The sequence below is a fragment of the Coregonus lavaretus genome (assembly GCF_964263955.1).
Source record: "Coregonus lavaretus genome assembly, chromosome: 36".
In the NCBI taxonomy this organism is placed as follows: Eukaryota; Metazoa; Chordata; class Actinopteri; order Salmoniformes; family Salmonidae; genus Coregonus; species Coregonus lavaretus.
The window spans coordinates 11,223,668-11,327,712 of NC_140023.1; the positions used below are offsets into that span (position 1 = coordinate 11,223,668).

The 104,045-nt window shown below is 43.0% G+C and overlaps 3 protein-coding genes and 5 pseudogenes across 9 annotated transcripts; 2 read left to right on the top strand and 6 right to left on the bottom strand.

Moving 5' to 3' along the window:
* Positions 1-5,327: 5,327 nt before the first annotated feature.
* Positions 5,328-12,564, top strand: LOC311110525 (cholesterol 25-hydroxylase-like protein; annotated as a pseudogene). Its single transcript has 2 exons — positions 5,328-5,970; positions 12,502-12,564. The product of its transcript is annotated as a cholesterol 25-hydroxylase-like protein (transcript).
* A 1,494-nt stretch (positions 12,565-14,058) lies between these two features.
* Positions 14,059-15,455, bottom strand: LOC311110526 (interferon-induced protein with tetratricopeptide repeats 1-like; annotated as a pseudogene). Its single transcript has 2 exons — positions 15,451-15,455; positions 14,059-15,300 (listed from the first exon to the last, which is right to left on the bottom strand). The product of its transcript is annotated as an interferon-induced protein with tetratricopeptide repeats 1-like (transcript).
* A 4,834-nt stretch (positions 15,456-20,289) lies between these two features.
* On the bottom strand, positions 20,290-24,890 carry LOC311110764 (interferon-induced protein with tetratricopeptide repeats 1-like). 2 transcript variants are annotated; one of them, XM_084153326.1, is made up of 3 exons: positions 24,709-24,890; positions 22,414-22,449; positions 20,290-22,232 (listed from the first exon to the last, which is right to left on the bottom strand). In XM_084153326.1, exons 1-3 carry the CDS (start codon positions 24,711-24,713, stop codon positions 20,921-20,923), a joined length of 1,353 nt encoding a protein of 450 aa, XP_084009452.1. In that variant the 5' UTR covers positions 24,714-24,890; the 3' UTR covers positions 20,290-20,920. The 2 variants fall into 2 exon arrangements, with proteins under 2 accessions (XP_084009452.1, XP_084009453.1); XM_084153327.1 differs by lacking the exon at positions 22,414-22,449 and having other exon boundaries at positions 20,329-22,232.
* A 4,401-nt stretch (positions 24,891-29,291) lies between these two features.
* Positions 29,292-30,510, bottom strand: LOC311110527 (inositol 1,4,5-trisphosphate receptor-interacting protein-like; annotated as a pseudogene). Its single transcript has one exon. The product of its transcript is annotated as an inositol 1,4,5-trisphosphate receptor-interacting protein-like (transcript).
* A 16,721-nt stretch (positions 30,511-47,231) lies between these two features.
* LOC311110528 (interferon-induced protein with tetratricopeptide repeats 1-like) lies at positions 47,232-48,550 on the bottom strand (annotated as a pseudogene). The gene has a single exon. The product of its transcript is annotated as an interferon-induced protein with tetratricopeptide repeats 1-like (transcript).
* Positions 48,551-50,814: 2,264 nt separating this feature from the next.
* On the bottom strand, positions 50,815-52,281 carry LOC311110765 (interferon-induced protein with tetratricopeptide repeats 1-like; the record flags this gene model as incomplete). Its single annotated transcript, XM_084153328.1, has 2 exons — positions 50,815-52,126; positions 52,256-52,281. 2 exons carry the CDS (start codon positions 52,279-52,281, stop codon positions 50,815-50,817), a joined length of 1,338 nt encoding a protein of 445 aa, XP_084009454.1.
* A 3,523-nt stretch (positions 52,282-55,804) lies between these two features.
* Positions 55,805-56,737, top strand: LOC311110774 (cholesterol 25-hydroxylase-like protein; the record flags this gene model as incomplete). The annotated part of the gene is made up of 1 exon (XM_084153339.1): positions 55,805-56,737. The coding sequence occupies one exon, from the start codon at positions 55,805-55,807 to the stop codon at positions 56,735-56,737; it is 933 nt and encodes a 310-aa protein (XP_084009465.1).
* Positions 56,738-62,763: 6,026 nt separating this feature from the next.
* Positions 62,764-98,118, bottom strand: LOC311110529 (tumor necrosis factor receptor superfamily member 6-like; annotated as a pseudogene). Its single transcript has 11 exons — positions 98,014-98,118; positions 89,247-89,337; positions 87,773-87,820; positions 82,294-82,428; positions 82,064-82,181; positions 81,561-81,637; positions 81,340-81,438; positions 81,066-81,130; positions 79,252-79,299; positions 78,914-79,215; positions 62,764-62,809 (listed from the first exon to the last, which is right to left on the bottom strand). The product of its transcript is annotated as a tumor necrosis factor receptor superfamily member 6-like (transcript).
* Positions 98,119-104,045: the final 5,927 nt, after the last annotated feature.

The following is a 104,045-nucleotide window of genomic DNA, read 5'->3' on the forward strand; positions in this document are numbered from 1 at the left end:
AAAGTTTGAGGTTAACACAAGTTTAGGAGATCTTCAATGTTTTGTTCTGTGAGATAATATAAGTCAGTTAACGTGACCTTTATGAATGATGAAGCCTTTATGTGCTTTTTTTAATTACATAAATGCTTCAAAATTCACAAAAAGTGACATTAGCTGATGAAGATTATCTCATAGAACAAAACATATAAAATCTCCTAAACCTGTGTTTACCACTGACCTTATTTTTGGCGTTTATCCAAAAACACCATTCATTTCCACTTATGGCTTTGTCCAACGAACCATGGCGGAGTTAGTGTGCCTACAAAAAGACGCCATTACTATTTCTCTATGGAGTTTCTGGTCAATATAATGGATAATCTGTGGCTCTGCCGATTCCTTTAACCAGATGTTACGGTTTTCAGGAGAAATGTAAAGAGAGCCTGTGGCGCAAATCCGCTTTTGGACGTTAACAACGTGACACTCCATCTTAACTACACCACAGTTACTGGATTGGTTGAACAGTGCAGAAGAGAACCTCGCCCAACATGTCATGTCAAGTCCAGGATGTAGGGGATCTAGTTTCAGGCTTCTGTTAGGCCTGCTGTATTAGGTTTGGGGAGAGATAACCAAATAGCGAAACAGGATATACAATCGAAGAGTACGGGACAGAATGTAAATAAACGAGCCCAGGGTTCACATTATTCCTCACACTGGATTCACCTCCTATGAATAGCTACACCACCAGAGATAGGAGAAGAGCGATGGAATGAGAATGTTATGTTTAAGGCCAGGAGTTTTACCTGACCACTTGACCTGACCAGGAAAAACTCTGAAGCTGTATGCCAGCCTTCGGCATGTCAGTCAATCAATTACTAAAATAGAGACACAAGTGAATTTATGGATGCTGAACTGGTGGTGATGCATGAGACGATGGGGAGTTATGGATTGGCTTCATTAAACACTAGGTGGCGCCTTATACACAAATAAAATCCTGTTTTTCGTCAAACCCTTGCAAGGGAAGAAGTGTTGTCTGACGAAAACTGAACGGGGGAGCCTACTGTACAAAATCAAGGAGCTCAGTAGGTGTGTAGTGTAATGTGTATTTCAATAATGTCATGTACTTTAGAACTTTATAAGAATTTGTGAAATACTGCACAGTAATGGCAATATGTTGGCCAATCTTTCTCAGCAGCAATGATACTGTGATTTCTGGAGCAACTTCTGAGAAGGTGATGTATTGTGATGTCAACTGACACTAGTTACCCTTCATTCCCCATTGCTTTCCAACGACATATTCTTTGCTGTATTTGTGGTGTTCTCTGTCTCTGGCTGTGTACCCTGACCTTGTACCGTATGCATGACCTTCAGAGCCTTAATCAATCAAACTCAGACCATAGCTGATGATAGTCAATGTATTTGGTCGTACAATTTGAACTAGATATCCACAGCTATGCATTAAGAAATTCTAGTAACCTACTGGGATAGTGGTGTGTACTATAAAATAACTTGGTATTGTTTGCTGTTACTGTTTTTCTTTAATTAATGATATTTTAACAGAATAGAAGAGAAAACCTTTATTTTCACAAGAACTTACAAGATATTTGACAGTACAATATTACACATTACATACATTTTCCAGAAACAGAATATATTGTGCCCAGTGTGAAGAAAATCAAATCAGTAAGATCCTATCACTCTGGATAGTCAGTCTGTGAGTCCATACAGGGCCTCTCTACTCTATAATGCAAGAATCAAAAATAACATATTAGTTTGTCAACAGTACATTAGTCCACAGTTAACCTTTACAGTCTCAATTGAAAAATTGGATTCCAGACAGATGTTTGTAATGTTAGGCCTGCAGATATATAAGACTTTACTGTCACGTCCTCTGCAAGTTTAAGTGCTTCCTCAACATGTACAGATTACCTACCCAGGAATATTGAAACCCCTCGCTGCTGTTGATATCTATCATGGTTTCTCTGAGGCTTTGAAGTTCAGATCTGCTGTAGTCCAACTTCCAGGTGAAGTGGCATTCCAAACCCTGCAGACTAATTTTCAAGGAGGTCTGAGCCATTCTGTTCAACGAAAATAGTTTAGAACTATCAATGCCTAGGGGAGATATTTCAGACCTGGATTGTGTGTGTGTGTGTGTGTGTGTGTGTGTGTGTGTGTGTGTGTGTGTGTGAGAGAGAGAGAGAGAGAGAGAGAGAGAGAGAGAGAGAGAGAGAGAGAGAGAGAGAGAGAGAGAGAGAGAGAGAGAGAGAGAGAGAGAGAGAGAGAGAGAGAGAGTTTACGTCTTAGTTGGACAAGAGAAAGCCATCTTGTGGTCTCTGAGTTTCAAGAGCAAATGAATGTCTGATTAGATACCTCACTGGCTTTTATCCTGATTTTATACTGGATGGACCACATTCTTATCTTACAATCAGCTGGTCATGCTGTTTACTGCCTCACTTTACAACCAAGTATCATAGTTTCATTTCTAGCCATAGTTTTGTTTCTAGCAAATAGAGACTAAAGCGAATAGTCATTGCAGACACCATTCCTATAACATCTACATTTAAAGATCAATCAACTGTAATCAACCAACCAACCAACCAATCCATCATCCAAATTACTTAATAAATATTTAGATAACATTTCTGAGAAATTAATGCAAACATAATTCAGCCTTTTTACTCCATGCAAAAGTAAGAAACACTTTAGTGGATTGCTAACTGGCCCATTTTAATTGACAGTCACAGAAATGTTGAGTTAACACGTTGACCAAAAGTAGGTTTTGTGTATCACATCTTAACATCTTACAGGTAAAGTTTATTAAGGTCAGAGAGCAGGCTCTTTCAGGTCCAAGGTCTAGATGTGTTGTACATCAGAGGTAAAGGTTTAATATTTTATGGCATTGAGTGTTTCTTATTTTATGACATCACGTGTGGTTTAGCTCCCCTTGGTGATAGTGCACCCAGGCCAGGTTCCTATAGAGGACCACCAGACTTAGCTTTTTTAGATACATTTTATTATAATGTTTGAACCATTTTATGATACAAGTTCTTCTTCTTGAGAAATCAAAACCAATGTCTCATCATCTCACTTTCAGAGAGAAAAAGATGGTGAGAGATGTGACGTTAATGTTAAATCGCTGTGTGCCCCTTTAAGAGCGCACAAGAGTTATTGGCTCAAATAATTATTATATAATTATATTCAAATAATCAAAGCTTGATGATGAGTTGGTTATTTGAATCAGCTGTGTAGTGCTAGGGCAAAAACCAAAATGTGCACCCAGGGGGGTGGCTCCAGGACCGAGTTAGGGAAACCCTGGACTAGGCCAGGGGAGAGAGAAGCCAATATACCTCAGTCGAGATAACCGGATAGAGAAACAGGATAAGAGTACGGGACAGAATGTAAATAAACAAGGCCAGGGTTCACATATTCCTCACACTGGATTGCCCTCTTATTAATATGAACAGATAACACCACAGGAGACAGAATGAGAAGACAGATGGAAGGAGAATGTTATGTTTAAGGCCAGGAGTTTTACCTGACCACTTGACCTGACCAGGCCAAACTCTGAGCCTGTATTCCAGCCTTCTGCATGTCAGTCAGTCAATGACTACAAATAGAGACACATGGGTGAATTTATGGACGCTGAACTGGTGATGCAGGGATGGGCAACTACAGTCCTCGGTGGCCTGATTGGTGACACACTTTTGCTCCAGCACCTGTTACCATACCTAACTCCAATAATCAACTAATCGTGTTCTTCAGTTTAGAATGCAATTTGTTTAATCAGGTGTGTTAGCAATAGGGCAGCACAAGGTAAAGGTGGAGGGATGCATTGTCTTTATTAAAACACTAGGTGGCACCTTACACAAAAATCTAATCCTGTTTTTTGTCGAACCATTGCAAGGAAAAGAGTGTTGTATTTGACTAAGACAGAAGGGGTAGCCTACTGTATAGTGATGGGCATTCCGAGTCTTTTCGGTGAGCCGGATCATTTTGCTCTGTTCAACTAAAAGAGCTGTTCATTTGGCTCTCAAATGGCTCTTCATTAAGTAGTGCTTAAACATTTACATAAATCCATGAAAAAATAGCTCTTCTCTAATTAAAGCATAACATGCTACCTACCGTTATGTCACATTGTGACATGCAAGTTAAAATAAATGTTTATCTGACCAAATTAATAGATGGCCTGCAAAAAATATGAAGGAAAATAATTTGCGCTTTGGACAGTGTGTGGACCAGAATGATGCGCTCTCCTCAGTTTCTGCAGTGAGGAATTACCATCTCCAGATAATGTTTTTATAACTTATCTACAGATAATTGTTGTCGGCAGCTCAAAAAGCAGTGGTAACAGTAGGCTATACAAATCAGGGAGACAAAGAAACGGCTCTTTCACAAATGCGATTCGACGTTCACCAAAAATATCTGTTCAAAAAGAGCCGTTTGTTCGAGAATGACCCACCGTCACTACTACTGTACTCTACAATATCAAGAAGCTCAATAGGTGTGTAGTGTAGTGGGTATGTCAATAATGTCACGTATAATAGAACTTTAAGAATTTGTGAAATACTGTATCTTGATACTGTGATTTCTGGAGCAACTTTTGAGAAGGTGATGTATTCAAAATCAAATCAAATCTAATTTTATTTTCCACATGCGACGAATACAACAGTTGTAGAACTAACAGTGAAATGCTTACTTACAAGCCCTTAACCAACAATGCAGTTTTAAGAAAAATAAGTGACACTAGTCACCCTTCATTCCCCATTGCTTTCTACCAAAACTCTGTCTCTGACCGTGTGCCCTGAACCTGACCTTGTACCTACATAAATCAAACTCAGGCATACTCATATTGGTTTACCCAGCAACAAATACTAAATACTAGGGTCTCTACAGTGTCTGTTTTTGAAGAAAAAAAACCACAAAACTAAAATAAACATGCAAACAGCTGGACACTATAGTCCATGATCATGACATGATCAAACAGTATCTATCTTTCTGCCTACGGTTCAAGCGGGTGGGAACGTGTTGTCATAGTAGACCATTTGAAAACAGTTACTCTCAACTATGTTAAACTAATGAATAATGACTTACTTCATTGTCTGAAGCAATTTGTCACCCTAAATATTATTTCATTTCCCTTTGACAGATTACATTTTCATTTGAGGACAGTTGTTCATAGACGCAGGGGGTTAAATAGTTTGGAAAGTGAAGCATGCCGTTCCCTCCTTACGGAGTTCCCCAGCAGGAAAAGCCTAATAAGGACATGCGGTATGTCACATAGAGTAATAATACAGCCTCTTTAAGAGGCATCCTCTACTGCCTGCAGACTGAAGACCATTGGATCAGTAAAGATGGAGCCCTCACTGGAGTCCTCCTCTCCTGCTACAGAGTTTATGGAACAGGATAAGAGCACAAGAAGACTTTCTCCGCTCTCCTTTGTTCCCCGTCCTGTTCTCCCTGACACTCTATCTGAGCTGCTGCCTGCCTTACCTGTGCCTGGACACCCTGTCCTCCAGATTAGACCTGGTGCACCACTACAAGATCCAGCCACAGAGCAGCGTGACCTGGGTAATGGCATGGAGCTGCCTGGCTACCTCCCTGCACACCCAAACTGTGTTCATCTTCCCCCTCAGCATTCTGCACTGGTACTGGAGACCAGTGGTCCTCCCTGCCCAAGCCCATGGGGCTCTTCATGTGGCCTGGTACGTGCTAGTCGGTCTCCTCCTCTTTGACCTGCAGTACTTTGTGTGGCATGTGTTGCACCACAAGGTGCCCTGGCTCTACCGGACTTTCCATAAGGTGCACCACCGCTACACAGCCACCTTCACCATGACCACGGAGCACTCTGGGGTCTGGGAGACCCTGATTCTGGGCTTGTTTAAGGCGGTGAACCTTGACCTGTTGGGCTGCCACCCACTCACCAAGATGCTCTTCTTCACCTTGAACACTCCGACTAAAAACGAGTCTAGGGGTTTCCGAGTTTCCACCACAACTGTACTTCTCTTGTTTCCCTTCTTCGCCATTGTAACCCACTCATTCTCACTCTCTGCGCTTTTATCATCACCCGACTCACTAGCAGTTTCAAACAAAACCTCAGTTTCCGCCATCTCGTCAAATCCTTCGCATTACCTGACTGTCTTCACCCATAATAGGTACTAGTTTTCCCCCATAGAGATAGATAGAGGGCTCTTGTGCCCAAAATCATATTTTAGAATGGGCAGCTCCATTAAGGACTTTCACCATCTTGCAGTAGTCAACTGGGTTAAAAAAGAAAGTAGTCAACTGGGTGGGACTTCCTATGGATTAAGGAAGGATCACATGATTCCATCCGGGTCATCAGGAGGGATCAGCCAATAAATTATACTGGCAGTAAATCGCAAACCTTGGCTTTATACCTTGGCTTTCAAACTGATATCCACAACTCCATTTAAGAAATTATAGTTACCTAAATGGGATAGTGATGTGCATTATAAAAATACTTGGTATTGTTTGCTGTTACTGTATTACTTTAATTAATGATCTGTAAACATTATAGAACAGAATACCTTTATTTTCACTTACACATTTTTCCAGAAACAGAATCCATTGTGCCCACTGTGCAGAAAAACAAAACACAAGATCCTATCGCTCTGGATAGTCAGTCTGTGAGGTTATTACATTTACATTTAAGTCATTTAGCAGACGCTCTTATCCAGAGCGACTTACAGTTAGTGAGTGCATACATTTTCATACTGGGATTCATAAAGGGGTTCTCTGCTTTATAATGCAATAATTGTCTACATTGTCCGCAGTATGCCTTTACAGACACAATATGAAAATATGGATTCCAGACAGATGTTTGTCATGTTAGGCCTACATGTTTATAGGAATTAGAATACTTTACCATTATCCTTGAATTTACTTTCAAATGTTAGTATGGTTGATCAAGCATCTCTCAACTATCCCAGTAGCTAAAATTGAGCCCAGACACTTTTTAATAAGAAAGTATCTTTTTTACTCAATCATCATTTTTCCTAGATTGTCCAAGATACTAGATTTGTCCAAGTGGTATAGTGGTAAAGTGAATATATCCATTTTACATGACTTGGTAAACAGATATTCATCTGTTGGTCACAGATACCTTTTAAAGGTAGGGGGCTTGGATCAGAAAACCAGTCAGTATATGGTGTGACCACCAGTTGCCTCATGCAGCGCGACAAATCTCCTTCACATAGAGTTGATCAAGATATTGTCTGGATAGTTGCTGGATATTGGTGAGAACTGGAACACACTGTCATACACATCAATCCAGAGCATCCCGAACATGCTCAATGGTTGACATGTCTGGTGACTATGCAGGCCATGGATGAACTGGGACATTTTCAGCTTCTAGGAATTGTATACAGATCCTTGCAAGATGGGGCCGTGTATTATCATGCTGACACATGAGGTGATGGCGGTGGACGAATGGCACAACAATGGGCCTCAGGATCTCTTCACGGTATCTCTGTGCATTGAAATTGCCATCGATAAAATGCAATTGTGTTTGTTGTCCGTAGCTTATGCCTGCCCATACCATAACCCCACCGCCACCATGGGACAGTCTGTTCACAACGTTGACATCAGCAAACACGATGCCATACACGCTGTCTACCTTCTGCCCGGTACAGTTGAAACCGGGATTCATCTGTGAAGAGCAACCTTCTCCAGTGTGCCAATAGCCATCGAAGGTGAGCATTTGCCCACTGAAGTTGGTTACGACAACGAAATGCAGTCAGGTTAAGACCCTGGTGAGGAAGACGAGCATGCAGATGAGCTTCCCTGAGACAGTTTCTGACAGTTCTTCGGTTGTGCACACCCACAGCTTCATCAGCTGTCTGGGTGGCTGGTGTCAGACGATTCCGCAGGGGAAGAAGACGGATGTGGAGGTCCTGGGCTGGCATGGTTACATGTGGTCTGCAGTTGTGAGGCCGGTTGGATGTACTGCCAAATTCTCTAAAACGATGTTGGAGGTGGCCTACAGTGCCACCTTCGGAAAGTATTCGGAAAGTATTCAGACCCCTAGACTTTTTCCACAGTTCGTTACATTACAGTCTTATTCTAAATGATTAAATAAATAAAAATCCTCTTCAATCTACACACAATACCCCATAATGACAAAGCAAAAACAGGTTTTTAGACATAAAAACAGAAATACCTTATTTACATAAGTATTCAGACCCTTTGCTATATGACTCGAAATTGAGCTCAGGTGCATCTTGTTTCCATTGATCATCCTTGAGTGTTTCTACAACTTGATTTGAGTCCACCTGTGGTAAATTCATTTGATTGGACATGATTTGGAAATGCACACACCTGTCTATATATGGTCCCACAATTGAAAGTGCATGTCAGAGCAAAAACCAAGCCATGAGGTCGAAGGAATTGTCCGTAGAGCTCCGAGACAGGATTGTGTCGAGGCACAGATCTGGGGAAGGGTATAAAAACATTTCTGCAGCATTGAAGGTCACCAACAACACGGTGGCCTCCATCAGCCTTAAATGGAAGAAGTTTGGAACAACCAAGACTCTTCCTAGAGCTGGCCGCCCGGCCAAACTGAGCAATCAGGGGAGAAGGGCCTTGGTCAGGGAGGTAACCAAGAACCCAATGGTCACTCTGACAGAGCTCCAGAGTTCCTCTGTGGAGATGGGAGAACCTTCCAGAAGGACAACCATCTCTGCAGCGCTCCACCAATCAGGCCTCTATGGTAGAGTGCCCCGATGGAAGCCACTCCTCAGTAAAAGCCACATGACAGCCCGCTTGGAGTTTGCCAAAAGGCCCCTAAAGACTCTCAGACCATGAGAAACAAGATTCTCTGGTCTGATGAAAGCAAGATTGAAGTCTTTGGCCTGAATGCCAACCGTCACGCCTGGAGGAAACCTGGCACCATCCCTACAATGAGTCATGGTGGTGCCAGCATTATACTGTGGGGATGTTTTTCAGCGGCAGGGACTGGGAGACTAGTCAGGCTCAAGGGAAAGATGAACAGAGCAAAGTACAGAGAGATCCTTGATGAAAACCTACTCCAGAGTGCTCAGACTTGGGCGAAAGTTCACCTTCCAACAGGACAATGACCCTTATCACACAGCCAAGGCAACGCAGGAGTGGCATTGGGACACGTCTCTGAATGTCCTTGAGTGGTCCAGCCAGAGCCCGGACTTGAACCCAATCTAACATCTCTGGAGAGACCTGAAAACAGCTGTGCAGCGACGCTCCCCATCCAACCTGACAGAGCTTGAGAGGATCTGCAGAGAAGAATGGGAGAAACTCCCCAAATACAGGTGTACCAAGCTTGTAGCGTCATACCCACAAAGACTCAAAGCTGTAATCGCTGCCAAAGGTGCTTCAACAAAGTACTGAGTAAAGGGTCTGAATACTGATGTAAATGTGATATTTCAGTTTATAATTTTTTATAAATTAGCAAAAAAATCTAAAAACCTGTTTTTGCTTTGTCATCATGGGGTATTGTGTGTAGATTGATGAGGGGGAAAAAACTATTTAATCCATTTTAGAATAAGGCTGTAACGTTACAAAATGTGGAAAAAGTCAAGGGGTCTGAATACTTTCCGAATGCACTGTATGGTAGAGAAATTAACATTAAATTCTCTGGCATCATCTCTGGTGGACATTGCTGCAGTCAGCATGCCAATTGCACGCTCCCTCAAAACTTGAGACATCTGTGGCATTGTGTTGTGTAACAAAACTGCTCGTTTTAGAGTGGCCTTTCTTTTTTGTCCCCAGCACAAGGTGTAATGATCATGCTGTATAATCAGTTTCTTGATATGCAACACCTATCAGGTGGATGGATTATCTTGGCAAAGTAGAAATGCTCACTAACAGGGATGTAAACAACTTTGTGCACCAAATTTTAGATAAATACACTTTCGGTGCATATTCGAAATTTCTGGGCTATTTTATTTCAGCTCATAAAACATGGGACCAACACCTTATCTGTTGTAAAAAAAAAAGTTTAAGTAGGTCATGTGACATCCCGACAACTTTGAGAGAAAAAAAAAAGTTATATCTGAGTTGTGCCACTGCCCTCTCATTGGCTAGAATGGTCCCAGCTGATCTTGTCATTTCCAGATTATTTTCCATTTTTTAATACATTTATTTTCATTGTTAGAGTGGACAATACAGCTCGCCATTTTGTAGTTACAGACATAAAGGGTAACCCAGACACAGGTAACAGGGGTTATAAAGCTGAAGCATCCGTTTAGAATGTCTTCTCACCACCAAATATGTCAGTGAGAGGAAGTCCATTCGCGGGTAGTGGGAGAAGATGGAAGTCCTTGTCCCAAAATATCCCAGAATGCACCGCGCGGCCCTTTGACGATGCGTGGGCAACATACACAATTGCCATTATTAAGAGTTTAATGGAGTTTCCCATCTCCTCTAAAGTATCTCTGGTGAAACTGGGCCTGCATTATGCTAATGTTCTCATCGATGAAACGTTTGATCTCAATACAATTTTAAGTTCCCAAAACTAAAATATTTTATGAACACAGTGCACTAACTTTTATAGAGTTCACACTTTGCTAAAGTAAAAAAAAATGTGTTGTTTAGAAAGAGTGCAAGGTTGAATTGAGTTTGTGCACAAGCGCACATCAAAGGAGGCGTTCCCTAACGGAATATGCAAATACTTGCTACAACGTCTCAATAGGTTCTCGCTAGCTCGTGCTTGACTTTACCCACCTCCTTCCTTGTTCTGCCCACTATGCTTAATTTGCTCCCACTGTAAACGACACAGAAGACCTGTCTAGTTATAAATATCTTTGTTGTAGTCCTTAAACCCGGAAATAAGTTACCTCTGGTTCGTTCAGCCAGAGAGGAAGCAGAAGAGGAAGAGAGAGACCCAACTCGGCGGAAAATCTATCTCCCTCCAGCAGGTGACTTTTTTTTTTTGTTTCGCCCACCAAGCAAAAGTTTTTGTATGGATATCAATTGTATGGAGCGTCGAATTTGGTCAATAAAAAAATGTATGGCTTATTTGCTACGTGAGGTTTATTTGATCAAATAGGAGTTTCGTAATTCTTAAGTTGTTACAAGTGTACGTGACATCCCAGCAACTTTGAGAAAAAACACCTCATATCGGAGTTGTCTCAAGATGCCTATGCATATTCATGGTCTGAGGCTAGTAGAATAGCATCTCAATTTCAATTCAATTCAAGGGGCTTTATTGGCATGGGAAACATATGTTTACATTGCCAAAGCAAGTGAAATGGATAAACAAAAGTGAAATAAAACATATTACACTCACACAAGTTCCAAAAGAAAAGACATTTCAAATGTCATTATGTATCTATACAGTGTTGTAGTGATGTGCAAATAGTTACAGTACAAAAGGGAAAATAAGTAAATATGGGTTGTATTTACAATGGTGTTTGTTCTTCACTGGTTGCCCTTTTCTTGTGGCAACAGGTCACAAATCTTGCTGCTGTGATTGCACACTGTGGTATTTCACAGAATTGATATGGGAGTTTATCAAAATTGTATTTGTTTTCAAATTCTTTGTGGGTCTATGTAATCTGAGGGAAATATGTGTTTCTAATATGGTCATACATTTGGCAGGAGGTTAGGAAGTGTTTACACATCATTTTGTGGGCAGTGTGCACATAGCCTGTCTTCTTTTGAGAGCCAGGTCTGCCTACGGCGACCTTTCTCAATAGCAAGGCAATGCTCACTGAGTCTGTACATAGTCAAAGCTTTCCTTAACTTTGGGTCAGTCACAGTGGTCAGGTATTCTGCCACTGTGTACATCTCTCTCCATTGAATACAGACGGTTGACGTCAACAACCCTCATCAAATATTCAAAAAAGGATTACAATAATGAGATGTATCCACCAATCCAAAGAAAGGATAGGCAGGTGCTAGACAGCTCGCCGTGCCGCTTTGTGGACAACGACTCCCATTGTTAGGGCGGAGAAACATGTATCTTGTCAGTATATCCACAATCTTTGGTTTAGCCATTCCTATGGGGAAAATTAATGGGGAAAGAATAGGGTTCTGGGTTAAATGCCGAAAATAAAGTCTGAGGTTAACACAAGTTTACGAGATCTTCTATGTTTTGTTCTGTGAGATAATATAAGTCAGTTAACATGACCTTTATGAATGATGAAGCCTTTATGTGCTTTTTGTAACTACATAAATGCTTCAAAATTCACAAAAAGTGACATTAGCTGATGAAGATTATCTCATAGAACAAAACATATAAAATCTCCTAAACCTGTGTTTACGTCTGACCTTATTTTTGGCGTTTATCCAAAAACACCATTCATTTCCACTTATGGCTTTGTCCAACGAACCATGGCGGAGTTAGTGTGCCTACAAAAAGACGCCATTACTATTTCTCTATGGAGTTTCTGGTCAATATAATGGATAATCTGTGGCTCTGCCAAGACCTCTAACCAGATGTTCCGGTTTTCAGGAGAAATGTAAAGAGAGCCTGTGGCGCAAATCCGCATTTGGACGTTAACAACATGACACTCCATCTTAACTACACCACAGATACTGGATTGGTTGAACAGTGCAGAAGAGAACCTCGCCCAACATGTCAAGTCCAGGATGTAGAGGGTCTAGTTTCAGGCTTCTGTTAGGCCTGCTGTATTAGGTTAGGGGAGAGAGAACCAAATAGAGAAACAGGATATACAATCGAAGAGTACGGGACAGAATGTAAATAAACGAGCCCAGGGTTCACATTATTCCTCACACTGGATTCACCTCCTATGAATAGCTACACCACCAGAGATAGGAGAATAGCGATGGAATGAGAATGTTATGTTTAAGGCCAGGAGTTTTACCTGACCACTTGACCTGACCAGGAAAAACTCTGAAGCTGTATGCCAGCCTTCGGCATGTCAGTCAATCAATTACTAAAATAGAGACACAAGTGAATTTATGGATGCTGAACTGGTGGTGATGCATGAGACGGTGGGGAGTTATGGATTGGCTTCATTAAACACTAGGTGGCGCCTTATACACAAATATAATCCTGTTTTTCGTCAAACCCTTGCAAGGGAAGAAGTGTTGTCTGACGAAAACTGAACGGGGAAGCCTACTGTAGAAAATCAAGGAGCTCAGTAGGTGTGTAGTGTAATGTGTATTTCAATAATGTCATGTACTTTAAGAATTTGTGAAATACTGCACAGTACTGGCAATATGTTGGCCAATCTTTCTCAGCAGCAATGATACTGTGATTTATGGAGCAACTTCTGAGTAGGTGATATATTGTGATGTCAACTGACACTAGTCACCCTTCATTCCCCATTGATTTCCACTGACATATTCTTTGCTGTATTGTGGTGTTCTCTGTCTCTGGCTGTGTACCCTGACCTTGTACCGTATGCATGACCTTCAGAGCCTTAATCAATCAAACTCAGACCATAGCTGATGATAGTCAATGTATTTGGTCGTACAATTTGAACTAGATATCCACAGCTATGCATTAAGAAATTCTAGTAACCTACTGGGATAGTGGTGTGTACTATAAAATAACTTGGTATTGTTTGCTGTTACTGTATTTCTTTATTTAATGATCTTTTAACTTAATAGAATAGAAGAGAAAACCTTTATTTTCACAAGAACTTACAAGATATTTGACAGTACAATATTACACATTACATACATTTTCCAGAAACAGAATATATTGTGCCCAGTGTGAAGAAAATAAAATCAGTAAGATCCTATCACTCTGGATAGTCAGTCTGTGAGGCTATACAGGGCCTCTCTACTCTATAATACAAGAATGAAAAATAACATATTAGTTTGTCTACAGTACATTAGTCCACAGTAAACTTTTACAGACAGAGGTTTGTCATGTTAGATCTACATATATATAAGACTTTACTATCAGCCTTGAATTTACTTCCAAGTGTTAGTATTGATGATCATGCATCTCTCAGCAATCCCAGTAACAAAATTGAGCCAGACATTTTGAATACTAAGGTATTAAGTTTCTACTCAATCTAAATGTGTCCTAAATTGCTCTAGATTTTTCCTAGTGGTATAGTGAATCTATTTTCCACATGAATCAGTCATAAACAGGTGATGCAAATTCTGGTTAATTCAAGCCTTTATTGGAAAAAAGGTCTGGAACTGGCCGACAGCATCCTCTCCATCAAGGCCATCCAGGAAGTCCACAATTTCCTCAGCTCTGTTTCCTCTGTTGTGGACAGTGGACAACAAAACACGAATACTGCTGTCACGTTGGTCAGTGGGTAGCATAATTTCTGCTGCCTTCTTGTGGAAATCAATTGAACTGGAAGCATCTTGTTTGGCATAAAACAGATGTTGGGCATACCAGTTGTAGAATTTTTGTAAATCCTGTGGTTCCATTCCTTCTCTATCAAGAAGCAGGTCCTCAAATATCTTATCTGCTCTATCATCTCTGCTTGAGTATTTGTACATGGCAGACAGTTCCAGTTTTGCTGCAATGGATTTTGGGTAGAGTGCAACCACCTCTTCATGAAGGTTGACTGCATTTTCAATTAGACTATGCTTCATTGGGTTCCTTTTCTCTTCCGGAGATAATATATTATATTTGTAACACTTCCCAAGATGCCTCTTCAGTTGGCGTGAATCAGGGTGTCTCTCCATGGTCCTTCTTGCCAGGTCAATGCTTGAATCATGAGAGACGTGATCTCTGAAAATGATAGTAATAGTCCAAATCCACAAAAGCTGTCCAAAGGCTTCTCTGTCACTTCCTCTGCAAGTTTACGTGCTTCCTCAACCTGGCCACTCTCTGCCAGCCTCTGCAGCTACATCACTGTGATGTACAAATCTTCTGGATCCAATTATCTAGCAATCCGTAGCTGCTTCAACATCTCAGATCGCAGCTTCGTGGTAATGTTTTTCCTATCAACAGATCTATTAAATGCAATGGCGTAAGCACCTTGTTCTCAGGGGCCCCTTTCAAGGCCATCCGGAAGCAATATAGCGCTTCCTCGTCCTTGCTTACATCAAACTTATTCAAAGTCCAGGTCTTTCACTCCACACTATACCTGGGCAAGGTGAGGGGTTGTCCCGCAGTAGTTTCCCCACCTTCCCCACATAGGTCTGGCTCTCTGTCAGCTCCCCTTGGTGATAGTGCACCCAGGCCAGGTTCCCATAGTGGACCACCAGCCTTAGCTCCACGTCGTATGGACTGCTTTGGCGAATGGCCTCTTCAGCCTTCTTCAGGCATGGAAGAATGTCCTCTGTAGATCCCAGAGCGTGGTGTAGGTAAGCCAGGAAGTTTTATAGGAACATTGAAGCCCCTCGTTGCGGATGATATCTATCATGGTTTCTCTGAGGCTTTCCACTTTAGATCTGCTGGAGAGAGAGAGAGAGAGAGAGAGAGAGAGAGAGAGAGAGAGAGAGAGAGAGAGAGAGAGAGAGAGAGAGAGAGAGAGAGAGAGAGAGAGAGAGAGAGAGAGAGAGAGAGAGAGAGAGAGAGAGAGAGAGAGAGAGATCACTAACCTCATAGTTGGGCAAGAGAAAACCATATTGTGGTCTCTGAGGTTCAAGACAGAGCAAATGACTGTCTGATTAGATACCTCACTGACTATCCTGATTTTATACTGGATGGACCACATTGTTATCTTCCAATGGGTTGGTTATACGGTTATTCCCTCACTTTACAAACAAGTATCATAGTGTCATTTTCATTTCTAGCCATAAAGACTAATGCAAATGAGTGTGTGCCCCTTTAAGTGCGCACAAGATTCATGTAGAACCAGGAAAGGGCCTTATCCAAATTGTTGCCACAAAGTTGGAAGCACATAATTGTCTAGAATGTCATTGTATGCTGTAGCGTTAACATTTCCGTTTACTGGAACTAAGGAACCATGAACCTAGCCGGAACCATGAAAAACAGCCCCAGACCATTATCCTTTTCCACCAAACTTTACAGTTGGCAATATGCATTCGGGCAGGTTGAGTTCTCCTGGCATCTGCCAAACCCAGATTCGTTCGTCGGACTGCCAGATGGTGAATCGTGATTCATCACTCCAGAGAACGCATTTCCACTGCTCCAGAGTCCAATGACGGCGATCTTTACACCACTCCAGCCGACACTTGGCACTGCGCATGGTGATCTTAGGCTTGTGTGCGGCTGCTCGGCCATGGAAACCCATTTCATGTTGTAAAACGAGAGTGACGAGTGTGTTTATATAATGGTAATATTATCAAAGATCCGCTGTTAACAACCATCAAAATGTAACAACCAAAGTGCACTGCTAGTGACACAACTCATTAGTCTCATTTCCAAAACTCAAATAAATGTATTCTCTTATTCCCAGCTGTCTGAATCGTACCACTGAGCTCAAGAAGTGGACAGAGTGCATGTCTGAGGATCCAACAGTGAAAGCCACCATGTACCCCAATGAGACCTACAAGGCCTTTAACAAGGGCTACTTCGAATGGAAATCCAGTTTCTACTGTTGCCTGTAGATAAATTGCACGGTGGCAATTCATCCCAGTTTTCCCATTTAAAATGAATTTGATATTCCTGCTATGGTTATTAGGGCATCAGCTGTACATGTCAACCTAGTTGTGCAGCTGTGTATCTCATAGGAAACTTTTCTCAAAGTTCATTTCTGTGCTCCTTTCCTTTGATTACATTTCATTGCATATGGAACATGGTTTGATTACCAGATGTTCAATGAACCCATAACAATGATTATTTAGAATGATTGTAGTGTAGTTTCAAAAGTGGTAGATCAGAAATAATGATGGAACTAAATTTATGTTAATCATGTCTGTTGAAGTTAATTTCTATCATGCTTTGTCCACACCTGGCAGTTGTTGTTTTTTTACATTTGCAAAAGCATATGAATATTTTCATGTAATAAAAACTGCACAACAAGAGTTCTGGTATTTTTTTAATGTTGTTCTGAAATCTATAAGTTAAATAGTGTGATAGTCATTATCTTCTTTTCACCACCAGTCCTGACATAAACCCATACTGTACTTGGACAGGTCTGTGAATAGAGGGTGGAGTACTGCCATGTAATAATATCTGTGGAATTGGTTATGCCACTGTCTTGCATGTCACATTGTCAAATCCTATCTTGTATGTCCATGCGTAGCCAAATCAATAATGTCAGGACTCACAACATAAACAGTCCATCAAACTGGAAGCTGCCTTCAAAATGTATGAATAAAAACACTGCAAATAAAAACATACATTGTTAAAAGTACATTTTGTGGTAAAATAGACAAGTTATGATGGGTATGAGAGATACTGGTAATACTACAAAACCTACACAATTTTTTAAAAATAAATTAAAATTAAAATTATACTTGTGTATACACATGACATTTTAACGAGTGCATTCGACTCTTCTATCTTAAAAAATATATATTTTCCATTTAATTATACATGAACCTAAGACTGAACTTAAACAGTGGGGAATTGTTTCCTTCAGTTTTACTGAACAAAAATATAAAAGCAACAATTTCAACGATTTAACTTAGTTAACGTTCATATGAGGAAATCAGTCAATTGAAGTAAATTCATTAGGCCCTAATCTATGGATTTCACATGACTGGGCAGGGGCGCACCCATGGGTGGGCCTGGGAGGGCATAGGTCCACCCACTTGGGAGCCAGGACCACCCACTGGGGAGCCAGGCACAGCCAATTAGAATGAGTTTTCCCCCACAAAAGTGCTTTATTACAGACAGAAATACTCCTCAGTTTCATCAGCTGTTTTTAGAGTGGCCTTTTATTGTTCCCAGCACAAGGTGCACCTGTGTCATGATCATGCTGTTTAATCAGCTTCTTGATATGCCACACCTGTCAGGTGGATGGATTATATTGGCAAAGGAGAAATGCTCACTAACATGGATGTGAAATACGTTTTTGGTCCATATGGATCTTTTATTTCTAGGATCTTTTATTTCAGCTCATGAAACATGGGACCAACACTTTACATGTTGTTTTTATATTTATTATTTTAGGTTAAGTAGGACATGTGACATCCCGGCAACTTTGAGGAAAAAAAACAGTTCATATCTGAGTTGTACCGCTGCCCTCTCATTGGCTACAATGCATCAATAGTATCTGGCTAGCTCGTGCTTGGCTTTGCCCACCTTCTTGCTTGTTCTGCCCACTATGCTTCATTTGCTCCCACTGTAAACGACAACAGAATAACTATCTTGTGTTAGTTATAAATATATTTCTTGAAGTCCTTAAACCCGGCAATTAGTTACATCTGGTTCGTTCAGCCAGAGAGGAATAGGAAGAGAGAGGCCCAACTCTGCGGAAAGTCTGTCTCCCTCCAGCAGGTTACAGTTTTGTTGTTGTTTCGCCCACCAAGCAAGTAGTTTTTATATGGAGGTAAATTGCATGGAGTTTCGAATTTGGTCAATAAAATAAATGTATGGCTTATTTGCTACATGAGGTTTATTTGATTTAATAGAAGTTTCGTAATGCTTAAGAGAGTAATGATATAAGTAGGACATGTGACATCCCAGCAACTTTGAGAAAAAACACTTTATATCGGAATTGTCTCGAGATGGCTATGCATATTCATGGGATTGCATCTCTCCTCATTGAATACAGGCAGTTGATGTCAACAACCCTCATTGAATATTCAAAAAAGGATTACAATAATGAGATGTATCCACCATTCCAAAGTAAGGATAGGCGGGAGCTAGACAGCCCGCTGTGCCACCTTGTGGACAACAACTCCCATTGTTAGGGCGGAGAAACATGCATCTTGTCAGTATATCCATAATCTTTGGTTCAGCCTATCCTATGGGGAATATTAATGGGGAAAGAATAGGGTTTTGGGTTAAATGCCGAAAATAAGGTCTGAGGTTAACACAAGTTTAGGAGATCTTATACGTTTTATTCTATGAGATAATATAAGTCTGTTAACATGACCTTTATGAATGATGAAGACTTTATGTGCTATTTTAAATTACATAAATGCTTAAAAATTCACAAAAAGTGACGTTAGCTGATGAAGATTAGCTCTTAGAACCACAGACCTTATTTTCTGCGTTTATCGAAAAACCTACATAAACACCATTCATTTCCACATAGGCTTTGTCCAACGAATCATGGCGGAGTTAGTGTTACTGCAAAAAGACACCATTACTATTTCTCTCTGGAGTATCTGGTCAATATAATGGATAATCTGTGGCTCTGCCGAGTCCTATACCTCAGTGGCCGAGTCCCCTAACCAGATGTTCCGGTTTTCAGGAAAAATGGAAAGAGAGCCTGTGAAGCGAATCCGCTTTTGGACGTTAACAACGCGACATTCCATCTTAACTCCTCCACATGTACCGGATTGGTTGAACAGTGCAGAAGAGAACCTCCTCCCCCAACAGTTTTTTTTCTTGTCAAGAACAGGAAGTAGGGGATCTATTTTCAGGCTTTTCTTTTAGGCCTGCTGCATTAGGTAGGGGAGAGAGAACCAAATAGAGAAACAGGATATACGATCGAAGAGTACGGGACAGAATGTAAATAAACGAGCCCAGGGTTCACATTATTCCTCACACTGGATTCACCTCCTATGAATAGCTACACCACCAGAGATAGGAGAAGAGCGATGGCATGAGAATGTTATGATTAAGGCCAGGAGTTTTACCTGACCACTTGACCTGACCAAGAAAAACTCTGAGCCTGTATGCCAGCCTTCTGCATATCAGTCAATCAATGACTACAAATGGAGAGACACATATGGGTGAATTTATAGACGCTGAAATGGTGGTGATGCATGAGACGATGGGAAGTGATGCATTGTCTTCATTAAATCACTAGGTGGCGCACAAATCAAATCCTGTTTTTCGTCAAACCCTTGCAAGGGAATTAGTGTTGTCTGACTAAAACTGAAGGGGTAGCCTACTGTACAAAATCAAGTAGCTCAATAAGTGTGTAGTGTAATGTATATTTCAATAATGTCACGTACTTTAGAACTTTAATAATTTGTGAAATACTGCACAGTACTGGCAATATGTTGGCCAATCTTTCTCAGCAGCAATGATACTATGATTTCTGGATCAACTTCTGAGAAGGAGATGTATTGTGATGTCAATGTCACCCTTCATTCCCCATTGCTTTCCACTGAAACATTCTGTGCTGTATTGTGGTGTTCTCTGTCTCTGACCGTGTACCCTGACCATGACCTTCAGAGCCTTAATGAATTTTTTTTTTTTTTTTTTTTGAATCAAACTCAGACCATAGCTGATGATAGTCAATGTATTTAGTCGTACAATTTCAACTAGATATCCACAGCTATGCATTAAGAAATTCTAGTAACCTACTGTGATAGTAGTGTATATTATAAAATAACTTGGTATTGCTTGCTGTTACTGTATTTCTTTAATTAATGGTCTCTTAACAGAATAGAATAGAACGGAATACCTTTATTTTCACAAGAACTTACAAGATATTTGACAGTATAATATTACACATTAAATACATTTTCCAGAAACATAATCTATTGTGCCCAGTGTGAAGAAAACAAAATCAGTAAGATCCTATCACTCTGGATAGTCAGTCTGTGAGGCTATACAGGGCCTCTCTACTCTATAATGCAAGACTGAAAAATAGCATATTAGTTTGTCTACAGTACATTAGTCCACAGTTAACCTTTACAGACTCAATTGAAAATTTGGATTCCAGACAGATGTTTGTCATGTTAGGCCTGCAGATATATAGGACTTTACTATCAGCCTTGAATTTACTTTCAAGTGTTAGTATTGATGATCATGCGTCTCTCAGCAATCCCAGTAGCAAAATTGAGCGCAGACATTTTGAATACTAAGGTATTCATTTTCTCATTAATCTAAATTTGTCCTAGATTGACCTAGATTTGTACTAGTGGTATAGTGAATATATTTTCCACATTAATCAATCATAAACAGGCGATGTAAATTTGAACGATTCCGCAGGCAGTTCTGGCTATTTCAGGCCTTTATTGGAAAAAAGGTATAGAACTAGCCGACAGCACCTTCTCTATCAAGGCCATCCAGGAAGTCCACAATTTCCTCAGCTCTGTTTCCTCTATTATGGACAGTGGACAACAAAACACGAATACTGCTGTCACGGTGGTCAGTGGGTAGCATAATTTCTGCTGCCTTCTTGTGGAAATCAATTGACCTGGAAGCATCTTTTTTTGCATAAAACAGATGTTGGGCATACCTGTTGTAGAATTTTTGTAAATCCTGTGGTTCCATTCCTTCTCTATCAAGAAGCAGGTCCTCGAATATCTTATCTGCTCTATCAATGCTGCCAGATTCTTTGTACATGGCAGACAGGTCCAGTTTTGCTGCAAGGGAACTTGGGTAGAGTGCAACCACCTCTTCATGAAGGTTGACTGCATTTTCAATTAGACTATGCCTCTTTGGGTTCCTTTTCTCTTCTGGAGAGAAAATCTTCCATTTGTAACACTGCGCAAGACGCTTCTTCAGTTGGCGTGAATCAGGGTGTCTCTCCAGGGTCCTTCTTGCCAGGTCAATGCTTGAATCATGAGAGACGTGATCTCTGAAAAATGATAGTAAGATTCCAAATCCACCAAAGCTGTCCAAAGGCTTCTCTGTCACTTCCTCTGCAAGTTTAAGTGCTTCCTCAACCTGGCCACTCTCTGCAAGCCTCTGCAGGTACATCATTGTGATGGTCAAATGTTCTGGATCCAATTCTCTAGCAATCCGTAGCTGCTCCAACATCTCAGATCGCAGCTTTGTGGTAATGTTTTTCCTATCAACAGATCTATTAAATGCAATGGCGTAACCACAGCGCAGTACCTTGTTCTCAGGGTCCCCTTTTAAGGCCATCCGGAAGCAATATACTGCTGCCTTCCTCTTGCTTACATCGAACTTATTCAAAGTCCAGGCCCTTTCACCCCACACTACACCTGGGCAGGGCGAGGGGTTGTCCCGCAGTAGTTTCCCCACCTTCTCCACATAGGTCTGGCTCTCTGTCAGCTCCCCTTGGTGATAGTGCACCCAGGCCAGGTTCCCATAGTGGACCACCAGACTTAGCTCCACGTCGTCTGGACTGCTTTGGCGAATGGCCTCTTCAGCCTTCTTCAGGCATTGAAGAGCGTCCTCTGTGGAGCCCAGAGCATGGTGTAGGTAAGCCAGGAGGTTGTACAGATGACCCGCCCAGGAACATTGATCCCCTTCGCTGTTGTTGATATCTATCATGGTTTCTCTGAGGCTTTGAAGTTTAGATCTGCTGTAGTCTAACTTCCAGGTGAAGTGGCATTCCAAACCCTGCAGCCTAATTTTCAAGGAGGTCTGAGACATTCTGGTTAAAAAAAGACAACAGTTCAACGAAAATAGTTTAGAACTAACAATGATATTTCAGACCTGGATTGTGTGTGTGTGTGTGTGTGTGTGTGTGTGTGTGTGTGTGTGTGTGTGTGTGTTTGTGTGTGTGTGTGTGTGTGTGTGTGTGTGTGAGAGAGAGAGAGAGAGAGAGTGCTTACGTCTTAGTTGGACAAGAGAAAGCCATCTTGTGGTCTCTGAGTTTCAAGAGCAAATGAATGTCTGATTAGATACCTCACTGGCTTCTATCCTGATTTTATACTGGATGGACCACATTCTTATCTTACAATAAGCTGGTCATGCTGTTTACTGCCTCACTTTACAACCAAGTATCAAAGTTTCATTTCTAGCCAAAGTTTTGTTTCTAGCAAATAGAGACTAAAGTGAATGGTCATTGCAGACACCATTCCAATAACATCTACATTTAAAGATCAATCAACTGTAATCAACCAACCAACCAACCAACCAATCCATCATCCCAATTACGTAATAAATACAGTTGAAGTCGGAAGTTTACATTCACTTAGGTTGGAGTCATTCAAACTAATTTTTCAACCACTCCACAAATTTCTGGTTAACAAACTATAGTTTTGGCAAGTCGGTTAGGACATCTACAGTGGGGAAAAAAAGTATTTAGTCAACCACCAATTGTGCAAGTTCTCCCACTTAAAAAGATGAGAGAGGCCTGTAATTTTCATCATAGGTACACGTCAACTATGACAGACAAAATTAGGGGAAAAAATCCAGAAAATCACATTGTAGGATTTTTTATGAATTTATTAGCAAATTATGGTGGAAAATAAGTATTTGGTCACCTACAAACAAGCAAGATTTCTGGCTCTCACAGACCTGTAACTTCTTCTTTAAGAGGCTCCTCTGTCCTCCACTCGTTACCTGTATTAATGGCACCTGTTTGAGCTTGTTATCAGTATAAAAGACACCTGTCCACAACCTCAAACAGTCACACTCCAAACTCCACTATGGCCAAGACCAAAGAGCTGTCAAAGGACACCAGAAACAAAATTGTAGACATGCACCAGGCTGGAAAGACTGAATCTGCAATAGGTAAGCAGCTTGGTTTGAAGAAATCAACTGTGGGAGCAATTATTAGGAAATGGAAGACATACAAGACCACTGATAATCTCCCTCGATCTGGGGCTCCACGCAAGATCTCACCCCGTGGGGTCAAAATTATCACAAGAACGGTGAGCAAAAATCCCAGAACCACACGGGGGAACCTAGTGAATGACCTGCAGAGAGCTGGGACCAAAGTAACAAAGCCTACCATCAGTAACACACTACGCCGCCAGGGACTTAAATCCTGCAGTGCCAGACGTGTCCCCTTGCTTAAGCCAGTACATGTCCAGGCCCGTCTGAAGTTTGCTAGAGTGCATTTGGATGATCCAGAAGAGGATTGGGAGAATGTCATATGGTCAGATGAAACCAAAATATAACTTTTTGGTAAAAACTCAACTCGTCGTGTTTGGAGGACAAAGAATGCTGAGTTGCATCCAAAGAACACCATACCTACTGTGAAGCATGGGGGTGGAAACATCATGTTTTGGGGCTGTTTTTCTGCAAAGGGACCAGGACGACTGATCCGTGTAAAGGAAAGAATGAATGGGGCCATGTATCGTGAGATTTTGAGTGAAAACCTCCTTCCATCAGCAAGGGCATTGAAGATGAAACGTGGCTGGGTCTTTCAGCATGACAATGATCCCAAACACACCGCCCGGGCAACGAAGGAGTGGCTTCGTAAGAAGCATTTCAAGGTCCTGGAGTGGCCTAGCCAGTCTCCAGATCTTAACCCCATAGAAAATCTTTGGAGGGAGTTGAAAGTCTGTGTTGCCCAGCGACAGCCCCAAAACATCACTGCTCTAGAGGAGATCTGCATGGAGGAATGGGCCAAAATACCAGCAACAGTGTGTGAAAACCTTGTGAAGACTTACAGAAAACGTTTGACCTGTGTCATTGCCAACAAAGGGTATATAACAAAGTATTGAGAAACTTTTGTTATTGACCAAATACTTATTTTCCACCATAATTTGCAAATAAATTCATTAAAAATCCTACAATGTGATTTTCTTGATTTTTTTTCCTCATTTTGTCTGTCATAGTTGACGTGTACCTATGATGAAAATTACAGGCCTCTCTCATCTTTTTAAGTGGGAGAACTTGCACAATTGGTGGCTGACTAAATACTTTTTTTCCCCACTGTACATTGTGCATGACACAAGTATTTTTTCAAACAATTGTTTACAGACACATTATTTCACTTCTAATTCACTGGCATTCCAAACCATGCAGCCTAATTTTCAAGGAGGTCTGAACCATTCTGGTTAACAGTTTAATTGTATTTGTTTAACTAACAATGCCTAAGGGAGATATTGAAGACCTGGACGATGAACCAAGGACTCGTTTCAGTCATCAGAGAGAGAGAGAAAGAGTTCACTTACCTCATAGTTTGGCAAGAGAGCAAATGAGTGTCTGATTGGATACCTCACTGACTTTCCTGATTTTATACTGTATGGAACACATTATTATCTTCCAATGGGCGGGTTATGCTGATATTATCTCACTTTACAAACAAGTATCAGTTTCATTTCTAGCCATAGTTTCGTTTCTACAAATACAGACTAAAGCAAATGAGTGTGTGCCCTTTTAAAAGCACGCAAGATTCATGTTGAAACAGGAAAGGGCCTTACCCTGTCACGCCCTGGCTCTGGGACTCTGTTATGTTGAGCCAGGGTGTGTTGTTTATTTGTGTTTTGTGTGCTAGGGTGATAGTCTAGTTTTGTATTTCTATGTTGGCCAGGGTGGCTCCCAATCAGAGACGGCTGTAGCTCGTTATCTCTGATTGGGAGCCATACTTAGGTAGCCGTTTGGCATTCATTTGGTGTGGTTTCTTGTTCCGTGTTGGTTTGTGTATGTAACCAAGGACGTCACGTTATCGTTTGTTGTTTTGTTCGTGTGATCATTACTTAAATAAATATGTTCGCATTCCACGCTGCGCCTTGGTCCTCCTCCTTCGACGATCGTGACAGAAGAAACCACCAAAACTGGACCAAGCAGCGTGTCCAGGAGCCATCGCCAGGGGAATCTCTAGCGGATCTCCTGTGCCACCTCGACTGGGTCAAGCCGTGTGAGGAGGAGAGAGGCTGGAGTTGGAAGCAGAAGAGCGAGAGTTGGACGAGAACTATGGAGGCCTGGTCCACGGGGAGGAGAGACTCCCAGAACATTTTTAGGGGGGGGCTCACGCCGTGGATGACGGGGCAGCAGGAGGCCGCGATAGAACGGTTAGAAGAGGAGGCCGCCAGGTTACGGGGGCCACTGGTCCCAAAAGGGGAGGAAAGTGTAGAGGCACGGCGAGAGGTACTGGGGTGTGTTACCAGTCCGGTCCGGCCCGTTCCTGATCCCCGCGTAGGGCCAGTGGTGTGTGTCCCCAGTACGGTCCGGCCTGTTCCTGTCCCTCGCACCGAGCCTGTGGTGCGCGTCGCCAGCCCGGTTCGGCCCGTCCCTGCTCCCCGCACCAAGCCAATGGTGCGCGTCGTCAGCCCAGTCCGGACTGTTCCTGCTCCCCGCACCAAGCCAGTGGTGCGCTTCGTCAGCCCGGTTCGGCCCGTCCCTGCTTCCCGCACCAAGCCAATGGTGCGCGTCGTCAGCCCGGTCCGGCCTGTTCCTGCTCCCCGCACCAAGCCAATGGTGCGCGTCGTCAGCCCGGTCCGGCCTGTTCCTGCTCCCCGCACCAAACCAGTGGTGCGCTTCGTCAGCCCGGTTCGGCCCGTCCCTGCTCCCCGCACCAAGCCAATAGTGCGCGTCGTCAGCCCGGTCCGGCCCGTCCCTGCTCCCCGCACCAAGCCTGTGGTGCGCGTCGTCAGTCCAGCACAGCCCGTGCCTGTTCCACCGGTGCCTGGTCCGGCACCGGTCAGCTGCTCCACTCCGGAGCTAGAGCAATCTGCTCCACCAGTGTTCAGTCCAGCTCCGGCCAGCAGGGCCAGACCGGACCAGGTGCGCTTTGGGGGGTTGGTTGGAGGGTGGGGGTCAAGCCCGGAGCCGGAACCGCCTCCGAGGAGGAATGCCCACCCGGCCCTCCCCTGTTCGGTTTATGTTTGGCGCGGTCGCAGTCCGCGCCTTTGGGGGGGGGGGGGGTACTGTCACGCCCTGGCTCTGGGACTCTGTTATGTTGAGCCAGGGTGTGTTGTTTCTTTGTGTTTTGTGTGCTAGGGTGATAGTCTAGTTTTGTATTTCTATGTTGGCCAGGGTGGCTCCCAATCAGAGACGGCTGTAGCTCGTTATCTCTGATTGGGAGCCGTTTGGCATTCATTTGGTGTGGTTTCTTGTTCCGTGTTGGTTTGTGTATGTAACCAAGGACGTCACGTTATCGTTTGTTGTTTTGTTCGTGTGATCATTATTTAAATAAATATGTTCGCATTCCACGCTGCGCCTTGGTCCTCCTCCTTCGACGATCGTGACATACCCAAACTGTTGCCACAAAGTTGGAATCGCATAATTTTCTAGAATGTAATTGTATGCTGTAGCGTTAATATTTCCCTTCACTGGAACTAAGGGGCCTAGCCGAAACCATGAAAAACAGCCCCGGACCAATTATCCTCTTCCACCAAACTTTACAGTTGGCACTATGCATTCGGGCAGGTAGCGTTCTCCTGTTATGTGCCAAACCCAGATTTGTCCATCGGACTGCCAGATGGTGAAGCGTGATTCATCACACGTTTCCACTGCTCCAGAGTTCAATGGCGGCGATCTTTACTCCACTCCAGCCAACGCTTGGCACAGCACATGGTCATCTTAGGCTTGTGTGCGGCTGCACGGCCATGGAAACCCATTTCATGAAGCTCCTGAGGAACAGTTATTGTAATGACATTGCTTCCAGAGGCAGTTTGGAACTCTGTAGTGAGTGTTGTAACCGACAACAGATTGTTTTTTATAAGCTTCAGCACTTGGTGGCCCCGTTCTGTGAGCTTGTGTGGCCTACCACTTCGCGGCTGAGCCATTGCTCCTAGATGTTTCCAATTCACAATAACAGCACTTACAAATGACCGGGGCAAGTGACTTGATCTTGATGCCTGTGTGCCAAAACGATTTAGAGTTGTAAAACGAGAGTGACCAGTGTGTTTATATAATGGTAATATTGTCAAAATTCCGCTTTTAACAACCATCAGAATTTAACAACCAAAATGCACTGCGAGTGACAAGGACTCATTAGTCTCATTTCCAAAACTCAAATAAATGTATTCTCTTATTCCCAGCTGTCTGAATGGTACCACTGATCTCAGGAAGTGGACAGAGTGCATGTTTGAGGATTCAACAGTGAAAGCCACCATGTACCCCAACGAGGCATACAAGGCCTTTAACAAGGGCTACGTCTAAGGAAAACTAGATTTTTTATATGGCCTGTAGATACATGGCAAGGTGGCAATTCACCCTTGACCATCCAGTTTTCCCATTTAAAATGTATTTGATATTCCTGCTATGGTAATTAGGGCATCAGCTGTACATGTCAACCTAGTTGTGCAGCTGTGTATCTCATAGGAAACTTTTCTCAAAGTTCATTTCTGTGCTCCTTTCCTTTGTTTACATTTCATTGCATATGGAACATGGTTTGATTACCATATTTTCAATGAACCCATAACAATGATTACTGTAGTTTGATAATTGGCAGATCAGAAATATTAATGGATCTATGTGAATCATGTCTGTTGAAGTTAATTTCTATCATGCTTTGTCCACACCTGGCAGTTGTTTTTTTTACATTTACAAAAGCATATAAATATTTTCATGTAATAAAGACTGCACAACAAGAGATCCAGTATTTTTATATTGTTGTGCTGAAATCTGGAAGTGAAATATTGTGCTAGTCATCTGCATTATCTTATTTTCACCACCAGTCCTGACATAAACCTATACTGTATTTGGACAGGTCTGTGAATAGAGGGTGGAGCACTGCCATGGAATAATACCTCTTTGTAGAATTGGTTATGCCATTGTCTTGCCTGTCACAATGTCAAATCCTATCTTGTATGTCAATGAGTAGTTAAATCAATGTCACAACTCACAATACAACTAATAAAACAAGTCCATCAACCTGGAAGCTGCCTTCAACATTTGCATAAATACACTGCAAATGCAAATAAAAACATATCATTGTTAAAAGTACATTTTGTGGTAAAATAGGCAAGTTACAATGGGTATGAGAGATACTGGTAATACTTCAAAACTTATAAAACTTATTTTGTATAAATGTAAAAATATATATATACTTGTACACAAATAAAATTTTTACGAGTGCATTGCACTATCTCAAACCATACGTTTCTAATTGCCATTTAATTATACATGAACCTAAGACTGAATTGTTTCCTTCAATTAGTTAGCGCAACCTTACAACAGCTGCTGTGTACATGTTCTGTGTCATTTCTAAGGTTGACATGCTGAAAGGAATTTCAAAAATGATCTTATGTTCCTCAAGTACCCATTTAAAGGAATTTCAACGGAATACCTTTGCTGACATTCTTATCTTTTGGTGAATGACAGCCAAGACATGTTATAGGGACAGTCTTCAATTGGTCTTTTCAAACTATGTTGCACGGCTTACAAAATGAATATCCCATTATGTTAAATAGCAATTGTTGACAAGTATTTTAAAACTGATAATCCTGCATCATAAAAACACCCATACTACAAAAGTATGATGTGGTCTTCTCTAGAATACAAAAATAATACTTATTCTTCACAAAATATACAGCTCTAATCTTGTGAGGAGAAAACAGTTTTGTAAACCTTCATTCAGTAAAATATAATTGCACTTGTGAAACAGCCATATTGAAATAGCAGTTACAGTACTGGTAATAAGAACATGTTTTGGTAACTTCCTTGAGTGTTTTTGGAAGCTGCTATCAAATAAAACCAATCACAAAATCCATCTCAAAATAACAAAGGAGCGTTCACCTCTTCTTTTCAGTGCCTAGAGAAATGTCTTAAAGCTGTAACATAAATTTGTGAATTATTATTATTATTACTATTATTGAGGATACCTCCACTCATTGCAGTGCATAAAAACAGAGTCCATTACTAAGACTGCCCTTGAGTTGAGTCCGTGGTGAGTGTCGCCATTTTGTAACAGAGGCGTGTACACCTGAATCAGAACAGGAGCATTCCTGAGCATCTCCTGGAAATGCTGAAGCGTGTCAGCGTAAAGCTCTCTCTGTAACACCAGCTAGACGACCCCTTACTCAACAACAGGTGCAGCAGGGTCGTCTTCAGTTTGTAGTTGGTCAGAGCACACCTGCCAGTTAGACCCATTTATTTCTTGTGTAGGAAAGTGATGATCTGAAGGTGAGGTGGCAGGAATTTTCAGGCAGGCTTTTAGCCACATGTTTGAGCAGGTTCCTCTCATAGACAGCGAAGGAGAGGGGCCAGTAAGTGTCTGAGGAGGTGCTGCTGACAAAGGGGAAGTGTGACACAAAGTAGGCATCTGTGTCCTCTAGCTGCACGACAGGGATGATGTTCATCACAACGACCTTTCCTGAGCGGAATCGGACCTTCAGGGCTCCAGCAGCATCCAGGTTGCATAAAGTGAGCTCAAACTCATACTTCTAAAAAGTCTGTCCCCAGGCTTTGGTCATGGAGATCTGGAACCACTTCATGACATGGTCCTTGGCCAGATGAGGTGTGTTCTTGGAGCACAGAAGGTCATTTTTGCTGTGCAGCAAGCACAGCATGTCCTCACCCAGGTTGGCAGAGCCACAGAGACAGCCGTCCTCATTCTCCCCGACCTTCGTCACCTTGATCCTACCCCAGCCCTGTATGTCCAGGGGCACGTCACTGGAGGGGCTGCACCACAGCTGGAACTGGAAGGAGTATGACTCTGGTGGGGCAAAAGGGACAATGAGATCACACATAAAGGGCTTGCTCACCCTCCACGACTCAAACATGCTCCCAACGCCCACAAAGTCCCCCACCTCCATGTCAGTCTCCCTGTCACACACACTCATCAGGGACTCCAGCAGGTCCTCAGCAAAGCCCTTCACAAATTCTCGTACCATCCAGGGCCTCATCCTGCTCTGGGAGGGTGGTGTTCTCCTGCGGGAACAGCAGCGGATGGTTCAAGATGGCTGCTGCCACCACCACAAACACCCGTGTTATGGCCCCCTGCATCCTGGCTCCCTGGGCCTCAGGGAGGAGACCAAACCAGTGTCACTGCTCATTCCAGCATCTCATCGACTCTGATCAGGCTGCAGCCCAACACCTGAAAAATAAATAGGATTTGACTAAATTATGAAATGTCCTTGCAACTTTTATATTGGATTTCATAATCAGCTTGAGAGCTATTTTACTTATTCAAACATGTTGCTATTGTGTATTGCTATTGTGTACTGTGCATTGCGAGGTGATTCAGTAGAATCATGACACACAACCACGTGTTAACTCTGAAGAGCCTCAGCCTTCACAATGAAGCAGCTTGCCCCTCTAAATATAGAGAGAGAGCGGAGTGACGCGCTGTAGCCAAATAATGGACTGTGTGCCATGGAAGGAAGTAAGCAATGTGAGAACCAAACAGAACTGATTGCATTGTATCTGTCAAAAAATGCTTTCAGTAAACTATTAGAGGAAAAGCTTTACATTAACTCATTTGGCAAATGTCCAATTTTATTGTATTTATGTGTCAATGATAGTCAAAGAATCACTATTGCAGTGCGGTATTAAGTCAGATGATGGGTCCAGAAAGGAGTAAATAGTTGCTCAGTTCATGTAACATTTTGGTTGTGTTTTGATAGGAAGGAACCATAATTTAGCCTACATAGGAAAGGAAATTACATAAGGGCCCTTTCAAAATCTTTTTGAAGCTTTTAACAGAACTTCAACAGTATCTCAAATTACTAACCCTTGGGTTGAGCGTATACCCAAAAAATACCCAAACAAATAAAGGAAATAGTAGGCATTATGAATGTGTCATGAAATGGACAAGCTTTTTGGGAGACTGAAAATAAACATTCCAGAGGATAACAAATGTGTTATGATAGATTTTGATCAAGAAATCAGACTCTGTTTCCGACCATATCGGAGGGTGTAACACCCATAACGGAGGATGTAACACCCATATCGGAGGGTGTAACACCCGTATCGGAGGGTGTAACACCCGTATCGGAGGGTGTAACACCCATAACGATCAATTTCCTCTCCAAAGTAACAAAGGAATTGACAATCTTTTCAAAATTATTGTTTTTGTGTTCAGCCAAGCCTTTCCTTCGAAATGGCCATCCATGCATTAACATACTGTAGGACTTACAAACTCACAAACATTGCTAATTATGTTCAGTCTCCCCAAAAAGCTTGTCCATTTCATGACACATCTATAATGCCCATTATTTGCTTTATTTCTACAACATGCCAATAATTATAAGTCTGCTTTTTGGGGTATTCGCTCCCCCCAAGGGGTTCTATAGACACACACATCAAAAGTTTCATTTGTTTTGTTGGTCCATACTGTGAGAAATGTAGCTGGAATTTCCCATGGGCCATTGAGATGCTGAACAACTATTTGGCATTTCCCCTGTAAACTGCAATAGTAGCCTAGAATATAATACAAAATATACGCTATAAAGTTGTCATGGCTTTTAGGTGTATTTAGTCTGTTCCTTGAGATTTCAATCAGGACAAAGACTACGATGAGGTATGGAAGTTGTAGAGCCAGGAAAAATGTCATTCAGAGTAACATTTTACCCTAGCAACATTTCAAATATTTGACTTAGTTCACTTGGCTATTTGTATTTTCCATAATCTACAGTTCAACAAACATTATAGGCCTACAACAACAAGAAATGTCAAGTGGTGTTCTCTATGCAAAGCACTGACATTAGCCTTTAGAATCAAGACAAAATACTGATAAAAGCTACAGCCTAAATTATTTTTCAACGCCAAAAGGCCACTCTTATGACTACCCTACATCCCTAAATAATAACAAAAAAGGATTTATCAACTTTATACAGTTAGGGTTCCCACATGGCCATATTTCCATGTCACAGTGCTAGTTTATGGAAAACAGATGGAAGACAGAGCGGACTGGCAGAATCTAAGCTATAGAGGTGAGAGAGACATAACAGGAGAGATGGCTACCAAGATGGAAGACAGGAAGAAAAGGAGGAAAGTTGAACATATGAGAAAATATGGAGTGGGGGATTGCACAAGCCTTCTGGAAGATCTGATGAAGGAGAAGATGGTGGACAAGAAAAAAAGGAGAAGTGGAACATGTTTTGAGGGAATATGGAATGGTGGAATTCACAGAACTTTTGGAAAAACTACAGAAGGAAATTGAACGTGATGAGAGTGAGGACGAATTAACTGCGGTGGCAGGTGCAGTGATGACCGCTGATAAGTTGCATCAATTCAAATCTGGTACTGGGAACAAAAGAGGTCAATACACGTCTTCTAAAATAGACTAGTATTTTAATTAATGCAAAACACTTCAATGGTAAATATGATGTTCGTATATACGGGTCCACTGAAATACCACACAGGGCAGTCAGAGAACTGGTCCATTGTTACGAGTTCTTCTTTAAATACTCTGACAGAGATAGTTCCCGCTCCCTGCTGGCCTATCAGAGTAGAGACTGAGCGTGGTTTAGACTTACTCAGCCTATCGTTGGCGCACAGGCTGGTCCCAGTCCCTTGGCGCTTCACTGTTGCCAGGTGTTTAGTTGTTTTGCAACTTGTCCAGAGAGTCAGCAACCTCAGACATCTTTGTAGCAGAACACATGTCCTTGAGCATTCTAACAAAGAGGCAGTGTTTGTGTCTGTGTGAGACACAAGCCTTATCTCCCCCTACTCCCTAACAGCTCCTCACATGAATCACAGCTTGTTATGTTAAACAGTCTATATCAGTACAGCACAAACCTATTATGTTTAATCATTAATACATTCTTTCTAAGCTAGGCATCACATCTAGTTATAAGAAAATAGATCCCCACAATCCCCCTTTTCACACCCACTGGGTGTGAACCCAAAATAAGAAAACCCAAAATAAGAAATTTCAGGGAAATTTAGCATTCCCCCTTTTGACACCCTCTCTAGGGTGTCACTCATTAAAATACAATACAAACAAAAATAATCACACTTTTATTAATAGGCAATAATGATAATAAAAAAGGCCTTCAGTCCTTCCATTTACACCCAACTTGTACTAGGTTGGCTACCAGCCACCCAGGAACTTTAAACCTTCACATAAGGAAAGACAAACATTCACAATGGTTAACTTGATTAATAAATCATAAAACACAGGATTAATAGAACACAAAACACAAGATTAATAAAACACAAACAGGGAAGTACATTTTGGCCCCCTTTAGACACCCTCTAGGGTGTCACTCCACCACTTCACCAATAGCAAACCAAGGGTCATCCTTTGTCAACCCTATCTCAGTGTCTGCATCTCCTTCTTGAGCCCCTAGGAGGGGCATCATACCAGCCATATGCATGACATCTGTAACAGACTTTCTCAAACAAGGAATTACACAGGCAGTACAGCACATTAATATTAGAAACACAACTACTAGGGTCAGAAATCCAGTAACCACCAATGATGCGAATTTACCAAACCACTCCACCAACCAGGAGAACAGTCTGTTTCCCTCCATTCCAGCCATGCTCTTCATTTCAGCTGATAGTTTATCTAAACCAACTAGGGCTTTAGAGATACTCCCGTCAGGACTGGTATTGTTAGGGATAAACGTACAACAATGGCTTACCATTCTATAGACACCACCCCTTTCTGCCTGATCTTGAGCCAACCTCTTTTTACTAAGTCATAAGAGTGAGATGGCGGATAATTGTTCAAAAAATCCCTTCTGTTGCATCCCTAGTCCAGCCAATAAATCGTTGTTGGTCGTAATAGATATAATTACTCCAATTCACAATTTTGTTTATTTTCACCCACCAAAAGAACGTGGTAGTAAACCCTTCCCCTAATTGTTTCATAGCTCGGTATCCATCCGATACCCCCCTTGGTATCCCAATCGCATCCATCTAAATAGGGCTATTCTCCTGCTTGTTAAAACTCCTCCTACATCTGTTTAATCATTGGTTCCTGGTGACTAATTCTAACTAGCTGAATCAGTAGACCCAGGGCGCATGTATCTAGCCACCACTTTTGAATTCTCTGCCTTATACTGCCTTTACTGGCACACGCCCACCACACATCGGTTACAGTGGCTGTAAAGTTTAGAATTCTCTCCTGTGCTTCCGAACTTAAGTCTGTCACATTACTACTATCTCCAATTGATAATTGGTGATGTCTTTGTTTCTCTTTACCCCCCATCTGGATGTTCAGTCCCCCTCAGTCTCATATCCCCATCCCCAAGTGTATTTAAACACTTGAGTCTAGGAACAATTCGCCGTGGGGTCCGAACACGAAAATAATAGGATTTTATCATCCCAATTTGCTTATTGACATGTACCCCACCCGTTGGCTACGTCCCTAACCCTTATTTTGAATCTGACAGTCTGCCCTTCTCTGACTCCCATTTTGTAGGCCACTCGTCCTTGACGGTCAGTATGTCGGGTCGCTCACTCTTCTCTTTTACTTCTTAACAATGGTAAGGGCATAGCATAATTGGTGGTGGATCTTGACATATCAAGACCATTACCGAGACTATGATGCAACCCAAGTTATCCATATTCCCAAAAACCGCCAACCCTCTCCTGTCCTTAGTCTTTCTGCTTGGTACTACCCCATACTCACACCCTGAGAACACACTACAGTGATGATAGGTCGTGGTAGGAGATCTTCGTTAACAGAGGTGTTCCCCAGACCCTATTGGTTCAGTTCTTCTCTTTAACTCTGTGTGTGTTCAACGGTGTTGGTATGTGGGCCTACCTTTTTGCAGTGGGTAATGTTGACCCAAGTGGCTCTCTCAGCTATTGTTATAGCGAAGGCAGTTACCAATAGTACTTGGTATGGTCCCTCCCAGTGTGACTGTTTTCAATCCTTTTTCCTCAACGATTGGTTCCACACCCAGTCTCCAGGTTATATAGAGTGGGTCACCTTCTCCTTTAGTTCACCTGTGGGGCACAAAACCTCTGACATACGGGTGTGGTTAATAAACTATCTTCACACATGTTCAGCTCTCAATTTCTATTTCTGACTGCATATATCCCAACCTTTTTTTTTAAAAGTATTTTGTCCTCTCCTTCGTATATATTTATTATTTAATCCTACCACCCCCCTTTTGACACATGATTTGCCCATGTGTCAATATTACCACCTACCTAAACAATCACTTAAGTAATATTGGTAATTTATCATCCAATTGCCATCCCTTATTTACTTTTGAGACTGTCCCTTGCTTCTTTATTGCTCCTATCTTCCTGATCTCATTACTAAATAAATGATCTAGGTAATAGCTGTTTCGCATTAGATTGTGCCTTCCTCTGATTACTGCAGCTCATTGCATTAATTTAGTTTCAAATACCAACTTGTTGTTTATTAAAGCATACTAAAAATGAAATTTAAATGACAACATTTGATAATACCTCAATTTACTTCTATCCCGTAAAAGTAATCCAAGATTAGTACAATTGACTAGCAACAGGTATCCCTCATTCAGGGAAAGCTCTCTCTCTCTTCTGTTATTTTATGGTTCAAATCATATATATTATTACCAAATTATAATCTTCTTCACACTTTTCACAGTATTATAAATTACCCTCAACTTAGTAAAATAAACTATCTTAAAGTCCTCCTCTCATGCCTTTAGAATTTACTAGTGTGGATGATTAATTAACATCAGAAGGTTAAAACAGAGTTCAGAGGCAATTGAAATTATTCAACGAACTGTTCCATCCCATAGTATACCAAACATTACCATTAATCTAAATATTTCATAAATGTTACTTATCCCAAGTGTTCATTAAGTCCTCATGACATTCATTTCTCATAAGAAATCATATATACCCCAAACTCAGCCAAAACCGAAAAACTCCATAAAATTCACTGTGCGTGCTCCCCCAAGACCTATCACCCTTGACCTGCTGAAAACCCCCCAAAATTGAAACAACAAGGCTTTATAAACATCATACTAGGTGTGTTGTTTTTTGTTTGAAAAACCCAATTTGAAAAACAACAACCACAAATAGCCAGGCCCCACTTAAATACTGCCTAACTTCACTACTGCTCCCCCTAGCCCTGGGCAACATTCCAATGAGATAAGCTAATTCTCTTTCTCCTGTTTATAATTTTTTTTAACCTTCAATTACCATCAGTAATCTAAAGATGGTAGTACACACAAAACATGATACAGATATCCCCAGTCCTACCCATCAATAATTGTTTGTATCAATCTAATTCCTCATAACTAATCCATAAAACCTCTCAAAATTCCTCGAGTATACAATTATTATTTAATTGATTACCCTAAATCTGCTACATGTGATCTCATCTCAAATGATTCATTATCAATTATTTGATCAACCCCCTAGGAAAATCTGTCTCCCCTTCTATTGTTCCTGTCCCCCCTGTAAATGTCATATTTCATTTTTTAGCCAATACAATCACGGTTACATCAAATGTTCCTTCCTTTGGCCATTTAGTTTGCAACTGGTGATCCTGCCATCTCTACTTCTGGTGTGGTCTAATGTCTACATTAGGGTGTAAGGTAAATTATTCCTGTTGTCTTTTTCAGCTAAACGTTTTATATCCCTCAGTTAATGGTATTTTCTCACTAATATATCTTCATACTCTTCTACTTTCCCTAAATGAGATTTAATCCCTTGCCTTTCCTCTACTATCCTTCTATCATTACTGGATCAATGATAATAACTGTAATAACTATTAATAATAATTGTAATAACTATTTCATATTAAATTGTGCCTTTTTGTGATAATGTTATAATTGTAGCCCATTGCATTACTTTAGTTTAAAATATAAGTTTGTTTATTTAACAAATCTAGAACCCACTATAGGTTGGTGCTATTCCCTCAGCATAATAGCTAAAGCTACTTGCATCCCCTGGTCCCCGTAACGAAAATAAATTATCGTTCTAGAATTCACCAACTATTTGCATACACCACTGGTGTTAAGCAACCTATCGAATAAAGTAATAACAATTAGAATTTATCAAAGCACTGCCTTTCAGTCAAGTATTCAGACCTCTACTTGAAATCCCACAGCTCGATCTAACTCGCTTGACTGTCTCTATTTTTTTTATTTTCCGCTAACCAGAGCCATAAATTATTCTCCTTTGTCCTCAACTCAATTTTCACAGCTCTATCGCCATTTCAGTTCGCTATTACATTTCTTTAACTGTTCTCTCTAATTAGGCCCTTATTAATAAAACAAATACTTGCTATCGTTGATAAGCATACATTTAATGATATTCCTATCATTTGAACTATCTCTCACCCCTCCCATTGCTCCTTCCTACACAACGGGGAAGGCGCGGGGACCTTGTAACATATTTTCATAGACCTTTCTAGAATACTTCTACTTAAGCTATCTAATTCAACCTTTCACATTTCTCAATCCACGTAGTAATCTAGGTCTATAGCCCCAATGCGAAAGCTTTACCCACTGTCCCTACCTGTGTTCGAACCAGGGACCCTCTACATACATTGCCAGTCACCCCACACAATCCGCGATCCTTTCAAAGCACGCCAAACAACCACTTCCATGTCGCACAATCAGCCATGTCATCACTCCCGACTAGCAAGCCCTTTCATCTCAAACACTAAATCCCCTAGTAGCAAAAATAAAACAAATTCTCAAACAGCGTTCTGCATTTACCTCTATCATCGGGTTTAAAAACTAACGTAACAACATTAACCATCCTCTATTGCTGTAGTAACGTCTTGTTTGGTTCAGTTTATTTATTACGGAGTGTCCATAATACTCTATTCTCAGTAGTTTAACTCTCACCTCATTCAGTAACACAAAAACTCTCTCCCCGCACCTATTTCGGTTGAATAAGTGAGCCTTTCTATTTAACCCAAAACACGCTACAAATCGTCCATTCAACATCACCAAACCAAATACTCAGTAGTATCCGGTCACCACCCATACCAGCCGTCAAATTCCACTCATACACACAGACCCCACCCCATGCCACCGAAATGCCCAACAAAACATAATAGTTCAATGGAGCCCCCTATTGGCTCTCCACTATTTATACATTACTTCCATAACCACACCAGTCATGGTCCGATCACCCATTAAACCTTATCACATGATCAAACAACGGTACAACCTTAAACTCATATTCTCTACTTTCTCACCCATTACGTACGTCTACGTTTGGTTGAGCAAGTTCATACGTATATATCGTTAGAAATGTATAGGTATCTCTCAAATAATCGCTTCGTGGTGTTTTTAGCCAATTCTTAATCGACACCAATTACTTCTTCAAACATTTTACCATTGGAACCAAAAAATAGACTGTCATTTCCCGGACATTGCCCTTTCCCTTAGCTCTGCGGTCGCGATGGTTATGACCTGTTTTGTTACAGTATTTACACGGGTCCTTACACTCTCTAGCAAAATTCTCTAGTCTTTCCTGACTCTCCAAAAGCCATACTCTCGCTGTCTCTAGCCCCTCCCCTCGCGGTTCTCCCTCCTGTGTCCCGTCGGAACAGGTTTTGTCTATTTCTTGTTTTAATTTGTAATATTCGTCTGTTATTTAATTATTTAAATTACGTCTATCTATTTATTTAAATCAAATTATTCACACCTAATTAGTTAAAGTCGGTGCATATTTATATTTCAACGATAAACCAAATTATTTCAGTCTAATTATTTAAACAGTATTTTGCAGGGTCAAACATCAAACGTTAAATTAAATAATAAACCAAATTGCTTCAACTTAATTATTTAAAACCAATATTATGTTATTTCAAACACCAACGTTACAGTTTAATTATATCAGTTCAATACATTTCAATATAATTATATTGACTATTCATTATTTTTACCTCTATTTTCAATCTCAACCTCGCTTACTATTCTCCTCCCTATCTAAAAAATACTCAGCTGAACCAAGCCGTACCCTCGCAGTTACGGACCTTGCCAGTCGCTAGTAATATAAAACATTTCCCGAACCTAGCCGTACCCTCGAATTTACGGACCTTGCCGGTGTAATTCTTCGAACCTAGCCGTACCCTCGTAGTTACGAACCTTGCCAATAGATTTCAGTATTTTCTCTGAACCTAGCCGTACCCCCGCAGTTACAGACCTTGCCGGTAGAACAATACTCTATGGTACCATGGTTTAACATCACATTCACCAAAGGTTTGCATGTCACAATATGGTGCTTATCTACTCATAATAATTCCATAATTTAGTTCACTTACATCAGACAGGTGTTTCACAAAATTAATTTGGATAAAGCCAATGTGCAGAACTTTGGTTATATAACAATAGGTGTCTTCTTACATGTTTTTAGTAGTCCGGACTCTTTGTGAAACACACCGTTCAATGACAGAGATGTCCAATGGGCCGGACAATACCCAGCGAAGTCCCTCTACCAGATCACAGTCGGAGGTCACCAATTGATAAGTTGCGTCAATTCAAATCTGGTATAGGAACAAAAAGAGGTCAATACACGTCTTCTAAAATAGACTAGTATTTTAATTAATGCAAAACACTTCAATGGTAAATATGATGTTCGTATATACGGGTCCACTGAAATACCACGCAGGGCAGACAGAGAACTGGTCCATTGTTATAAGTTCTTCCCTAAATACTCTGACAGAGATAGTTCCCGCTCCCTGCTGGCCTATCAGAGTAGAGACTGAGCGTGGTTTAGATTTACTCAGCCTATCGTTGGTGCACAGGCTGGTCCCAGCCCCTTGGCGCTTCACTGTTGCCAGGTGTTTAGTTGTTTTGCAACTTGTCCAGAGAGTCAGCACTTTTGCAGTACAAATGTCCTTGAGCGTTCTAACAAAGAGGCAGTGTTTGTGTCTGTGTGAGACACAAGCCTTATCTCAGCCTACCCCCTAATAGTTCCCCACATTAATCACAGCTTGTTATGTTAAACAGTCTATATCAGTACAGCACAAACCTATTATGTTTAATCATTAATGCTTTCTTATTAAGCTAACAGCACATCTAAAATGTAAGAGAATAATATACCACAGTGTGTTTTTTGCATTTGTGAAATTATTTTGATATGATAGTAGAGGGATTTATGTTTCTAGAACCATACAGCAATTGAGAATCGATTCACGTTTAGATGGACTATAATGTATGGTTCTTGGACGAAGGAGTAACGTTAGCTCCTTTAGTCCAATATTGGTCTACCTACAACCCATGATTTACAGGGGTCCAAATAAAATACACTGACTCAATGGAAAACAATTCAACAAAAACACTTTTACAAAATTGCAGTACTGTCTGCATAAAATAGAAACTGCCTCCAACCACACACCATCAGCAAAGCGATTACTGGCAATTATGTTTTGTTATTGTTTCTAGGGTACTTCAAAATAGCCCATAGGCCAATGAAGGATGGAAATATAGAATGGCACTGCAAAATGGACCACTGACGACTAGCACCTCCGGACCTGAAGATGAGTCAGAAAGTTACAACTTGAAAGAATGTGAGATGTTTCCATAAACGTGGACAGAATAGATCGAGCCTATCAAAACTGCAAATTACCCATTTTCTATGCTGACAATCCATGGTTTAATTGTGGATTAACGCAATAACTCAACAAAACGTTTTTTCCTGTAATAAAGTTTAGGCCAATGAATAAACGGGAACACTCGAACGAGAGCCAAAATAAACATAAAAAGCTGAATGATAAATTGCATTTTGATTTACTATTTAAAATCACAAACCTTTAAGTGATGTCAGATCTCACTGAACACATAATTCATTATTCTGCGATTGCAATTCTTCAAGACAAACAGGAGTTTATTTAGAAACGAAGAAAAGCAAACTCTGAAATGTGCGAATGAGGAAGGAGTGGTTCCCTTGGCATTTCCTGCATTTCCTCCTGAAGGAGTGGTTAGCCTTGACATTTCCTGCTTAATCATTTGGGTATAACGGCGGTTGGCATCCAATGTTAATGGTGCATTATCACCACCAACTGGATGGTGTATTGAACAAGAAAATACAACAATCCATTGCGGAAAAGGTGGAAGAACGACATAAAAAAGAAAATGTACACGTAGACAAACGAAACGCATCTCACTTCTTCAACCACAGTCCATTCCAAACACCATCCCTACTCAGGCTCAGGGGCCTGTGAGGGCAGAACATTCAACAACAAGATTTCTTGCATGGCATCGGCTGTGAAATCACGAAGATCTAAAAAACTTTAATCTGCATTCACAATGATTCCAATTTTCTCAGACTTCTTCTCCGCTTGTGCTGTACAGTTTATGACCATTGCAACAAATAATACAAAGTCCACCTTTTTAACATGTAACATTTCATTATCCCTCGGTTGATGAGAAACTCGTGGTGGCTCTACTACCATTGTTTCTTCACCACCATTCGCTCCTCCCACTCTTCTCACCCCTTACTCTTTCCACCTCGGTCTCCTTCACCCTGACAGGGCACTCCAGGAATTCGGACGCATGTTCGCCACCACAATTGCAGCATTTCACTTCAGGGTTTGTGCACAAAAGCTCTTACAGGGTATCTCATGAATCCTAACTTCATATGAGAAGGGAGAGACTTTTCATCAAAGAACAGTAGTATGGATTAAGTGAATTTATTTTCTCCATCCACCATACGGGTTAGTCGACGTGCAACAACCACTCCATCTACAGTATGTCTTCAGTTATATCATCTGCCTTTACTTTTTGCGCCGCCCCAGAAATAACTCCAACTAAAAACGAGTCTTGGGGTTTCCTAGTTTCCACCACAACGGTACTTATCTTGTTTCCCTTCTTCGTCACTGTAACCCACTCATTCTCACTCTCTGCACTTTTATCTTCATCCGACTCACTAGCAGTTTCAAACAAAACCTCAGTTTCCGCCATCTCGTCAAATCCTTTGCAATACCTGCCTAGCTTCACCCATAATGGGTACAAGTTTTACCCCATTGAGATAGATAGAGGGTTCTTGTGCCCAAAATCATATTTTAGAATGGGCAGCTCCATTAAGGACTTTCACCATCTTGCAGTAGTCAACTGGGTTAAAAAAAAGAAAGTAGTCAACTGGGTGGGACTTCCTATGGATTAAGGAAGGATCACATGATTCCATCCGGGTCATCAGGAGGGATCAGCCAATGAATTATACTGGCAGTAAATCGCAATCCTTGGCTTTATACCTTTTCAAACAACCCACTCTAGGTGGCAGTATGCACCCTTTCAGTCTGCTTGCCAACTCCTAGAAGAAGAACATTGACTACTTCAAAATGGAGGTGGCCTCAATAGCGCTTCCCATGCTCTCACAGATGTCATAATGAGACAGATACAATGATACGATTTCTATCTATGTTTTCCCCTCTATAAAAGCCCTTTAGCTAATAGTCAATGTATTTAGCCTTAACATTTCTACTTGATATCCACAACTCCATTTAAGAATATATGCCTGGAGCTTTTACAGACACAATATGAAAATATGGATTCCAGACAGATGTTTGTCATGTTAGTCCTACATGTTTATAGGAATTAGAATACTTTACCATTATCCTTGAATTTACTTTCAAATGTTAGTATGGATGATCAAGCACCTCTCAACCATCCCAGTTGCTAAAATTGAGCCCAGACACTTTTTAATACGAAAGTATTTTGTTTTTACTCAATCATAATTTTTCCTAGATTGTCCAAGATACTAGATTTGTCCAAGTGGTGTATTGGTAAAGTGAATGTATCCATTTTACATGACTGGGAAAACAGATATTAATCTGTTGGTCACAGATACCTTTTAAAGGTAGGGGGCTTGGATCAGAAAACCAGTCAGTATATGGTGTGACCACCAGTTGCCTCATGCAGCGCAACAAATCTCCTTCACATAGAGTTGATCAAGATATTGTCTGGATAGTTGCTGGATATTGGTGAGAACTGGAACACACTGTCAAGCACATCAATCCAGAGCATCCCGAACATGCTCAATGGTTGACATGTCTGGTGACTATGCAGGCCATGGATGAACTGGGACATTTTCAGCTTCTAGGAATTGTATACAGATCCTTGCAAGATGGGGCCGTGTATTATCATGCTGACACATGAGCTAATGACGGCGGACGAAGGGCACAACAATGGGCCTCAGGATCTCTTCACGGTATCTCTGTGCATTCAAATTGCCATCGATAAAATGCAATTGTGTTTGTTGTCCGTAGCTTATGCCTGCCCATACCATAACCCCACCGCCACCATGGGACAGTCTGTTCACAACGTTGACATCAGCAAACACGATGCCATACACGCTGTCTACCTTCTGCCCGGTACAGTTGAAACCGGGATTCATCTGTGAAGAGCAACCTTCTCCAGTGTGCCAATAGCCATCGAAGGTGAGCATTTGCCCACTGAAGTTGGTTACGACAACGAAATGCAGTCAGGTCAAGACCCTGGTGAGGAAGACGAGCACGCAGATGAGCTTCCCTGAGACAGTTGGAGGAAACCTGGCACCATCCCTACAATGAGTCATGGTGGTGCCAGCATTATTCTGTGGGGATGTTTTTCAGCGGCAGGGACTGGGAGACTAGTCAGGCTCAAGGGAAAGATGAACGGAGCAAAGTACAGAGAGATCCTTGATGAAAATGTCGTATATGATGAATGGTGGCAATTATTGCTGTCAACAAAAAGTCCGCTATGCTGCATCGTGTTAGAGGCTTTTATTAAAATCACGAGTTTACAGCATAGGTACAGACTCGCGATGTCCGGAGAACGGCTCCCCAGATTGATATGGCCGTTCTAACTCTCCCGCGCCTAACCCCCTTATTTATAAACAATGAAACTCCCTCCTCTGGCCAATCACCAGTCTCCCCTTTATATAGCCTTCCAAGAGTTGAATAGCTCCCTCTACTGTCCAATCCCCATATCTTACAAACCCCTTCCTGTCTGTCATATGTCATCATACTAAACATTGCCTTCTGATACTAACATAACCAACATTCCATTTCTTCATGAAAAACATTTAACAAAGGCATAATCTTCAGATACGATAAAAACCTGCTCCAGAGTGCTCAGACTGGGGCGAAAGTTCACCTTCCAACAGGACAATGATCCTTATCACACAGCCAAGGCAACGCAGGAGTGGCATTGGGACACGTCTCTGAATGTCCTTGAGTGGTCCAGCCAGAGCCCGGACTTGAACCCAATCTAACATCTCTGGAGAGACCTGAAAACAGCTGTGCATTGACGCTCCCCATCCAACCTGACAAATCTTGCTGCTGTGATTGCACACTGTGGTATTTCACAGAATTGATATAGGAGTTTTATCAAAATTTGATTTGTTTTCAAATTTTTGTGGGTCTATGTAATCTGAGGGAAATATGTGTTTCTAATATGGTCATACATTTGGCAGGAGGTTAGGAAGTGTTCACACATCATTTTGTGGGCAGTGTGCACATAGCCTGTCTTCTTTTGAGAGCCAGGTCTGCCTGTGGCGACCTTTCTCAATAGCAAGGCAATGCTCACTGAGTCTGTACATAGTCAAAGCTTTCCTTAATTTTGGGTCAGTCACAGTGGTCAGGTATTCTGCCACTGTGTACATCTCTCTCCATTGAATACAGACGGTTGACGTCAACAACCCTCATCAAATATTTAAAAAAGGATTACAATAATGAGATGTATCCACCAATCCAAAGAAAGGATAGGCAGGTGCTAGACAGCTCGCCGTGCCGCTTTGTGGACAACGACTCCCATTGTTAGGGCGGAGAAACATGTATCTTGTCAGTATATCCACAATCTTTGGTTTAGCCATTCCTATGGGGAAAATTAATGGGGAAAGAATAGGGTTCTGGGTTAAATGCCGAAAATAAAGTCTGAGGTTAACACAAGTTTAGGAGATCTTCTATGTTTTGTTCTGTGAGATAATATAAGTCAGTTAACATGACCTTTATGAATGATGAAGCCTTTATGTACTTTTTTAAATTACATTAAATGTTTCAAAATTCACAAAAAGTGACATTAGCTGATGAAGATTATCTCATAGAACAAAACCTATAAAATCTCCTAAACCTGTGTTTACCTCTGACCTTATTTTTGCCGTTTATCCAAAAACACCATTCATTTCCACTTATGGCTTTGTCCAACGAACCATGGCGGAGTTAGTGTGCCTACAAAAAGACGCCATTACTATTTCTCTATGGAGTTTCTGGTCAATATAATGGATAATCTGTGGCTCTGCCGATTCCTTTAACCAGATGTTCAGTTTTTCAGGAGAAATGTAAAGAGAGCCTGTGGCGCAAATCCGCTTTTGGACGTTAACAACGTGACACTCCATCTTAACTACACCACAGATACTGGATTGGTTGAACAGTGCAGAAGAGAACCTCGCCCAACATGTCAAGTCCAGGATGTAGGGGATCTAGTTTCAGGCTTCTGTTAGGCCTGCTGTATTAGGTTAGGGGAGAGATAACCAATTAGAGAAACAGGATATACAATCGAAGAGTACGGGACAGAATGTAAATAAACGAGCCCAGGGTTCACATTATTCCTCACACTGGATTCACCTCCTATGAATAGCTACACCACCAGAGATAGGAGAATAGCGATGGCATGAGAATGTTATGTTTAAGGCCAGGAGTTTTCCCTGACCACTTGACCTGACCAGTAAAAACTCTGAAGCTGTATGCCAGCCTTCGGCATGTCAGTCAATCAATTACTAAAATAGAGACACAAGTGAATTTATGGATGCTGAACTGGTGGTGATGCATGAGACGGTGGGGAGTTATGGATTGGCTTCATTAAACACTAGGTGGCGCCTTATACACAAATAAAATCCTGTTTTTCGTCAAACCCTTGCAAGGGAAGAAGTGTTGTCTGACGAAAACTGAACGGGGAAGCCTACTGTACAAAATCAAGGAGCTCAGTAGGAGTGTAGTGTAATGTGTATTTCAATAATGTCATGTACTTTAAGAATTTGTGAAATACTGCACAGTACTGGCAATATGTTGGCCAATCTTTCTCAGCAGCAATGATACTGTGATTTATGGAGCAACTTCTGAGTAGGTGATATATTGTGATGTCAACTGACACTAGTCACCCTTCATTCCCCATTGCTTTCCACTGACATTTTCTTTGCTGTATTGTGGTGTTCTCTGTCTCTGGCTGTGTACCCTGACCTTGTACCGTATGCATGACCTTCAGAGCCTTAATCAATCAAACTCTGACCATAGCTGATGATAGTCAATGTATTTGGTCGTACAATTTGAACTAGATATCCACAGCTATGCATTAAGAAATTCTAGTAACCTACTGGGATAGTCGTGTGTACTATAAAATAACTTGGTATTGTTTGCTGTTACTGTATTTCTTTAATTAATGATCTTTTAACTGAATAGAATAGAAGAGAAAACCTTTATTTTCACAAGAACTCACAAGATATTTGAAAGTACAATATTACACATTACATACATTCTCCAGAAACAGAATATATTGTGCCCAGTGTCAAGAAAATAAAATCAGTAAGATCCTATCGCTCTGGATAGTCAGTCTGTGAGGCTATACAGGGCCTCTCTACTCTATAATACAAGAATGAAAAATAACATATTAGTTTGTCTACAGTATATTAGTCCACAGTAAACTTTTACAGACAGAAGTTTGTCATGTTAGGCCTGCATATATATAAGACTTTACTATCAGCCTTGAATTTACTTTCAAGTGTTAGTATTGATGATCATGCGTCTCTCAGCAATCCCAGTAACAAAATTGAGCCAGACATTTTGAATACTGAGGTATTCAGTTTCTACTCAATCTAAATGTGTCCTAAATTGCTCTAGATTTGTCCTAGTGGTATAGTGAATCTATTTTCCACATGAATCAGTCATAAACAGGTGATGCAAATTCTGGTTAATTCAAGCCTTTATTGGAAAAAAGGTCTGGAACTGGCCGACAGCATCCTCTCCATAAAGGCCATCCAGAAAGTCCACAATTTCCTCAGCTCTGTTTCCTCTGTTATGGACAGTGGACAACAAAACACGAATACTGCTGTCGTGTTGGTCAGTGGGTAGCATAATTTCTGCTGCCTTCTTGTGGAAATCAATTGACCTGGAAGCATCTTGTTTGGCATAAAACAGATGTTGGGCATACCAGTTGTAGAATTTTTGTAAATCCTGTGGTTCCATTCCTTCTCTATCAAGAAGCAGGTCCTCAAATATCTTATCTGCTCTATCATCTCTGCTAGAGTACTTGTACATGGCAGACAGTTCCAGTTTTGCTGCAAGGGATTTTGGGTATAGTGCAACCACCTCTTCATGAAGGTTGACTGCATTTTCAATCAGACCATGCTTCATTGGGTTCCTTTTCTCTTCCAGAGATAATATATTCTATTTGTAACACTTCCCAAGACGCCTCTTCAGTTGACGTGAATCAGGGTGTCTTTCCATGGTCCTTCTTGCCAGGTCAATGCTTGAATAATGAGAGACGTGATCTCTGAAAATGATAGTAACAGTCCAAATCCACAAAAGCTGTCCAAAGGCTTCTCTGTCACTTCCTCTGCAAGTTTACGTGCTTCCTCAACCTGGCCACTCTCTGCCAGCCTCTGCAGCTACATCACTGTGATGTACAAATCTTCTGGATCCAATTCTCTAGCAATCCGTAGCTGCTTCAACATCTCAGATCGCAGCTTCGTGGTAATGTTTTTCTTATCAACAGATTTATTAAATGCCAAGGCGTAACCGCAGCGCAGCACCTTGTTCTCAGGGTCCCCTTTCAAGGCCATCCGGAAGCAATATAGCGCTTCCTCGTCCTTGCTTACATCAAACTTATTCAAAGTCCAGGTCTTTCACTCCACACTATACCTGGGTAAGGTGAGGGGTTGTCCCGCAGTAGTCTGCCCACCTTCTCCACATAGGTCTGGCTCTCTGTCAGCTCCCCTTGGTGATAGTGCACCCAGGCCAGGTTCCCATAGTGGACCACCAGCCTTAGCTCCACGTCATCTGGACTGCTTTGGCGAATGGCCTCTTCAGCCTTCTTCAGGCATGGAAGAATGTCCTCTGTAGATCCCAGAGCATGGTGTAGGTAAGCCAGGAAGTTTAACAGGAAGCCCCTCGTTGCGGATGATATCTATCATGGTTTAACTGAGGCTTTCCAGTTTAGATCTGCTGTAGTCTAACTTCCAGGTGAAGTGGCTTTCCAAACCCTGCAGCCTTATTTTCAAGGAGATCTGAGCCATTCTGGTTAAAAAATACAACAGTTTAAATGTATTTGTTTATCTGACAATGCCTAAGGGAGATATTGGAGACCTGGACGATGAACCAAGGACTCGATTCAGGAGAGAGAGAGAGAGAGAGAGAGAGAGAGAGAGAGAGAGAGAGAGAGAGAGAGAGAGAGAGAGAGAGAGAGAGAGAGAGAGAGAGAGAGTAAGTCTGTTAACATGACCTTTATGAATGATGAAGACTTTATGTGCTTTTTTAAATTACATAAATGGTTCAAAATTCACAAAAAGTGACGTTAGCTGATGAAGATTAGCTCTTAGAACCACAGACCTTATTTTCTGCGTTTATCGAAAAACCTACATAAACACCATTCATTTCCACATAGGCTTTGTCCAACGAATCATGGCGGAGTTAGTGTTACTGCAAAAAGACACCATTACTATAACTCTCTGGAGTATCTGGTCAATATAATGGATAATCTGTGGCTCTGCCGAGTCCTATACCTCAGTGGCCGAGTCCCCTAACCAGATGTTCCGGTTTTCAGGAAAAATGGAAAGAGAGCCTGTGAAGCGAATCCGCTTTTGGACGTTAACAATGCGACATTCCATCTTAACTCCTCCACATGTACTGGATTGGTTGAACAGTGCAGAAGAGAACCTCCTCCCCCAACAGTTTTTTTTATTGTCAAGACCAGGATGTAGGGGATCTAGTTTCAGGCTTCTGTTAGGCCTGCTGTATTAGGTTAGGGGAGAGATAACCAAATAGAGAAACAGGATATACAATCGAAGAGTACGGGACAGAATGTAAATAAACGAGCCCAGGGTTCACATTATTCCTCACACTGGATTCACCTCCTATGAATAGCTACACCACCAGAGATAGGAGAAGAGCGATGGAATGAGAATGTTATGTTTAAGGCCAGGAGTTTTACCTGACCACTTGACCTGACCAGGAAAAACTCTGAGCCTGTATGCCAGCCTTCTGCATATCAGTCAATCAATGACTACAAATAGAGAGACACATATGGGTGAATTTATGGACGCTGAAATGGTGGTGATGCATGAGACGATGGGAAGTGATGCATTGTCTTCATTAAATCACTAGGTGGCGGACAAATCAAATCCAGTTTTTCGTCAAACCCTTGCAAGGGAATTAGTGTTGTCTGACTAAAACTGAAGGGGTAGCCTACTGTACAAAATCAAGTAGCTCAATAAGTGTGTAGTGTAATGTGTATTTCAATAATGTCACGTACTTTAGAACTTTCATAATTTGTGAAATACTGCACAGTACTGGCAATATGTTGGCCAATCTTTCTCAGCAGCAATGATACAATGATTTCTGGATCAACTTCTGAGAAGGAGATGTATTGTGATGTCAATGTCACCCTTCATTCCCCATTGCTTTCCACTGAAACATTCTGTGCTGTATTGTGGTGTTCTCTGTCTCTGACCGTGTACCCTGACCCTGACCTTGTACCGTATCCATGACCTTCAGAGCCTTAATGATTCAAACTCAGACCATAGCTGATGATAGTCAATTTATTTAGTCGTACAATTTCAACTAGATATCCACAGCTATGCATTAAGAAATTCTAGTAACCTACTGTGATAGTGGTGTATATTATAAAATATCTTGGTATTGCTTGCTGTTACTGTATTTCTTTAATTAATGATCTCTTAACAGAATAGAATAGAACATAATACCTTTATTTTCACAAGAACTTACAAGATATTTGACAGTATAATATTACACAAATACATTTTCCAGAAACATAATCTATTGTGCCCAGTTGAAGAAAATAAAATCAGTGAGATCCTATCACTCTGGATAGTCAGTCTGTGAGGCTATACAGGGCCTCTCTACTCTATAATACAAGACTGAAAAATAGCATATTAGTTTGTCTACAGTACCATAGTCCACAGTTAACCTTTACAGACTCAATTGAAAATTTGGATTCTAGACAGATGTTTGTCATGTTAGGCCTGCAGATATATAGGACTTTCTATAGGAATAGGAACATCAGCCTTGAATTTAGTTTCAAGTGTTAGTGTTGATGATCATGCGTCTCTCAGCAATCCCAGTAGCAAAATTGAGCGCAGACATTTTGAATACTAAGGTATTCATTTTCTCATTAATCTAAATTTGTCCTAGATTGACCTAGATTTGTACTAGTGGTATAGTGAATATATTTTCCACATTAATCAATCATAAACAGGCGATGTAAATTTGAACGATTCCGCAGGCAGTTCTGGCTATTTCAGGCCTTTATTGGAAAAAAGGTTTAGAATTGGCCGACAGCACCTTCTCTATCAAGGCCATCCAGGAAGTCCACAATTTCCTCAGCTCTGTTTCCTCTGTTGTGGATAGTGGACAACAAAACACGAATACTGCTGTCACGTTGGTCAGTGGATATCATAATTTCTGCTGCCTTCTTGTGGAAATCAATTGACCTGGAAGCATCTTGTTTGGCATAAAACAGATGTTGGGCATACCAGTTGTAGAATTTTTGTAAATCCTGTGGTTCCATTCCTTCTCTATCAAGAAGCAGGTCCTCGAATATCTTATCTGCTCTATCAACGCTGCCAGATTCTTTGTACATGGCAGACAGGTCCAGTTTTGCTGCAAGGGAACTTGGGTAGAGTGCAACCACCTCTTCATGAATGTTGACTGCATTTTCAATTAGACTATGCCTCATTGGGTTCCTTTTCTCTTCTGGAGAGAAAATCTTCCATTTGTAACACTGCGCAAGACGCTTCTTCAGTTGGCGTGAATCAGGGTGTCTCTCCAGGGTCCTTCTTGCCAGGTCAATGCTTGAATCATGAGAGATGTAATCTCTGAAAAATGATAGTAAGATTCCAAATCCACCAAAGCTGTCCAAAGGCTTCTCTGTCACTTCCTCTGCAAGTTTAAGTGCTTCCTCAACCTGGCCACTCTCTGCAAGCCTCTGCAGGTACATCATTGTGATGGTCAAGTGTTCTGGATCCAATTCTCTAGCAATCCGTAGCTGCTCCAACATCTCAGATCGCAGCTTCGGGGTAATGTTTTTCCAATCAAACGATTTACTAAATGCAATGGCGTAACCGCAGCGCAGTACCTTGTTCTCAGGGTCCCCTTTTAAGGCCATCTGGAAGTAATGTAGCGCTTCCTTCCTCTTGCTTACATCGAACTTATTCAAAGTCCAGGCCTTTTCACCCCACACTAGACCTGAGCAGGGGTTGTCCCGCAGTAGTCTGCCCACCTTCTCCACATAGGTCTGGCTCTCTGTCAGCTCCCCTTGGTGATAGTGCACCCAGGCCAGGTTCCCATAGTGGACCACCAGACTTAGCTCCACGTCATCTGGACTGCTTTGGCGAATGGCCTCTTCAGCCTTCTTCAGGCATTGAAGAGCGTCCTCTGTGGAGCCCAGAGCATGGTGTAGGTAAGCCAGGAGGTTGTACAGATGACCCGCCCAGGAACATTGAACCCCCTCGCTGCTGTTGATATCTATCATGGTTTCTCTGAGGCTTTGAAGTTTAGATATGCTGTAGTCCAACTTCCAGGTGAAGTGGCAATCCAAACCGTGCAGACTAATTTTCAAGGAGGTCTGAGCCATTCTGGTAAAAAAAAACAACAACAGTTCAATCAAAATAGTTTAGAACTAACAATGCCTAGGGGAGATATTTCAGACCTGGATTGTATGTGTGTGTGTGTGTGTGAGTGAGAGAGAGAGAGAGAGAGCTTACGTCTTAGTTGGACAAGAGAAAGCCATCTTGTGGAGTTTCAAGAGCAAATGAATGTCTGATTAGATACCTGACTGGCTTCTATCCTGATTTTATACTGGATGGACCACATTCTTATCTTACAATCAGCTGGTCATGCTGTTTACTGCCTCACTTTACAACCAAGTATCAAAGTTTCATTTCTAGCCATAGTTTTGTTTCTAGCAAATAGAGACTAAAGCGAATGGTCATTGCAGACACCATTCCAATAACATCTACATTTAAAGATCAATCAACTGTAATCAACCAACCAACCAACCAATCCATCATCCAAATTACTTAATATTAATTTAGATAACATTTCTGAGAAATTAATGCAAACATAATTCAGCCTTTTTACTCTATGCAAAAGTAAGAAACACTTTAGTGGATTGCTAACTGACCCATTTTAATTGAAAGTCACAGAAATGTTGAGTTAACACGTTGAGCAAAAGTAGGTTTTGTGTATCACTGTCAAGGGGTGCTGAAGGTGGGTGTGGTGCAGGAATCAAGCGCAGGACGCAGAAGCTCAGTCCAAAATTCTTTAGTGAAATGTTCACGGAGTAAATGAGCACAATAAGCCCGGAGGCGAAATAACGGCGCACACAGGCGTCAAAATAAACGGCGCACTAACATGTGCGAAAACCTCTCCAAACACTGGAGGGAAGTACGTAGCTCAAACACCAAAAACAGAAGAGCAATCACACACAAACACAGACACACACAACGAGACTTAAATAGGACACTAACGAGGAGTAACTAGACACAGGTGTACAACATCAAGACAAAACCAAACGAACATGAAACATAGATCGGTGGCAGCTAGTACTCCGGGGACAACGACCGCCGAAGCCTGCCCGAACCAGGAGGAGGAGCAGCCTCGGCCGAAACCGTGACAATCACATCTTAACATCTTACAGGTAAAGTTTATTAAGGTCAGAGAGCAGGCTCTTTCAGGTCCAAGGTCTAGATGTGTTGTACATCAGAGGTAAAGGTTTAATATTTTATGACATTGAGTGTTTCTTATTTTATGACATCACATGTGGTTTAGCTCCCCTTGGTGATAGTGCACCCAGGCCAGGTTCCTATAGTGGACCACCAGACTTAGCTTTTTTAGATACATTTTATTATAATGTTTGAAAGATTTTATGATACGAGTTCTTCTTCTTGAGAAATCAAAACCAATGTCTCATCATCTCATTTTTGGTGAAAGATGGTGAGAGATGTGACATTAATGTTAAATCGCTGTGTGCCCCTTTAAGAGCGCACAAGAGTTATTGGCTGGGCCAGGGTTTCCCAAATTCGTTTTGGTTTTTGCCCTAGCACTTCACAACTGATTCAAATAATCAAAGCTTGATGATGAGTTGGTTATTTGAATCAGCTGTGTAGTGCTAGGGCAAAAACCAAAATGTGCACCCAGGGGGGTGGCCCCAGGACCGAGTTAGGGAAACCCTGGGCTAGGCCAGGGGAGAGAGAAGCCATTATACCTCAGTCGAGATAACCGGATAGAGAAACAGGATAAGAGTACGGGACAGAATGTAAATAAACAAGGCCAGGGTTCACATATTCCTCACACTGGATTCCCCTCTTATTACTATGAACAGATAACACCACAGGAGACAGAATGAGAAGACAGATGGAAGGAGAATGTTATGTTTAAGGCCAGGAGTTTTACCTGACCACTTGACCTGACCAGGCCAAACTCTGAGCCTGTATTCCAGCCTTCTACATGTCAGTCAGTCAATCAATGACTACAAATAGAGACACATGGGTGAATTTATGGACGCTGAACTGGTGATGCAGGGATGGGCAACTACAGTCCTCGGTGGCCTGATTGGTGACACACTTTTGCACCAGCCCCTGTTACCATACCTAACTCCAATAATCAACTAATCATGTTCTTCAGTTTAGAATGCAATTAGTTTAATCAGGTGTGTTAGCAATAGGGCTGCATGAGATGAAGGTGAAGGGATGCATTGTCTTTATTAATACACTAGGTGGCACCTTACACAAAAATCTAATCCTGTTTTTTGTCGAACCATTGCAAGGAAAAGAGTGTTGTATTTGACTAAGACTGAAGGGGTAGCCTACTGTATAGTGATGGACATTCCGAGTCTTTTCGGTGAGCCGGATCATTTTGCTCTGTTCAACTAAAAGAGCTGTTCATTTGGCTCTCAAATGGCTCTTCATTAAGTAGTGCTTAAATATTTACATAAATCCATGAAAAAATAGCTCATCTCTAATGTAAAGCATAACATGCTACCTACCGTTATGTCACATTGTGACATGCAAGTTAAAATAAATGTTTATCTGACCAAATTAATAGATGGCCTGCAAAAAATATGAAGGAAAATAATTCGCGCTTTGGACAGTGTGTGGACCAGAATGATGCTCTCTCCTCAGTTTCTGCAGTGAGGAATTACCATCTCCAGATAATGTTTTTATAACTTATCTACAGATGATTGTTGTCGGCAGCTCAAAAATCAGTGGTAACAGTAGGCTATACAAATCAGGGAGACAAAGAAACGGCTCTTTCACAAATGCGATTCGACGTTCACCAAAAATATCTGTTCAAAAAGAGCCGTTTGTTCGAGAATGACCCACCGTCACTACTACTGTACTGTACAATATCAAGAAGCTCAATAGGTGTGTAGTGTAGTGGGTATGTCAATAATGTCACGTATAATAGAACTTTAAGAATTTGTGAAATACTGTACACTAGGCCTACTGGCAATATTTTGGCCAATCTTGATACTGTGATTTCTGGAGCAACTTCTGAGAATGTGATGTATTCAAAATCAAATCAAATCAAATTTTATTTTCCACATGCGCCGAATACAACAGGTGTAGAACTTACAGTGAAATGCTTACTTACAAGCCATTAACCAACAATGCAGTTTTAAGAAAAATAAGTGACGTCTACTGACACTAGTCACCCTTCATTCCCCATTGCTTTCTACCAAAACTCTGTCTCTGACCGTGTGCCCTGAACCTGACCTTTTACCTATATAATTCAAACTCAGGCATACTCATATTGGTTTACACAGCAACAAATACTAAATACTAGGGTCTCTACAGTGTCTGTTTTTGAAAAAGAAAACACAAAACAAAAATAAACATACACACAGCTGGACACTATAGTCCATGATCATGACATGATCAAACAGTATCTATCTGCCTGCCTACGGTTCAAGCAGGTGGGAACGTGTTGTCATAGTAGACCATTTGAAAACAGTTACTCTCAACTATGTTAAACTAATGAATAATGACTTACTTCATTGTCTGAAGCATTTTGTCACCCTAAATATTATTTAATTTCCCTTTGACAGATTACATTTTCATTTGAGGACAGTTGTTCATAGACGCAGGGGGTTAAATAGTTTGGAAAGTGAAGCATGCCGTTCCCTCCTTACGGAGTTCCCCAGCAGGAAAAGCCTAATAAGGACATGCGGTACGTCACATAGAGTAATAATAGTCCCTCTTTAAGAGGCATCCTCTACTGCCTGCAGACTGAAAACCATTGGATCAGTAAAGATGGAGCCCTCACTGGAGTCCTCCTCTCCTCTCCTGCTACAGAGTTTATGGGACAGGATAAGAGCACAAGAAGACTTTCTCCGCTCTCCCTTGTTCCCCGTCCTGTTCTCCCTGACACTCTATCTGAGCTGCTGCCTGCCTTACCTGTGCCTGGACACCCTGTCCTCCAGAGTAGCCCTGGTGCACCACTACAAGATCCAGCCACAGAGCAGGGTGACCTGGGCAATGGCATGGAGCTGCCTGGCTACCTCCCTGCACACCCACACTGTGTTCATCTTCCCCCTCAGCATTCTTCACTGGTACTGGAGACCAGTGGTCCTCCCTGCCCAAGCCCCTGGGGCTCTTCGTGTGGCCTGGGACGTGCTAGCCTGTCTCCTCCTCTTTGACCTGCAGTACTTTGTGTGGCACGTGTTGCACCACAAGGTGCCCTGGCTCTACCGGACTTTCCATAAGGTGCACCACCGCTACACAGCCACCTTCGCCCTGACCACGGAGCACTCTGGGGTCTGGGAGACCCTGAGTCTGGGCTTGTTTGCGGCGGTGAACCCTGACCTGTTGGGCTGCCACCCGCTCACCAAGATGCTCTTCTTCACCTTGAACATCTGGCTGTCTGTGGAGGACCACTCAGGTTACGACCTGCCCTGTTCCCCTCACAGACTGGTACCCTTTGGGCTCTATGGCGGAGCTCCGCACCACGACCTCCACCATCTCAAGTTCATGGTCAACTACGCACCCTACTTCACACACTGGGATAGGCTGTTCGGCACACTGCTGCATACAGACAAACCGGACACGTATGATGTAGATGTGTTGGATGCTTCAAAAATATGTGATACAGCATCAAGTGGTGTGACTGATGTAAGCCATGCACCAGTGTATGAGGCTAAACAAAGCTGTGTGAAAGACTATGAGGTACAGTTCTGCGGAAAATGAGGAGGACCTTTTCTCTGACCCCACAGGGACCAAACCAGAAATGTGAATGGACATTTGAATGTAGCTCTACAAAGAGTTTGTATCACCTATGTCAGCATTATGTTGTTATATAGTGCAATACTGGGAAGAAAAAGATGGAGGATCATGTGACCAATAGACTATTACTGTAGCTGCTTCATTACAATGAAAATACAGAACATATATATACAGTGGGGAGAACAAGTATTTGATACACTGCCGATTTTGCAGGTTTTCCTACTTACAAAGCATGAAGAGGTCTGTAATTTGTATCATAGGTACACTTCAACTGTGAGAGACGGAATCTAAAACAAAAATCCAGAAAATCACATTGTATGATTTTTAAGTAATTAATTTGCATTTTATTGCATGACATAAGTATTTGATACATCAGAAAAGCAGAACGTAATATTTGGTACAGAAATCTTTGTTTGCAATTACAGAGATCATACGTTTCCTGTAGGTCTTGACCAGGTTTGCACACACTGCAGCAGGGATTTTGGCCCACTCCTCCATACAGACCTTCTCCAGATCCTTCAGGTTTCGGGGCTGTCGCTGGGCAATATGGACTTTCAGCTCCCTCCAAAGATTTTCTATTGGGTTCAGGTCTGGAGACTGGCTAGGCCACTCCAGGACCTTGAGATGCTTCTTACGGAGCCACTCCTTAGTTGCCCTGGCTGTGTGTTCTGGTCGTTGTCATGCTGGAAGACCCAGCCTCGACCCATCTTCAATGCTCTTACTGAAGGAAGGAGGTTGTTGGCCAAGATCTCGCGATACATGGCCCCATCCATCCTCCCCTCAATACGGTGCAGTCGTCCTGTCCCCTTTGCAGAAAAGCATCCCCAAAGAATGATGTTTCCACCTCCATGCTTCACGGTTGGGATGGTGTTCTTGGGGTTGTACTCACCTTCTTCTTCCTCCAAACACGGCGAGTGGAGTTTAGACCAAAAAGCTCTATTTTTGTCTCATCAGACCACATGACCTTCTCCCATTCCTCCTCTGGATCATCCAGATGGTCATTGGCAAACTTCAGACGGGCCTGGACATGCGCTGGCTTGAGCAGGGGGACCTTGCATGCGCTGCAGGATTTTAATCCATGACGGCGTAGTGTGTTACTAATGGTTTTCTTTGAGACTGTGGTCCCAGCTCTCTTCAGGTCATTGACCAGGTCCTGCCGTGTAGTTCTGGGCTGATCCCTCACCTTCCTCATGATCATTGATGCCCCACGAGGTGAGATCTTGCATGGAGCCCCAGACCGAGGGTGATTGACCGTCATCTTGAATTTCTTCCATTTTCTAATAATTGCGCCAACAGTTGTTGCCTTCTCACCAAGCTGCTTGCCTATTGTCCTGTAGCCCATCCCAACCTTGTGCAGGTCTACAATTTTATCCCTGATGTCCTTACACAGCTCTCTGGTCTTGGCCATTGTGGAGAGGTTGGAGTCTGTTTGATTGAGTGTGTGGACAGGTGTCTTTTATACAGGTAACAAGTTCAAACAGGTGCAGTTAATACAGGTAATGAGTGGAGAACAGGAGGGCTTCTTAAAGAAAAACTAACAGGTCTGTGAGAGCCGGAATTCTTACTGGTTGGTAGGTGATCAAATACTTATGTCATGCAATAAAACGCAAATTAATTACTTAAAAATCATACAATGTGATTTTCTGGATTTTTGGATTTTCTAGATTCCATCTCTCACAGTTGAAGTGTACCTATGATAAAAATTACAGACCTCTACATGCATTGTAAGTAGGAAAACCTGCAAAATCGGCAGTGTTTCAAATACTTGTTCTCCCCACTGTATATATGTATATGTGTGTACGTGTGTGTGTGTGTGTGTGATGTGTTATTTATATTTTACATGGCACTGTTATTCATTTCACAGATTATACTATATCTAACAATCAATGGGTATTGACATTGACTGTCAATCATATTTTGCTTAGATTTTTTACTAAATAAAACACAAACAAGAAAAGCTATCTCAAATGTATCGTGTGTGTACATCTTTAAACCAGAAGTCAAACTGTGAAGGAGAGCACACTCACTCACTATGAGTACACCTACTGTAATATAAATACGGTATCAAAGCAAGTACTGTGTAATGACACACAGTACAATAGCGTAAAAATGACTATTAAACTGTAAATAAATAAGTAAATGCCACCATAATAGGAATGAATGACTGAAAGAATGTCTGAGTTTCTTACTGTTGATCATTCCTAAAATAACCGGGTAAATTACAGTTTTCCGTTACAGTGTATATACTGCAAGGAGGAAGCGCAGTCACAGATTTAAGACCAGTATTTCCTGACCAGTATTTCCTGTTTCAAGACCGAATGGAAAACTGCCTGAGGACCAGTACATATTATATATTATTTATAAACTCACTGAAATTATGCCTCCCTTCCAACGGATCAGTACATTTCAATGAACTCTTGGCAGAGGTACCGAAACTAAAACATTACTCACAATACAACTGTCACGCAACATCCTCTGTGCAAAAATATATTTCCAAACAAAACAATGCATGGAAATAGGGAATCATGCCTGATTATATAATGTCAGGATCTATGTAGTAGGGTGCCACAGTGTTTGTCCTCTCACTTGGTCATTGGAGTATTGCAAAAGCAAACTGAAGTATGTGAATACCATGAGAGTAGGATGGGTTTTGGGATGATAAATGCACATGAATCCATCAATGCAAAACTAAGAGTCGCATACACAACGGGTTAGTTTTGGGAATAAAGTGAACTGTACCAGTCCCAGCGAAGAAAATCGTGGTTTGTCATTTTCCATTTAAAAACAATGCTTTAGATTGAACTTTCATCAGCCCTTTTAGTGCTAATCAAATCAAATCAAATGTTATTGGTCGCATACACATATTTGCATAATGCATAATGCATGCCCACCTGATATCCATATCACGCACCTGCTACTCCCTGTTCCTCTCCTTCACTTTCCTTTTATTTTCACCCCCCCCCCTCTCTCTCTCTCACACCCACACACCCTCTCGCATTGGCTTCTGATATTTAATTTAGTTATTGTCATGACCTCATACTGTAGGGCAGCTAGGAACCATTCCCCAGTTTATGCTCCTATATCCTGAAAAAACTTTCCCTGACTTTCCCACCGATGACAGCGTTTCAAATCACTGATGAAATAAACAGATGTTCATCAGATGTTTTTAAGACAAAGACAAACACAAGTAGATGCCAGAGACAGTGAATACAATAAACTTGTTTTTTGAAAGTGACACATTTTTCCAAAGATAAAGTACTATCATGTATCCTAATTACACTGTAATATAGCTGTAATTGTAATATATATATAGGCTAATAAACTGTCACTGTGTTGCACTGAGCTAAACAACTCAGGGTGACTTTCACTTTCACTATTTCCTGAGTGGACAATGATATGCTTCATACCATGACATATCAGAAGCAGGGTTGGGGTCAATTCCATTTCAATACCAGTCAATTCAGGAAGTACTCTAAAATTCCAAAATCCAATTCCAATTCTCTTCAATGCTTTTCAATAAAGAAAAATTGGAATTCAAATTGGAGATTTGTTCACTTTCTGAATTGACTGGAAATGGAATTGACCCCAACCCTGATCAGAAGTGGATATTGAATGGTTTCATTCTGAGGTATTTTTGGTTGTGTTGATAAGACTAGCTCAACATGTGAGTTAACGGAAATAATACAACCTTGGTTTGTTACTAATCTCCTTTTTGTTTGCAAACAATACACTCAAAAAAACTTGGTTTCATTGGAAAAAAAGCTGCTATTTAGAACCTAAAAGTGTTCTTCAGCTGTCCCCATAGGAGAACCCTTTGAATAACCCTTTTTGGTTCCAGGTAGAACCCTTTTGAGTTTAATGTAGAACCCTTTACACAAAGGGTTCTACATGGAATGCAAAAGAGAAATACTTGGAAACAAAAAGGGTTATCTTATGGGGACAGCCGAAGAACCCTTTTGGATACCTTTTTTCTAAGAGTGTACATCCTATTCATTACAGTAATCCTGAGCATCATTTTGTCATGTGAATGAGTAAGTGAATGCTAAGCAAACACCACGGCAGACACCCTGGTAAAAGCAGTGGTGGAAAAGGTACTCAATTTTCATACCTGAGTAAAAGTAAAGATACCTTAATAGAAAATGACTCAAGTAAAAGTGAAAGTCACCCAGTAAAATACTACTTGAGTAAAAGTCTAAAAGTATTTGGTTTTAAATATACTTAAGTATCAAAAGTAAATGGAATTGCTAAAATGTACTTAAGTATCAAAAGTAAAAGTAAAATTATAAATCATTTCAAATTCCTTATATTGAGCAAACCAGATTTTCTTATTGACGGATAGCCAGGGGCACACTCCAACACTCAGACATAACTATAATCATTTAATGTAATTATCATTAGACATATTCCACCTATTATTAAAAGAGTTGTGGCAATGTCAGACCCATCCAATAAACACCAGTAGAGCCTGTTGGCGGCCATATTGGAAAATGTTTATCCTATGGTTAAATCAGCAATAGCTAGGCATCATGGTTTAGACTTTTCCTAGCCTCATGTAAAGTTCGGTGCACTTATTATGTAGGCATTTAGCGTAAATGGGTTACCTGTACCTCCTTGCTGGACGTAATGCATTCCTATGGGATTTCATTTGGGGTGCAATGTATGGGGCAGATTTTACATCACATTTTACAACACTAGACATCACTGAATGCATCTAAATCATTTTCCAAGTGTTTTAATGTAATATATTTGAAACGGCTACAAATCTCAACAATTCAGACAGCTTTTTGGGCATATTTTTACCACTATTCTGGTCATATTTTGCTAAATACATATAACTGATATACATGGACAATCATTTTGGGTTGTCCTCATTTTAACACACATTGTAAGCCAATTTTTGTTTTATTACACAAATTACGTTATGGCCATGCAAAATCAATGCAGTTCCTCCCCATTGAAATAAATGGCGGTCATGTTGAAAATTGGATGCTGGGACTGATTATAGACAAAGTCTATGATGACTCTATATACCGTAGCTAAAAAAATACTTTCCTAATGGGTTTCCTTGTTCTGTCTTAAATTTGGAGTAGTCATCATCTAGGGTATCACGTGGTAACAGAGCACATCCCAATACTCCCGAGTGGCGCAGCGGTCTAAGTGCTTGAGGTGTCACTACAGATCCCCTGGTTTGATTCCAGGCTGTATCACAACCGGCCGTGATTGGGAGTCCCATAGAGCGGCGCACAATTGGCCCAGCGTCGTTCGGGTTTGGCCGGTGTAGGCCGTCATTGTAAATAAGAATTTGTTCTTAACTGACTTGCCTAGTTAAATAAAGGTAAAATAAAAATATATATATATACTGCTCATTCTGTCTCGATGTACCCTAAAATAATGACATGTATGACCTTTGACCCCCACCCCAGGTGGGACCATACAGATGTCATTACCAATACAATTGTTTCATACCTTAATATGTGTTGTATTATGAAGTTAATAATATCAAATTGCCTTAGTTTGAGAAGATTGTTCCCTGATAATAGAAAATTACATTTTATACCCTCAATCCTGTTGGCCCAACTAACTGCATAGGGGTCATGATATATAATGCAGCGATAACCACATTTAGCTACCTCCGATAAGTGGCAATCATACCAAAATATAACCCACAGACATGGACCTTAATGAAAATCATCATTAGACTTTGTCACCCCAAAGTAGACAAATATTAGACTATGGACTAAAATAGTTTTTTCGTATAATTGTCTTCATGGTTGATGCGGTCTACCCCTTTTCCTCTTATGGAGACAATTGTGACATCTCTAGATTATATCAGAAAGTATAGGTAACATTGTTTTGTGGTGGCTAACCACTGGTACATTTCTTCCATCACTTTCGATCGACATCAACTGCAGAAGTGAGAGTAGACAGACAGGATAATGAGCAGAGACTCAAAATATCACTCAGGATGTTTCTGTGTTCAGTTTTCTTTCTCAGACAGAATCCGAAACCAATGGGGAAAGTTTGACCACTAGCCAGCTGAGAGAGAGGCATGAGAAAAAGGAACTTATGTGTATCATGTGATGCCATTATTGTAAGTGGGTCATAACACATACATTACCCCATGATTTGACAACTGATAGAAAGGTTTTATACACATATACAGCATACAGTACAGTACACACACGCACGCACACACACCTTGTGGGGACACACAATTCAGTCCCATTCAAAAACCTATTTTCCCTAACCTAACCTAACCTTAACCCTAACCCTAAACCTAACCCTAGCTCCTAACCCTAACCCTAAAACTAACCCTAGCTCCTAACCCTAACCCTAAACCTAATTCTAAAACTAATTCAAACCTTAACCCCCTAGAAAAAGCATTTGACCTTGTGGGGACTAACACAATGTCCCCAGTTGGTCAAATGTTTGTTTGATTACTATTCTCGTGGGGACTTCTGGTCCCCAAAAGTATAGTTAAACACACACACACAGAGGATTCGACTAGATAATACAGGTAAGTTTAAGTTGTTTGAAGTAGTTGATTTTTGCAGATAAAGGTTGAAAACAACAGGGCCAGAGCAAAAGTTTCTGGTTTACTGAATTTAATTACAACCTGAGATTAGATTATCTACTTGTGTATTTAGCTGTCTGCGTGATCACAAGTTGTTGATTAAATCAACTCATCCCGCTCCACTTATAACAACTAGTGCTCCAACCCTCGGCCCCAATGGACAAAACAAATTCTATGAAGATGACTCATGCTGGCAGCGTAGGAACAATATTCCCCACCCACCTTCCCTCAGCCATTTAATTTTTATTGCGCGGGTGTCCAAGTCCTAGGATTTTTTTTAATTTAACTTTTATTTAACCAGACAAGCCAGTTGAGAACAAGTTCTCATTTACAACTGCGACCTGGCCAAGATAAAGCAAAGCAGTGCGATAAAAACAACAACAACACAGAGTTACATATGGAATAAACACAACGTACAGTCAGTAACAAAATAGAAAATCTATATACAGTGTGTGCAAATGTACGTTTGCCCACTATAATTTTAATGGTAGGTTTATTTGAACAGTGAGAGACAGAATAACAACAACAAAAATCCAGAAAAACGCATGTCAAAAATGTTATAAATTGATTTGCATTTTAATGAGGGAAATAAGTATTTCACCCCCTCTCAATCAGAAAGATTTCTGGCTCCCAGGTGTCTTTTATACAGGTAACGAGCTGATATTAGGAGCACACTCTTAAAGGGAGTGCTCCTAATCTCAGTTTGTTACCTGTATAAAAGACACCTGTCCACAGAAGCAATCAATCAATCAGATTCCAAACTCTCCACCATGGCCAAGACCAAAGAGCTCTCCAAGGATGTCAGGGACAAGATTGTAGACCTACACAAGGCTGGAATGGGCTACAAGACCATCGCCAAGCAGCTTGGTGAGAAGGTGACAACAGTTGGTGCGATTATTCGCAAATGGAAGAAACACAAAATAACTGTCAATCTCCCTCATCCTGGGGCTCCATGCAAGATCTCACCTCGTGGAGTTGCAATGATCATGAGAACGGTGAGGAATCAGCCCAGAACTACACGGGAGATCTTGTCAATGATCTCAAGGCAGCTGGGACCATAGTCACCAAGAAAACAATTGGTAACACACTACGCCGTGAAGGACTGAAATCCTGCAACGCCCGCAAGGTCCCCCTGATCAAGAAAGCACATATACAGGGCCGTCTGAAGTTTGCCAATGAACATCTGAATGATTCAGAGGAGAACTGGGTGAAAGTGTTGTGGTCAGATGAGACCAAAATGGAGCTCTTTGGCATCAACTCAACTCGCCGTGTTTGGAGGAGGAGGAATGCTGCCTATGACACCAAGAACACCATCCCCACCGTCAAACATGGAGGTGGAAACATTATGCTTTGGGGGTGTTTTTCTGCTAAGGGGAGAGGACAACTTCACTGCATCAAAGGGACGATGGACTGGGCCATGTACCGTCAAATCTTGGGTGAGAACCTCCTTCCCTCAGCCAGGGCATTGAAAATGGGTCGTGGATGGGTATTCCAGCATGACAATGACCTAAAACACACGGCCAAGGCAACAAAGGAGTGGCTCAAGAAGAAGCACATTAAGGTACTGGAGTGGCCTAGCCAGTCTCCAGACCTTAATCCCATAGATAATCTGTGGAGGGAGCTGAAGGTTCGAGTTGCCAAATGTCAACCTCGAAACCTTAATGACTTGGAGAAGATCTGCAAAGAGGAGTGGGACAAAATCCCTCATGAGATGTGTGCAAACCTGGTGGCCAACTACAAGAAACGTCTGACCTCTGTGATTGCCAACAAGGGTTTTGCCACCAAGTACTAAGTCATGTTTTGCAGAGGGGTCAAATACTTATTTCCCTCATTAAAATGCAAATCAATGTATAACATTTTTTACATGCGTTTTTCTGGATTTTTTTCTTGTTATTCTGTCTCTCACTGTTCAAATAAACCTACCATTAAAATTATAGACTGATCATTTCTTTGTCAGTGGGCAAACGTACAAAATCAGCAGGGGATCAAATACTTTTTTCCCTCACTGTACCTGCTGGAGTGCACATTACGGGTGGGAGTTGCTATGATGACCAATGAGCTAAGATGAGGCGGGGATTTGCCTAGCAGTGATTTATAGATGACCTGGAGCCAGTGGGTTTGGCGACGAATATGTAGTGAGGGCCAGCCAACGAGAGCGTACAGGTCACAATGGTGGGTAGTATATGGGGCTTTGGTGACAAAATGGATGGCACTGTGATAGACTACATCCAATTTGCTGAGTAGAGTGTTGAAGGCTATTTTGTAAATGACATCGCCGAAGTCAAGGATCGGTAGGATAGTCCATTTTACGAGGGCATGTTTGGCAGCATGAGTGAAGGAGGCTTTGTTGCGAAATAGGAAGCTGATTCTAGATTTAACTTTGGATTGGAGATGCTCAATGTGAGTCTGGAAGGAGAGTTTACGGTCTAATCAGACACCTAGGTATTTGTAGTTGTCCACATATTCTAAGTCAGACCTGCCGAGAGTAGTGATTCTAGTCGGGCGGGCGGGTGCAAGCAGCGTTCGATTGAAGAGCATGCATTTAGTTTTACTATCATTTAACAGCAGTTGGAGGCTACAGAAGGAGTGCTGTATGGCATTGAAGCCCAGTCTGGGAAAATGTGACACTAATGGAGCAATGGAAACCTGGCTCAGGTTTAACTAATGGGGATATGAGTGCTGCCACAGCAGCCTAACCCCAAAAAGCTTAACTCCAACTGAACTGTAGCCAAGCACATTAGCTCTACCGGAGTGTCAACCTCAGTTAGTCAACAGAGTTTCAAAGCAGGTGTGATGTCATAGCTCTCGGGCAAGAAAGACGTGGGAGTATGAATACAGTCCCTTCGGAAAGTATTCAGACCCCTTGACTTTTTCCACATTTTGTTACGTTACAGCCTTATTCTAAAATGGTTTAAATTAAGAAAAATAATCCTCAGCAATCTACACACAGTACCCCATAATGACAAAGCGAAACCAGGTTTTTAGACATTTTTGCAAATGTATTAATAATAAAAAACAGATACCTTATTTACATAAGTATTCAGACCATTTGCTATGACACTCGAAATTGAGCTCAGGTGCATCCTGTTTCCATTGATCATCATTGAGATGTTTCTACAACTTGATTGGACATGATTTGGAAAGGCACACACACCTGTCTATATAAAGACACCACAGTTGACAGTGCATGTCAGAGCAAAAACCAAGCCATTAGGTCGAAGGAATTGTCCGTAGAGCTCCGAGACAGGATTGTGTCGAAGCACAGATCTGGGGAAGTGTACCAAAACATTACACCAGCATTGAAGATCCCCAAGAACACAGTGGCCTCCATCATTCTTAAATGGAAGAAGTTTAGAACCACCAAGACTCTTCCTAGAGCTGGCCGCCCGGCCAAACTGAGCAATAGGGGGAGAAGGGCCTTGGTCAGGGAGGTGACCAAGAACCCAACGGTCACGCTGACAGAGCTCTAGAGTTCCTCTGTGTAGATGGGAGAAACTTCCAGAAGGACAACCATCTCTGCAGCACTCCACCAATCAGGCCTTTATGGTAGAGTGGCCAGACGGAAGCCACTCCTGAGTAAAAGGCACATGACAGCCCACTTGCCTTTGCTAAAAGGCACCTAAAGACTCTCAGACAATGAGAAACAAGATTCACTGGTCTTATGAAACCAAGATTGAACTCTTTGGCCTGAATGCAAAGTGTCACATCTGGAGGAAACCTGGCACCATCGCTACGGTGAAGCATGATGGTGGCAGCATCATGCTGTGGAGATGTTTTTCAGCGGCAGGGACTGAGAGACTAGTCAGGATCGAGGCAAAGATGAACGTAGCAAAGTACAGAGAGATCCTTGATGAAAACCTGCTCCAGAGCGCTCAGGACCGCCTACTGGGGCGAAGGTTCACCTTCCAAGAGGAAAACGACCCTAAGCACACAGCCAAGACAACGCAGGAGTGGCTTCGGGACAAGTCTCAATGTCCTTGAGTGGCCCAGCCAGAGCCCAGACTTGAACCTGATTGAACATCTCTGAAGAGACCTGAAAATAGCTGTGCAGCAATGCTCCCCATCCAACCTGACGGAGCTTGAGAAGATCTGCAGAGAAGAATGGGAGAAACTCCCCAAATACAAGTGTGCCAAGTTTGTAGCGTCATACCCAAGAAGACTCGAGGCTGTAATTGCTGCCAAAGGTGCTTCAACAAAGTACTGAGTAAAGGGCCTGAATACTTACAGTGGGGAAAAAAAGTATTTAGTCAGCCACCAATTGTGCAAGTTCTCCCACTTAAAAAGATGAGAGAGGCCTGTAATTTTTATCATAGGTACACGTCAACTATGACAGACAAATTGAGAAGAAAAAAATCCAGAAAATCACATTGTAGGATTTTTAATGAATTTATTTGCAAATTATGGTGGAAAATAAGAATTTGGTCACCTACAAACAAGCAAGATTTCTGGCTCTCACAGACCTGTAACTTCTTCTTTAAGAGGCTCCTCTGTCCTCCACTCGTTACCTGTATTAATGGCACCTGTTTGAACTTGTTATCAGTATAAAAGACACCTGTCCACAACCTCAAACAGTCACACTCCAAACTCCACTATGGCCAAGACCAAAGAGCTGTCAAAGGACACCAGAAACAAAATTGTAGACCTGCACCAGGCTGGGAAGACTGAATCTGCAATAGGTAAGCAGCTTGGTTTGAAGAAATCAACTGTGGGAGCAATTATTAGGAAATGGAAGACATACAAGACCACTGATAATCTCCCTCGATCTGGGGCTCCACGCAAGATCTCACCCCGTGGGGTCAAAATGATCACAAGAATGGTGAGCAAAAATCCCAGAACCACACGGGGGGACCTAGTGAATGACCTGCAGAGAGCTGGGACCAAAGTAACAAAGCCTACCATCAGTAACACACTACGCCGCCAGGGACTCAAATCCTGCAGTGCAAGACGTGTCCCCCTGCTTAAGCCAGTACATGTCCAGGCCCGTCTGAAGTTTGCTAGAGTGCATTTGGATGATCCAGAAGAGGATTGGGAGAATGTCAGATGAAACCAAAATAGAACTTTTTGGTAAAAACTCAACTCGTCGTGTTTGGAGGACAAAGAATGCTGAGTTGCATCCAAAGAACACCATACCTACTGTGAAGCATGGGGGTGGAAACATCATGCTTTGGGGCTGTTTTTCTGCAAAGGGACCAGGACGACTGATCCGTGTAAAGGAAAGAATGAATGGGGCCATGTATCGTGAGATTTTGAGTGAAAACCTCCTTCCATCAGCAAGGTTCATTGAAGATGAAACGTGGCTGGGTCTTTCAGCATGACAATGATCCCAAACACACCGCCCGGGCAACGAAGGAGTGGCTTCGTAAGAAGCATTTCAAGGTCCTGGAGTGGCCTAGCCAGTCTCCAGATCACAACCCCATAGAAAATCTTTGGAGGGAGTTGAAAGTCTGTGTTGCCCAGCGACAGCCCCAAAACATCACCGCTCTAGAGGAGATCTGCATGGAGAAATGGGCCAAAATACCAGCAACAGTGTGTGAAAACCTTGTGAAGACTTACAGAAAACGTTTGACCTGTGTCATTGCCAACAAAGGGTATATAACAAAGTATTGAGAAACTTTTGTTATTGACCAAATACTTATTTTCCACCATAATTTGCAAATAAATTCATTAAAAATCCTACAATGTGATTTTCTGGATTTTCTTTTCTCATTTTGTCTGTCATAGTTGACGTGTACCTATGATGAAAATTACAGGCCTCTCTCATCTTTTTAAGTGGGAGAACTTGCACAATTGGTGGCTGACTAAATACTTTTTTTCCCCACTGTATGTAAATGTGATAACAGTTTTTATTTTTTAATAAATGTACAAACATTTCTAAAAATCTGTTTTTGCTTTGTCATTATGGGGTATTGTGTGTAGATTGATGAGGGGAACAACAATGTAATCAATTTTAGAATAAGGCTGAAAAAGTCAAGTCTGAATACTTTCCGAATGCACTGTATGTGCATACATAGGTGGTTGTGTATGTCAGATATTGCTGTATGAGTACCTTCACCGCTCTAACATAACTGTTGGACCAATTCTTGAAGGCACCAGGGTTGGAGTCAATTTGAATTGAAGGCAGTCAATACAGAATTTGAATTAAAAATGCAATGTTTTTATTTATTTATTTATTTAAAAAAAAAAAGCTTATACTTTTCAGTTTGTTAAGTAGTCATTGAACATGGAATTTTTTCAATTATTGAATTGGAATTGCAGTTTACTTCCTAAGTTGACTGCCTTCAATTTGAATTGACCCCAACCCTGGCAGACACTGCTCTATTTTTCTTTATTAACATAACTCAATAGAAAGACTGCATAATACAGGTATTGTAAAGTATACAGTTCCATGGTGCTGATGTTGAGTCATGGTATTGTGGTGTATCTTTCTATAACATTAGCCACTTCGCCTGGTGAGAAAAATGTTGGTTAATTCCTCAAATGACTCACCTTACAAAATAAAGCGTGAGTGAATAAAACTACTGTGAATTGACAAGTACAGGCATGGCTTTAAGTTTTCTTTCTCTGTGCCTTTGAATAACTGTGGTCACTTTTAGATCCTCACCTTTCATTTTCCTCCCCCTATGGGAAAGTGACTGAGTGGCAATGTTTGAGGGAGAAAACAAAACTTTACAGTAGTGTTCTATTAAACCAAAGTTTCTTTGGAATTTACGGAAACATACTGTATCTTTTTTAACAGTAACTTACAAGTAACTGGCTTCCAGATTATTTTTTTTACAATGCAGGTTATCCTTTTCAACAGTTTTTCAAGAAACTATTCAGATAAGCGGTAGATCATTTAGGTATTTGACTGAAATACTAGACAATTATGGGCTTTTCACCCATTTCTTCATATACCCTTACTTCATATAGCCTGGCTAACACCTAACTACGTCGTCACGTGGGTGGCGTCAGCCAGGCTACGCCTCATAAGCTTCACGGCCCTGTTTCATAACTGCCACTTAATCAGGAGGAGATTGCCAGTCTTCAAATAAATTAATGTCTTACTCCACTATCTTTGTTGACCTTTGATTGGTTTGCCACACAATCTGGAAAGGGACATTGTGTAGATAAAATGTAGGCAATTAATTGCACTGCAATATAAACAAGTGCCCAACTTTCATTTCTTTGAAAGTAGGATTGTTTTCCACTGGTCATCACCACCTTCAAATTGTATGTGAACACACCATACTATGTTATAACATTATAAAGCCAATTTTAGCCTAAGTCTATCGTGGCTCTGTTTGTAAGCAAGCACAAAGTTACAATTTGGTTCTGGTTCATGAGAAGTTGGTGTAAACCCTCATGATTATTTTATGGCTAGTGGTTGACTCCACCAATTGAGTGAGAGATGAAAGAATAACAGGTAGAGGCACTCTTTATAATATACCTTGTGGAAATAAGTGAGATGTGCAGTTTCACTTGTTTTGCAGTTAATTTGATGCCCTCTGACAAACTGAAACAGAAGTACACAGTAACAGCTCAAATCTTTTTCATATTTTCTGTATTTTGTGCTGGGATTTTACAATCTTACATACATTAACACTCTTGGCTTGGGGATAAATAAATAGTCTGAAATTCATCAGATGTATCTGCCAATATGATTTGGCAACTATTAATGCCAAATGGTTTACAAAGTGCAAGTACAGGTCAAACCAAGAGCGTACTTAAAAATGGGATATAAAAAACATGTCCAATTGTCATATACATCAGTCAGCCTATAAACCATGTATACCATTTTTCTGCAATAATATGAACCATATCTAGTCTCAAAACAAATGTGGATACAAATATTTTTGTAATCACAAGAGCTATGCTTTCGAATATATACAGTACCGGTCAAAAGTTCGGACACACCTACTCATTCAAGGGTTTTTCTTTATTTTGACTATTTTCTACGTTGTAGAATAATAGTGAAGACATCAAAACTATGAAATAACACATATGGAATCATGTAGGAACCAAAAAAGTGTTAAACAAATCAAAAAATAATTTATATTTGAGATTCTTCGAATAGCCAACCTTTGCCTTGATGACAGCTTTGCACACTCTTGGTATTCTCTCAACCAGCTTCACCTGGAATGCTTTTCCAACAGTCTTGAAGGAGTTCCCACATATGCTGGCTGCTTTTCCTTCACTCTGCGGTCCGACTCATCCCAAACCATTTCAATTAGGTTGATTTAGGGGGATTGTGGAGGCCAAGTCATCTAATGCAGCACTCCATCATTCTCCTTCTTGGTAAAATAGCCCTTACACAGCCTGGAGGTGTGTTGGGTCATTGTCCTGTTGAAAAACAAATGATAGTCCCACTAAGCCCAAACCAGATGGGATGGCATATCGCTGCAGAATGCTGTGGTAGCCATGCTGATTAAGTGTGCCTTGAATTCTAAATAAATCACAGACAGTGTCACCAGAAAAGCACCCCCACAACATAACACCTCCTCCTCCATGCATGGGAAATACACATGTGGAGATCATCCGTTCACCCACACCGCATCTCACAAAGACACGGCGGTTGGAATCAAAAAACTCTCATTTGGACTCCAGACCAAAGGTCAAATTGCCACTGGTCTAATGTCCATTGCTCGTGTTTATTTGCCCAAGCAAGTCTCTTCTTCTTATTGGTGTCTTTTAGTAGTGGTTTCTTTGCAGCAATTTGATAATGAAGGCCTGATTCACACAGTCTCCTCTGAACAGTTGATGTTGAGATGTGTCTGTTACTTGAACTCTGTGAAGCATTTATTTGGGCTGCAATTTCTGAGGCTGGTATGTGGTATTTTGGTATTTTATTAGGATCACCATTAGCTGTTGCAAAAGCAGCAGCTACTCTTCCTGGGGTCCACACAAAACATGAAACATTACATAATACAGAACATTAACAGACAAGAACAGCTCAAGGACAGAACTAAATACATTTTTTTAAAGGCACACTTAGCCTACATATCAATACATACACACAAACTATCTAGGTCAAATAGGGGAGAGGCGTTGTGCCGTGAGGTCTTGCTTTATCTGTTTTTTTAAACAAGGTTTGCTGTTTATTTGAGCAATATGAGATGGAACGGAGTTCCATGCAATAATGGCTCTATATAATACTGTATGCTTTCTTGAATTTGTTCTGGATTTGGGGACTGTGAAAAGACCCCTGGTGGCATGTCTGGTGGGGTAAGTGTGTGTGTCAGAGCTGTGTGTAAGTTGACTATGCAAACAATTTTGGATTTTCAACACAACGTTTCTTATAAAAAGAAGAAGTGATGCAGTCAGTCTCTCCTCAACTCTTAGCCAATAGAGATTGGCATCCATAGTATTTATATCAGCCCTCTGATTACAATGAAGAGCATGATGTGCCGCTCTGTTTTGGGCCATCTGCAGCTTAACTAGGTCTTTCCTTGCAGCACTGGACTGCACGACTGGACAATAATCAAGATTAGACAAAACTAGAGCCTGCAGAACTTTCTTTTTGGAGTGTGGTGTCAAAAAAGCAGAGCATCTCTTTATTACGGACAGACCTCTCCCCATCTTTACAACCATTGTATCTATATGTTTTGACCATGATTGTAAACTAAGGTAACGCCAAGTAATTTAGTCTCCTCAACTTGTTCAACAGCCACACCATTCATTACCAGTTTCATCATAGCGCTTGATGGTTTTTGCGACTGCACTTGAAGAAACGTTCAAAGTTCTTGAAATTTTCCGGGTTGACTGACCTTGTCTTAATGTAATGATGGACTGTCATTTCTCTTTGCTTATTTGAGCTGTTCTTGTCATAATATGGACTTGGTCTTTTACCAAATAGGGCTATCTTCTGTATACCCCCACCCCCTCCCCTTCCAACTTGTCACAACACAACTGATTGGCTCAAACGCATCAGTAAGGAAAGAAATTCCACAAATTAACTTTTAAGATGGCACACCTGTTAATTGAAATGCATTCCAGGGGACTACCTCATGAAGCTGGTTGAGAGAATGCCAAGAGTGTGCAAAGCTGTCATCAAGGCAAAGGGTGGCTATTTGAAGAATCTCAAATATAGAATATATGTTGATTTGTTTAACAGTTCTTTGATTCCATATGTGTTATTTTATAGTTTTGTTGTCTTCACTATTATTCTACAATGTAGAAAATAGCAAAAATAAAGAAAAACCCTTGAATGAGTAGGTGTGTCCAAACTTTTGACTGGTACTATATGTATGTATGTGTCACGGTTTCGGCCGAGGCTGCCTCTCTTCCTTGCTCGGGCAGGCTTCGGCGTTCGTCGTCTCCGGAATACTAGCTGCCACCGTTGCATGTTTCTATATTCGTTTGCTTTTGTCTGATTGTTGTCACACCTGTTATCATTTAGTGTCATTAGTGTCCTATTTAGTTCTCGTTGTGTTTGTCAGGTGTTGTGTGTGATTGTTTTACTGTCGTGCCGGTAGGCTGGATATTTACTGTTTGCTCGGTTGAGCTAGTTTGCTCCTTAGTTTTGGAGTATTTTGTCGCACCTGTTTGTACGCTTGTGTTTACGCCTACGTGCGGAGCTTTTGCCTCAGGGCATTTATTTCGTGTTTGTTTTGCTGTGCCTCACTAAAGTCTGTTGGACTAACGTACTGCGTCCTGCGCCTGATTCCACCCACACCCACCTACATCTACCTTGACAGAATCACACACCATACTCGATGGAATCAGCAGGAGCCGCAGCAGCACAGGCGACGTTGGAGGACAGGATCCGTGAGCAGGATGACCAGATCCTGCGGATGGGGTCCGCACTGCAGGAGGTGATCACCACCATCCGAGGCTGGGAGACCCGAGGGACTCCTCCACCGCCATCCTCCCTGCCCGCACCATCGGCCACTCAGCCCATTCCCGCTCCGGAACCCAGAGGAGTTCGACTCTCGCTCCCGAGGGCCTATGATGGGACCGCGGCCGGGTGTCAGGGATTCCTTCTCCAGGTGGAGCTTTACCTGGCCACCGTGCACCCGGCGCCCTCGGGACACGAGAGTGTGTCCGCCCTGATCTCCTGCCTTTCCGGGAAGGCGTTGGAATGGGCCAACGCAGAGTGGAGGAGGATCGACGCTAACACCATCACCTACGACGAGTTCTCCCGCCGCTTCAGGGCGGTGTTTGACCATCCCCCGGAGGGGAAAGCGGCGGGGGAGCGTCTGGTCGGCCTCAGGCAGGGGAAGAGGAGTGCCCAGGAGTTCGCCTTGGAGTTCCGTACCCTAGCGGCGGATGCAGGGTGGAATGAGCGGGCTCTCATCGATCACTACAGATGTAGTCTACGCGAGGACGTCCGTAGGGAGCTGGCCTGTAGGGACACCAGCCTCTCGTTCGACCAGTTGGTCGACATGTCCATCAGGCTGGATACCCTGCTAGCTACCCGCGGACGTTCCGAGGGGGGTCCGTCCATTTCACCCTCCAGCGCCTCCGAGCCGTGCCCCATGGAGCTCGGAGGCGCTGGCGCTAGAGAGAGGAGGGGTCGGCTTACGAGGGGGTCCATCTCCTGCACCAACTGTGGTCGGGGAGGACACACCGCGGCTAGGTGCTGGGGATGGCCTCCTCGGGGAGAGGACGACAGGTCCTGCACTGGGGAGTCCTTCCAGGTGAGTAGGCGCCCCACTCACCCAGAGCTCTCTGTTGCACATTTCTGCATATCTGTGCGTTTTCCACAGGTAGCACCTCATTCCCAGAATAAGGCGCTGGTAGATTCAGGCGCGGCTGGGAATTTTGTTGATAAGAAGTTTTGTTTAGCCTTAGGGATTCCCCTTCTCCCTGTTGACGTTCCCTTTCCCGTTCATGCCCTAGATAGCCGTCCGTTGGGTGCGGGCTTGATCAGGGAGGTCACTGCGCCACTTAGGATGTGTGCGCAGGGGGGGTCATCAGGAGATGATCCAGCTATTTCCGATTGACTCGCCTGCGTATCCGGTGGTGCTGGGCATGCCCTGGTTGAGTACCCATAACCCATCTATTTCGTGGCAGGAGAGGGCTCTGATGGAGTGGTCTGCCCAGTGTGTGGGTCGATGTTTAGGCGTTTCCATAGGGGCTACCTCGGTGGAGAGTCCAAACCAGGTGCCCGCATTGCACGTTCCCCCTGAGTATGGGGATTTGGCTATTGTGTTCAGTAAGTCGAGGGCGACGCAGTTGCCTCCCCATAGGCAGGGAGATTGTGCGATAGACCTCCAGGCAGGAGCTGCGCTCCCACGGAGCCATGTGTATCCTCTGTCTCAGGAGGAGAAGAGAGCTATGGAGACGTACATAGACGAATCTCTGAGACAAGGATACATACGGCCTTCCACTTCCCCTGCGTCCTCAAGTTTCTTTTTTGTGAAGAAAAAGGATGGAGGATTACGCCCGTGCATTGATTACCGTGGTCTCAATCAGATCACGGTGAAGTACAGTTATCCACTCCCGCTGATTGCGACCATGACGGAGTCATTGCACGGGGCGCGTTTCTTCACTAAATTAGATCTCAGGAGCGCGTACAACTTGGTGCGCATTAGGGAGGGCGATGAATGGAAGACAGCCTTTAGTACCACCTCGGGCCATTACGAGTATCTTGTCATGCCATACGGGTTGATGAACGCTCCTTCAGTTTTCCAATCATTCGTTGATGAGATCTTCAGGGACATGCAGGGGCAGGGGGTGGTCGTGTACATAGATGACATTCTCGTGTACTCGCCTACCCGTGTCGAGCATGTGGCCCTGGTGCGCAGAGTGTTGTGGAGGCTGTTGGAGCACGATCTGTATGTCAAGGCAGAGAAGTGTCTGTTTTTCCAGGAGTCGGTCTCCTTTTTGGGTTATCAGTTGTCTGCGTCAGGGGTGAAGATGGAGGTAGACCGGGTGTCGGCCGTGCGTAATTGGCAAACGCCAACCACTGTGAAGGAGGTGCAGCAGTTCTTGGGGTTTGCGAATTACTACCGGAGGTTTATCCGGGGTTTTGGACAGGTGGCAGATCCCATAACGTCTCTTTTGAAGGGGGGTCCGGTGCGTCTGCAGTGGTCAGACGAGGCGGACAGGACGTTTGGAAGGTTGAAGGACCTGTTTACCTCGGCCCCGGTGCTGGCGCATCCGGATCCCTCTTTGCCATTTCAGGTAGAGGTGGACGCGTCAGAGGCCGGTATAGGAGCCGTGCTTTCGCAACGGTCCGGCGCGCCACCTAAACTCCGCCCCTGTGCTTTTTATTCCAAGAAGCTCAGTCCGGCGGAGCGAAACTATGACGTAGGGGACAGGGAGCTGTTAGCCGTGGTACAGGCCCTAAAGGTGTGGAGGCACTGGCTTGAGGGGGCTCAACACCCTTTCCTCATTTTGACGGACCACCGTAACCTGGAGTACATCCGGGCAGCGAGGAGGCTGAACCCTCGCCAGGCGAGTTGGAATATGTTTTTGACTCGGTTCACATTTAAGATCACATACATCCCTGGGTCACAGAATGGTAAGGCAGACGCACTGTCTCGGCGGTATGACACGGAGGAGAGGTCCGTGGAGCCCACTCCCATACTGCCGGAGTCTTGTCTGGTGGCACCGGTAGTGTGGGAGGTCGATGCTGAACTCGAGCGAGCGTTACGCACCGACCCTAGTCCACCTCAATGTCCGGAGGGTCGGAAGTACGTTCCGCTCGAGGTTCGGATCGATTGATCTATTGGGCTCACACGTCACCCTCCTCTGGACACCCTGGTATCGGCCGGACAGTGCACTGTCTTAGTGCCAAGTACTGGTGGCCCACGTTGGCGAGGGATGTGAGGGTTTATGTTTCCTCCTGCTCGGTGTGCGCCCAGTGTAAGGCGCCTAGACATCTGCCTAGGGGTAAGTTACTACCCCTGCCCGTTCCACAACGACCATGGTCTCACCTCTCGGTGGATTTCCTCACTGACCTTCCTCCTTCACAGGGGAATACCACTATACTGGTCGTTGTGGACCGGTTTTCTAAGGCCTGTCGTTTGCTCCCCATGCCGGGCCTTCCTACGGCCCTGCAAACTGCCGAAGCACTATTCACCCATGTGTTCCGGCACTACGGGGTACCCGAGGATATTGTGTCTGATCGAGGTCCCCAATTTACCTCCACAGTCTGGAGAGCTTTTATGGAGCGGTTGGGGGTCTCGGTGAGCCTCACCTCGGGTTACCACCCGGAGAGTAATGGGCAGGTGGAACGTGTGAACCAGGATGTGGGTAGGTTTCTTAGAACATACTGCCAGGACCGGCCGGAGGAGTGGGCAAGGTACGTTCCCTGGGCCGAAATGGCCCAGAATTCCCTACGCCATTCCTCCACTAACCTAACCCCTTTCCAATGTGTGTTAGGTTACCAGCCGGTTCTGGCACCTTGGCAGCAGAGCCAGATCGAGGCTCCTGCGGTGGATGAGTGGGTGCGGCGCTCGGAGGAGACATGGAACGCTGCACACGTCCACCTGCAGCGGGCCATCCGTCGTCATAAGGCGAGCGCCGATCTCCACCGCAGTGAGGGACCGGTGTACGCACCTGGTGATCGAGTCTGGCTCTCTACCAGAAACCTGCCCCTCCGCCTGCCCTGTCGGAAACTGGGTCGGCGGTTTGTAGGGCCATTTAAAGTCCTGAGAAGGTTGAACGAGGTGTGTTACAAATTACAACTGCCTGTGGAGTATAAAAGTATTAACCCCTCGTTCCATGTGTCTCTTCTCAGGCCGGTGGTAGCTGGCCCACTCCAAGAAAGTGAGATCAGGGAGACTCCTCCGCCCCCATTGGACATCGAGGGGGCACCGGCGTACTCTGTGCGGTCCATCTTGGATTCGAGACGTCGGATGGGGGGTCTCCAATATCTAGTGGAGTGGGAGGGGTACGGCCCGGAGGAACGGTGCTGGGTGCCGAGGAGAGACATTTTGGACCCGTCTCTCCTGACGGAATTCCATCGTGGGCACCCGACGCATCCTGCTCCGCGTCCTCCTGGTCGTCCCCGAGGCCGGAGTCGGCGCACGTCTGGAGCCGCGCGTCAAGGGGGGGGGTACTGTCACGGTTTCGGCCGAGGCTGCCTCTCTTCCTTGCTCGGGCAGGCTTCGGCGTTCGTCGTCTCCGGAATACTAGCTGCCACCGTTGCATGTTTCTATGTTCGTTTGCTTTTGTCTGATTGTTGTCACACCTGTTATCATTTAGTGTCATTAGTGTCCTATTTAGTTCTCGTTGTGTTTGTCAGGTGTTGTGTGTGATTGTTTTACTGTTGTGCCGGTAGGCTGGATATTTACTGTTTGCTCGGTTGAGCTAGTTTGCTCCTTAGTTTTGGAGTATTTTGTCGCACCTGTTTGTGCACTTGTGTTTACGCCTACGTGCGGAGCTTTTGCCTCAGGGCATTTCTTTCGTGTTTGTTTTGCTGTGCCTCACTAAAGTCTGTTGGACTAACGTACTGCGTCCTGCGCCTGATTCCACCCACCTACATCTACCTTGACAGTATGTATGTATGTATGTATGTATGTATGTATGTATGTATGTATGTGTGTATGTATATTTTTATATATAGTGCAACAAACAGGTAATTCAACAAACAAGTTGCACATAGGTACTTGGTACTGGCAGGGCCTTGCAGTACATACGGTATCTGCACCTGTTCTGCCCCCGAGTTCTGAACTGTGTTTTCCTTGTTACTGATGATAGCCATTATATTCTCTGCCTTGGCCTTTTTATTCATGCGGTGTAGAGTCTGGATCAGTGTCTTAGCGGCTGTGGTCATCCCCTCCTTCTCCACCCAGGCCCTCAGTAGGTTGGAACACTGCTCCTGGGTGTCATTGGGATAGTTTAGCTGGTGGGATTATATGGTGGCAATAGTCATTCCGCTGCGCTCGGCCACCTGTTTCATGTCCTTCCACTCCAAGATATTAGCGATATCTGGGAGGTTTGGCATATATGGGTCATATTAGTAAACATGGCAAACATCAGTGGTAATATTGATGATGTCATTACCCCTCAGTGGCTGCATTTCCTGCAAATAAGCAAAAACATGTTTACACGTAAAACAATTTAACCAATGATATTTCACTCAGTAATTATAATAAGTGTCATGATACACTAATATATATATATATATATATATATATATATATATACACATATACATACACTCTACCGTTCAAAAGTTTGGGGTCACTTAGAAATGTCCTTGTTTTCGAAGAAAAGCAATTTTTTTGTCCATTAAAATAACATTAAATTGATCAGACATACAGTGTAGACATTGTTAATGTTGTAAATGGCTATTATAGCTGGAAACGGCTGATTTTTTATGGAATATCTACATAGGCGTACAGAGGCCCATTATCAGCAACCATCACTCCTGTGTTCCAATGGCACGTTGTGTTTGCTAATCCAAGTTTATCATTTTAAAAGGCTAATTGATAATTAGAAAACCCTTTTGCAATTATGTTAGCACAGCTAAAAACTGTTGTGCTGATTAAAGAAGCAATAAAACTGGCCTTCTTGAGACTAGCTGAGTATCTGGAGCGTCAGCAATTGTGGGTTCGATTACAGGCTCAAAATGGCCAGAAACAAATAACTTTCTTCTGAAACTCGTCAGTCTAGTCTTGTTCTGAGAAATGAAGGCTATTCCATGCGAGAAATTGCCAAGAAACTGAAGATCTCGTACAACGCTGTGTACTACTCCCTTCACAGAACAGCGCAAACTGTCTCTAACCAGAATAGAAAGAGGAGTGGGAGGCCCCGGTGCACAACTGAGCAAGAGGACAAATACATTAGAGTGTCTAGTTTGAGAAACAGACGCCTCACAGGTCCTCAACTGGCAGCTTCATTAAATAGTACCCGCAAAACACCAGTCTCAACGTCAACAGTGAAGAGGCGATTCTGGGATGCTGACCTTCTAGGCAGAGTTGCAAAGAAAAAGCAATATCTCAGACTGGCCAATAAAAATCAAAGATTAAGATGGGCAGTCTGAGATATGGCTTTTTCTTTGCAACTCTGCCTAGAACGTCAGCACAAGAACGGTTCGTCGGGAGGTTCATGAAATGGGCCGAGCAGCTGCACACAAGGCTAAGATTCCAGGTGTAAAGCTCGCCACCATTGGACTCTGGAGCAGTGGAAAGGTGTTTTCTGGAGTGATGAATCACACTTCACCATCTGGCAATCTGACAGACGAATCTGGGTTTGGTGGATGCCAGGAGAACGCTACCTGCCCCAATGCATAGTGCCAACTGTAAAGTTTGGTGGAGGAATAAATGGTCTGGGGCTGTTTTTCATGGTTCGGTCTAGGCCCCTTAGTTCCAGTGAAGGGAGATCTTAACGCTACATAATACAATGCATTCTAGACGATTCTGTGGGGAAGGCCCTTTCCTGTTTCAGCATGACAATGCCCCCGTGTACAAAACGAGGTCCATACAGAAATGGTTTGTCGAGATCGGTGTGGAAGAACAGAGCCCTGACCTCAACCCCATCGAACACCTTTGGGATGAATTGGAACGCCGACTGTGAGCCAGGCCTAATCGCCCAACATCAGTGCCCGACCTCACTAATGCTCGTGGGTGAATGGAAGCAAAGCCCTGCAGCAATGTTCCAACATGTAGTGGAAAGCCTTCCCATAAGAGTAGAGGCTGTTATAGCAGCAAAGGGGGGACCAACTATGTCCACATACTTTTGGTCATGTAGTGTATGTAACACTAATGTAGCACTAGAGATGCATGGGTGTGTTTTAAGCAGTGGTTGTGGTCAGGGACAGTAGTGTGACCCATTGAAGATAATTACCTCAGCTACCTCTAAACTCCGGTTGGGCATTTCGGTCAAACAACCATTTGGCCCCAGCTTTTTCCCTAACAAAGCAAAAACAGACATTTTAAAAACTTTTTCAAGGAGTGACTCAAAACATAATTTTGATACTTTTGGACAGGGAGCTTTCCAACAAAAACCAGACTTCCGCTCTCTCCAACTGCTTTACTAACTAAATGACAGGACAACCTCTTGTGCCCTCTTCTGGTGATTTAGTATAGCCTACAGCTGGCTGAATGACCCAAACGCTTACCAAAACAATATTTATTATTTCGCCACAGGTAGCAAAAAACTAAAACTGCAATAACCATAACTGAGACAACTGAGATAACTGCTGCCAGAGTTGTTCTTCCTGAAACAAAGAAATGAGAAATAATAAAAAACTGGCGTATTATATTCATACTGTAAGCGAAACCACATCTTCCAAATCCTTGTAATGCATTGAAATGTTATGGTTTCACTCAATCCCCAAACCTCATTGTTCTTGGTCGTCATGGCATATGGTATTGTTGGTGGTGTTACAGGCAACCTTGATGCCTTCATTCCCACATCTTGAAGAGAAATGAAAAGATTTGATGCAGGTCGATATCGCTCTAGTCTTTATAATAATATGCCTACAACCGATTTAACAATGTTTTTTAAAGGTAGACGTAGATGCAGAAAGTTAATCAGCATAGTGGGTCAATTTCCGCATCAAGTGATAGTGTTGAAGCTTGAGGCTCAACTTCTCCGCTGTTTTGGTCCCGTGGCTACCACACTTTAACAGCGTGAAACAAACCTGTGTACATGCGCAGATACTGTGTGTGACTGTGGGAGAGCAAAGTATTGCATCTCGCTCATCTCAATATCTGCGGCGCTGCCCGTGGCAACGTCATTTCTTTGAGTCTACCTTTAACCTTTAACCTTCACAAACAATAAACCAAATCAAATGTTTCATTTGATGGTTATTTGGTTAAACTCCAGTATTTTGGACTTACATGGTACACGGGTAGCAGGCCCTGCAGTGCGCCTTCCCCTTGTCACAGTAGTGGCCCTGCTGGCATCGACACACTGTGTCCTTTCTGATGGTACATTTGTCCTCCACCTCCAGATTGGCTACGGAGGCCAACCACCACAGTGACAGTACGTTAGAAACCTCACTTGCTACAGTAGGTAGGACGTCCTTTAGGGTGTTAGTTCCACCTGTTGTGTGCGTGTGTAGGCATACCTTTACGGTTGCAAGATGTGCAGGGCTCACAAGAGTCCAGGGAGTTGGGGTCACTGTTGTAGGTTCTGCCTGGCTTACAGTAAAAACAGGTCCCATCTTCTGGGCTCACACTACAGTGGTTGTCCAGATGTTGGCCTGGTCACACAGAGTACCAAGACACAGTCAAAAGGAAAGACATAGTAGCATACAATCATTTTATTCATGCAATTTACAGTTGACTGGGACAGTGCATATTAATTAGTGAACATTTCAGTTCTTGCGCCGTTATTATGGTATTGTTGTCAAGGGCTGAGGTGTATGGTGTGTGGAAGTCAGGCGCAGGACACCGAAGCTAGTCCAACAAAGTTTACTGAAGTAATCCAAATGGCAAAATACAGAGAATGGCCTCAACTATAAACAGAGGCGAGAAAATACGCAAACTGTGCGTAAAACAAAATGACACGAAAACAGGAACAAAACACGCAGCACAACGGACAGGCAAAAAACAACACACAATCTAGCCTAAGCAAAACAAGGAACTTATAGGACAAGTAATCAACACACAACTGGACACAGGTGTAAAAGACAGACGAAAGCAATCACGCCAAGAAACATAGAGCGGTGGCAGCTAGTACTCCGGGGACGGCGAACGCCGTAGCCTGCCCGAACCAGGAGGAGGAGCAGTCTCGGCAGAATCCGTGACAGTACCCCCCCCTTGACGCGCGGCTCCAGCCGTGCGCCGACCCCGGCCTCGGGGACGGCCAGGAGGACGCGGACCCGGGCGCGTGGGATGCCCACGGTGGAACTCAGTCAGGAGGGATGAATCGAGGATGTCCCTCCTGGGCACCCAGCACCGTTCCTCCGGACTGTACCCCTCCCACTCCACGAGATACTGGAGACCACTCATCCGGCGCCTCGAGTCCAAGATGGTCCGGACCCTGTACGCCGGGGCCCCCTCGATGTCCAAAGGGGGCGGAGGGGTCTCTCCTATCTCATCTTCTTGGAGTGGGCCAGCTACCACCGGCCTGAGAAGAGACACATGGAACGAGGGGTTAATATTATTGTACTCAATGGGTAGTTGTAACCTGTAACACACCTCGTTCAATCTTCTCAGGACTTTGAAGGGCCCCACAAACCGCCGACCCAGCTTCCGGCAGGGCAGGCGGAGGGGCAGGTTTCGAGTCGAGAGCCAGACTCGATCTCCCGGTGCGTACACCGGTCCCTCACTGCGGTGGCGATCGGCGCTCGCCTTTTGTTGACGGATGGCACGCTGCAGATGGACATGGGCAGCGTCCCACGTCTCCTCCGAGCGCCGAATCCACTCGTTCACCGCAGGGGCCTCGATCTGGCTCTCGTGCCATGGTGCCAGGACCGGCTGATAACCTAAAACACACTGGAAAGGTGTTAGATTGGTGGAGGAGTGGCGGAGAGAGTTCTGGGCCATCTCTGCCCAGGGGATGAACCTAGACCACTCCTCCGGCCGGTCCCGGCAATAGGACCTCAAAAACCTACCCACATCCTGGTTGACACGTTCAACCTGCCCATTGCTCTCTGGGTGGTACCCCGAGGTAAGGCTTACCGAGACCCCCAAGCGTTCCATGAACGCCCCCCAAACTCTGGAGGTGAACTGGGGACCTCGGTCAGACACAATATCCTCGGGGACCCCATAGTGCCGGAACACGTGGGTAAATAGGGCCTCAGCGGTCTGTAGGGCAGTAGGGAGACCCGGCATTGGGAGGAGACAACAGGCCTTGGAAAACCGATCCACAACGACCAAAATGGTGGTATTCCCCTGGGAGGGGGGCAGGTCGGTCACAAAATCCACCGATAGGTGGGACCATGGTCGTTGTGGAATGGGCAGGGGATGTAACTTACCCCTGGGCAAATGTCTAGGCGCCTTACACTGGGCGCACACCGAGCAGGAGGAGACATAAACCCTCACATCCCTAGCTAACGTTGGCCACCAATATTTCACGCTAAGGCAGTGCACTGTCCGGCCAATACCTGGATGTCCAGAGGAGGGTGATGTATGAGCCCAATAAATCAGGCGATCACGAACCTCGAGCGGGACGTACGTCCGCCCCACAGGACACTCGGGGGGAGTAGGGTCGGTACGCAGTGCCCGCTCGATTTCCGCATCGACCTCCCACACCACCGGTGCCACCAAACAAGACTCCGGCAGTATGGAAGTAGGCTCAATGGACCTCTCCTCTGTGTCATACAGCCGTGACAGGGCGTCTGCCTTACCGTTCTGGAACCCTGGGATGTATGTGATCTTAAAAACAAACCGGGTCAGGAACATGTTCCACCTAGCCTGACGAGGGTTCAATCTCCTAGCTGCCCTGATGTACTCCAGGTTACGGTGATCAGTCAGAATGAGGAAAGGGTGTTGAGCCCCCTCAAGCCAATGCCTCCACACCTTTAGGGCCTGGACTACAGCTAACAGCTCCCTGTCCCCAACGTCATAGTTTCGCTCCGCCGCGCTGAGCTTCTTGGAGTAGAATTTACAGGGGCGGAGCTTAGGTGGCGTGCCGGACCGTTGTGACAGGACTGCCCCAATGCCGGCCTCGGACGCGTCTACCTCTACTTGGAATGGTAAAGAGGGATCCGGATGCGCCAGCACCGGGGCCGAGGTGAACAGGTTCTTCAGTTTGGCAAATGCCCTGTCCGCCTCAGCTGACCACTGCAACCGAACCGGACCCCCCTTTAGCAAGGACGTAATGGGAGCTGCTACCTGTCCAAAGCCCCGGATAAACCTCCGGTAGTAATTAGCAAAACCCAAGAACTGCTGCACCTCTTTGACAGTAGTTGGAGTTTGCCAATTACGCACGGCCGACACACGGTCTACCTCTATCTCCACACCAGACGCGGACAACCGATAACCCAAAAACGAGACGGACTCCTGGAAGAACAAGCATTTCTCTGCCTTGACATACAAGTCATGCTCCAACAGTCTTCTCAACACTCGGCACACCAGGGCTACATGCTCGGCTCGGGTGGAAGAGTACACTAGGATGTCGTCGATGTATACTACCACACCCTGCCCATGCATGTCCCGGAAAATCTCGTCAACAAAGGATTGGAAAACTGAAGGAGCATTCATTAACCCGTATGGCATGACAAGATACTCGTAATGACCCGAGGTGGTGCTAAATGCGGTCTTCCATTCGTCCCCCTCCCTAATGCGTACCAGATTGTACGCGCTCCTGAGATCCAACTTTGTGAAGAACTGCGCTCCGCGTAATGATTCTGTCATAGTCGCAATCAGTGGAAGAGGGTAACTGTACTTAACCGTGATCTGATTGAGACTACGATAGTCAATACACGGGCGCAAACCCCCATCCTTCTTCTTCACAAAGAAGAAAATCGAGGAAACCGGGGAAGTAGAGGACCGTATGTATCCCTGTGCCAATGACTCGGCTATGTAAGTTTCCATAGCCGCTGTCTCCTCTTGAGACAATGGATACACACGGCTCCGCGGAAGTGCCGCTCCTGTTTGGAGATCTATCGCACAATCCCCCTGTCTATGAGGTGGTAGCCGTGTAGCCCTCGTCTTACTGAACACAAGTGCTAGATCCTCATACTCAGGGGGAATGTGCATTGCGGGCACTTGGTTCGGACTCTCTACCGAGGTCGCCCCTAAGGAAACACCTAGACATCTCCCTACACACTGGGCAGACCACTCCATAAGAGCCCTCTGTTGCCACGCAATGGTAGGATCATGGGTGCTTAACCAGGGAAGCCCCAGCACTACGGGATACGCAGGAGAGTCAATCAGATAAAACTGAATGGTCTCCTCATGACCCCCCTGCGTCGTCATCTTAAGTGGTGCTGTGACTTCTCTGATCAGCCCCGACCCCAACGGCCGGCTGTCTAGGGCGTGAACAGGAAAGGGGGCTTCTACTGGCCAAAGGGGAATTCCTAACTTATAACAAAAAGCTCGATCAACAAAATTCCCAGCTGCGCCTGAATCTACTAGCGCCTTATGCTGGGAATGAGGTGCCACCTGTGGAAATCTCACAGGTATACTCATGTGACCAACAGAGAGCTCTGGGTAAGTGGGGCGCCTACTCACCTGAAATGACTCCCCAGTGCGTGACCTGTTGTCCCCTCTCCCAGGCGACCCTCCCCAGCACCTGGCCGCGGTGTGTCCTCCACGGCCACAGTTGGTGCAGGGGATGGCCCCCCTCGGGTTCTCTCTCCTCCTCTCTCTAGCGCCAGCACCCCCGAGCTCCATGGGAACCGGCTCGGAGGTGCTGGAGGGTGGAATGGACGACCCCCACTCGGGACGTCCGCGGGTAGCCAGCAGGGTGTCTAGACGGATGGAGATGTCTACCAACTGGTCGAAGGAAAGGTTGGTGTCCCTGCAGGCCAGCTCACGACGAACGTCCTCTCGTAGGCTACACCGGTAATGGTCGATGAGGGCCCTCTCATTCCACCCCGCATCCGCCGCTAGAGTCCGGAACTCCAGGGCGAACTCTTGTGCGCTCCTCTTCCCCTGTCGGAGGTGGAACAGACGCTCCCCCGCCGCCTTCCCCTCAGGTGGGTGATCGAAGACAGCCCTGAAGCGGCGGGAGAACTCCGCGTAGGTGATGGTAGCGGCATCTATTCCCCTCCATTCGGCGTTGGCCCACTCCAACGCCTTGCCGGATAGACAGGAGATGAGGGCGGAGACGCTCTCGTACCCTGAGGGCGCTGGGTGTATGGTAGCCAGGTAGAGTTCCACCTGCAGGAGGAACCCCTGACACCCGGCTGCAGAACCGTCATATGCCCTCGGGAGCGAGAGCCGTATGCCACTGGGTTCCGGTGCTGAGAGAGGAGGACTGGCCGTTGGTGATGGGATGGTGTGAGAAGGCGTGGGCACCTCTCCAGTCACCAACCGGCGCAGAGTGTTGGACACCTCGTTCATGGCGGCCCCAAGTTGCCGGATCATGGTGTCTTGATCGCTGATCCGATCCTCCAGCGACTTGGGTGCCGCCACTGCTCCTGCTGACTCCATGATGGGGTGTGTTGTTCTGTCAAGGGCTGAGGTGTATGGTGTGTGGAAGTCAGGCGCAGGACACCGAAGCTAGTCCAACAAAGTTTACTGAAGTAATCCAAATGGCAAAATACAGAGAACGGCCTCAACAATAAACAGAGGCGAGAAAATACGCAAACTGTGCGTAAAACAAAATGACACGAAAACAGGAACAAAACACGCAGCACAACGGACAGGCAAAAAACAACACACAATCTAGCCTAAGCAAAACAAGGAACTTATAGGACAAGTAATCAACACACAACTGGACACAGGTGTAAAAGACAGACGAAAGCAATCACACCAAGAAACATAGAGCGGTGGCAGCTAGTACTCCGGGGACGGCGAACGCCGAAGCCTGCCCGAACCAGGAGGAGGAGCAGTCTCGGCAGAATCCGTGACAATTGTGCTGTCATGGTGACCAAAAGAAAGCTAATGTTAGATAGTTTGATACAGATAATATTAAACATTTTAGATGCTTACCAGCAGCACAGAGACAGCATGTATTTTCTTCATGTTGGTAAGTGCCATCTTACATTTACATTTACATTTTAGTCATTTAGCAGACGCTCTTATCCAGAGCGACTTACAGTTAGTGCATACATTATTTTATCGAACCCACAACCCTGGCGTTGCAAACGCCATGCTCTACCAACTGAGCTACATCCCCTGCCGGCCAAATCCCTCCCCTACCCTGGACGACGCTGGGCCAATTGTGCGCGCCGCCCCATGGGTCTCCCGAACAAATGTCATAAGCCATCAACAATCTACCCAAATGAGTTTTCAAATATATTTTCTGTTCCAGTCTTTTTCCTCACGAATCTTGGAGATATGTGTCAAAATTCTTGGAAGTTGAGCTGCAGATGACAATGATCAAGTATATTTCCCAGAGGCCACTGTGGTGCTCATCCCCCTCCCCCCTCATTAATATTGATACCCTCCCCGCTGTGGCCTCTTAGATGTTAAGTCCCCTGGTAAAGCCTGTGAAAAATGGCTCCGAGTTTGTCACTCTCACAGAACCCCAGAGGGCCACAACGCAACACTAATAAGCAGCAGTCACTCAGACACAGTAGTGGAGATGATCCCATCGTGTAAAGGGGGATGGAGATCTGTGTGGGTATTATTGGTTGTTTGCCTCATGGCTCAGAGAATGAATGTAGACAACCAGGATAGCAACAAGCAACCAGTCAACATCACACAATGTCATGTTAAAAATCCTGCTGAGTGCGGACACTTCCCATTGGGCCTGGCTGCCCTGACATCATCAGAAAGTGACAATTTTTTTTAAAGGGCATTACATCATTTGGATTCAGAGGCCAGCAAATGCTATTTGTGCTGAAGACTGACAGTGTATATCATCCAAATTAGAGTGCATCTGGTCTCATGAGATACGTGGCCAGCGCTACAGTAGGCTATACGTCAATGGCAACATTCAGTCAGAATAAATGCTATTCTGTTCCAGACCCTTTTCATTGTACAGCAATACTTGAAATATCTGATAGTTAGCATAATCACAATGCCCAAAGCATATTTGGTGTCAACTGGTTTCACTCGTTTGATGAGTGACAATGGCAAGGTGAGAGAGCGGTCACAATAATGTTAGTAAAATGGAGCTGGAAATGACATTAGCTTACTGCCCTCGTGTTCACATGCTGATGAAACACCAACAACATGCTCCAAACCGCTTAGAACAAATGGAATTTCTAACAAATATTTACTAACAGTGCTGATGAAAGACAATGTCAGATCATGGATGCTTAGGATTGTTATAAAGCAGAGTACTAGAAAGTGATTAGACAGTAGCCAACGACACCTCAACCATTACTTTCAACCTTCCACGATCACCTCAAGATTCAATTTGCAGGCCAGTCTCCGAATCTCCAGAGATGTTTTATTACAGGATGATACGGCTGGGAGAGTCTTCCCTGCTCTTCCCTGCTGCAGTTTGGAGGTGGATCTTGACAACTCTGCCTTTTGATGTGCAATTTGCTAGTTATGTCTTGGGAACTCGGCTCTTCTTTGGAAGGTGTAGCTGAAAGAACTATACACTGTTAAATGCAATGACATTATTGCGTGTTATTAAAATAGACAGAGTAAGTAGGCAGTTACAGTGCGTGTGTGTGTGTGTGAGAGAAAACAGAGGAAGCGAGTGAGAAAGAGAGAGAGGGGGTATCAGTGATTTGAGTATGAGAGATTGGAAGGTCAATAATTATCATTATGGAAAAACATGTCAACCCATTAGGCACAAATTGGTTGAACAACATGGTTTCAACGTAATTTGCCAACGTATTGTGATGTGGAATCTACGTGGATAATACATGTTGGTTTTGAAAAAAGTAATCAACTGTTGTGTTGAGGGTGAAATTTCAACCTCAGGATTAGGTCATCATGGTAACCAATTTTCAACATAGAAAAACCTTGTATCAAATATGTTGAATTTGTACCTTTGAAACAACATCAGATCTTCAACGTTATATCCACTATCATAAGAAAAAAAAATGTCTGGGCAGCACCTCCTACTGGAGAATTGATCTATATACTGTACAGCTATCCATTTGGTCTCCCATCCAGGTTTTAACCAAGCCCAACCCTGCTCAGCGTTGATATACACTCAGTGTCCAAAACATTTTGAACAGTTTCCTACTTTATGTTGCACCCCCTTTTGCCATCAGAACAGCCTCAATTCATCGGGGCATGGATTCTACAAGGAGTCGAAAGCGTTTCACAGCGATGCTGGCCCATGTTGACTCCAATGCTTCCCACAGTTGTGTCAAGTTGGCTGGATGTCCTTTGGGTGGTGGACCATTCTTGATACACACGGGAAACTGTTGAGTGTGGAAAAACCCAGCATCGTCGAAGTTCTTGACGCACTCAAACTGGTGCGCCTGGAACCATACTTACAGTAAGTGCATTCATCTTAATATAGCTAGGTGAGACAACCACATATCACAGTCAAATATACAGAATACGAACATTCCATTCCATCTAAACAATGGATATATAGCATTTTGCAAAAACAACACATTTTCATACACATCTAAAATCAATGAATAAAAATATAATAATATTTGGAATATAAATATAATAATATTTTACACACACGTGAAGGTACCCATAAGCAATCAATTCTGATGAAAAAACACAAATGTGGAAAAAATTGTGGATATAGTATTTTGGAAAAATTCATTTAGGCCGATATAGCATAGCTATTGTTTCAATTCAACCCAGGGTTCAACAATACATATTAGGCCTAGGGTTTCAAACTTTGGTTGATATCAAATGTAATCTTCAAGTTGTTAATTAATATGTTGGATACAGGTCACCATCTCAACCAAAAACCTAAGTTAAATTTTATCTAAAGTGCATTTCAAAAGTTTGATTTGATGTAATTTAGTCATTTTCTTTAACATAAATGTTTGGTTGAGATGGAGATGTGAATCCATCATATCAATTATTAATTTGTAGACAAACTGGAATGAAAGCCAGACTAAGTCTGTAGCACAAAATATAAATCTCCTTCAAATGTTGATATTTAAACCAAACACAATTCAAGATCACTTTTGCAATACATTAAATAGCCTTAACTTTAGGCTATTTAATGTATCTTACAAACTAATGAAACAGTATTTATTCAACCTTAAAATGAGTAACATCCAACTGTTGAGCGTGAAAAATCCAGCGGTGTTGCAGTTCTTGACACAAACCGGGTGCGCCTGGCGCCTACTACCATACCCCATTCAAAGGCACTAAAATCTTCTGTCTTGCCCATTCACCTCTGAATTTTATTTTATTTAACTAGGCAAGTCAGTTAAGAATAAATTCTTATATACAATGACAGCCTACACCGGCCAAACCCGGAAGACGCTGGGCCAATTGTGGGCCGCCCAATCATTGCCAGTTGTGATACAGCCTGGAATCAAACCAGGGGGTCTGTAGTGACACCTCAAGCACTGAGATGCAGTGCCTTAGACCGCTGCGCCACACGGGAGCCCTAAACTGGCACACACAACACGTCTCAATTGTCTCAAGGCTTAAAAATCCTTCTTTAACCTATCTTCTCCCCTTCATCTACAGTGATTGAAGTGGATTTAACAAGTGACATCAATAAGGGATCATAGCTTTCATCTGGATTCACCTGGTCAGTCTATGTCATGGAAAGAGCAGGTGTTCTTAATGTTTTGTATACTCAGTGTATAAGGCATTCCTACAACTTTGTTGTGCTTTTAAAATGGCTGAAAACTAAGTGATAACACATTTCGATGACAACTAAATTATTGTTTTTCTATTAGAATTTGGTTGTGCTTTTAGGTGGTTGAAAGTATAGTGATAACACTTTGGGAATTCAACTTCTGGCTGTCTTTTTGGGTGGGTGAATAAATGTTGAAATCTCATTGCTCAATGTCTCAACCGAATATTACCCACATTTCCAGTGGTAAATCTCCAAAAGTTTAAAAAAAATAAACATACATCGAAAGTGAAACTACTTGTCTTCAGAACAGACTAGTGAAGGAATTTGACTAGGCTAGACTTTACGAAGTTATAAAGGTAAACTTATCTTACAGTGGCAATTATGTTCGTTGTCGATTTAAATATGTCTTAAATATATGATATATCAGACTATTGATACATTGTGTTCGGTAGATGTGTAGGCTATCTATTTCATTGACGCAAGATACGGCGTAGAGTTGAAAATGACTTGAGTTGGATGAGAGTTAGTTTAGTTAGCTACCTTCTGACAATAACACAATGTCAGAGTTGAGCCTATACAAAGTATGTCAACGATAATATGTTGATAGTCAACTCACCGAAATACACAGGACGACTTTAAAATTGTGACTTTAAAACAGTTACAGAGTTTAATGGTTGTGATAGGAGAAAACAAAAAATGTATTAACAACATTGTTGTTACTCCACAATACTAACCTAATGTGACAAAGCAATTAACTTTGTCCTGAATACAAAGTGTTATGTTTAGGGCAAGTCCAATACAACACATTACTGAGTACCACACTCTCCATATTTTCAAGCATAGTGGTGGCTGCATCATGTTATGGGTATGCTTGTAATCGTTAAGGACTGGGGAATTTTTCAGGATAAAAAATATATGGAATGGAGCTAAGCACAGGGTAAATCCTAGAGGAAAACCTGGTTCAGTCTGCTTTCCACCAGACAATGGGAGAATAATTCACCTTTCAGCAGGACAATAACCTAAAACACAAGCCCAAATCTACACTGAAGTTGCTTACCAAGAAGACAGTGAATGTCCCTGAGTGGCCTAGTTACAGTTTTGACTTAAATCTACTTGAAAATCTATGGCAATACTTGAAAATGGTTATCTAGCAATGATCAACAACCAATTTGACAAAGCTTGAATAATTTTGAAAAGAATAATGGTCAAATATTGTACAATCCAGGTGTGCAAAGTTCTTAGAGACTTACCCAGAAAGACTCACAGCTGTAATCACTGCCAAAGGTCATTCTAACATGTATTGACTCAGGGGTGTAAATACTTATGTGAATTAGATATTTCTGTATTTTTTTCAATTCACTTTGTCATTATGGGGTATTGTGTGTAGATGGGTGAGAGAGAAAAAAATATTGAATCCATTTTGAATTCAGAATTTAACAACATAATGTGGAATAAATCAAGAGGTATAAATACTTTCTGAAGGCACTGTATATCTCTCCATGTACCACTAGGGGGAGTGAGTGGCCTTTGCGCGGGAAGAACTGGGTAGCTCCTCTTTTTACTTATTTTCAGGGGTCGGTTATCGCAGCGATTCGTCCGGTCCGACAGGATGTGTGCTGGTCATTTTCCAAGCACACCAAGTCCCGAGGCAGATACGATTGTTTCACATCATACTATCAAGCTCTCTTCCGACCATGCTGTGCAATAGAGATCATTGGTTGGTAATCCTCATAAACAGTAAAGTAATCCTCAAAAACTGCCAGTGTTTTTTCCCCCTAACCCTAACCCTTGTGTTACGAAGGGTTACTTCGTAACACAAGTAAATGGTTTTCATTTTCAAAAATAACCATATATGTTCAAATCTTTACACTTTTATAGTAACAAATGTTGTATTTTGAAAAGTTATTTTGATTACTTTCATCCATAGCAACTTGTCATGAAAATGTTTATGTTGTTCATTCAGTGTTGTGTTTCTGTGATACTCAGAGGATGACAAATTGGGGATTGAGCTAATCTGACATACCGGTTTGACCTAAAATGGTCGATGATATGGCGATATCGTTTTGCTCTAACTTTGGAATGCGATGGGCTATCAACTCAGTTCCAATTACATCTGAAAGATGTATACAGTGCATTCGGAAACTATTCAGACCCCTCAACTTTTTCCACATTTTGTTACGTGACACTTGGCATTCAGGCCAAAGAGTTCAATCTTGGTTTCATAAAACAAGAGAATCTTGTTTCTCATGGTCTGAGAGTCCTTTAGGTGCCTTTTTGCAAACTCCAAGCGGGCTGTCATGTGCCTTTTACTGAGGAGTGGCTTCTGTTTGGAAACTCTACCATAAAGGCCTGATTGGTGGAGTGCTGCAGAGATGGTTGTTCTTCTGGAAGGTTCTCCCATCTCCACAGAGGAACTCTGGAGCTCTGTCAGAGTGAACCTCAGGTTCTTGGTCACCTCCCTGACCAAGGCCATTCTCCCACCGATTGCTCAGCAGCCAGCTCTAGGAAGAGTCTTGGTGGTTCCAAACTTCTTCCATTTAAGAATGATGGAGGCCACTGTGTTCTTGGAGACCTTCAATGCTGCACACATTTTTTGGTACCCTTCCCGAGATCTGTGCCTCGACACAATCCTGTCTCATCGCTCTACGGACAATTCTTTCAACCTCATGGCTTGGTTTTTGCTCTGACATGCACTGTCAACTATGGGACCTTATATAGACAGGTGTGTGCCTTCCCAAATCATGTCCAATCAATTTAATTTAACACATGTGGACTCCAATCAAGTTGTAGAAACATCTCAAGGATGATCAATGGAAACAGGATGCACCTGAGCTCAATTTCGAGTCTCATAGCAAAGGGTCTGAATACTTATGTAAATAAGGTATTTCTGTTTTTAATTTCTAATGAATGTGCAAACATTTCTAAAAACCTGTTTTTGCTTTGTCATTATGGGTATTGTGTGTAGATTGGAGAGTGAAATGTACATAAAAAAATTAAAAATAAAGAATAAGGCTGTAACGTAACAAAATGTGGAAAAAGTCAAGGGGTCGGAATACTTTCCGAATGCACTTTGGCTAAATATGGATTTACATTTATGCTTTTTTTTTATTTATAAAGGCTGCCACTCCCTCTAGGGGCCAAATCTGGGGTGGCTCCATATCTACAGTTGAAGTCGGAAGTTTACATACACCTTAGCCAAATACATTTAAACTCAGACTTTCACAATTCCTGACATTTAATCCTAGTAAAAAGTCCACTGTTTTAAGTCAGTTAGGATCACCACTTTATTTTAAGAATGTGAAATGTCAGAATAATAGTAGAGACAATGATTTATTTCAGCTTTTACTTCTTTCATCATATTCCCAGTGGGTCAGAAGTTTAAATACACTCAATTAGTATTTGGTAGCATTGCCTTTAAATTGTTTAACTTGGGTCAAACGTTTCGGGTAGCCTTCCACAAGCTTCCCACAATAAGTTGGGTGAATTTTGGCCCATTCCTCCTGACAGAGCTGGTGTAACTGAGTCAGATTTGTAGGCCTCCTTGCTCTCACACGCTTTTTCAGTTCTGCCTACTAATTTTCTATAGGATTGAGGTCAGGGCTTTGTGATGGCCACTCCAATACCTTGACTTTGTTGTCCTTAAGCCATTTTGCCACAACTTTGGAAGTATGTTTGGGGTCATTGTCCCTTTGGAAGACCCATTTGCGACCAAGCTTTAACTTCCTGACTGATGTCTTGAGATGTTGCTTCAATATATCCACATAATTTTCCTTCCTCATGATGCCATCTATTTTGTGAAGTGCGCCAGTCCCTCCTGCAGCAAAGCACCCCCACAGCATGATGCTGCCACCCCCGTGCTTCACGTTTGGGATGGTGTTCTTCGTCTTGCAAGCAGCCACTTTTTTCCTCCAAACATAACGATGGTCATTATGGCCAAACAGTTATAATTTTGTTTCATCAGACCAGAGGACATTTCTCCAAAAAGTAAGATCTTTGTCCCTATGTGCAGTTGCAAACCGTAGTCTGGCTTTTTTATGGTGGTTTTGGAGTAGTGGCTTCTTCCTTACTGAGCGGCCTTTCAGGTTATGTCGATATAGGACTTGTTTTTCTGTGGATATAGATACTTTTGTACCTGTTTCCTCCAGCATCTTCACAAGGTCCTTAGCAGTTGTTCTGGGATTGATTTGCACTTTTCGCACCAAAGTACGTTCATCTCTAGGAGACAGAACGCGTCTCCTTCCTGAGCGGTATGACGGCTGCGTGGTCCCATGGTGTTTATATTTGCGTACAATTGTTTGTACAGATGAACGTGGTACCTTCAGGCGTTTGGAAATTGCTCCCAAGGATGAACCAGACTTGTGGAGGTCTACAATCTTGGCTGATTTATTTTGATGTTCCCATGATGTCAAGCAAAGAGGCACTGAGTTTGAAGGTAGGCCTTGAAATACATCCACAGGTACACCTCCAATTGACTCAAATGATGTCAATTAGCCTATCAGAAGCTTCTAAAGCCATGACATCATTTTCTGGAATTTTCCAAGTTGTTTAAAGTCACAGTCAAGTTAGTGTATGTAAACTTCTGACCCACTGGAATTGTGATACAGTGAATTATAAGTGAAATAATCTGTCTGTAAACAATTGTTGGAAAAATTACTTGTGTCATGCACAAAGTAGATGTCCTAACCGACTTGCCAAAACTATAGTTTGTTAACAAGAAATTTGTGGAGTGGTTGAAAAACAAGTTTTAATGACTCCAACCTAAGTGTATGTAAACTTCCGACTTCAACTGTATATTTTTTAAGGGTGCGTACATCTACCTCTGTGCCAACTTTTATCACAAAGTGAACTATTGAAACCACATTTTCAGTTTAGCCACTCACCACTAGTATACAAATGAGAGATTATTTTTCCATCCTCAGTTTTAACACATAAATCATGGTTAGTGATGTTTTTTTGTCTGTGACTAGTTGCTTGACAATGTCATAAAATTTCAGGATCAAAAAGATGGTTTCGGGCCTCCCGAGTGGCGCGGTGGTCATAATGTTCAAATGCCGACGTCACTACAGACCCAGGTTTGATGCCAGGCTGTGTCACAGCTGGCCGTGACCGGGAGACCCATGAGGCGGTGCACAATTGGCCCAGCGTCATCCGGGTTAGGGGAGGGTTTGGCCGGCCGGGATTTCCTTGTCCCATCGCGCTCTAGCGACTCCTTGTGGCGGACCGGGAGCCTGCAAGCTGACTTCGGTTGTCAGTTGGACGGTGTTTCCTCTGACACGTTGGTGCGGCTTGCTTCTGGGTTAAGCGAGTAGTGTGTCAAGAAGCAGTGCGGCTTGGCAGGGTCGGGTTTCGGAGGACACATGACTCTCGACCTTCACCTCTCCCGAGTCCAAGGGGAGTTGGACCCCTTGGGGTTAAAATTTACCCCTGTTTGCACTTTTAGGGTTAAAGGTTGATGCAATCCGGAGCTCCCTACAGAACAACAGTCTGCATACTATACTTATGGAGTAATCCCTACTGGTGATGCACTGCAGTGACTGTCACATCACTCAGTCACCACACATCTCTATCAGATACATACAGTATGCATGTACATTTATTGTAGCCATGACTCTAAATCACTATATCACACGCTATCACAGTGAAGATGTGAGGACCGATTGCGACAATTTTAATTGTATAGGCCTGTAGTGATTTTTCTGTGTTTTATTTATTTATATGATTGCATACTGGGAATAAAATAGTCTTATACTATATTTATGATCCAGTCATAGGTTGGTACATTAGTTATGCACTTGCTGTTACTTGTTACTACTGTGCTGCATTTTAAATAAATAAAAACTGAGCTACTGTACATGGTATCACCCCTGCCATTATAATAGCTTATTGACATTTTTGAGAGAGGGAAAGTAGAGAGAGCAAGAGAGAGTGGTGAGAGCAGACCCGGCACCAGGATAAAGTGACTATGGGGGCAGCTGAAATCGGGGGGGTTCTTGCATTGGAATTATAATTCATTCTGCTTATATCACGCTATACCACAATAAACATAATGTTCAAATGCCGAGACTCCGAGACCATTAAGTGCTTTTGAAGTGACAGGTTGGCACAAAATCTGTAGCCCATCTCCGCTGCACTGTATCAGCAAAATGGACAGTGGCCTACACAGTAAAGCAAGGCCTATTTGGCAATGAAAATAGGCTACAAGATAGATAGGGTAATTCACCAATTTCAAATAGCCTATGTGAATCAATAGCATGCTTCCTGTTAGAATACCCACCTTGGGTCAAGGCCTTGTCTGCGTTAGCATTAGACCTTATACAGAACTTTCGACATGGGAACCAGAATGCTGCATCTGCAGTAACCTAGTATTCCAGCCACTCTCTGCCTATGAACCAGTTGCTATTAAATGAATGTTTTTGGACAGAAAACCTGCGGCTAGGGTAGGATTCTAGGATAACCTGGGCTGGCTCCTCTGTTCCAAGATTATCAGGAACAGTCGGGGGTGGAGGGGGCTGTGAAGCCATTATCCTGGCGGCACTTGTGGAAGGGGGGGGGACTCTTCACGCAGAGCTAGCTGGAGCTCGGCAGCTTGATCGCTGCTGGGCTTGGCAGCAGCCTCAGTGGTTTCATTTCTGATGTCCATAATGGCAGTGGCAGATTAGCTGGTTAGAGCTAAATAGGCTAATAACACTAATGCCTTTTAAAGCTAGCTAAGAAGCTAACTAAACTATGTAGTGGCGTGGCGTGAGGCAGAGTTCAGTGAAGCAGCTTCAACTGTAAACTTGACCCTGTCCTTATAAATCAAAATCAGATATTACAGGCGGAGGCGTATCTCTTTATTCACGTAGCCTACCACTGATGAGCAGCGCTTTTTCCCGCTTTTTATGGACACCCAAAGGAGGCATACCTAACCAGTGGCTTTCCATAGCCCCCCTACACACAAACACACACACACACACTCCGCGGCGCGCTCTGTCCATGGTGCTGATACAGCACAGCGGAGATACAGATTTAGCGCCAACCTGTCACTCAATCATTATAAAGTTTTTGCTATTTTTATATAGGGACATAAAACTGAAACTGAGGTGGCATAAGTTTCAACTGAGGGGGCTAAGCCCCTTTTTGCACCCTTGTGGAACCGGGCCTGGGTGAGAGGAAATGTAGTCATTCACATTGGTTTTCTGTGAGTCCTATTCAGATAGATGGGGAAGGAGGGAGTGGGAAAGGCCATTTGTGGAAATAGTATGATGTGTGGGATCACTGAAAGGATACTGGAAAAGTGGATATTACAAGAGTGATCAGTCAGGTTTGAAATAGAGAATAGACATGATAAGTGCACCGCAGTGCACAGCTGGGTGGGTCTCATTACTGTTGTAAGTCTGGAGACTGTGCTCAGGCCTCTCAACTAAGTCCCTCTGTTAGACCTCTGGAATACTTTATATTCAGCAGTGAATTAAGGTACTAGTTTGATGGCCAGCAATGTATACGACACTGCTTGTAGTCTCCATCAGCATCAAAGGGACAATATATTGAACCAAAAAAGTGGTAGATCTTCAATTCTTCTCATAGAAATAGTATTGAAAGAATGGACACTGAAGTTGTGGCTGATTGAATGCCTCTGGGAGGGGGTTACCCATAAAGCTATGATCTAAGATCAGCTAGCTATACAATCATCTAGGTATGTCGCAGTGAATTATTTCAATGTCTCCTGGTAAGTTAAAAAAATTACAAGCAATGTTTAAACAACAATTCCCTCACTACTATTTGTTTGATCTCTGCCAAGTAGAGTCAACTAGGACTTTAGCATTTCTACGAAAAGGCCTCTTGTTAATTTTGATCTTAAAAGAAAAGTATTTTTGGCTGGAGAACAAGAACTTCCTTGAAGCAGACCTCCTGTGGGATTTGGTTTGTTTTTCCAAGTGTATCAAATTTCAGCCCTTTGAAGTTTCACTGATTCTTGGAAGTGCCGACTTAGCTTTTTGCTAGCCTACAATGGCTCTTCAAAACTCAAATATAGACCTATACAGCTGATAAACATTTTTAGTCAAATATCTCAATAGACGTTTCTGTAAGGAAATATTTGTCATATTTTCAAGCAATCACATATATTATACGCCTGTGGCAGTTCACAACATATGTATGGCTGATGGAGGGGGACATTTGATATTGAAATAGCTCATTAAAGCTCAATAAAGTGTTCAACATGAATCATTCACATTTTCTTAATTTGCTCTTTTTTTTTATGTAGTCAATTGACAGTGACATCATGAATACTAGACTAGGTCAGATGAATGGTATGTGTTCTGTAGGTCTCTGGTATTGCATCATGGAGTGTTGTAGCTAATGTTTATCTTCACCCAGGACTGTAAATATCACACCAGTCTGACCGTTTAATCCTATAGATTGATATGTTATATACTTTGAGTGGATGTTTGCATATGTAGACTTGTTTGAGCTTGACAGCCCAGTAGCACCTTATCAGCTGCTTAAAGCCTTTAAGCAAAGCTGTGTGTGTGTGTGCGTGTGGGTGTGCGTGTGCGTGTGGGTGTGTGTGGGTGTGTGTGTTTGTGTGCGTGTGGGTGTGTGTGTGTGTGTGTTTGTGTGCGTGTGCATGTGGGTGTGTGTGTGTGTGTGTGTGTTTGTGTGCGTGTGCATGTGCGTGTGTTTGTGTGCGTGTGTGTGTGTGTGTGTGTGTGTGTGTGTAGTGCGTGTGGGTGGGTGTGTGTGTGTGTTTGTGTGCGTGTGCGTGTGGGTGTGTGTGTGTGTATGTGTGTGTGTGTGTGTAGTGCGTGTGGGTGTGTGTGTGTGTGTTTGTGTGCGTGTGCGTGTGGGTGTGTGTGTGGGTGTGTGTGTGTGTGTGCGTGCATGCGTGCCTGCGTGCCTGCGTTAGCCACTACATATTCACCCTGAACGCTGACCTTTAGGTAGGCCTATAGCCTACACACAGACATATCATTTGGTTAGTACTTTACTTATTTTGAAAAGTAACAGCATTTGAGGATTCCAAAACCGTACTTTGACCTCCAATTTACCACTATGGTTGGGGATTCTTCCACAGTGGGCTGTGAGGCTTTCAAACCAGACAATACCTCTCATTTATTCAAGCCAAATGGATGACAGAATTAGTTCAACACAGTCGTTCATTTAATTTCTTGGAGGAGATTCCCCTGAAAGAGCGCTGAATGTTTCTCATCAAATGTTGAAAGCGTAAAGTCTAGCCAAATTATCTGTCTGTGTTCCCCTAACATTCTTCTAGGGTGAATAGTAGATTTGGTTTCCAAGCCTCAACAGAATGTTGTTTTTTTCTCGTACAAGCTTTGCTATTCCACAGAGATGGAAAAAGCAGTGTTGTGTTTTTTGTTGTGTGGAGGATGCCGCTGGAAGCGAGTGTGTAGTGAAGGTTCCCCTGAGAGAGTGAGTGGAGTAAGAGCACACAGGTAATAGATCTACTTGCAGGGGGAGAGGGAATAAAGAGTGTATGAGTATGTTAACAAGTAATTGTTTACAGTAATGAAATTCAAAGACTATATTATTATTATTCAGAGTGGTAGTCAATTTGTTTAAAATGTTACTGTACTAAAAGTGGTAAAGTTGTAAAAGTTACTTGCTGTAAGTATGTCAGACAAAAGGGTTTTCGTAGCTGTTTAATTATTTCCATTCCAAATGGACTCTTTGTTAATTTAATTTATATGCATGTCGCAGTAGACTGCTCAGTGTTTTGGCCTGAGCTTAGGTAGACATTATTCAACGTTCACTTCATTAACATTTTACATTTTAGTCATTTAGCATACGCTCTTATCCAGACCGACTTATATCTTAAGGTAGCTAGGTAAGACAAACCGCATATCACAGTCATAGTAAGTAAAAAAAAATCTCGATAACACAGCTATCAGCAGTCAGTGCTGATAAGAAAAGTGCAAGTGTTAGTTCAAGAAAGGCAAGTGTTATTTATTTTCTTTTTTTGGCTTCCAGGTAAACACAAACCCTGAATTTCTTGAAATCTAGTAAAAAAATAAATGATGTTTTGTAAGGGATTCACATATTCCTTTGGAGACAGTCTTAATTCACACTGTTTAAACTTCAAAGTGTTGTTGCTTTCAGCCCAATGACCCTGACCTCTGAGCTTTGACCTGCTACCACAGCAGCCTAGCACTCATGAACTTTGATCTTTGACCTTTTAAAGTTGGAAACATTTGGTTACTAATCTAACTAAATGTGGGCCACAAGACGTTAGCAGTCAGCGTGAGAACAGGGTGAGAGAGGATGTGACCACTGTAAGTGTGCAAGCAGACAGTCTTAGAGGGCATGTGACTCATAGACTGTTGCCACTGTTTGCCTGCTTTGCACCCCTGCCCGCCTGATGCCTTTGCACGTACAGGAGACAGTGGGGATGTGGAGGTGTAGGTCGCCCAGAGAGCTGATGTTGCACAGCACATAGAACAGGAAAAGAGACATGCTGCTCCATGACCACAGGAAGTGACCTCAGAGCTGATGATGAGGAACTCAGATGCAAGCAGAGCGGGTTGAGGGGATTTTGAGTACTTTATGTGCTGAAACACATATACACACACACTCACACACACACACACACTCACACACACACACACACACACACACACACACGCACGGAACACACACACTCTCACTTTCTCTCTCCTCACACACAAAAAAAAACACACACACACAAGACCTACAGAAATAAATCTGCAAAGCTGGCTCTAGACGGTATGTCTGTACAGAGAGATTTCCCTGCCCCGCTTGTAGTGGTCGGCCTAATTAAAGCTGAGTGTATCTGTGTGTCTGTACACTACTGAGGGATTTGACTGGGAACATTCAGTCAGACAGTGTCTGGAGGGAAAGACAATGGAGAAAGGAGAGTGAATAGTATGCTTTGTTACAACCGGCTGCCATAGAGAATGACAGGAATAATCCCAGCTGAATATCCCATAGAGATGGATTTATCGGGAGTAGTGGTATCTGAGAAATCCGGTTAGGGACTTAATGCAAACAGAACAGAGGCAGAATGAACTAAGCCAGTGTGCCTGCAGCTGCACAGACCCCTAGTCAACTCGTCAACTCCTCACCCCCTGTCCCTGTCATGTCATCAAACTGTCCTCAACCTGTCCTCAATCTGTCCTCACACTCCTTAAACTCTCTACTTGCACAGGTCTTGTGTAGGACATGTGAGCTAGCTAGCTGGTGATGCTGAGACCTGAAGTAGTCTCTCCCCTAGCCGACTCAAGGCCATGGTCCAGCCATTGTCCAGTTTATTAGGTACACCCATTTAGTACCGGGTAGGTAGGACCCCCCTTTGCCTCCAGAGCACCCTGAATTATATGGGGAATGGCACCATTGCTCAGTTGGTATCAAGGGACCTAACGTTTGCCAGGAAAACATTCCCCACACCATTACACCACCGCTACCAGCCTGTACCATTGACACCAGGCAGGATGGGGCCATGGACTCATGCTGCTTATGCCAAATCCTGACTCTACCATCAGTGTGACGCAACAGGAACTGGGATTCGTCGGACCAGGCAATGTTTTTCCACTCCTCAATTGTCCAGTGTTGGTGATCGCATGCCCACTGGAGCCGCTTCTTCTTGTTTCTAGCTGATAGGAGTGGAATCCGGTGTGGTCGTCTGCTGCCGTAGCCCATCCGTGACAAGGACTGATGAGTTGTGCGTTCCGAGATGGCGTTCTCCACACCACTGTAGGACTGAGCTGTTATTTGCCTGTTTGTGGCCCGCCTGTTAGCTTGCACGATTCTTGTCATTCTTCTTCAACCATCAAGCTGTTTTCGTCCACTGGACTGCCGCTGACTGGATGTTTTTTGTTTGTCGCACCATTCTCGGTAAACCCTAGACCATGTCGTGCGTGAAAAGCCCAGAAGGCCAGCCATTTCTGAGATACTGGAAGGAGGACGGCCATTTCTGAGATACTGGAACAGGCGCGCCTGGCACCGACGAACATACCACGCTCAAAGTCACTTAGGTCACTCGTTTTGCCCATTCTAACGTTCAATCGAACAGTAACTGAATGCCTCGATGCCTGTCTGCCTGCTTTATATAGCAAGCCACGTGACTCACTGTCTGTAGGATCGAACCATTTTCGTGTACCTAATAAACTGGCAACTGAGTGTATATGTCAAGCACATACATACAGTACATACACACACATGGATCACACACACATGGCACACACATGCATGTACAATAACATATAATACAGGCACACACAGGAAACAACTGTGCAGAAAGAAGGCAGATATATCTACAAGATTAGCCTATAGGGGAACAATCTTAATGCAGGAAATGAGAAACATAGTCCCATGTCCCTCAACAGTGCATATCTGTCCCTTAGATAAGTTAGAGGAGGAAAATAGTAAAGTTAGCTGGGAAATTCAATCTGACTGTAGGATATCTGTGTTTTCTCAAGAATAATTCTGAAAAGCATGTAATATTTATTGTAGGCCTTACTGTGAGTGACTACATGTTTATTACATGAAATTAACTTCAGATGTCAGATCAGATGTTTTACTTCTCCCTCATTCCTTCTCATTCACACTCTC

Excerpts from the sequence above, each read along its gene's own strand:
- LOC311110764 (XM_084153326.1), bottom strand. Across the intron at positions 22,233-22,413 it reads TTCTCTTGTCCAACTAAGAC|AATGTCTCAGACCTCCTTGA; the intron begins GTAAGCACTCTC and ends TTTTTTAACCAG.